This window comes from Carassius auratus, unplaced genomic scaffold, assembly GCF_003368295.1.
Source record: "Carassius auratus strain Wakin unplaced genomic scaffold, ASM336829v1 scaf_tig00214150, whole genome shotgun sequence".
NCBI lineage: Eukaryota > Metazoa > Chordata > Actinopteri > Cypriniformes > Cyprinidae > Carassius > Carassius auratus.
Window position 1 is genome coordinate 221,377 of NW_020527538.1, and position 144,179 is coordinate 365,555.

Here is a 144,179-nt window from a genome sequence, read left to right on the forward strand (position 1 = left end):
CTAATCACACAAGCACTACAATATGTTGCACCACCAAACGTGTCAGTGAGAAGGAAATGCAGTTCCAGAGGCTGTTCTATTAGTAGTCTTGTCGATTTATTTGTGATTTTTGAAATCCAATTCAATATGGTTGTTCCTGGTTAATGTAAAAATGGACACTGATCTTTCTACATCCTGCATTCCTATTTATCAAACAAACTTTTAGAGTAGTCTCTTGTGTGTAGGTGCCTTAATTGCTGGAAGGTCAACAATTGTTGCAGTAGTTTAGTCTTGAGATGTCAAGAGCCTGCTCAAGGATTTGCACATGATGCTCAGAAAGGAAAGGTCTAATGTGTTTCACTTAAAATTCCTTCCCACTCTTTCCCCAGTCCATGTATAGGTACAATGGATTGTCCTCTTCAAAGAATAGGCTTTCAAACTAATGGGAACATCTTAGGCTGATAAAACATGACCACTCTGAGTGCTGGATGTTTTTGTGGCTGTTCATGACTCATCACTTTGAACATTTAGATGAAGTTCTGGTATTATTAGAGCCAGTGATCAATCACTTTCCTTTCTGAGTATAAACCCTCAACACAGACGAGGGCTTTCAGAGTGACGCTATTCTTAGATGAGCTCTAGTCTTTTAAGTTTACAGTGTTGACTGAGACGTCACAATGGAGAAGAGCTCTATGCATCTCTGTTGAGTACCTTTCAAGTAGGCCCTATAATATATATTTTTTTTACTTTAATACTTTAATCCTCCCTTTTCTAAACACCAAGTCAGTGTGAGAAATTAGGGTAATATTCTTAACCATTAAACAGTGTTGTGTTTTTGATTTGTGGATTAAATATTCTTATTAATGGAGCCATTATTCATGAACTGATTTTGAGTAAGGAGTATCTGTTCATGGCAGTATTTATGGCCAGAAAAAAAAAAAATCCAAACTTAATGTGACTCTAAATCATGCTTTAGTACCCAAGGAGAGACCAAATTAGAGATGTCTATCCAAATTTATGACTCAAAAGGGCACATGGACAGTCTTCCCCAGGGAGAACTTTTTTACTTTTTAGGGGAGAGGAAAATATTTAGAGTAGGATTTTGCAAAGAGAGAAGAATAATTTTAATCACTTTGTTTCATTCAAACTCCAGTTAAGTAAAAGTTAATTAAAATGGTATGTGAATGTATTTTGCATAAGTTGTATACATATACTGTCCATTACCCATATTATTGTTCCACAAAACATTTTTTTTCCATGGTTCTTATGATGAAGTGCATTATTCTGTCTCAAGTGGTCCAAATATTACAAAGTTGGTTACTTGACCATTTGTAATTTTCCTAAGGGGACCAATAGGTTAAACCTAGTAAATAAAAACAGCTGGTTTTGAAATACCAATAAACAGGGGCGCGCTCTTCAGAATAAATATAACTATGTTTGAAAATCATTCAACAGTGTTTAGACATTAGATGCTCTATGGATGGACCAAGTTGTGATGATTGTATGAATTTATGTGGGACTCACATTGCTACTTACAGGGCCTAAACGATTACAAGATTATGGAAAATTTATCTTACTGTTAATATTTTTGTGCATTGTGTCAAGTCACAACAGATTACTCTGTAATATTGTACATTTATAAAATAAAGATTGAATTTCATTATGTGCCTTTGATGCTCCCATGTGTGTATGTTCATGACTAGCTAAATCTGATGACATCTTCCCCAAGTGTTGGTGTTACACTAACGGATCATCTGGAGGAGAAAAAAAAAAAAACCTAAAGGGCATGAGGGCTTAGTTACGTTAAGACCAGATGGTGTGGCCAACTGATAAATGGCCCACAGTACAGCTGGATGGGATTCACTAACAATGTGTGGAGGGATGTGAATATATTGGCTGTATATCAAAACCTAGAGTGATCCGTAAAGCGATGTGCTTTCATAGACAAAAAAAAAAAAAAAAAAACCTACAGAAAAAGTGCATATGGACCAGTGCCATTATGGGTGCATTACAGCATGTCTGTTTCCAAGCCTGCTGTTTGTTGGGTTTATCGGATTCATGGGGCTTACCATTTAATTCAGAAAATCCTTCTCCATTTTCCAGAGCTCAAATTGGTACAGCTGAAAAACATGAGAATGCCAAGATGTTGTAAAACTTTTGAGAGAAAACATTTATGAAATTAATACATTGGGCTGAAAAAAATGTGACATCTTGTTTAAAGAAATGATGCAAGATGAGATAAATATTGAAAAAACAATTTGAAATATGAGAAAGATGTTAGATTAGAGAGTAAGTCAAGTCAAGGACTCCATGTTTTTAGGCTTATTCAAAAGCTTGATCATTCCTGTATTACTGTATACACGTTATTCTGTCAGAAAGAATGTCTAAAAAGTTTAGCCTTTTTGAAATGTTTATTCAGACATTTTGATTTATTTAGATTTTTTTTTATGTTTGTGAATTAAAGACCGCGAGTTCAGTGCACCAGTGGTTTCATTTAGATTTGTTTAATTTATTTACTTATAAACGGTATGAAACAAACAAAACAAAATGGTCATTGGTCTGAATCTCGCTACCAGCAGGGAACGTAGGTGGGGGAAATGAATGACCAGAGCTCTCTTCCACCCGCAATACCATAACTGAGGTGACACCCTTGAGCAAGGCACTGAACCCCAAACTGCTCCCCAGGTGCCTCAGCAAAAATGGCTGCCCATTGCTCTCTCTGTGTGTGTGTGTGTGTGTGTGTGTGTGTGTGTGTGTGTGTGTGTGTGTGTGTGTGTGTGTGTGTGTGTGTGTGTGCGTGTGTGCGTGTGTGCGTGTGTGTGCGCGTGCGTGCTTTGGATGGGTGAAATGCAGAGCACAATTTCTGAGTACGGGGCACCAAACTTGGCTACACGTCATGTCACTTACTCACTCATTTAAACTCATACTCACTAAAACCCCAAACTAAGATGTGTTCTAATCAAACACACATATTTACACACAAACAACCATTAGACACTAGGTGGTGCTAAAATAAGAAAATATAGTTTGTTGTGTGCATGCAGGGTATCTATAAAACGATGAATGAAAGATAAATATTATATCAAAGAACATTATATCAAAGTTTGGCATAGTGCTTCAAAACAGAGTTACAGACATTAAAGGAAATGTGTGACTATTCTAGTATTGAACTATTCTAAAGAAGACTACCTCCTGCATGTCATCTTAAATTTCATAGCAGAAACTGCTGCATCTGAAAGGTTTAGATGTGGGAATGTGCACCCAGGAGGATTTGAAACCATTTTTTGAAGAATCAGAAATTTAGGGGTAAACTTAAAAGTGGGAGAGTCCGATGAGATCCGTGGGGGACGGGAACAACAAAAACTGCACGTTAAAGTATTAGCAGATTTAGTTTACTAGACTGTCTTAGCATTCTTGGCAGGAAGCAACCCGAAAAGATGAAAAATAAATACATTGGCTGAAGTTAAAGAATGGATTATGTCCAGACGTTACAGAGATTTGAGATCATGGTATGGTTTTCTGGCCAGCCTCACTGAGGTCTCTTTGTTTAGACCAGAACAGAGGAAGAGGGGTGTCTAGACACTACTGTGTTGGTGTCGAAGTGCATGTGTTTGCATTGTTTCCGTAACAGGATTAGACAAAACTCATCATTGGCTCCAATTCTTATTCTCAAATTTGAATTAAAATTGGATAATTTATTCACACTCATGTCATTCTTCCATGGAACACAAGAAGATATTCTGAAGAAAGTTGGTGTCCATTGGCTTCCACTGTATGGGCAAAACATAAATAAAACAACACAACAGAACACCTGCAAATGTTCAGCAGATTTTTGAGACAAAACAAAAATAATTGAATGTTTAACTCCCTTAAACATATTATAGTGTATCCTGCAATTTCTATCTCAATCCAAATTCATTCATTCATTTTTAAAATACATCAAATTTGGAATTTAATTCCAACTCCATAATTCTCTATTGAATTTCTGGATTTGTCTGAAGGACTGATGGGAAGCAGTGATTCACAGATTACTGACACAAAATGTTAATCAAAGTACTGTACTATGTATTGATTCACTGATGGGTAAGGATCATATGTGAAATTGCTTATAAAACGATATGCACAAGATACATTCATCACAGAAACTAAATTTGATGTCAAAATGTGAGGTTTTAAGACATTCAGAAATTCACTAAATTCATTTCTGAGCCACATTATGCATTTTACATCTTCCCTATAGACTAGCAAGGATCTGTAAAACATGTTGGGGATTCTGTTTTGTCTTACTGAAAGAGGCCCACAGCATGTTGATACACAAAGGGTGCTTTGGTAAATTTTCCTTCCTCTGTCTTAACCCCATTAAATTTCCCCCTTCCTTCTTGCCTTTCTCTTTTTTTCTTCCTGACAGTATTTTATCAGCACCTCTTTAACAGTTTTTACTTCAGTAATCTCTTTGTGGCCTGCTGGTGGGAAAACGGAGACACTAGATGAGAGATAGCTTGATTCTCCAATAGACAATGAGTTTTATTAGCTTGCAGGGAGGGGTAAAATAGACTCTACGGCCAAACCAAACTGCTCAGGTTTGGCAAAGTGGAAATTAAGTATTTCAGTATGCACAACCTGCTTACCTTTGTTCGCCTCGCATGACATGGAGTGTGCTGTGCATGTGGGACATGTAAGTAATAGGTTCCATGAAGTAACCCCTGTCACAGAGCTCTCCAGCCCCCACCAAATAGCCGTCTGGAGCAGCTGGCTCATTATACAAGACTGATGAAAGGGCTTTCATTTAAAAGCACCCGGGCTCCAAAGACGACCCCCTCACAGCCTCTCCTTGTTTCCCACCTCCCTCCCTCTGCACTGTACATGTGGAAATTATTTGCACATAGCCGTCCAGGACTCCTGGTTAGATGGGAACAGGACATGGAGAAGGGAGGCAGCTGTGGGCTGTTGTATTGGCAGCACAATCAGGCATCCAGGCCACAGCTGATTTAAAACATCTTCCTCAGAACATGTGTATGTCCCTCAGCTGCTTGACAGAGTGGCAAAGAGCAGAAGGGACACTCAGTATTGATAGGTGCTATATGTAAGACCAGCGTAAAGAAGATTATTGTGCTATAAATCAAGATTGAGGCCTCAATAGTTTTCATCGCTTGCTGATGGATGACATTTAAGGTCAAAAGACATATATTATTAGTCTGAAACAATGCATATTTTACTAATTTGTTAAGATGCACCGTCTGAGTGCAAAGCTGTAGCAGTGTTTTACACTAAGCCATGTTTTCACACGCAAATGTCACTGAGATTCTGAGGCAGACAATTGGCATAAAATTTTAAGGGCCACTATAGTAATAATGATTGAAATTTTATAGTCTTAAGGGTCACACATAAAAGATTACTAATCACAACGTCATCGTACTTCATAATAAATGGCAAATGTCCTCACAGCTCTTGGCAGTTGTGTCTTCAACTGCACCCAGGCGGGATTTAACAGCTGTGGTGTGTCGCACAACACAGACTCCAGGACCTAAGGGAGCTGAAGGGTGGTCCATACCCCTGTGGTGCTCTTCTGAATTTCTTCAAGATTTTGGGGTGGTCTCAGCCGTGCTTCTGCTCTGTTTAACTTCATTTCCTGTGTAAAGTTTTGTGGCTTAGCAGGGATGACGAAAGATCGAGGAGTCTAATAGATTGTTGTGTAAACGTAACTTTTTTTTTTTGTTTAGAGGTTGTCAAATACGTTGTTGCTCTATAAGGGTTAAGGGTACAGTGAAAGCATTTTGGCTCCTTGCAGTCAGTGGTATATTTAAAAGGATTTTTTTTTCTTCAAGTTTATTTAATAGAAACTGGCAAAAGCAGTTTTGAATAGTTTTAAAAATCCCAGGCATCTGCATCAGCGGGTGGATATGTTATCAACGCTCTAAAACAATAAAAAACAATAAAGTCTAAAACAAAGTGCTGTTTTGGTGGTTCATCCTTCTGAACCCATCTAAAAACACATGAGGGTCCTCAGCTCTTTTGTAGATGCCACTTGAGTTGCCAGGAAAAGGTCTAATACATACCCTTCACTCGCCAGGAAAAGGTCTAGTCTGGCTATAAAATTGTAATGAGCTGAGGCAAGCGAAGAACTGCCATGGGAATGATTTTAATCCATTCTGAGTCTTTGTCTAAGTCCAACACACACAAAAAAATGTTTTGGAAGCAGTTGTTTGTGTTTACATTGCTTGCCCCCATGGTTTTTAAGCTTGAAAAAGAGTTTGTTGATGTTCACTGAGGCCCTATGCTGCCTAAAGGTTTTCTAGTATACAAAGCTCCATCTTGGTTTTGAAGTCTGTGTGTAATTATCAGGCCACTGATTGAGTTTATAATGACACACAACCTAGGAAGACGTGACTTCAAAAAGAGGTGGAGGAGGGAAAAAACAAGAGAAGAATCTACAAAGAGTATTTGTGAAGACCCAAGACCCAGATTACATTATTTATTTAATTTATTTATTTAATTTAACTTAATGTCTGGCTGAACATAAAGTATTTGGCTTTGGCTTTTTGAAGGCTCTTTCACAGCCCAAATATTATCTGCACTATTTCTCATGAGTAGTGTCTCTATTTATGAGACCACTTGTTCTTATTCAGAGAAATAAGAACAATATAATATATATTAACAATATATAGAACAATATATATTAAGGGTATCCAATTCCCAATCTGTTCTGTTCCATTTGTGGGTTACTCACCATGGGACAATAGAGTTGATGTTCAAGTAGAGGGCACCAGGTGCAGAGATTTTGGAGAAAGTGAGTGATAAATCTAGGTGATTTACATTTAATTGTGCTTATTTATTGAGCTTATATTTCTAGCTTCATTACATGTGCTATACTTACAACCAAACCATTCCTATCCCAAGGCATCAAAACCTGAAGCATGGTCAAAGACTTTAGCTATACTATTGAGATGCTAAAGGCACCCCTAGGTGTCAATAATAGACTAACTAGGAACTCCATTACTTTCAATGAGAAACTTTTGATGTCTGTACACTGATATAAAGGGCATGAGAATTTTATTGTCATTAAATTATATATTGAGTTATGATGTATATGTTGGGATATGATTTCCAATTTAAACAGTCAGAGTAATTTATTACACTATTTAAACTATTTATTATACTATTTTGACCCTAAACTTAACCATTTGTCAGTAGTAATTTAAAACACAGGATATAACAGATAGATACAACTGCAGTCAAAAAAGCATTAATATATATATATACAAGCCTTCTGAGGCCAAATGATTACTTTGTGGGGGTTAGGTGTAATGTATAGCAGTTGAGTTCCTAGTTTGTCCATATAAACGTACCTAAATAGTAACAGATGAAGGCACCTGATTATATTTTCGTTTTTGACACCATGGGGGTGAGAATGGAATGGATAAATTGCTGGCCAATGGATTGTTTAATAATTTCAAATTTAAAGCTGTCTTTGTGATTTGTAAAGATGATTGCTGAGCCATTAAAAAATTCCTTCCTTCCTCAGTGAGATGAATGATGGTGAGATTTCTAAGGAGCAATTCCTCTAATGGTCTTTGATTTAGCATGTTGTATAATACACTAAACCTTAAAGAATAATACCCAAAAATATAGAGTAGTGCCTTGATCAAAGAACACTCATTCTCCCAGAGAACCGTTTCCAAGATTCCAACTGACTGCATAGCAAATAGGTTATTCAAGTATACATCCAGAAGTAGTGGCAGTTGAATACCAGTTTGCATTTCAAGCACTGGACATTACTTTAATAGTAGGGTTTAAAGGCATACATTTTAAGTAGAATGCAGCCGAAGCCTTGAACTTAATTTGATGTTGTTTAAATAATCAAGCTGTTCAGCTATTATGAAGGAGTGTTACTCATTTATAAGTAGAGTGTTAGTCTACAATACTTCTTCCAAAATCTTGCTTGACCCATGTGTTTTTCATTCAGGCTATGGCTGTATTAATTTCAACTTCTCTTCTTTGTGGCTATTGCATCAAAACCACAAAGAACAAAAGTGATTATGAACTGAATGACGTCAAGAAAAGACAACTGCAACAGCATGTTTCTGGACAGTAGCTCTTTAACCACACTGCCAATTATTTAAAGGTATAAACTTTTTTAAAAGGTATGATAATATAGATTTTACAGCCAGTCATAGAGTAAAAAAAATAAAAAATAAACAGAAAAGTGCTCATTGACAGAGGCTCCTAAAGCTTAGATGGAGAACCGGACTAGAGGGAGAGGAGAAAAACTCTGTGGAACTCTGATTATGATTTTTATGATTAATTCATATTGCTGTATTTTATGAAAATGTTAAACATCTTGTTTGCCTGTGTCACCTTATCATAAAATTGACCCACATTCATTCAAGATTTACCTTAAAGAATGATACTCATAGTGTATGTGGTGGATGAAGACTGTATTTATTATATACAAAATTCACAAAGAACATTATGTTCTGTTTTTCAGTCAGAATTGTCAAGTTTTATCTATTGTATTGATACTGTGAATGAGGGCACATATGTTTTTCTTTTTATGCAAACAAGCCAAGTTTTTTTTTTTTTTTTTTTTTACAGATTACTGCTTTCAATTGAATCTCAGCTTGTAATTAAATGACACCACAGCAATATGAAACAAAAGAAGAACAATGGACAGCCTGGATTTCATTTACAGGTTTGGATGTTTAACTGAGGAAAGCAGGTGGTACAGACCACTGCACATATCTTTGGCAGACAATGAAGCAGGGCTCAGAAGATAAACAGATTGTTTGAAATGTTACAACTGCATTTATGCCACAAAAAAAAAAAAGAGAAAGAAACACGTGTGATTGTAGACGTGGCTGGGGCTCACGGGTATTGGATCATCCATTAGGTCTTTCCAATTTCACCATAGTTGATTTCTCCCAAGTCTTTGCTCTGTGTCCAAACTAGCCAGTCTTGCTAATAACTCAAGAGAACACTCCTAAACCTGACATCCCAGGTCAACATTTATCTCTCTACCAACGCAATTTGCTTTATTTATCTTTCCTGATTGTGAGAGCATCATCTAGTGTGAAGCATCAATTACCAGACATTTATTTCTCTCTCTCTCTCTCTCTCTCTCTCTCTCTCTCGCAGTGGATGCTGGGAAAAGTTTGAGAGTGGGGGTGGGTGAGACCTGAACTGTGTGAATACACTTATTTCTTAAATTTTGAGTTTTTCTTTCTTTCTTTTTTTCCTGCATGGTCTGGAGTTAGTTATTTTGAGCACCTTGAAGAAACTGCGCAGTGAGATGGCGTCTCACGAGGAGACGCCGTCGTTGTCACTGCGAAATGGTTTCAGGTGTGTACCCGAGGACGGCGTCTCGGTGGAAGACGTTCTCGTTTCCACTGGGGAAGAAGTCGGACATGAAAATATTGTGTCCGCTTCTCGTATGAACAAGGCTGTAGTGGTTTTTTTGAAGGATCATAGCCTTGTTAATCGTGTGATCGAAACTGGTCTTGTTATAAATGAAAACCTTGTTCAGGTTACCCCTTTGTATGCCCCGTCTGCTAAAATTACTGTATCTAACGTTCCGCCTTTTATTCCCGATGATGCACTGGAGCGAGAATTGGCACGTTTTGGCAAATTTGCGAGTGGTTTTAAGACAATCCCTTTGGGTTGTAAACACCCGTCCTTGAAACACGTTAAGTCTTTTAGAAGACAAGTGTTTATGTTTTTGGATTCTCCAGAAAATTCAATGGATGTGTCTTTTCGCGTACGACATGACGGGAGAACCTATATGGTATATGCATCAACTGGGCATTTACGATGCTATGAATGCGGTGACTTTGGCCATAAAAAGTTTACATGCCCACACCGAGAGCAAGCAGTGGAGAGCGGGCCTGGTGTCTCAGGTGAGGGAAGTGTGTCGGAGATTTCAGTTCAGGCGGAGGGATCCACACCGTGTATGCCGGTGAGTAATGATGATGCGGCGCCGTCCGCCACAAAAACTGTAGAGAAAGTTGCTATTATTTCCGATGGCAGAGATATTGATGTAAATGTAAGCCAAAAGGTTAAATGTATCAGGAATGATGTGCAGAACATCAGAGGTGATGAACAACCAGAAAATAATGTGATGCAGGCAGGACCCAGTTCCAGTAGTTGTGTGGAGGATGGTTGTATGCAGGCGAGTCAGAAAGCTTTGTGTTCCAGTAATGATGCAAGTGTAATCGATGACGTATCAGATGACAATGGTTCTATTGATTTTGATTGTGATTCACAAGCAGGTTCTGTGTGTGGACCTGAAGGCACTTCTCAAGATATGAATAAAGACTCCTCTTTTTATACATTAGAGGAAATCAATATCTTTCTTGATGACAGTTTTGGAAGACAAGTTAATATCAAAGATTTTTTTCCTGATGTGGAAAAATTTGAGAGATCTGTGGCCTTTCTTTATAAAAATGTAAGTCATGATCTGTTGAGTGAAAAGAAACGGTTTCGGTTAAAAAAACACATTACTTCTATTAGAAAATGCAGAAAGGTGGATAAAAAGAGAAAATTAGGAGTTTTTTTGTAAACAACTAACCATGCATCACGCGGTGTTCCTTTTTTGCTGCTCTTTTCTGTTCTGTCTCTATCCCTTCCTTACTTTATATATGGATTCATTGAGGGTGGGATCACTAAATATTAATGGAGGGAGGGATAGGCATAAAAGAGCCTTGGTGTCTGAAATAATGCATCAAAAAAAGTTAAATATTGTTCTGTTACAAGAAACCCATAGCGATGTTGATAATGAAGTCGAGTGGGGAATGTGGTGGAAGGGTCATTATATCCTTAGTCATGGCACAAATCTGAGTGCGGGTATTGCTTTTCTTTTTATGCCAGACAAAAGGATTAGCATTGTGAAAACAGAAGAATTTGTAAAAGGTCGTCTTGCTCTTGTCAAAGTTGTTATTGAAGGGGTCATTTTTTACTTCATAAATGTTTATGCACCAAACCTGGGACATGAAAGAATTATTTTCTTTAATATATTGAGAAATGTTTTAAAACAAGATTTTAGTGATGGAAATATTATTATTGGTGGAGACTGGAATTGCACGGAAAAGTTTACTGTTGACCGTGTAAATGAGGAGCCTCAAATGCCTTCTTCTATTTCTTTGTCAAAATTAATGAAGGAAGCTGAATTGTTGGATATGTGGAGAATTAAACACCCAGCAGAGAGACAATATACCTGGGTTAAAATGTCTGACAATCGAGTCAGTGCTGCCCGATTAGACAGAATCTATGTTTCAGAGTCTTTTAATAATAGAATAATTGATTGTTGTATTTGTCCTGTGGGATTTTCTGATCACCACTTGGTGTTTATTTCAGTTAATATGGTACACTCTCCAAGAAAATCCTCATATTGGCACTTCAATGCTAAATTATTGCAAGATGTATCTTTTTGTGAATACTTTGTTACTTTTTGGAATCAATGGAGAACTAAAAAGGCAGATTTTGAAAATTTAAAGCAGTGGTGGGAAATTGGCAAAATTCATATTACACTGTAAAAAATGATTCACTTTATTTACTCAATAAAATTGTTTAAAATGTTACATTCAATATTATTAATTAAATTTAACACTTTATAATTAATTATTAATAATCAAATTAGATGGTTACAACCAACCATTCAAAATGAGTAGAATAACATGAAAAAATTAATTAAAATTTTCACAAAAATATTGATTTTATTGAAAACAAAGAAACAAAAAACACTATGCTAAAGAATACTATGTTATACATGCCAGGCCAGTAGTTGGGGATCATGAAACACTATACATGTTCACATTTTTGTTGCTTAAATAGATATGATACAGGCATCATGTTCAGAAGTTTGTGTCTTCAGTCCCCCAAAAGTTATTGAAGACACCTAAGGTTCACAAACAGAATCACTGAAGGAAAAAAAGATACATTTATAGGGTTACCATTATAGTGGTCAGTGTTTGCTTTAGTTGGGCTCTTGACCCTTGACTTTTTAATGTTACATTTTGTACTGCTGTTGTAACTGAATTATAACAGCTAGATTTGCTGACAGAATTGCGGTGGTCCTGGTTATAATCTAGCACAATCTTTGTTTGGCCTGAGCATTATAAATTGAGTCTGTTCTCGGAGACAAATTGACATTCATTAAAGCAACATCTGTAATTCTGCAATAGAAGACCTGGATTTTTATGTGAAATCCAGAGTTTAAGAATTCTGATTAAGAAAAAAAAATGCGATGGAGAAGGGAAACTTTCTCTTTGGCACTAAGTGACATCAAGAAACAGCATATGATTCTCAAGAATGGTGACAGACAGCATGATGGGATCCATAAATTAGTTTTGATTGGTGGCACCCAGAATGCAGTGCAGCAAGATTTTTGATGGTCACCATTGTTGAGATTCTCAGGCTGATTCTTGATGTTTGTGTGCCTAAATAAAATTTCTTTTTTTTTTTTTTTTTTTAAATGTCCAGACCTTATGCTGTTCAAACATAGGACAACTGAAATCCAGGCCAAATGCTGTCAAAACAAACAACACCACCTGATCTTACTCTTTATTGGCTTATCTAGCAGCAATCTCACAATTACAGCAACCAAAAAAAGTTTTGTTTGAAAGGTTAAGGGTAAAGTTCCCAACTACAGCAAACACGGGTTGGTGGGGCGCAGTGGATAAGACGCATGTCTTTGGTGTGAGAGACCCGGGTTCGAATCCACTGAGAGGCACCAATGTGTCCCTGAGCAAGACACTTAACCCCTAGTTGCTCCAGAGGCGTGTGACCTCTGACATATATAGCAATTGTAAGTCGCTTTGGATAAAAGCGTCAGCTAAATAAATAAATGTAAATGTAAATGTAACACTGACCACCGTAATGGTAACCAAAATTTAGATTATTCTCCCGCAGTGATTTTGTTTGTTAACATCAGGTGTCTCCAGTTTTGGTAGCTTGAAAACATGAGCTTTTGAACATGATGCCTGTATCATCTCCATGTAATCAACTAAAACATGACTTTGTAAATTACATTTTTGGGCTGTGTTTCTTAGTCGCCAACTACTGGCCTGGTATGCATAACATAATGTTCATAGTGTGTTGTTTTTCTTAAAGAAATGTTATTTTTTTGTTGTTGTTTCTATTTGTTTAAACTTAGCTTATTTTTTGTGCTATTTAACTCATTTTGAATGGTTAATTTCTAAGTATCTCATTTGATTAATTCTAATGAATTCTTATGTGTTAAATTTAATTAATAATATTGCTTGTAATCTGTTGCCACAATTTTATTAACTAAATATAATGTATTATTTTTAACAGTGTACACCAACTACACACGCATTTCCTATCATGTATGCCTATGAAAGATGGTCAAACCAATCACAGTAGGTATGGGGCGGGTTAATTTGTGCCACCCCGCCTCTATATGCAGGCTGCAGCTGGGTGCTTCTCGTTTTATCCAACAAAACCGATATTTTTAAATATATTTTAATTATTTTTTTCATGTTATTTTACTCATTTTGAATAATTTCTTTCAAGCATCTCATTTGATTAATTCCAATTAATTCTAATGTGTTAAATGTAATTAACAATATTGCTTGTAATCTGTTGCCACAATTTAATTGAGTAAATATAGAGTATCACTTTTTACAGTGTAGAACATATTGTCAACAATATACTGCATATTCTACTGTCATAGAAAGAGAAACAGTTAAAAGACTTGAAAAAGACATAGATTCTATAGAAACTGTTGCATTACAAAGAAATGATCAAACTATGATAAATAATTTGCAGCAGAAGAAGTAACAGTTAAGTTCTTTATTGAATGAAAGGGTGAAGGTAGCATTGGTAAGGGCACGGTTCACATCAGTTGCTGAAATGGATGCCTCAAGTACTTTCTTTTTTAATCTGGAAAGATCAGTGGCACAGCACAAACAAATGACATGCTTGCGCCTTCCTGATGGGAAAATAACCAACAATATTACAGAAATGCGTCGTCATGCTGTTGGTTTTTATTCTTGTCTATATAAGGCTGATGAATGTGATTCTGATTGTGCTGCACAGCTGTGTCAAGATCTGCCAAAAATAGACTGTAAATCCAAGACTGCTTTGGAAGCTAGAATCTCTTTTCACGAACTCAGTGATGCCGTTGGACAGTTAAAACCTTGTCGTTCTCCTGGCATTGATGGACTGACTTCTGAATTTTATAAACATTTTTGGGAATGTATTGGTATGGACCTCTTTGGAGTATTTTGTGAGAGTTATAGAGATGGGTTTTTACCAACTTCATATCAACGTGCTGTATTGTCTCTTTTACCAAAAAAGGGAGATTTAACTCTCCTAAAAAACTGGAGACCTGTCGCCTTGTTAACAACAGAATACAAGCTTCTATCTAAATGTATTGCTAACAGGCTCAAGAAGTATCTACATTTTATAATACACCAAGACCAAACCTACTGTGTCCCAAAACGATCAATAATGGATAATCTTTTCCTGGTGAGAGATGTCTTGGATATTTGTAAATCATATAATGAAGAGATTGGAGTATTAACATTAGATCAAGAAAAAGCATTTGATCGTGTAGACCATAACTACCTCTTTAATTTACTTGAAAGTTTTGGTTTTGGTAAAAAATTTATAAAATGGATACAACTTTTATATACTGGAGCTTCTTGTATGGTTAAGCTGGGTGGTGGCTTAAGCAGGCCCATTTCAGTTTCGAGAGGTATCAGACAAGGCTGTCCCTTATCAGGGCAATTGTACAGTATTGCAATTGAACCTTTTCTCCTTCACATACGAAAAGCTTTAACTGGCTTTTCAATACCTACTATGCCTCAGGTTTCAAGAATTATGGTTACTGCTTATGCTGATGATGTCACAATTTTTGTCAATGATCAAAATGATATTGATGTTTTAATTAAGACAATTGACATGTATGAAAAGGCATCATCGGCCAAAGTAAACTGGGAAAAGACTGAAGCCTTTTGGGCAGGTTATAGAGGGTTAAAAAGGTTTCCAAAACTACCCAGTTATTTTAAACTTTAACACATAAGGGGACTAAAAATTTTGGGTGTGTTTTTGGGATCTGAGGAGTATCAAAAACAGAATTGGGAAGGAGTATTGGAGAGAGTGTGCAACCGACTGTCAAAATGGAGATGGCTGTTGCCACAGATGTCTTATAGGGGGAGAGTATTAGTGGCTAATAATTTAGTTGCTTCTGCTTTGTGGCACAGATTTATTGTGCTACAGCCACCTGCTGGATTAATTCAAGAAATCCAAAGGAAACTAGTGACATTCTTCTGATCTGGACAGCATTGGGTTCGTTCAGCTATTCTTTTTTTGCCAGTTCAAGAAGGGGGGCAAAGTCTTGTAGACATCAAATCTAGACTTCTGGCATTTCGCCTGCAAGCTGCTCAAAGACTACTTTACACCAATGATATTGCTTGGCTAAATACAGCAGTTGCATTGTTAAAAAAGGCAGGAAATATGGCAATTCATAGACACTTGTTCCTAATGGACTTAAATGAGACAATTTTAATAGATCTGACCCCCTTCTACAGGTCTATGATGGAAGCTTGGAAAGTATTTTCTGTGTCAAGATCAGTTGAAATGAGTGCAGGCCATTGGCTTTTTGAAGAACCGTTGTTTTTTAATCCATTTTTGCCCTCTAGACAATTATGCTCCGCCAATGTGACATCACGACTGACAAATGTGGTTTTATTAACAAAGTTCGGGAGAAGCACGATCAGATAATCATCCAATTTAGCACAGGTGCATCTCGTTTAGCTAATCATCTTAAATAGCACGCAAGCACATATATATATATCCAGTCTTCCTACCTCCTGTCCCACGACAGTTTTTTGGCAACCCTCCTCCACCCCAACTCCTCACTTCTAATCTATTTATCCCAAATTAGGGATAGGGGGAGTTATTTGGGTTCGGGCTATGCTCCGGGCCCGGACCCCTCCCCCAGGACAGCACGCCAAAATATGCCTACTATTTGCCTTCAGATTAGATGTAAGGGTGAACTCGTGAACAGCTGGATGTGTGAAATTGGGCCATCTTCTAAGTATCAGTGTAGACAATCTGAGTGAGAGAACTGGGATCAAATCTACTCGATTTTTGAAACAGCTCACTGACGGAATGCTTGGAGAACTGATTTTGATCAACGATCATTCATTAAGAATTCTAATCATATTAATGAATGGAAAACTGGATCTGAATATATTTTTCCAACCTTAATGGTAACTGCTAATTCAGGACAATGGCAAGAGGAGGAAAACCTTATATTGTCCTTCAATACTCCTAAACTGGGCAGTTTTGAGTCTGCTGAGAAGACGACATTATATGTGACTTGTGTCAAAGTAACCAATGCACAATTTTTGTCTGGAGTGACTTCATCTAGATGGACTGAATTTTTTAGAGATAATGCCTCCCCCAAAGGCTGTTGGCGGTCATTGTATAAACGCCCAATTGACAAACGAACAGGCGATTTGCAATGGAGAATAGTTCATGGTGCAATAGCAACGAATAGACATGTGGTGCACCTCAATCCAAATACAACAGAGGGATGTCCTTTTTGTTCTGAAAGTGAAACTGTTTTTCATTTGTTTGTGCAATGTGCACGGCTGGGAAATTTGTTCACTGTCTTAACCCAATGGGCATCAGCCATAGGTGAAGATTTTTCTTATCACCTGTTTATATGTGGACCAAAATATTCAGTTAGTCATAAAAACGCTTTGGTTTTATTAAATTATGTGTTTGGTATTGCCAAGTTGGCTATTTGGAAAACAAGGAAAAATAAGATGTTGGGCAAAGACAGTTTAGATCCCTTGTTCATGTTTATGGGGTTGGTGAAATCAAGACTTAAGATTGAATATGCATACTATAAACTTGTAGGGTGCTTGCCAATGTTTGTAAATATATGGGCTGTAAATGAGGTACTATGCACAGTTAATGAAAATGATGATTTAGTGGTCAGTTTTTAACTATTTTGTTGTGATCGGCTAAATGTTTCAATTGTGATTTATGAATTGTATGAATGTAAAATTGTTACACAGTTTGGTTTTACCTATATGGTATAAATAAAGGAATTTAATCCTCTCTCTCTCTCTCTCTCTCTCTCTCTCTCTCTCTCTCTCTCTCTATATATATATATATATATATATATATATATATATATATATATATACATATACACACTCCACCACAATCCCTCCAAAAATAAAATTTAATTATATCAATTAAGTTTAATTAATACAATTTATTTTCATGAAGATATTTATTTCTTTATTTCTTTATTTATCATTTTTAGGTATTTACTGTCATTAAATATTTAGGGTTATAATAAAAAATGGTTATGTAAATAATAAAATATTTGGAGGTTCAATTTCAAGCAAAAATAACTAGTACACACAGTTAAAGATATCTGTACAATGGTTTTATGTTTTGATTATATTTTAATGAACGCTGAGATCTCTCTGTGGCAGCTAGTGAGTCAGGGTAATGCAACAGTTGGCAAAGAAAACACAACTCAATGCAGAAAGCAATATGTGATCATTAATCTATTTAAGTAAGCCCTCAGGAAATGTGCCTCAGTTTCACTTGGAATGTGACAAGTAGAGGTCAACCGATAGTGGATATTACTGATAGCTAGGTTGGACCAAACTGGCCGATACTGATTAATCATTAGTTTTTAAAATAATGCAATTTTTTATTTATCAATTAGTGAATTTATATAAAAAAGTACTGAACCATACTTTGTGCACTAATAAAATTATTTATATAAATTAGTAATTATACATTGATCATTAAACTTCCAGATTTCAAAATGTATTAGTAGCCATCTTTAAATATCTACACAAATGTCATAGCACTGAAATTACACACATTTGTATACTGTATGTATACTCTCACACTTTAATTGCTTCTATTTTGGGAATTGCTTCAGGATTTCTGTCGTTGAAATTAATTTATCAATGTGTTTTCTCACGTCACAGCTTTAAAGGGGTGGTTCACTTTGAAATAAAATTTTAATAAGTTTTAGCTTACCTCAAGGGCATACAAGATGTAGGTTTCTTTGCAGTATTTCCCATTTTGATATGTTTAGGTCAAACTGTTCTTGTCTGTGACTCAAATAATGGAGGTCTATGGTCACCACCTCAAAGAGCATGCACAGAGGAGTCCAAATTAAACAATTCCCCATTGTGAGAACACATTGATGACCTAAGACATGAAACGAGCTGTTTGTGTAAGAAAACGAACAGTATTTATATTGTTTTTACCTCTGTACACAACCACATCCAACTGATCTGAGTGCGCGAGTGCTTCCTGATGTGACGTGCACCCGCGCTCTGGCTTAGTCTGCGCAAGCGCGGAAAGCCCCGGAAGTGATCTCTATACGTGTAAATAGCATCTATTGTAAATCACATCTATTGCTATTTCGACTAAGTGTAAATAGCCTCTATTGTTATTTATACTTAGTGCAAATAGGCGCTGCCAAAAAAAAACAAAAAAACATTGGCATGGATTCTTGCTGATAGCCGATAGTTCTGCAATCAACTATACAGTAGGTGCCAATTATTCTACAGAGCTGATACATCAGTCGACCTCTAATAATCAGTAAAGTGTCAAGAAATGGGAACACAGCCATTGTGGAGTAGTGACCACCTCCTCCAACCTGCAATATACCGTACAGTACACTGAAAAAAATAATAATTATTGTCATCCTCTTGGTAACTGACTGCATAGGGAATAGGTTATTCAAATATACATCCAGGTGTAGTGGCAGTTGGATACCAGTAGGCACTTCAAGCATCTGACATTTCTTTAATAGTAGGGCATAAAGGCATACATTTTAAGTATAATTTAATGTAGCCAAAGCCTTTAACTTAATGTGCTGTTGTTTAAATAATCAAGCTGTTCAGCTTTTGTCACTTTCTCCACAATACAATCTTATAATACTTCTTCCAAAATCTTGCTTGATCCATCTGTTTTTCATTCAGGCTATGGCTGTATTGATTTCACCTACTCTTTTTGTGACTATTGCACCAAAACCACAAAGAATGCACCGTGCACTACAGTGACAGGCAAGAAAAGAGTGCCACAGCACTGCCACAACATGTTTCTGGAAAGTAACTTTTAATCACACTGTTCACTGGCCTCACATGCGTAAGCCTGGCAATCATCTCCTACCTTCAGTCGCATCAAATGCTGCATGAACGCTTTCACTCTGTACACCAACACTTACATAACTACAACAAATAAAGTCATGCTAAGAAATAAAGTGTAATGCTTATGCTGTTAGTGTAGGCTTAAAGCATTTAGTTTGAATTGGCAGAATGCGCTGCCAATACCAGAATGCCAAATTCTGAGCATCACACGATTGCATGATTTAAATGTATCAAATGTGTAAGAAGCATGATAGCATATTCTATGCTTTAACATATTTTTACAGACAGTCACAGAGTAAAAAATAAATAAATAAATAAAAATTGAAGCTTGGTCACTGACACAGGCTCCAAGAGCCTAGATGGAGAGCCTGGCTGGAGAGAGAGGAGAAAGACTCTGTGGAACTCTGATCCTGAATTTTATGATGAATTCATTTTGCTGTTTTTAGAATGTTTTATTTGTAATCTCTCAATCATTATTGCCCCTTACATTACAAACTATGGAGCTTTGATATCACTTTACATATTACTAGACATATTATGGAGATAATAAACAGTGACAACTAATATTTACAATGCATTTTGTGTAAGTAGTCTGTTATGAAGATCTCATTGATTTATATTGCAATATATTCCGAATTTCATCTCACTTTTTGGCCATATAAATCTTTAGCTGCACAAGATGCAACATTGTTTTTTACATTGTGTAACAGAAGGTCTTCGCCCTGTCTCTCAACCCACTAAAACTTTTTGGCTTGAAAACTTTAAATACCCCTGGTTTAGTAAGTGGTAATAAGATAATTGAATGAATAAGAATAAGATAATCTGGAGAAAGTTCAGGTATTGGTTTATTGAGCTATTGAGCATTTTTACAGCTGAAGGATCCCATTTCCATCATTCAGCCATAGGCCACCATGTGGAGGGTTTGAGGCTGGAAGCAATGAAGGCCTTCAATGCCATCATCACATTATGCCAAGCACTGAACACAGGTGGTATATCTACACAGTTGTGCAAGGCATGTCAAAACACAACAAATGAAGTGCATATGGGGACATTGACATCACAGAAGATACTCCCTTCATCTCATCTGATCTGATGACCTTTAAATGCTGACAAGAATACAGCATCATCCCAGACTCCCACAATTAGTCAGCACCTTCTGTGCTGTATTCCTGCTTCTCTGGAGAGCTTTTACTAATGATACAATCCACTTTTGAGATCCAGTCGAACAGTAATCAGTCTTGATATCTCATTATTTGTATTTTGAAGTCGCAGTAAAATCTGAAGCGATGAAATCATAAAAGGGCCATTGTCTCCCATTTGCCATTGAAGCCCTTTGAGGTGAGGGTGTACGTCACACGACTTACCCAGGAGAGCAGTGCCTGTGTTTCTAATTATCGTTTCAACAATGACGTATGGGTAACACATATGAGCTCAGGTTTCAGGGGTCACAACTCTACGTTGCTACTGAAGGGACATGTAGTGCTGCAGGAAAACATCTACTACAGCCTCATTTTGTTCATAGTAAGTTAGTTGCTTTATTTTATTTTCACAAGCTTTGAATGTTATCAAACCTGATTTTGAGGTCTTTTACATAAGCAGTCTCTTGTTTGCTCATGTTTTAGCTGTGTGGGCTGAGCTCCTAAATCCATTATGGCAGACAACCAGAAAACAGCATGACAGTGATGGGAACTGTACCACCCTGCCAAATGCAGAAAGCACAGAGCATCTGTATGATATGAAAACTGCTGGCCATCTGTTAATGTGATCAGCAACTTGGACACTTGGCTCTGAAATGTTGCAAGTTTGGGGAAGAGTCCTGGGTGGGGCAGAAGAGATTTATCTCAATGCTTTTTAACACACAGTACCACTGTATCTACACATACATTTGGTTATGCTTTCTTACACACTTACTCACTCACTGAGTCAGAAACACATGCACAAATGAGTCTTTTAATAATGGTACTGGTGCAATTGGAAACCTATATGTTATGAGGGAAAGCTACATGATTTTCCTCCACTGTTGGCCCTGCCAACACACACTCACACACACACACTTGAGTAGAGAACCTTGTTTGTTTTGGGAGATTTCCCATGCAGTATATCAAATTGGGATCTTTTACCATTGCTTATCAAGATTAATCTGTGCACAGAGGCAATTTAACCATAAGGAGACCCATGCTTCTAAGGGAAACAGGATCAGTTTGGAGGGTTTAAACTAATAGATCACCTACATGTTGCTGACGTGTAATTATTATTCCTTAATCATTGAATCATCACTCAAAGAAATAACGTGAGAAGTGAGACTATAATTGTAGGCCTTCAGACTTTATTTTTCTCAGTGTAATGTTTCTACATCTCTTTGATCTTTTACCTTCTGTGTGTCCTGTGAGGAAGAGACTGAAACTTTTGTTTTAAGTATTTGCTAAAAATCATAATAATGATAGCCCCAGCCACCATTCACTTTCACTGAATGGAAAAGAGCATCTGGGACATTATGCTATAATCTTCTCATTTTATGTTTCATATGAAAGGTCATATGAGGGTGAGTGATATTTGGTGAACTTTTTGGTAGCACTTTATTTTACAGTCCTGTTCCTCAGGTACATACTATCTACTTACTATAGTAATTACAACAACTATGTAATAACTAGGTACTAACCCTGAACCTACCCTTAAACCTAACCCTACCCTATGTAGTTACCTTGTATTACCAGAACTTTCTTAGATAAATACACTGTAAGTACACTATAAGTTCATGTTAGTACACGTACTGTAAAATAAAATGCAACCAACTTTTCCTTCAGCATGCATAGCATACATCATCTATTAAACACTGGGAAGCTTGTTTAGTAGGTGTTGCTGTAAAAGCTTGTGTTTTTATTGTGTTGCCATCACTAGGCAAGAATTAGGTGCATTTCAAGAGTAAAAATGAGTTCTTGGTGAAGACTGTGAATTTACTGAATAAACCCAAATGAACTGTATGGTTAAATGTACCATAAATGTTCCAGATGTGCACTGTGGCTTAAAGCCACACACCGTACAAACAGACATGGGTTTAACTCCCTAGCCTAACTTTCATAATGAAAAAGAGCAGAAGGATTTAGACCAGGCTTAAGCTCTACACTTTTTGTCTTTAATAGAGATAACAAAATCCTTTTATTGGTTATATATCCTGAAATCCTTAGTTCACCGGCTTTAAAAGGACCTTTAAAGATCTGTACAGCATCTTTTAAAGCTTTTGTACTCTTTTGCCATTGTACACTAGTCATTCAAAGATTTCAGCAGTGAATTTTACCAGTTCAACAACCGAAAACTACACATTGTTACACTTTCAGCCAAAATGAAAATTTCCTTAATTAACCTTAATTATCTAAGAGCAAGCAATCAAGTTGCCCATATAGCTTTCATACCCACGGTTATTATTGTTTGTTCTTAAGCAACTCATGACTTCATCTGGGGTAATCAAACATAAGTATGTGTTTAAGACCCACATTATTATCATTCAGTATGTAAGTGAAAACCAATGTAGCATAAATGAAAATGAGTCATCCTCGATGAGGTGAGATTTCCAGTCAGTCATGCTCCGGTCCAGAGACCCTTCCTCATTTTCCACAGTTTTTGTGTGAATCAATCACTGTGATGGTTTTGGCACAATGTCCCATGTCTTCTGTGTTTCTGTTTTATTTTCAGGGTGGGGAACATATGACTGGATGGAGCTTTAGTCTACATAACAGGGCTCTGTGTGGTTGAGGGTGCCTCACCTACAATCTGTAAATAACTGCTAAAATAGCTGTGATGGTGGCTTAAAACATCTGTCTTAAACAGGTTACTCCATTTAACCATCACTCCATTTGGGATGACTAAGAAAACATCCTGACAGACCACACATTCTCCTTTTTATATCCTAAACCTATCTCTCCTGTGATAATGAGGTGTTTTTAGGGTCCAGGCATACTTTTGTTTAGGTGAAGTGGGTCATATCTTTACCTCGTCTGTACCATATCAATACAAGTGTCCATTAAGTAATCTGAAAAAGGGGTTACACTAGATGAAGAAGAGGCTTCAAGTGGAACCGAGAAGAGGGGCAGATGGGAAGGTGGGTGTTTGTTGGATTTCTTGGTTGATCATAAATCTGTCTGGCAGGCTTTGACATAAAATCTCATAACACAGCACGAGTGAATAAAAAATTAAACAGTCACACTGCACTAGACATGTATCATAGGCAGGTGGGCAGGTTGTGTAATTTAGCATTCGGAGAGCATATGAATAGTGCTCAGTGTTTTGTTTTAATATATTCTTAGTGGGGAGTCCATTGTTTCCATTGGTCATGATTGCTATTGGACAGATTTGCTTTGAAAATTCTAAACTACATGTTGAGAGAGATATTTAAAGTGGTTTTCTGATACAACTTCACTATAGATAAGGTGCACAAACATTTGCAGTGCCTAAACTGTATTTAAACCAAGATAACGTGTCACATAGTCCTTTGTTAGGTTTAAAATTAATAATTATATTTCCAGTCTTTAAAGCTCCCTTTTCTAATTGTAAAGACATTCTTAAATAATTACTGCAAATCATAATGCAGCTAGCACAAACAACACATTGTAGTCCACGCGTCTCTTCTTAATAAATCTAAACGGAGAGCTAGGCATGGCAGAAAGGGAAGCTGTTCTTAAATGAGGGAGTCCACACCCACCCACACACACACACACCCACACACAGACACACAGACACACACAAATATAGGGTGATGGGCTTCATCTGTTTCTAAGGGTAGGGGGAGTGGCCACAATTGGCCAAAGCTTCAATATAAGCCTTTTGTATGGACCTCTGCAGAGCCCAATCTTTCTTGTGGCACAACTACCAACACCTACACATCTTCACGACAACAAGGGGAAGAAAGTATTTTTCAACACTCACCAGATTTATCACCTGATTGCATTTTTTATTTCTCCCCGTTTTTGTTCATTTGCTTTTAGGCCTTTAGGCTAAGAACAAAAAAAATAAGATGATTGCTCTGTTTTTCTTTACATTGGTGGTCTTTGCAAGCGGTCTACATGCCGAACCGCAAGGTAAGATCCACTTTTGATCCCTTTGTGCATGAATGAATGAATGAATGAATAATTGAATGAAAGAAATTACAGGTTCAGCTTGCACGTTTCTGTGTCTGTGCATATAAGAGTGTGGTAGATAAATGTAATACTGTAAAGCTGAACAGCTTAAATTGTGAAAAGGTGGATTATTTATTAAATCATCAGATTTTTATAAGAATGAGGAATAAGACAAATAATAATTCACCATGGATGAACATAACATCCTCGATGCTATCACTTTGACGATGCAGACACAAAATGAACCAGATTTTTGATTGTAATATTCCACTATTCATCTCTAAAAGACTACTCCCATGCACTATACACATGAACACCCGCCCACAGAGATTCAGCTCACCACAGTCTTTTATAAGCTCTTAACCATCTGCTGCAGGTAATTTAACAGTCATTTAACAATTGTTCACACTTACAGATAGTGGGGAATATGAGCCGTCACCGAACAGACTGTGAAAATTGGCTCTGCTGATCACATCTGAGAGCAGATCTAATACCTCTCATTGAGGGTAAATGCAGATTAGGCTTCTGATGGCCAGTGATGTCAGGAGCATATTGGTAGCTGAGGATACAGGCAGTGGATCTTTCTATACCCAGTATGCAGCTGTATGGGAATTGCCAAATTCACATTTAAACTAATGCTACTGCATATATGTATCTAACAGGAGCAACCACAAGATTAACAGCCCGCAAAAAATGTAAGGAGCCCCTAACTGAATGCTGTCCTTTTCATTCTGAGATAATGGTTTGTAATGTGATGGGTTTGAATGGACTGGGCTAGGCTGGGGCTGATGGATAAGAAGTGGGGACTGGAAGAAGGAGTGAAAGTTTTGTATGGTTTTGGGCTCTTAGATACTGCTCAAGATGGGCCTGATTCACAGAGGCTCTGTTCAAGACATAATACAGCCATTAGTCAGGCATGGTTGAGTAGGGGGGTGTGTGAAAAAGAAAGAGAATGGCTTTGTGTGTGATGGGTGAGAGAGACCCCAAATATCAATGCACAGGGATGGTTGCGATAGAGAGAGCGCCATCCAGCTGTGTGCAATAATTCATGTTCATGCCTTATACTGACCTCTGCTTTGCTCAGCAAACTGTAGGAAGTGAAGTTAAACCATCAAGACTGTCTGACTGTGAGGGAACGATTCCATGTGACACTGTATACACAGATGTGAAGCCCTAATCAGTGTGTTTGCATGCATTTATAGTTGTGTACCTCACACAGAGCAAAGTTGTAAAGGGCAGCAGATGTGTTCAAGATGCCAATGGGGCCCAAACGTGTATTAAATAGCCATGATGATTGAATGTTTAATGTAAATTTATAACACCCTCTCTGTTTATGTTTCAGTTTACAAATGTGTCTGATGACTTGGTTATATAATGTAGTTTCTTACTGGTTGAATGTTCATTGGGAGTCTTTTCTTTTTTCTTATATATATATATATATTGATACATGACAAGCATTGATTTTATTCATGTTAATTTAGTAATTCTAATATTCTTTTCTTCTTACAAAAATTGACAATTTTTCTAAATGATTTTTATTAAATTAACATCTAATATTATATAAAATATATTTATCATTGACATTTGTTATTATTTTAAAATATTTTGCATATTATAAAAAAAATTACTACTCTAGCCCTGCAGTCATGATTATGCAAGTTTTAATCACATTCTCAGTTTCAGTTTTTTGTAATCAGTCAATCCATCAATATGTGCTTTTATGTTTAAATATTGATCCTGTCTTAAACCAAATTGTTGGGATCTTAAATGGTGGGATGGAGGCACTTTTAAATATTTAAACCACCTCCATTCTGACGTTCAAGAGTAAACACCTTCCTTGTGTTTTTTTGCAAGAGCAGGGTGGGTGGAGATGGGGGATGGGGGTTTCATGGGGACTGGTGGGAGTCTGGAATATGGAGAAAATTATCAGTTAGTGGGTTTGGGGTGATGTTTGAGAGTTGTGCGAAACTGTCACAAAATCTTAGCTGCAATGATGTACATGTATCCTGCCAGCAAAGAGATGTGTGGAAACCAAATCTGAAAAGCCTATTATACATTTTCAAAATTGGAAGCTGCTGTCATTTGTTCCTTCTGGTTCCAGTTTGTAACTTTGGTAAACTGTCTCCTAAGTGAGAGTCTATTAGGAAGAAAGTGAGAGTGCATGACTCACAGTGAAGTGTAAAAAGGGATTTAGATGTGGGGTGTTAATGAGTGTAAGGACTGTGGGGCTCAGTTTTAATTACTTCTAGAAAAGTCAGTTGGTCATAATGTGAACGATGTGCTGTATAATTAAAAGTGGAAACAGTATAGTTTAACATGGCTTCTGATCCATGAAACAATCAGGTGTTAAGCCCATGTGAACTCAATCTGAGCACAGGTTTGGCACATGTTAACATATCTGGAAAGGTTCCAGCTCAGCTGAGTGAGGAGTAATAGTGGACTAAGTTAAGGCAAGTGAGACGCAGAGAGTAGAAAGTCTTGAGTGCCTAATGAGTCCCATATTTGTCTCAAACATGTGGGAAAGGTTTACCTCCGGATACACTGCATCTAAATGGTAATGTTAATTGAAGAACATACTGGTCGGAAGCACAAATGCCTGAGGCTGTCCGGACTAAGGCTAAGAACTGTTCTGCGGATGTCACAGACTGAAAGACAATGTGGTTGAAGTTACTGTACATAAAGTTCCACTTCATGGTAAAATTGAAGATTGTCTAGAGAAATTGAAAAACAGAATGACGGGATTCTTTGAAAGTTGTAGTGTTTTTTGTTAACATTTTACCATAATGGTTTAATACAATGCCATTGATGCATAAGATATCATGAATTAAGACAGAGACGTCTCTTATGCTGACCAAGGTTTCATTTTACATAATACAGTAAAAATAGTAATATTGTGAAATATTACAAATATGAGTGTTAACAAAAAAAATAAAAATACCTTACCACGTTCAGTCACACGATCCTTCAAAAATCACTGTTATATGTTTATTTGGCGCTCAAGAAACATTTCTTATTCTTGTCACAGCTGAAAACATTTGTGCTACCTAATATTTTTCTGGACCCCATGATACATTTTTTTATTATTATTAATAGAAAGTTCAAAAGAACAGCATTTATTTAAAATAGAAATCTTTTGCAAAATTGTAGATGTTTTTACTGTCACTTTTGATCAATGTACTGTGTCCTTGCTGTACAACAGTATTCTTTTCCAAAACAAAAGACATTTTAAACCATCAGATAAATGAGAGACTGAACAGTGCCTTAAGCTAAATCTAATCACCACTTTCATGGTGATACCCCATCCAGCCAGCCAGGAGGACGCTTGGGACGGTTTTAGTTTCCCTGATATCCATCAAATGTTCCATCTAGAGCTGTGATGGACTGAGGCCTCCAAGACTCAAATAGAGATCAGGAAACATCTTGAATGAGACAATTATGCCCCTAACCACAAGCAGACACAGCAACTACCAGAGATAGACACAGCATCTGCAAGCTTTATGGGGGAATATCCATTTTCATTGACACAAAATGGGTGAAGGATGTCTGTCGTTCCGCCGTGTATGTACAAGCACCCCATCTAATTCCACTGAATCGTAATTAGTTTATTTCTTTGACTTCGGTTCTGTGTTTTTCTTTTCTTTTCTTGAAAACCTTAAGACAAAATGTTTGGATAGCCATTTAATCAAACCTAATTGTAGGAAACTAATTCATTAATAATAATAATAATAAATAAGCTAAACTGTAAAGTTTTTATCCTGTCCTTTTAAATCTAAAATAAAACAAATATAGTAGACCTACTGTGAACTAAGGCTTTTCCTTTTGTTTTATTTCAGATAGTGGATCAAGAATCAAGGTCTATGCCAACAGAGGTGACAATATCACTCTTCCCTGCAGACTGGAAGGTCAGTCCAGTTTGTTCGGAAACAGAATCAAGTGGGCCAAAGTTGAGAATGACTCTTCAGAAACCAATGTGCTCATCTCCATGGGGCCCCACAAGAAGACCTATGGAAGTTTCCAGGACCGCGTTTATCTGTTGGAGGTGGAAGACAACGATGGTACCTTGGTCATTACAGACCTAGATCTTAACGACTATGGCACATATAGGTGTGAGATCATCAACGGCATGAATGAAAATATTGTTGAAGTGGACCTTGAATTGCAAGGTAACTTTATTATTTCATGATGTCATATAAGTAATCAATTTCACCTGTTTATTCATTTAGCAGACTCTTCTCATCCAAAGTCACTTACTAATGAAAATTAAGTCACTTACTAATCAAAATTAAACATAATAAACACCCAAATGGAGATAAAACAGTAGAGATTTTCCAGAAACGGCATATATGTCCCTGAAATGGCATCTATGCACTGCAACACATTGCTATTGCTATCACTCTCTTCATAAGACATATTTGAGTTCCTCTCAGTAAATGGTTTTCAACATTAGCAGTTGAAATATAAAGACACTCTCGTACTCTTCTTTCAACACTTGTTTTTACCACTTATCATTTGCTCATTCTCCATTAATATCGTGTAGTTCTTGCTCTTAGCCAAGTTCTTGCCTTTGGCCAAGACCAGCTTTGCAGACTTGGCTCCAGAGAAACAAATGGGATCTTTACACAGAGAAGTGAGGTGCATGAAAATAATGAAACAGGCTGGCACAGCTAGCCATTGTTAACTTTGGAACAATGGAGTCTAAGATTGAAAAGCCAATGCCCTGCAAGTAATTTTCTCTCTCTTTGATTTTTTTTTTTTTTCCACTCTCTGTACCACATACGTCTTTTCAACTAAGTAGGGAGGTTCTTAGAACACTAAAGCTAAGGCTTTTACTGATATCTCTCTTCCATTCATTGCGGTGAGAAAAAAAAAAACAGTCTGATGTTAAATTCAGTTGAACTTTTCCTTAGGGGAAAATTCACTTTCTTTCACAGGGGTTGTTTTCCCTTACTCCCCTCGTCTGGGACGGTACAACCTCAACTTCCAAGATGCCGAGAGCGCATGTCTGGAGCAGGACGCTGTGGTCGCCTCCTTCGAGCAGCTCTATGAGGAATGGAGAAACGGGATGGATTGGTGCAATGCTGGCTGGCTCAATGACGGAACCGTGCAGTACCCCATCACCAAACCCAGAGAGCCCTGCGGAGGCGTGAGGACCTCAGCCGGACTGAGAAACTATGGCCAACGGGACAAGTCCAACAGCCGTTATGACGTGTTCTGCTTCACTGCCAGCCTTAAAGGTGAGTTAATCAAATCAATTCTAGTATAAAATAGAGAATGTCATTTAGTGTCTGTGTCCACAACCCTGAAACTCTTTGTTTTACATCATAGGACGTTTTTACTACCTGATCCAGCCCGAGAAGCTAAACTTTGATGAGGCCGTTGACATGTGTAAGAGAGATGGAGCTGAAATCGCAAAGGTGGGCCATATATACGCTGCCTGGAAGCTGCAGGGATACGACCGGTGTGATGCTGGTTGGTTGGCCGACGGCAGCGTCCGTTATCCGATCTCCAGGCCTAGGAAGAACTGCAGTCCCACCGAGGCTGCGGTTCGCTTTGTTGGCTTCCCCGACAAAAAGCAGAAGCTGTATGGTGTCTACTGCTTCAGACCTCAGCTGTGAAGCTCTTCACCTCACGTCACCAACCAAAGAGCAGCAATACACAGGTTTTCACTTCCACACTTATAAAGGACTTTTTGCATGAATAAGCCTTAACTGTGACATTATTGAGAGGATTCTCTAAAGACCGTACATTCTCAATATTAACGTAAACAGTTAATGTATCTACCATATACATTTTATATAGATCTGTAAACCACATGTATGAACATCAAATTTGAGTTCAGAAAGGATATTCAGCTGAAAGGAAATTTGAAGTCACAACATTTTGATCAAATCCCATTTTAGTAGGTTAAGTGTGAGTTTGTCAAAAATCTCCATTGTGATATTGCGATACAATATTTAAATATTACTAAATTGTATAAACTTGACAGAAAGTTTTTGAAACTTGCCCAAACAGAAAAGCAAAGGCACCGTAAATGGACCTGACACCTTCCTTTTTCTAAAACACTTCAGTGATCTTCTTCTTCACTTCTTCTTCTTGCTCAAATGCTGATTTCTTTAAAATTATTTGTCTTGTGTGTTGGTGTATTATTCAATGCTCTGAACTGTGATCTGTATCTGTTGAAATATAAAGTGAATGTGTTTGGCCTGTTGTGTTATACAAGGCTTTATATTCATAACTAATTCTATTGTGTTATTGTAACAATTATTCCTCGTGTCTACTCTTTGTTTGAAATACTGTGATGTATATTCTTACCTATCTAATCAAGCGTGTAATTTTTCAGTTCTTATCTTTTATGGCCTTGACGTTTTGAAAAACTCTTTAAATGTGTTTGTCCCTGCATAGATCTTGACAAGTATTTCATCACAGACAGTGACAGAATTTGACAGACTGCTAATGATGAATTGAACTTCATTATATGGCAGAGAACCACAAAGTCAATTTACACTTAGAGATTCTTTAAGGACCCAGTTGTATATTCAACTAACTTCAAGACTTACTTTAGCCTAGTTGCTTTAGTGTAGATATGAATAAGTCTGATATTGTAATTCTGTGAGAAAGAGGAACAGCACTAAGAGCCATGTACAACATCATGCCTAAGTTTGATTCTAACAGTAATCTTGGAATGTTGTGACAGGCTAAGAGTGGATAACTTAATATAATGAGATCTGTTTACTGATGAATAAAACATCTATTACTTGCCACTTTGTAATAATATATGTTGTTTATTTGAGGGGAAAAGATTATTCACTCATAACTCCGCTTTGAACTGCAAGCCACAGTGCACATAAGTGACATTTTGTTTGATTTTGTCTTTTTTTATGCACAAAATGTCTTTTTTTTTTTTCATGGGAAATGCATTGTACGGTTTATAAATCAAAGCAAACCTATTAAAATTAAAAACCATTTAAAAAAATGAAATGGCTTTTGTTTTACTCGCCATTAAGCTGTGATAACTCTATAGTGTCTATAACCATGGATTTTGAATTTCCAGAAGCTGAGAACACAATGTTTGTTGTAGTATGAATGCCAGCCTGGCTAGGCATGACCTAAATTTCCCAACACATACTATTAATTTAACTTGAAATAAACGGACTGCATAGCATCTACTATTGCTTTTGGGAACAGAGAGTTCTTATTGTGTTACAGTTTTTTATATCTAAACCATTATGAATTTCCATCATCGTGATGAATTAATGATAGATAAAACCTGTGTGTGTGTGTGTGTGTGTGTGTGTGTGTGTGTGTGTGTGTGTGTGTGTGTGTGTGTGTGTGCGTGTGTGTGTCTGTGCGCATGTGTGTGTGTGCGCATGTGTGTGTGTGCGTGTGTGCATGTGTGTGTGTGTGTGTGTGTGTGTGTGTGTGTGTGCGTGCGTGTATCTCAACTATCTATGAGAAGCTTTGGAAGCATTTGCAGAGAAAGTTTGTAACAATGTTCTGTGACTAATTCTGCCTTTTTATCCGTAAATTCATTCCAGTTGTTTAAAAACTAAATAAATAAATAAATTCTGCAATGGAAAATAGCTTGGTGTCTTCCAAGTCTTAAATGAGTAAACCATGAGTATTAACGAACAATGACACAGCGGCACCAGCAGGGAAATACATTCGTGTCAAATTAAAATATGGCCATGGGACTTCAAAAACACATGGCGCATCAAAAGTGTCTCTGTTTTTCCTTCTACATTAGATTGCGTGATGTATTTACAAAACTATTATCCACAAAGGGATGTTACTTGACAAGAGTTTCCATGTTGTACAAATCCAATATCTAAATGTAATTTCAACCCAGATGGTTACTTCCAGCAAAATATGCTAGATGTTTAACTTTCCGCAGAACTAACAACCTTTTTGCAATAACTTTTAAGCAACTGATCCCAAGGTCATAGTGGATGTATGGTCAATTCAAAAAGCTATTCTAGCAGAATGAACACAAGTGTAGCTCATCACATTAGTTTCTAGCCGACCGACATAGGTTTCATTTTTAACTCCATATTTTTATCATTATTTACCTGTTTTTTTTTTTTTTTTTTTTTTTAGCCTAGCCTACCCAAATAATGATGTCCCAAATCTATGTTTAGTGTTGTACTCAAAAGTGGTCTTGCCTCCTAAAACCATTTTTTTTTAAGGTTTTGGCTTTGTCTCTGTCTCGACCGCATTTGTACACCGTCTTGTCTTGGTCTTAGACTAAGAAGATTCAGGATTTTGTTTTAACCGGTCAAGACCACAACTATGGGGATAACACTAAATCACTTGGTGCATTGTCTGATTTATTTATAACCATTAGTATTCTGACTGGATGTAAAACTTCCCTCTTCAAGTGCAATCAATAGTTAAGTAAATAACTAATAATAAATAATTACATTTATACCAGTGGATCTCAGTGTTTGGCTTCAAGGTCCCCCTATTGTTCACAACAATATTTTGTTCACAAAGATGCTTATTTTGTCTTATTTTAAATAAGTTTAAATAAGTCATCTTAAAGCACCTTGTTGAGAGCCCCTAGTGTGCTAATCCTGGTTGTGAACCATTGATTTATACTGTCATGCCAGGTCAGAATTAAATGTGGATCTATCAGATGAATTTGAGTAGTGCTGGTTTGGTCTTGGTCTTGACTTGGTCTCGTCCTGTCTTGATTTTGGTCTTGTCTCAACACACGTGGGTCTTGGCTTTGGTCTCATATTAATCTATGTTCCGAAGTTTAACTTCACCAATAAAACCATTAAAAGAATAATAATAAAACAAAATTAAAAAAAATCTCCCAGGCTCTTCATGAAGTGTTTGGTAATGTCCTTTTAACTTTGTTATCTTTATTTATTTATTTGCATCTAGAAACTAAATAAAAATAATCATAAATAGCCAATTGTAAGGTGTTTTCTATATTTAAAGGGTTTTACAGTAATGTGCCCTGTCTTTAAATTGGCATGGTATCATGAATGTTTTAGTGAAATTTGTGTTTGAAAACATTATTAAGAGTAATGTGGCGTAGCCACGAGTGTGCCCGGGTGTGCCTGTGCCACCCAGAGTGGCAGCTGGCACACCTAAAAATAGATGCAGAATTATTTTTTATAGTCTCAATAAAAAATGTTTATTAAACTTGGACTATTGTTGTTTACTTAGAAAATATATATATACTTTAAATCAAAGTTTTTTTTAATTATTATTATTATTTAACGCGTAAATTACAAATATTTTAACTGACCCCTTGTTTCCATGGCAACGCGTCATGATTGACACGTGACACGCCGCGGCCACTAACAGATGTATCGGTATTATTTTTTAGTTTTTCATTTTTTATTAAAATATACACACAAAATTGCTTACCATGTAAACTATCTGATATTCCGATTCTTCGTTTAAAAACCTTTATAAATTATCTTGATCTATAACGAGATGAGTCCTGTCAGCCGGATTTAACATTCAGCACGTGAATTCCAGTTTCTCCCGAAGTACATGAAAGTAAGTGGCTGTTGAACTGGACGAAGAATAGAGTAAACTTTATTTTTCTGCTATGTGTGTCTGATATATCAATAAAACACGTCTGCAAATTACTTTTGATTAGATAGTTTTTGCTGCTTCCATAGACATCAGTGTATTTTGACATGTATTTTTTTTTTACTAGTGATTATGTATATTTAAATGTATGAAACCTAAAATAAACATTATGTGGTTGAAAACACTGATAAATGACAAGCGCTGAGCGCATCTGTCTCTGGCTCAGTGCCAGCCTACACGCGAAAGCAGTTTAATCTGGCAGTTCTGTCTGTGACGTCACTGAACAATCTAAATCATACTCTCAGGGGCACCAAAGCTGCTGAGACCAAACCTACGCCCATGAGCCGGACACAAGGCCCTAACGTTACACCTGATGAGGATGTTTCTCCCTCCCCGGGCCCTACATCAACAGACAGTGTTGCAGGGCCGTCGCCAGAACAAACCAAATGGGGGGGCATTTAATTTTCATAGGGGGGCACACTTTTTTTAATGATCTGAGACAGACCATAACATAAACCAATATTAGGCTATAACTAAAATAGACCACAATAGTCTTGTTTTGTTCAATTATTCAAATAAAATACTTCACCGTTTGATCTCAACGTCTCTGTTTATTGTCTCTTAACATTTCCAAAACCGCCAAAAAAAACAATACAATACTTTATGCTTAACTAAATGAATTGCGTGATTTATATATACATATACATATACTTACACACAAACTGCATATTGTAATTTGAATTAATAAAACTACTAACACAAAAATAACATATTGAAAGGTCTGCTGCTGGAGACTTGCCATTGGCTGTTGTATTTGAATAATTAATGAGGTAGGTCTTTGCAAGGTTTGGGTGCTGTTTTGGGATGTTTTAACAGTCATTTATGAATATAATTATATTTAAAATTATGTTCTGTGTAATAATGCGTTGAATAATGAATCGTCTGAATCATTTCTGAAGGTAATGTGTTATGCATTTCTAGTGTTACCGTTGTAGTGATTACTGTTCATGTGAGCCAAGTTCTGCTGAAATAACGTTATTAGGGAAGTGATCTAATTCAATAACATTCAATATTACGGTATACGTCTAACTGCGCGTTCACACCGGCGGCGTCGGGAACGTGAAAAATCGCCCTTGCTGTTCTGTTCACGACGCTGCAGAAAGATTCGTGAGCGCTCAGATGGTCTGACGTAGTCACGTAGACTGAATTCTTATTTTGTATTAAAAGTGGCCGCAAAGCAAACAGACTTGCTGATCTTATGCGGACTAACCACAAGGAGGTTAACGTTATAAGTTGATCTCATTAAATGTTGTTGTGGACGAAATTTTAAGATCCTTTACTTAAAATAAACGATCTCAGACACCTTGGTACACGTATCACTTTTAATTATTTTTTTATGGGACACATCATAGATTACTGCAAACGCGAAACAGAAATAATCAACCTGTCCTCTATTTTGCTTTGGAACTAATATGATCGGAGCTGCGTCCTCTGGAATCCTCTCAAGCGGTTGACTTTTACGTTCCGATTGATTGCTGCCCAACCGCGTCATAGCTCATTACCATAAAGTTGCCTTGATTTAAACTCTGCTCGACGCTCTCAAAGGCCAAGTCGCGCCGCGCAGCTCCTCTCTGGTTTACATTGAAAATGAATGACTTCTGGCCACTTTGACGCTCTCGACGCCGGCGGTGTGAATGCACAGTAATGCAAGTTTGGTTAATTGTTCTGTGCGTTACGTTTAGGGGGGCACAAAAAGTCATTTGGGGGGGCACTGCCCCCCAATGCCCCCCCTTGACGACGGGCCTGCAGTGTTGCCAGATTGGAAATGTCCAAGTATCGTACCAGAAGTTCAAAATGATCGTACCAGAAGTTCAGAATTATCGTATTTGGAAGAAAATTATTACATTTAACAATTAACTACATGTTGACACGACCTGCAAATTACCACTAGGAGTATGGTTGGACGGAAGCAATGTGACAAAAATACTATCCCATAATTTTGCACAGTAATATGACAATAAATGTGGCACACCCAGATTTTCATATGCACACCCAAAATCTATTTTCTGGCTACGCTACTGGTAAAGGTATATCTGGTAAAATTATTCAGATGTTCAAATGTTCTTGTAAGTGAACTGGTGCCATCTGGTGGTTAACGTTAGGTAGTGCTCATGAACCTGATGAAGATACAGTTACACTAAACATACAGTTCACTTACGCTTTTCAATGTCTTTTTTTTTTTTTTTTTTTTTTTTTTTTGTAATGTTGCATAGATTAATGTTATATTATAATTTAGATTTGTCCATTTAAAAATTAAAATTAAATTGAATACTGTATATCCCATATTGTTAACTATGTCTTCCATTAAGTCCTTCCTATATGCTAAAACTCACTTCATCTCAAAACAGAAAAAGACCAGGAATGCAAGTAGAATATAATAAACTTTGTTTACGAAGAAGGCATAAAAGCGTTCCTTACAATTTTTCCATTTCACAAACATTCCAGACAATCACATTTGACAATAAACAGGTTATACTATAAATATAAAAAGATATGTGCACTTTCGGGGGTGGGGGGTTGGACACAAAATTAAAAACATACAAGTAAACACATATTAGAAAAGATCATAAAGAGAAAAACAAATGCTTGGGAAAAACAAATGGATGACCAGTTCAACAAAAATTGCTGTTACTATGAATCCTCTTCGTTTGGTCCATTGATATACCCCAAATGTCACAATAAAATCTATCTAAATTCTGTGAGTTCCAAATGTTGTCTATTATTCTATTAACACACTGTCAATGTGCAGTTTGGCCAAGTGAAATCCTCAGTGTGTTGTATTTTACTACAACAATGAAAAAGGAGCAGCTCGAGAAATAAATTATAGGCATCTTGTTAAAAAGTCATTCATTCAAGTCTTTTAAGCATCTCACAAAGTACATTCTCTTTAAAGTCATTTTAAACTGTCTGAGAAAAAAAAAAAAAAAAAAGAAAGCTGATGAAAATGATGTTAAGTAAATACAGTAAGATTCTTTGGTTCATAGATATGAATGGCGGCTGAATTTAATGCATGTGAATCGAGATGTGCCTTGTAAACACTTGAAAAAAAGAGACATCAAACAGAGGATTATAAATAACCTAAAAATCGACATGAATAGCTTAAAGTCAAAGCATTGAAAGCATTAAACAATATTGTGCTGACTTTAAGATATTAAAACCATTCACTGCATTGGATGCAGTTTTTTAAGGATATAATTGGCCTTTTTATACCACAATAAACACTGACTCCATGTGAGCCATTGCTCAGTCTCCCTATATAAATATATTTTCTTTCACATTCATATGCATGAGTTCTCATTTGTTCAGTAAGCAGCAGGATGCCTGCATACACCTGTGGTTCTCGTAAACTTGAAGAAAACTAAATACAAAGTGTGTATCAAAATGCCATTATGATTATAGGCTAAAATACCATGAACTATAATATTCATGCTAGTTGCACTATTATAGCTCACATACATCTGGATTGAGAGTTATAATTTATGAAGGCACTGTGTATTCCCAAAAAGAAGCGGGACAGATGGAGGTCAGGTCAGATAATCGTTTCGTTTTCAGAGGCCAGCTGAATATGTGACCTTTATGCAGTTCTTAAAAACCTTCTCTGTTAAAAGATAAAAAGCCACTGTTTCAATCCAGTGACCCTTTTTCTGGTCCTTTTCATAATCTATTCTTTTATAATCTTCGTTCTCAGCCAGCAGACAGATCTGTCTTATGCTATCAAAATTTATTAAGAGGGCCCTTGCGTTAGGTTGTGTTACCATTGCAATCGTTGTTGTGTCTGATTGTGTTTTACACCATGGGGATGGTGTCGTCGGGGAATATCAACAGAATGTTCTGCTGATCTCTTCCGATGACTGCGAAAAACTCTGTATGTCTGATACCTTGAATATGACCTTTGGAAGTTGGAGGCTGGAAAAGAAATAGATGTCCATTAAATTAAATTAGAACTAAGCCATTTTAATCTATAAGAATATATATTGTACATATATATTTTTTGTTTGTTTGTTTGTTTGTCTGTCACAAAAATATTAAGCTGCACATCCGTTTTCAACATTGATGATACATTTTTAAGGTACATGTGACACTGAAGACTGAAGCAATTCAGCTTTGCCATCACAGGAATAAAATACATTTCAAAATATATTAAAACAGAAAACATTTATTATAATAAATTATAATCACAATCTTTCTGTTTTTACTGTATTTTCAATTAAGTTAGTGCTGCCTTGGTGAGCATAAGAGCATACTGACCGGAAACCTTTGAATGGGAGTTAATATATAAACTCTTATAATAAACTCACACCACTGTATTGTTTATAGTATCTAGGCCAGAATTATCAAGCTCTATAGGGAGGGTTGTTGTGAAAAAGTTGTGTTGGATTTTCACCAAGTACTTACGACTCATGCAGGATATACTTGGCAAATCCCATGTGCCGTCTCCTCTGCAGCGAATGGTGGGAACATGCCTCTGGATGAAGCCATCCATGCACTGGTACCTGATCAGTGAGTTGATCTCATAGCGTGGGCGCAGCAGGCCAAATGTGCGGGCGTTGAGGACAAGAGGAGGCTGACTGCAGGACACTGTTGACAACAGCCCATAACAGAGTAACCATCAGTAATGGAGTACTGAATCTGAAATGTTATTTTTAACATCTTGTCTGCTTTAAACCACTGCAGATTAATCGGAATCAACAGATCTCATGTTAGATTCCTGTCTATAAACAACCATAGATATACAGTGTCTTAGGGTATAGCAGACAAAGTTTCACAGATTCCCCATTGTACTCCTGGTTATAAATATAATATTGTTAGATTGAATTTAAACTGAAAATAAATGTCTACCTTCTGTATGCATGACTTATTATTCTTTAAGTACCCCTCTTTCGGGTGCTAAAAGCTCACCTGTGCCTTTCTTGCAGGTGAAGGTGAGGTGGTAGTTGCAGGGAACATCATTCCACTGGCCGTCCTCGTGCCAGATCATTACCACACAATCCTCTCCTGAGGAAAAGAAACTGTCCGGCTGGTTTGGTCTCCAGTTTTCATATTGCTGCAACGGAAGAATATGGATAGAGGTGAGAATGGCAATGCGAGGAAGACAATAAATCCTATAGAAATACGTTTCAGATATGTTTAATTATATGATTATGACAGTGTGTGTTTAAAAGAAGTTGTACCTGGCTCAAAAATGCAATATACTGCTTGTGCGGAACATATTATTTTCCACCCATTTGTATGGTTTCTCAGTAAGCAACAGGATGTCTGAATACACTTGTGGTTCTTGTAAACTTGAAGAATCATACTAAATTATGTAATATTTATGGCAGCTGCACCATTATAGCTCATCTACATTTGGAATTTAAGAATATTTATGAATTTACGGTTTCATTTTATTTTTATTTTTTTTAATAGCTTGACAGTCTCTCATTATGTTTTATTATTATCATTCTGTATTCCTTCTTGGAACTTGGCAAAGTTCACTCAAAAACTGAGGTGCATTAGCTCAGATTAATGAGGTCTACAATCAATCAGTTCCAAAGAGATATACAAAACCTATGCTAATTGAAAGAAAATAAGTTGATAAAAAGATCAAATCCCCAATTTGGCAATAATTTAGCATAACAATAAATGTATATGCAAATTTTGTAGGCCAGGAATTTTGTTTTATATAGAACACCACAAATGAAACAAAGTTGGAAGCTTATGAAAAGAGTATGATTTTTTTTTTCTAGAGTCCAGTAAAGAAAGTCAATGAAATGAGGATGATGATAGAGGCACACTCCGGTAGGGGGCGCTAAGTACATACATCAACATTAAACTGCAATGAGCTGCATAGTAATACATCTATATTCAACTATCATGGATACACTTTCTTCACTGTATTTTCCCCTTGCACAGGTATGATGTCATCAGTCATCTCTCTCAACTGTGGACGAATGCACTCAGAGGAGAATAGCAACTGATAAGACCAACTTAAAGAAAGAAACTAATAGAATTTACAAATGTATTGATATAATGATATATTTAAACAGATTGAAAGTGTTTTGAGGAACTATTCCACATGCTGTCTATACTGAAACTACACAATATACTCTTACTCTGCTAAGCTCAACTTGTATAGTATATTGCTTTAACCATAATAATATGAATTAAATGTTTATTGGCAGTCTTCTATATCTGTTTTTTTTTTTTAACAGTGAAGTTTGCACAAATATGAAACATGAAGTAATTATGCCCAATAGAGACAGGTTGGAGCTCTGGTCTTTCAGCAATCTTTTGAATACTACCAAGTCTTCAAACACAAGAATCGGCCAGCAAGTCCTGTTATTATCCTCTTGCAAAAGGAATGTGTGCTTCCTGCTTGAAAATTTATGTAATGCCATTTTTGACCCTCTGGATAACTCCAACGGCACATACTTAAATACATTAACAAACATGAACTCTTAATGTAGTAACTCTTCTGTATACAGAAAACGTACAGAGTGCTTGCAAACTCCAGTGGACATGTTTATATCCCCTCACTGATGCCAACTGGACTGAACTGTCACACACTCACATCTTAGGTCTGGATTATATCTAGTGCAGCCTGTTCCAGCTGCTGCTCATCCTTCACACCTCCATTACCTGTCCACACCTGGGAGCTTCTTATACCCTCGTTTTATTTTGATCCTCCAGTTCCACAGATGAAAACTCCTATCTCCTGCCCTCCGGGGCTTTCTGGCCCTTCCCCACAAAATGCTGTCTTTATCTTTGAAGTGAGAGCCTGGTCAGGACTAAACGACTGTAATTAGCCACTTTCCTGTTCAATGGAGGAACACCTCTAGAACTGTGGAGATAGTGGCATATGTCTCCTGTTTTCCTTTTTTAACATCAACAAATTCTTGCTAAACTAAATAGTCCACTAATAAATGTGTGTATCATCACCATCTTTCCAAAACATACTTTGAGAAACTAATAAGCAAGTTTTGAAGAATGGTCTTACCACAACACTACCATCCGTCCACCGAAAATCATTCTCAAACATCTTATCATTCAGACCAATCCACTGATAGTCATGACCGAGGCCTATAAGGGGAGAGATAAGCAAAGGTCAATTCATTAGCCATATTAGGAACTCTTTGTCAGCGGTTAAAAATAAAAGATATATTTGTTCTTATATTTCACACTTTCTGCTTATAGGGTTAGAGGAGCATTCGGGCCCTTTTTTAATGATAATAAACTAACACTTCTTTAAACTCTTTGGCTAAAAATTCCTTAACCAATGGAATATTCCATAACCCTAAAACCTTTTGTAGCGACAAAAAAACTAAATGGAAAAAAAGAAAACAAAACAACAGTATCCTTCCTAATAAATAACTCTTGGTTTGCATGTAAATGTAATCGATGGCATAAATTAGAGCTGATGATATTAGACAGAATGACCATAACTTGGTTTATGTCTACTCACGGTTGATGTACTGCTGCTCCTCATGGGACAGGACACTAGACAGGTGTGCCCCCTGGAGGCGACATTCACGCTCTGCTGTGTCCCAGTTACGCCGATGAGGAAAGAATTTGTAGCAGTGGCCTTGGAACTTGTGCCAGCCATAGCTGCATGTTTCAGTGTCTGTAAAAAATCAAGTGTGAATTATTGTTGAGGTACTTCACATTAACTTGACATGTAGACACTGAAACTGAGATAATACTGTTGCTGGAAGTGGGAAAAAAGGTGCTTGATATTATCTATGGTCAATTCATTTTTATTACTCCTTTACCTTTGGGCATACACTGTGAAGTTGTTATCAGTATAATAAATCAAACTTTTTTTTTTTTGCTCAGTGTCACTCTTTTCAAGTGAGAATGATTTCCCGCTCACACTGGACCTGAGGGACCCTTTCATCCTCATTTTAAATTGCATGCCAGCTAAACAAGATCTCGTAGAGATAGAGCTACACCCATGTTTCTATAATATAAGGAAGCCAATTAGTTTCTGCATAGGAATGTCTACAGATTGGGTGCCTTGCTCTGAGGCGTTGTTTAAGAGCAAAGCTGACCTGTAAAAACAAACAGCCACTTATATGGCTCTAACCATTTGGGAAACACAAAGTATTAAAGCAAGCATATTATGAACCCAGCAATTTATTAGTCTAATTGACAAGTGATTGTAAAGTACCTAGATCAGAATTTGAAACTATGATCATATTAAATTTGCCAATAAAGTATCTCAATCACACAAAGTATGTTTTGTGTGCCGTTGCAATCAAGCTAAAGCATTTTTTTTTTAATTACAACTTCAGTCAGACTCACATAATATTTTTTATACAAGACAAATTATTGTTTTATTCCAACTGAAATCAAATGTTTTAAAGTGCTTGTAAACAGACTTACTGACTGTTTTTGGACAAACCCAGTGCTGTTCGATGTCAAGCTGAAAGCTTTGATTCCTTATTTGAAATCACTGTGATTATTGCACACTTGCCCTGACAGAACCACTAATGTTAGTGCATGTTAATAAACCTTCTGCAAATGAACATGCAGGAGGGAAAATGTCAGGTTCTTATATGTCACTACTGCAACAAAGAATAAACAACAGCTACCAAATAATAAAACTATTAAAACTCTCTGTAATGTATCAACCATTAAATTGCCCATAACATATCAGTATAAACACAAGTGACATTGCATGAAGCTATGTGGGCTTATGACTTTAAATAATGGCATGTTACTTCATTTAGCATAGATTGCACTTGGTATTCTCTGCATTTCTGCTTTCTCTGTGAGCAGCTATATCTGAGCACTTTCACAATCTAAGGCTAAACCACTTACACTTACAATCTGAGTCACTGCTGAATCACAGAAGGCAGTAACAGGTAGTAATGTGACACAGTTTCAGAGCAGGAGACACTTCTTACTGTCTGTAATGTTGATGCTAACTCAAGTTTGAAATGAAAATCATGTTAAGAGTACTCAAAACGGTAATGCACTCATTTACATATGAAATCAGATGTGATTCGAACTGAAGAGATTTTGCTGTTACCATTTTAATGTTTACAAGCACTTGTACGTTGAAGGGAATAAAACTCTCAAGAAAGTAATCTCACTTATGTAAAGTGTAAAACAACATCTACAGAGTAATAAGGGAAAGATTGATGATCTTAACAGCTGTGCTTAAATAAGAAAGTTTCAAAAACTGTATCCTTTTAAATAGTGGAAAGTACAGCATCATCATGTCTTTCTGCTAGCATGCAACGGTTTTGGAACAAACACAGTTACTTACATCAAGTTAAAATCTATTATCTATCAGGATCTACCAAAGCATGAGTCACATTTACCAAACCCATATCTGCCAAGTACGTCTGAGTATTTTTATTAATGATGACCTCATATAAAAAATAAAAGGGTTCAAATGGTACATCTCCACAGCTGTTTCTGTGGCTACAGTAGCTTCACGCCTTATTAGCTAGTTGACAGATTTAGTATTGTGACCTCCCTTAGGTATCTACAAACTTATACATAAAGAAACTGAACAAGTGATTATATGTTAAATATAATCTTACCTTGCTCACACAGTGCTCCTGCATAACTCGGAAGACATACACATGTGAATGAGTTCAGGCCATCAATACATGTTCCTCCATTACGACAAGGGTTTGTGTGACATTCATCTATGTCTATTAAATAAACAAATTAAAACAATAAGGTGGGTAAATAATGTACTTAAGTGCATTACAATTAGTTAGGAGTTAATGAGAATTTAAAGGTGCACTAGAAGACATTTTGGGCTGTAACAAAAAATTAACTAAATACATAGTAATACATAACTAAATACATAATTTCCATTAACAGAGTAAAGAAGGTCTGGCACTATAGCTACTTCATTGCTCAAACTATCAAAAATGATCCATGCAGAACAGCAGTGCAAAGCACAGCTCATGCAGAATATGTCAAGTAACATGTCATTTTATGTTTGATCACATTTGGCAATATTGAGCTCAAAGTTCTGTAGTGCACCTTTAATAAAAGAATGAAACACTGATACAGCATACCTATTTCACACTGGTCACCACTGTATCCAGGTGGACAGCTGCAGATCTGAGCACCGACTATTTTTACACAAGAGCCTCCATTCAAGCAAACATCATCAGAACAGGAATGAACATCTGCAGTGAGAGAGGGAGAAGATATAGGCATGTAATAGTGCATGTACAAAACAAGAATACTGGTATAAGTATTGACAGTACAGTATATGCATTCTGTTCATTTGGTCTTTAAAACAGTGTTTACAACCTACCTGGAATATCAAATGTCTGCCCGATCATTGTGTATGGAAGGTCTGCTGTGCTGCGTGTTGTGCTTTCATTCTGTGCACTTGAAGGTGTACTTTTAACTAAAGTGGCCTCAGAAACATCTTCATGGGAAGAAGATGGTGTTGCAGTCTCACTTTGGGCTGTAGGTACTGATGATGTCATCTGAGCTTCTTCTTGAATTGGAATCTCAGTTGAGAAAGTTACAGCTTCCTCAGTTTGAACAGCTGCTTCTTGTTTCCTTGAGGTAGTTTCCTTACTGACAATCTTTATATCAGACTCAGGTGTCAGAAGAAAAGTTGAGGCTGTTGCAGTAGACAGAAATACTGCCTGAACCTCATCAGATGATGGGATGATAACTGAATCCTTCTCTGAGTTGCTCTTCAAAATACTGGAAGTTACAGAACCATCATATTGAGGTTGTGTGGTGGTCCTAAATCCTGTGTCATTTTGTTTGAATCGGGTAGTATGCTCAGCTCTTTCTTCCAAAAATGTTTCTTCACTTGTAGCAGTGGAACTTGGTTTATCTGTGACATCAGAAAGTCTTGTTGTGGTGTGATGCTTATCAGATAATATAGTGTTTACCTCTCTAGAGGTGCTTTTCTCTGAACTACTTGTTCCACTGTTTGGTGACCTGGTGACTAAAGCATCACTCTCAGTTCTTGAGGCACTCTCAAAAGTAGTTTCACCCTCAATGTCTGGTTGCACGGTTGTCTCAAAGCTTGTTTCAGTGTCAAGCTGTGAGGCGGTCTCAGTATTAAGATCTTCTGCTTGTGTGTTTCCGTCAGCACTGTCCTCCTCAGATTTTAAGGAGCTCTCAATATCAGTGTAATTTTTTGTTTCTAGGGCGCTCTCAAAGCTTGTCTCAGTATCAGATGATGGGGTAGAGAAGCTCTTCTCACCTTCAGGATAAGTGATGTCATCAATGCTTGTCACGTCTTCTGAGCTAATGTTTACGCCTCTCTCATTGTCGATGTCTGTTTTGTTCATGAAATCTGGTGTGGAATATACGTTGTAAGGTTCAGTTTTTGTATCATAATCTATTATGTTATCTGTCTCTTCCTCAGAGAAAAGTGGAGCTCCCGTTTTGTCATTCAGCCCTGGTATGGGTGTAGATGAAGGAGATCCCACTAATGTTACTATGTCTGTAGTCATATTAAACTTTGATGCAGCTATAAGAGGTGTGGAAATGGTTGTTGATGGGAATGGCACGTCTTCATCAATCCTGATGTCTGCGTTGGGCTTATGTGTCACTGTCATCTCAGACAAAGCTTGGTGATATAGTTCCCCATCAGTTACTGCAATTGCTTCGTGCAAAGGGGTTGTTGCAAAGTGTATCACAATATCACTCTCCATAGATGATGTCACTGAATCATCTTCAGTTATTAAAGGTGAGTTTGTTGTATCATACAATACTGTTACTGTTTTAATTGATTGGTCCCCTGAGCCATAATCTGTTGAAGAAAATAATGCACTTGCGGTTTCCTCTGAAATACCAGATCTAGATGATGTATCTGTGCTTGTTAAATCACTTCCCTGAATTGCCTTATCAATAGAGGCAGTACTTATTTCAATGTCATCAGCACTTGTCATGAATACTGTTTCCTCTGTGTGCGCTGTTAAGTCATTTTCATCTGTTGCTGCTGTTTTGCTGTATGTACTTGTAGTGGTTTTGGCAGTTTCAGTCATGCTATCACTTGATGCAGTATGGAAAGATGCAGTGCTTGCTAAATCTGATTCTGGAGAAACTGGTTGTTCAGTGTCTGTGATCTCATCTAGATGTTGTGAAGAAGCACTTTCTCCAGAACTTGATGAGGCAGATGTTACATAATCTCCAGTAAAGTTAATTTCCTCTTCAGGTGAAACAGAATCAGCATAAAGAGAACTACTTGTAAAATCAATGGATGTTAAAAGGTGACTGGACATAGTTGTTTGAGTTGGTTCATATTGGTCAGATAATTCACTTGAAGCTTCCACCTCAGAAGATATTGTATGTAGAGGCAGAGGTGTTGTCTTTCTCTTTAGGGCTGTTGGTGGCATTGTTTTGTTTTTGGTCTTGGAAGCTTGTGTTGATACATCTTCAAATGGGTCCTCTTCAGTTGAGACCATTTCTTTGACTCTGTCTGTGGACACTTGAGATGGCATGGGGGTTAAAGCAGTTTCCAGAATAGAATCATCGGTAGACAAAGTGTCTCCTGAGAAGACATCAGTCAGTGTCTCCATTGTAAATTCTGTGGGTTCTGTGGAGGTTTTTCCATCTTGTGTGTGTTCAAGTACATCAGTTTCATTAGCCTCAGGAGATTGTGTTGCTTGTGTTTCCTCTTCTAAATATGTTGAAATACTCTGTAGGATGTTTGGGGTTGATTGGGTTTGTTGAACTATTAACCTGTCTGTTGTGGTTTCAAATGACACATGTAACTGAGGTAACTCAGTGCCATCCATTCCAGATCCCTCTGGTTCCTCTGTCATAAAGCTTAAGGGTTGTGCCGTCATGACAATTGGGGTTACCCCAGCTGCTTCTTCTGTAACAATTGTAGGGGCGAAGGGAGAAGACTGCTCTAAAACAGACATAGTATCTGCATCAATAATCATGTCATCCTTACTGAAAACTTCTGGTTCGATGCTACGATCTCTCATACTTTCTGTTACAGTTGTAAACAGCTTATCTTCATCTTCCTCCTCCTCTGTGAATATTAAGACTGGGCTTGTTGGAGTGACTTGCTGATCAGCACTGTCTTTAGAGATGACCAATGGAGTAGCGGTGGATACAGGATCTTGACGTGTCACGGAAGAAGGCAACTTAGTTTGGCTGGTTATCATACCAGATTGGGTTCCAGGAGCTGTAAAGCTAGTGGCTGCTAAATCTGAGACAGAAACAGCAGAATGTTCCTGCTCTGTTGGTGCTGTCACTGACATCACAGCAAAACCTTCAGCATTTGTGCTTAAAAACACACTCTGCGTCTCTTTTGTTGTGTGTCCCTGTGAAACAACTCTGACTGTACTGTACTGTTCACTTTTCTCTGAACTAAAGGGTGTCATGATAATGGTTGTTTCTGTCATCTTTGAGCTTGACAGCAAAGGTGAAGATGTCACAGGAGTTGTATCATCACCTGATCCATCATCTTCTGCTCCATCCCCCTCAGTTGAGTCTTCCCCACTTCCATCTTCTGAAAGTGAAGTTGTAAACGTAACAGTTGACTGGGTGGAGCTCAGGAATGAGGGAGATGGTGATAAAGTTGACTGATGTATGAAATCTGTACTGCCAGTGACAGATGCAGCACTCGAGAAACCTGTTTCCCCCTCAGTCTCATCAATTTCTGCCTCATCAGTTCTTACAGATAAGTCCTCATATGCCTTAGTTGTTACCGTTTTAGATATTTCATCAGAAGGATCTCCTGGCGAGGTAAATTCCTTGTCATCCTCACTGGTTGTTAAGTCAGTTTCTTGAGTGCTTGGCTGTAAGGTACTCTTTTGTGTAGCTGAATCTAATAAAGCATCAGATGTCAGTTCTGCAGCATGTGTTGCAGCTTCAGGGCGAATTGACCCAAGAGTTTCTGGTGATATTTCACCACCAGAGCCATCTCCTTCATCCACTTCATTTTCAGCTGTTGTTTCACTACCTTCAGTAGATAGAAATCTCACTGCTGTATGGACCGTGGTAGACAATGTTGATTTAGTTGTGAAGGACGTAGAATGGGAGGGACTTACAAAGCTCAATTGCTCTGATGTGCGGTTAGCCTCACTGATTTCCATGTCATCAGTGGGCATGGTATAATTGTCATGCATTTCCTCTGTTGGACTTACTCTGTCCTCTTCGCCAGAACTATCGAGTTGAGTAGTTTCTTGGTCATCTTCTTCAATACCAGAGCCTTCTCTCTCGACAGATGCAGATATGATAGGGATTGAATTTTGTGTTATAGTGATGTCCCTGTCTACTTCTGTGGAGCCAATACTAGTTATATGAACTGTAGGAGAACCAGTCTGAGTTTTGATGGCCGCTGATGAAACATGCATGACAGGGGACACCCCTGATCCTACATCATCTGTTGTGTCATCCTCTGCATCAGATGAAATTGTTGTGTGCTTGCTTTGGAATTTGCTAGTAGATGTTAACAGTGTTTTTGTCCTGAGAAGAGCTGATGTTGCTTCATAACTAGCGGTGACTGTTGCTGAAGGTGCAGTGTGGTCAAATTCAGCTGTTGCCACTGAAATAAGACCAGGTTTACCTGATCCAATTGCAGTAGGACTAATAATTGATTTTGTGGTGTGTTTAGTCGACTGTGATTCAGAATTAGTATAAGAAGGTCTAGAAGACACTGAGGTGAGTCTTGAACTAACAGGCTCTATTGTTGTGTAACTTGATCTACCTTCTACCTCTGTGAGAGTAAATAATGAGCTTGGTATAGCTTTTCCAATCACAGTTGCTGTAACATCTATTGTTGCTGTCACATTTTCTGAAGGTTGCACTACAGAAAAAGGAGTTGATTCAACACCAACAGCAGTTGTCTTGTCCTCTGGTGGTGCAACATGGTGTGGTATTGATTCTACAACATCAGAGGATATTTCGTCAGCGCCATCATTTTCAGCCACTTCATTTTCTAAAATGTCTCCACTACCTTGTTCAGAAGATGAGTCTGTATCCACTGTTTGCACTGTGCTTGAAAACAATTCAGTTGTTGAAGTGGAATGTAAAAAACTTGCAGGTCTCATTGGCTCTGATGTTTGGTCAGTCTCATGAATTTCTGCCTCATCAGTGGCTACAATATAATTATCATATGATTTAGTTGTCAGTGTAATTCTGTCTTCATCACTGGAAACCTCTTGCTGGACTGTTACTTCTGACAAATCAGAGATAAAAGAAGAAACAGATTCTGTTGGATGTCTCTCTGTTGGCTTAATATCTGCATCAGTTGAGTTCCACACTGAGCTTGCACTGGTCAAGTCTATAGCAGGTACTGTAGAAAGGGTCTGTGTGGTAGTTTGTTCTGTTTGCATTTTCACAGAAGCTTTAATATTTTGTGCTGTAGTACTTGTAATCTCATCATCTGATTTGGTTGTAATATGAAGTGAAGAACTTGTTGTGAACACTTTCTTAAACATATAAGAGGGCTCAGCTACTGAACCATCATACCCTAAAGATGACAAAACTGAAGTAAAACTTGACAGTGATACAAAATCTTTGGATGTTTTCCCCTGATCTCTTGTAACTTCAGCATCTGTGGATATGGACACTGAGATTGTTTCTGTCATATCAGATGATGTCTTGGTCAATTCAAAGTCTGACTTGGTTGCAGAATAAAGTGAAGAACTTGTTGTTGTGAACTCTTTGCTAAACAAATCAGAGGTGTCATCTCCTGAAGCTTCAGACACCATGGATGTCAAGCTTGAAGAAAAACTTGAAGGCGACAGCCCATCTTTGGCAGTTGTTTTCTCTGAGATCATTGTAACAGTGCTTTCAGATAATGTTTCGTCTACATTTCCCATCTGAGAAGAGGAGAACAGAGTCTCTGAAACATCAATGATGGTGGATTCAGATGGTTTTGCTGAGAGATATTTGTCCTCTGTCAGAGTAGATGTGGTTGCTTCTGTATGAGATGTAACATCTTTACTAGTAACAGTTTCTCCTGTTGAGTCCCCAGTGCTCAGTGATGAAAATGTATGTACAGCAGTAGTTGCAGTAGAGTCTACAAAAGAAACAGGTTCTCTACTATGTGTCTCAGTTGACTGATCTCTTATAGCTTCGGCATCAGTTGATCTAGAAACTGAGATTGTTTCTGTTGTGTCAGATGGTGTTTTGGTAAGTTCATAGTCTGATTTAGTTGGAGTATAAAGTGAAGAAGTTGTTGTTCTGAACTCTTTGCTAAACAAATCAGAGGTGTCATCTCCTGAAGCTTCAGACACCATGGATGTCAAGCTTGAAGAAAAACTTGAAGGTGACAGCACATCTTTGGCAGTTGTCTTCTCTGAGATCATTGTAACAGTGCTTTCAGATAATGTTTCATCTACATCTCCCGTCTGAGAAGAGGAGAACAGAGTCTCTGAAACATCAATGATGGTGGATTCAGATTGTTTTGCTGAGAGATATTTGTCCTCTGTCAGAATAGATGGAGTTGGTTCTGTATGAGCTGTAACATCTTTACTTGTAACGGTTTCTCCTGTTGAGTCCCCAGTGCTCAGTGATGAAAATGTATGTACAGCAGTAGTTACAGTAGAGTCTGAAAAGGAAACAGGTTCTCTACTATGTGTCTCAGTTGACTGATCTCTTATAGCTTCAGCATCTGTTGATCTAGAAACTGAGATTGTTTCCGTTGTGTCAGATGATGTTTGGGTAAGTTCATAGTCTGATTTGGTTGGAGTATAAAGTGAAGAACGTGTTGTTGTGAACTCTTTGCTAAACAAATCAGAGGTGTCATCTCCTGAAGCTTCAGACACCATGGATGTCAAGCTTGAAGAAAAACTTGAAGGCGACAGCCCATCTTTGGCAGTTGTCTTCTCTGAGATCATTGTAACAGTGCTTTCAGATAATGTTTCGTCTACATCTCCCGTCTGAGAAGAGGAGAACAGAGTGTCTGAAAAATCAGTGATGGTGGATTCAGATGGTTTTGCTGAGAGATATTTGTCCTCTGTCAGAGTAGATGTGGTTGCTTCTGTATGAGATGTAACATCTTTACTTGTAACGGTTTGTACTGTTGACTCCCCAGTGCTCAGTGAAGAAAATGTATGTACAGCAGTAGTTACAGTAGAGTCTGAAAAGGAAACAGGTTCTCTACTATGTGTCTCAGTTGACTGATCTCTTGTAGCTTCAGCATCTGTTGATCCAGAAACTGAGATTGTTTCCGTTGTGTCAGATGGTGTTTTGGTAAGTTCATTGTCTGATTTGGTTGGAGTATAAAGTGAAGAACGTGTTGTTGTGAACTCTTTGCTAAACAAATCAGAGGTGTCATCTCCTGAAGCTTCAGACACCATTGATGTAAAACTTGAGGAAAAACTTAAAGGCGACAGCCCATCTTTGGCAGTTCTCTTCTCCGAGATCATTGTAACAGAGCTTTCAGATAAATTTTCTTCTAAATGTCCAGTCTGGGATGTGGAGAACAGAGTCTCTGAAACATCAATGATGGTGGATTCAGATGGTTTTGCTGAGAGATATTTGTCCTCTGTCAGAGTAGATGGGGTTTGTTCTGTATGAGATGTAACATCTTTACTTGTAACAGTTTCTCCTGTTGAGTCCCCAGTGCTCAGTGATGAAAATGTATGTACAGCAGTAGTTACAGTAGAGTCTGAAAAGGAAACAGGTTCTCTACTATGTGTCTCAGTTGTCTGATCTCTTATAGCTTCAGCATCTGTTGATCTAGAAACTGAGATTGTTTCTGGTGTGTCAGATGATGTTTGGGTAAGTTCATAGTCTGATTTAGTTGGAGTATAAAATGAAGAAGTTGTTGTTGTGAACTCTTTGCTAAACAAATCAGAGGTGTCATCTCCTGAAGCTTCAGACAACATGGATGTCAAGCTTGAAGAAAAACTTGAAGGCGACAGCCCATCTTTGGCAGTTGTCTTCTCTGAGATCATTGTAACAGTGCTTTCAGATAATGTTTCGTCTACATCTCCCGTCTGAGAAGAGGAGAACAGAGTCTGTGAAACATCAATGGTGGTGGATTCAGATGGTTTTGCTGAGAGATATTTGTCCTCTGTCAGAGTAGATGTGGTTGCTTCTGTATGAGATGTAACACCTTTACTAGTAACAGTTTCTCCTGTTGAGTCCCCAGTGCTCAGTGATGAAAATGTATGTACAGCAGTAGTTACAGTAGAGTCTGAAAAGGAAACAGGTTCTCTACTATGTGTCTCAGTTGTCTGATCTCTTATAGCTTCAGCATCTGTTGATCTAGAAACTGAGATTGTTTCTGGTGTGTCAGATGATGTTTGGGTAAGTTCATAGTCTGATTTAGTTGGAGTATAAAATGAAGAAGTTGTTGTTGTGAACTCTTTGCTAAACAAATCAGAGGTGTCATCTCCTGAAGCTTCAGACAACATGGATGTCAAGCTTGAAGAAAAACTTGAAGGCGACAGCCCATCTTTGGCAGTTGTCTTCTCTGAGATCATTGTAACAGTGCTTTCAGATAATGTTTCGTCTACATCTCCCGTCTGAGAAGAGGAGAACAGAGTCTGTGAAACATCAATGGTGGTGGATTCAGATGGTTTTGCTGAGAGATATTTGTCCTCTGTCAGAGTAGATGTGGTTGCTTCTGTATGAGATGTAACACCTTTACTAGTAACAGTTTCTCCTGTTGAGTCCCCAGTGCTCAGTGATGAAAATGTATGTACAGCACTAGTTACAGTAGAGTGAAGAAAAGAAACAGGTTCTCTACTATGTGTCTCAGTAGACTGTTCTCTTGTAGCTTCAGCATCTGTTGATCTAGAAACTGAGATTGTTTCCGTTGTGTCAGATGGTGTTTTGGTAAGTTCATAGTCTGATTTAGTTGGAGTATAAAGTGAAGAGCGTGTTGTTGTGAACTCTTTGCTAAACAAATCAGAGGTGTCATCTCCTGAAGCTTCAGACACCATTGATGTAAAACTTGAGGAAAAACTTAAAGGCGACAGCCCATCTTTGGCAGTTGTCTTCTCCGAGATCATTGTAACAGTGCTTTCAGATAAATTTTCTTCTAAATGTCCAGTCTGGGATGTGGAGAACAGAGTCTCTGAAGCATCAATGATGGTGGATTCAGATGGTTTAGCTGAGAGATATTTGTCCTCTCTCAGAGTAGATGTGGTTGCTTCTGTATGAGATGTAACATCTTTACTTGTAACGGTTTCTCCTGTTGAGACCCCAGTGCTCAGTGATGAAAATGTATGTACAGCAGTAGTTGCAGTAGAGTCTACAAAGGAAACAGGTTCTCTACTATGTGTCTCAGTTGACTGATCTCTTATAGCTTCAGCATCTGTTGATCTAGAAACTGAGATTGTTTCCGTTGTGTCAGATGGTGTTTTGGTAAGTTCATAGTCTGATTTAGTTGGAGTATAAAATGAAGAAGTTGTTGTTGTGAACTCTTTGCTAAACAAATCAGAGGTGTCATCTCCTGAAGCTTCAGACACCATGGATGTCAAGCTTGAAGAAAAACTTGAAGGTGACAGCCCATCTTTGGCAGTTGTCTTCTCTGAGATCATTGTAACAGTGCTTTCAGATAATGTTTCGTCTACATCTCCCGTCTGAGAAGAGGAGAACAGAGTCTCTGAAACATCAATGATGGTGGATTCAGATTGTTTTGCTGAGAGATATTTGTCCTCTGTCAGAGTAGATGGAGTTGGTTCTGTATGAGCTGTAACATCTTTACTTGTAACGGTTTCTCCTGTTGAGTCCCCAGTGCTCAGTGATGAAAATGTATGTACAGCAGTAGTTACAGTAGAGTCTGAAAAGGAAACAGGTTCTCTACTATGTGTCTCAGTTGACTGATCTCTTATAGCTTCAGCATCTGTTGATCTAGAAACTGAGATTGTTTCCGCTGTGTCAGATGATGTTTGGGTAAGTTCATAGTCTGATTTGGTTGGAGTATAAAGTGAAGAACGTGTTGTTGTGAACTCTTTGCTAAACAAATCAGAGGTGTCATCTCCTGAAGCTTCAGACACCATGGATGTCAAGCTTGAAGAAAAACTTGAAGGCGACAGCCCATCTTTGGCAGTTGTCTTCTCTGAGATCATTGTAACAGTGCTTTCAGATAATGTTTCGTCTACATCTCCCGTCTGAGAAGAGGAGAACAGAGTGTCTGAAAAATCAGTGATGGTGGATTCAGATGGTTTTGCTGAGAGATATTTGTCCTCTGTCAGAGTAGATGTGGTTGCTTCTGTATGAGATGTAACATCTTTACTTGTAACGGTTTGTACTGTTGACTCCCCAGTGCTCAGTGAAGAAAATGTATGTACAGCACTAGTTACAGTAGAGTGAAGAAAAGAAACAGGTTCTCTACTATGTGTCTCAGTTGACTGATCTCTTATAGCTTCAGCATCTGTTGATCTAAAAACTGAGATTGTTTCCGTTGTGTCAGATGGTGTTTTGGTAAGTTCATAGTCTGATTTAGTTGGAGTATAAAATGAAGAAGTTGTTGTTGTGAACTCTTTGCTAAACAAATCAGAGGTGTCATCTCCTGAAGCTTCAGACACCATGGATGTCAAGCTTGAAGAAAAACTTGAAGGTGACAGCCCATCTTTGGCAGTTGTTTTCTCTGAGATCATTGTAACAGTGCTTTCAGATAATGTTTCATCTACATCTCCCGTCTGAGAAGAGGAGAACAGAGTCTCTGAAACATCAATGATGGTGGATTCAGATGGTTTTGTTGAGAGATATTTGTCCTCTGTCAGAGTAGATGGGGTTTGTTCTGTATGAGATGTAACATCTTTACTTGTAACAGTTTCTCCTGTTGAGACCCCAGTGCTCAGTGATGAAAATGTATGTACAGCAGTAGTTACAGAAGAGTCTGAAAAGGAAACAGGTTCTCTACTATGTGTCTCAGTTGACTGATCTCTTATAGCTTCAGCATCTGTTGATCTAGAAACTGAGATTGTTTCCGTTGTGTCAGATGATGTTTGGGTAAGTTCATAGTCTGATTTGGTTGGAGTATAAAGTGAAGAAAGTGTTGTTGTGAACTCTTTGCTAAACAAATCAGAGGTGTCATCTCCTGAAGCTTCAGACACCATGGATGTCAAGCTTGAAGAAAAACTTGAAGGCGACAGCCCATCTTTGGCAGTTGTCTTCTCGGAGATCATTGTAACAGTGCTTTCAGATAATGTTTCGTCTACATCTCCCGTCTGAGAAGAGGAGAACAGAGTGTCTGAAAAATCAGTGATGGTGGATTCAGATGGTTTTGCTGAGAGATATTTGTCCTCTGTCAGAGTAGATGTGGTTGCTTCTGTATGAGATGTAACATCTTTACTTGTAACGGTTTGTACTGTTGACTCCCCAGTGCTCAGTGAAGAAAATGTATGTACAGCACTAGTTACAGTAGAGTCTGAAAAGGAAACAGGTTCTCTACTATGTGTCTCAGTTGACTGATCTCTTGTAGCTTCAGCATCTGTTGATCCAGAAACTAAGATTGTTTCCGTTGTGTCAGATGGTGTTTTGGTAAGTTCATTGTCTGATTTGGTTGGAGTATAAAGTGAAGAACGTGTTGTTGTGAACTCTTTGCTAAACAAATCAGAGGTGTCATCTCCTGAAGCTTCAGACACCATTGATGTAAAACTTGAGGAAAAACTTAAAGGCGACAGCCCATCTTTGGCAGTTGTCTTCTCCGAGATCATTGTAACAGAGCTTTCAGATAAATTTTCTTCTAAATGTCCAGTCTGGGATGTGGAGAACAGAGTCTCTGAAGCATCAATGATGGTGGATTCAGATGGTTTAGCTGAGAGATATTTGTCCTCTCTCAGAGTAGATGTGGTTGCTTCTGTATGAGCTGTAACATCTTTACTTGTAACGGTTTCTCCTGTTGAGACCCCAGTGCTCAGTGATGAAAATGTATGTACAGCAGTAGTTACAGTAGAGTCTACAAAGGAAACAGGTTCTCTACTATGTGTCTCAGTTGACTGATCTCTTATAGCTTCAGCATCTGTTGATCTAGAAACTGAGATTGTTTCCGTTGTGTCAGATGGTGTTTTGGTAAGTTCATAGTCTGATTTAGTTGGAGTATAAAATGAAGAAGTTGTTGTTGTGAACTCTTTGCTAAACAAATCAGAGGTGTCATCTCCTGAAGCTTCAGACACCATGGATGTCAAGCTTGAAGAAAAACTTGAAGGTGACAGCCCATCTTTGGCAGTTGTCTTCTCTGAGATCATTGTAACAGTGCTTTCAGATAATGTTTCATCTACATCTCCCATCTGAGAAGAGGAGAACAGAGTCTGTGAAACATCAATGATGGTGGATTCAGATGGTTTTGCTGAGAGATATTTGTCCTCCGTCAGAGTAGATGTGTTAGCTTCTGTATGAGATGTAACATCTTTACTTGCAACGGTTTCTCCTGTTGAGTCCCCAGTGCTCAGTGAAGAAAATGTATGTACAGCAGTAGTTACAGTAGAGTCTGAAAAGGAAACAGGTTCTCTACTATGTGTCTCAGTTGACTGATCTCTTATAGCTTCACCATCTGTTGATCTAGAAACTGAGATTGTTTCCGTTGTGTCAGATGGTGTTTTGGTAAGTTTATTGTCTGATTTGGTTGGAGTATAAAGTGAAGAAGGTGTTGTTGTGAACTCTTTGCTAAACAAATCAGATGTGTCATCTCCTGAAGCTTCAGACACCATTGATGTAAAACTTGAGGAAAAACTTGAAGGCGACAGCCCATCTTTGGCAGTTGTCTTTTCCAAGATCATGGTAACAGTGCTTTCAGATAATGTTTCGTCTAAATGTCCAGTTTGAGCAGAGGAGAGCAAAGTTTCTGAAATATTAATAATGGAGGATTCAGATGGTTTTGCTGAGAGATATTTGTCCTCCATCAGAGTAGTAGTAGTTGCTTCTGTATGAGATGAAACATCTTTACTTGTAACGGTTTCTCCTGTTGAGTCCCCAGTGCTCAGTGATGAAAATGTATGTACAGCACTAGTTACAGTAGAGTCAAGAAAAGAAACAGGTTCTCTACTATGTGTCTCAGTTGTCTGATCTCTTGTAGGTTCAGCATCTGTCAAGCTGGACACTGAGAATGTTTCTGTTGTTTCAAATGATATTTTGATGAGTTCTTGGTCTGATTTGCTTGTGGTGTCCAGTGAGGAGATTGATGACTGCATATCTTGGACAGTTGTGTTCTCTGAAGTCATTGTGGCACTGCTGGTTCTTAAAGACAAGTGATCATTTTCTTCTGTTGTAGTCTCAGCATCTGTTAAGCTGGACACTGAAATTGTCAGTGTGGCTTTGGTGTCTTCTAGATCTGATTTGGTTGTCTTGTACAATGAAGGGCTTGTTGTGAATATCTTGCTGAACATGTCAGAGGTCTCATCTCCTGAAGCTTCAGGCTCAGAAGATGCCAAAACTATTGTTAAATGTGATGGTGACAGCACATCTTTGGCAGTTGTCTTCTCTGAGATCATTGTAACAGTGCTTTCAGATAATGTTTCATCTACATCTCCCGTCTGAGAAGAGGAGAACAGAGTCTCTGAAACATCAATGATGGTGGATTCAGATGGTTTTGTTGAGAGATATTTGTCCTCTGTCAGAGTAGATGGGGTTTGTTCTGTATGAGATGTAACATCTTTACTTGTAACGGTTTCTCCTGTTGAGTCCCCAGTGCTCAGTGATGAAAATGTATGTACAGCAGTAGTTACAGTAGAGTCTGAAAAGGAAACAGGTTCTCTACTATGTGTCTCAGTTGACTGATCTCTTATAGCTTCAGCATCTGTTGATCTAGAAACTGAGATTGTTTCAGTTGTGTCAGATGGTGTTTTGGTAAGTTCATAGTCTGATTTAGTTGGAGTATAAAATGAAGAAGTTGTTGTTCTGAACTCTTTGCTAAACAAATCAGAGGTGTCATCTCTTGAAGCTTCAGACACCATGAATGTCAAGCTTGAAGAATAACTTGAAGGTGACAGCACATCTTTGGCAGTTGTCTTCTCTGAGATCATTGTAACAGTGCTTTCAGATAATGTTTCATCTACATCTCCCATCTGAAAAGAGGAGAACAGAGTCTCTGAAACATCAATGATGGTGGATTCAGATGGTTTTGCTGAGAGATATTTGTCCTCTGTCAGAGTAGATGTGGTTGGTTCTGTATGAGATGTAACATCTTTACTTGTAACGGTTTCTCCTGTTGAGTCCCCAGTGCTCAGTGATGAAAATGTATGTACAGCACTAGTTACAGTAGAGTCTGAAAAGGAAACAGGTTCTCTTCTATGTGTCTCAGTTGTCTGATCTCTTATAGCTTCAGCATCTGTTGATCTAGAAACTGAGATTGTTTCAGTTGTGTCAGATGGTGTTTTGGTAAGTTCATAGTCTGATTTAGTTGGAGTATAAAATGAAGAAGTTGTTGTTCTGAACTCTTTGCTAAACAAATCAGATGTGTCATCTCCTGAAGCTTCAGACACCATTGATGTAAAACTTGAGGAAAAACTTGAAGGCGACAGCCCATCTTTGGCAGTTGTCTTTTCCAAGATCATGGTAACAGTGCTTTCAGATAATGTTTCGTCTAAATGTCCAGTTTGAGCAGAGGAGAGCAAAGTTTCTGAAATATTAATAATGGAGGATTCAGATTGTTTTGCTGAGAGATATTTGTCCTCCATCAGAGTAGTAGTAGTTGCTTCTGTATGAGATGAAACATCTTTACTTGTAACGGTTTCTCCTGTTGGGTCCCCAGTGCTCAGTGATGAAAATGTATGTACAGCACTAGTTACAGTAGAGTCAGGAAAAGAAAAAGGTTCTCTACTATGTGTCTCAGTTGTCTGATCTCTTGTAGGTTCAGCATCTGTCCAGCTGGACACTGAGAATGTTTCTGTTGTTTCAAATGATATTTTGATGAGTTCTTGGTCTGATTTGCTTGTGGTGTCCAGTGAGGAGATTGATGACTGCATATCTTGGTCAGTTGTGTTCTCTGAAGTCATTGTGGCACTGCTGGTTCTTAAAGACAAGTGATCATTTTCTTCTGTTGTAGTCTCAGCATCTGTTAAGCTGGACACTGAAATTGTCAGTGTGGGATTGGTGTCTTCTAGATCTGATTTGGTTGTCTTGTACAATGAAGGGCTTGTTGTGAACATCTTGCTGAACATGTCAGAGATCTCATCTCCTGAAGCTTCAGGCTCAGAAGATGCCAAAACTATTGTTAAATGTGATGGTGACAGCCCATCTTTGGCAGTTGTCTTCTCTGAGATCATTGTAACAGTGCTTTCAGATAATGTTTCGTCTACATTTCCCGTCTGAGAAGAGGAGAACAGAGTCTCTGAAACATCAATGATGGTGGATTCAGATTGTTTTGCTGAGAGATATTTGTCCTCTGTCAGAGTAGATGGGGTTGGTTCTGTATGAGATGTAACATCTTTACTTGTAACGGTTTCTCCTGTTGAGTCCCCAGTGCTCAGTGATGAAAATGTATGTACAGCAGTAGTTACAGTAGAGTCTGAAAAGGAAACAGGTTCTCTACTATGTGTCTCAGTTGTCTGATCTCTTATAGCTTCAGCATCTGTTGATCTAGAAACTGAGATTGTTTCCGTTGTGTCAGATGGTGTTTTGGTAAGTTCATAGTCTGATTTAGTTGGAGTATAAAGTGAAGAAGTTGTTGTTCTGAACTCTTTGCTAAACAAATCAGAGGTGTCATCTCCTGAAGCTTCAGACACCATGGATGTCAAGCTTGAAGAAAAACTTGAAGGCGACAGCCCATCTTTGGCAGTTGTCTTCTCCGAGATCATTGTAACACGGCTTTCAGATAAATTTTCTTCTAAATGTCCAGTCTGGGATGTGGAGAACAGAGTCTCTGAAACATCAATGATGGTGGATTCAGATGGTTTTGCTGAGAGATATTTGTCCTCTGTCAGAGTAGATGTGGTTGCTTCTGTATGAGCTGTAACATCTTTACTTGTAACGGTTTCTCCTGTTGAGTCCCCAGTGCTCAGTGATGAAAATGTATGTACAGCACTAGTTACAGTAGAGTCAAGAAAAGAAAAAGGTTCTCTACTATGTGTCTCAGTTGTCTGATCTCTTGTAGGTTCAGCATCTGTCAAGCTGGACACTGAGAATGTTTCTGTTGTTTCAAATGATATTTTGGTGAGTTCTTGGTCTGATTTGCTTGTGGTGTCCAGTGAGGAGATTGATGACTGCATATCTTGGTCAGTTGTGTTCTCTGAAGTCATTGTGGCACTGCCTGTTCTTAAAGTAAAGTGATCAGTTTTTTCTCTTGTAGCCTCATCATCTGTTAAGCTGGACACTGAAATTGTCATTGTTGATGGGGACAGAGTCTCTGAAACATCAGTGATAGTGGTCTCGGATGACTTTGTTGATTGTTCTGTTGCCTGCGTCACAGTAACTACTCCTGTGTGTGTGGTATTATCTTGACTTGTGAAGATTCTTCCTGTTGAGTCCCCAGTGCTCAATGATGAAAATTTATGTACAGCACTAGTTACAGTAGAGTCGGGAAAGGAAACAGGATCTCTACTGTGTACCTCAGTTATCTGATCTTTTGTGATCTCAGCATCTGTCAAGCTGGACACTGAGATTGTTTCTGTAGTTTCAGATGGTGTTTTGCTGAGTTCTTGTTCTGATTTGGTTGTGGTGTACAATGAAGGGCTTGTTGTTAAATTCTTGCTGAACATTTTAGAGGTCTCATCTCCTGATGTTTTAGGCTCAGAAGATGCCAAAACTATAGTAAAATGTGATGGTGACAGCACATCTTTGGCAGTTGTCTTCTCTGTAGACACTGTGCTTGTTACAGTGCTTTCAGATAATGTCTTGTCAAAATGTCCAGTCTGAGCAGAGGAAAATAGATGCTCTGTAACATTAATGATAGTGGATTCAGACTCTTTTGCTGACTTATCTTTGTCTATAGTTGTTGATTTATGTGATATTGCTTGACTTGTGACTGTTTGTTCTGTTGAGTCCCGAGTGCTCAATGATGTAAATGTTTTTACGGCACTAGTTACAGTGGAGTAAAGAGAGGAAACAGGTTTTCTACTATGTGTCTCAGTTGTCTGTTCTCCTGTAGCCTCAACATCTGTTGAGCTGGTCCCTGAGATTGTTTTTGTGCTTTCAGTGAGATCTAGATCCCCAGTGCTTAATGATATAAATGTACGTTCTGTACTAGTTTCAGTAGTGTCAAAAGTGGAAACAGGTTCTCTACTGTATGTCTTAGTAGTCTGATCTCTTTTTACCTCAGCATCTGTTAAGCTGGTCGTTTTGAAAGAGTCATCTTTCGGAGTTGTCATTCCCATGACCTGTGTTGTATAGACTGTATCTTTCACTTTGCTATCTGTTACTGAGCTTGTACTGTGCACTGAAGAAGATATAGATGACTTAGTAGTGTCATCAAGATCCAAAGGAATATCTGTTAATCCCTTCGGGAGCACTGGATTTACAGAAGGCCACTTTTCAGTGGTAGAGGTTAAAATGCTTGGCATGACAGTTCCTTCAGATATGAGTGTCTCCTCTTCACTAATTGCAATGGGAGGTGATGGCGGAGTGGACTCTACTACTATTCCTCCTTGGCCAAAATTAATTTCTGGATCAAGGGTTGTGGAAAACAATGGGGACACTACTGATGATACTGACACCAGTGATTCATGTGGTGTTCTACCAGCCTCTACTAATGAACTATCAAATGTAAATGTTGTTTCTAATTGTTCACTTAGGTTTTTTACTCCAAGAGAATGACTTCCAAATGTATCTCCTCTAACTTCTTCTGCCACATCTTTAGGCTGAAGTGTCACCTCAAACTTGCCATTTATGAAGCTGACCGTTGGGGTCATGGTATCAGATAGAGTATCAGATAAATCTCCACTTGCCACAACAGTCTCCCCATTAACAGAAAGAAGATCATCAGGTATCTCAGGGATGTCTACCAACTGGGGAGTGTGAGAATGTGGCTCTCCAAAAGGCATCAGACTTTGTTTAACTGTTGAAAAAAATAATAATGCAAATACTTGAATTAATTGCCCCTTTTCTGTCCAGATGCATTTGTAGCAGTGTTGTGCAAAATTTCAGAAATTTTGAATCATGTTTCTGTCAATTCATGAATATGAACTGAACTGTCAAACTTATTTGATTGGAAGTTGAATTGAAATTTGTTACAGGTAGTCTATTATATTTAATCCTAAACTTTTTTAAACCATAAACTTTTCATCTTTCAACCAAAGCATTCCTAAACCAACATTCATTTCTAATTGTATAGACATATGAATTCCTTTCAATTCCATTTCATTTCAATTCTACTTCCTTACATTCAAGAATGAATTGAAATTCTGTATCCTATCAAATACATCAAATTCAGTAAAAATTCAGGAATTAGTTAGGAATTTAAAATACACTTTCAATTCATGTCTCAATTATGCACAACTCTGAGTTTGATAATTAGGTGGTACAGTTATCAAATCAGACTTTTGAATATTTCACAAACTGACAAAAGTTCAAACATGCTGAAAAAAAAAATGCAATACATATGCGCATTAATAGATCATTTTGACAGAAGAGGTTGTATATTTTGTGCCACAATAAAATACTTTGGTCAATGAAGACAAAAATAATATATACATGTTTTCTTTTCTTTTTTTCTTTTTTTTTTAACTAGTTTTATACTGGAAAAAGTAAAAAGTTTTATTCTGGATTATTACAACCAACAACACAACTGGGCCTTTCAATGCATACAGTACAAGGGCTGTCCGGAGAGTATCCAGCCAAATCTGTACTGTAGTGGTCTGAGTCAGCTGGGTGATTTGATGTTTTACCAAAAAAACTCTGCACTAAACATGATGCATGGGCGGGCGTATTGTAGTAATGAAGTTACCAAACCCCAGTTGCCTATAGCTGCAACCAATTTCATTGGATTGCATCTCATATTTTCCACATTACATGGCTCGATACTTTTACAGACAGCTCTTGTATTTACAGACCTCACAACAACTGATCCTTTCCACTAAAGTCCTTATTGTGGCAGTGTCATCATAGTCAAGAGCAAAGACAGATATCTGGTTCCTTCTTGCCACAAACTAAAACCTTACATATCTACCAAATCTACCATGTCATCTTAAAGCAACATTAGTGATATCAGGTAAACATCCCACACAGCTACTGATATACATTTCAAGGTCAGATGAAGACCAATATTTCCCACATTCTGAACTTATCCAGATTAGTAGCTGATGTTGGGAACACATGCAGGGACAAAGGTTAAAGTCTGTAGACAACTGGATAAGCCAACTGGAGTCTGGACCAGCAAAATACGGAAAAAAAAAACCCTCCTCTCGTTCTCATTCATTTGCCTATAGTCCAACTTTCATACACAAGGGAATGGCCAAACCCAAAGTTCCCAGCATCATTGTATGCATCTGGTAAAAACAAGCTGGAGCATGCTCAAAATGGAGAGCAGTGCAGAGGGCTGTCGTTAGGCACAAATGTCCTTTTGTCCCTAAATCATTACCTCACTGGCCTTAGCAACCTGGATAATGTCCTTTACTCAGTAGTTTAATCTTTGTGTCCCAGTGTTTTGAAATTAAATATGTAATACTTAATTTTTACATCTTTGCTTTCCTTTTGTCTTACACTTATTTCTTACAACCAACCAAATAGACCAACATAATCCAACGCTCACATTCTCTTCACTACCACTTTCTCAGCCATCTCTATATGGAGGAAACTCTGCTGTAGAGATGACATCAGCCATGCTGTAATGTTCTGACATCAGTGCATTAACAGACCTCTGTGTTTGCACTGGTAATGAGTCCAAAGCCTCATTTTGCCAAGTCTGCAGTGTCTGACTGATTTGTTAAGGCATCCCATAATGAACAGTTCTCTAAACTAATCTGTATTGAAACCATTTCTGCCAGATGGAGGCAAAAAAAAAAAAAAAAGTTAAACAGATCAGCCAGCTAATGCTGCATCTGTAGTGTAGTGTATGCAATGGTTACTGCTTGGAGCTTAAAAAGTTGTCAATAGTGAAGTCCTACTGAGCACAATGTGGACCAGACTGAACCATCAAGAAAGTAATTTTCTTTCTCTCAGAACCACATTGATGATAATTCCCCTGTCTATTGCTATTAAACAGGATTGCTCAAGATTAAACAGGATTGACTCATTGCCAGGGCAATCCAAAGAACACAAGGCTAAATCGCTGCTGTATGGTACTGTAGTATCCATCCAAAATGTTACAATTATTTCAATACTCCCTGTAAAATCACCAAACAGGGCAGGCAGTTTTGTTTTCAGAACTGAAAGCATTTTCAGACAGAGTTAGAGCACAAAGGTTTTGAAAGTATCGAAAAATTGACATTATCAGAGAATGACAGAAGGGATCATGGGTAAATTTTTAACATAAAGAACCATACTTTTCAGGACCCTGGACAGCACTGTTAAGATATTTTTACATCTAGAATGATAATTGTAACAATAACTACAGCAACAAAGTTTAAAAAATCATTACAATCCTATGGAAAAAAGCAAGTCCACACAACACTATACAATACCATTAAAATCACTAAACAGAATGCCAGTTATTATCTTTACAGTAGTTCTTCTTGGTATATATGGTATACACGTATCAACAAATGTCTTGTCGTTCGGTACCAAATTTCGAAAAAAATCACATTAGCTCTCTTAAAACACCTTATAGCGCTATATTAATCAAAACAGTTGATTAAGGTGAGCTAGCTGGAGCTATAATCTATGCAAACCAAACTATCACTTTCATGTAATGTTTTGTATTTATTTATTTATTTTGCATTCACTAATAAAATGATTCTATCATTAACTAGCTCCACACTGGACAGCTTCATAGCAGAAAATCAAGTTGTAATTCTAACTGAAAGCAAGACCACTGAAGTGAACCACATTATTGCAGGCCATTACATTAGGTTAAATGACTATTATAAATAATTGTTTCAGCCCTAATACCTAAGGGGTTAATCTCGTCATTATCAGTGAGCCAATAAGCATGCAGAATGCTTAATGTGCCTAAAACAAGTACTGGTGATTGGCTCTGGTGAGGCATCAAGTTAAAACACACTGGTTACATCCAGAGACGTGGAGGTTGAAGTGTGTAAGGATGTCCATGGATATAAGGCTACATCTAGGGCATTTTTGTTTTAAACTGAGTTTTGAGTGAAAACTTCAACGAAATCAAGGTATCAGTATTGGTATTGGTATTGATATCTACATTTTTTTAACAATACCCAGCCCTGGTTACACGTTCACATTTATATGAAATAATGTTTAAACATAATACAACATGGCCCTGCCTTGCACATCTCTTTAATATAAATTAATATAAACTATTTTAAGCCAGTTTGTTCAAAAAGCATGTGGAAACAGAAAAATCTTACCTGATGTGTGATCAGAATCAGTGGTGGTCTCCATGGCCTCTGTTAGTGTCTCCCTGGATGCCTCTGAAGGGTCTGATGTAGCTTCTTCATGTGATGTTTCATGGACAATAAATGAATGCGTTGCTTTTGCTTCTCCTGCAGCAACTGTAGCTGAACTGGGTGTTGTCAAACCCAGTGACTTTGTAACATGGCCAATCATTTCAACAGTTTTGCTTTCTGAAGAGCTGGTGAATGTTTGAGATGCCTTCTGTGTAGATTTGGAGGTTCTTGTAGTTGCTATAGATTCTCCAGGTTGTGAGCTTTGCATTAAAACAGCTGATGTAACTGTAGAATCAGTGATGGTAACTCCACTGGAGGTCTCTGAAGGTTCAGGTTCTGGGCTGGTAGATCTCTGTGTAGACAGAGGTGGGGGGTTCACCATAACAACACCAGTCTCATCTTCATACTCAGAGAACACAGTAGACTTAGCACTCACAAGAAAAGTGGCCTCTGTTGCCAGTGTAAAAGATGACTGTGTGGAAGCATCTGATTCAGCCTCACCTTTACTAGCACTGGTCTCACCAGCTGTGTGCATCAGAATCTGTGCTGGAGATTTTGTGATGGATTCACTAAGAGAGGGCGATAACGTTTTGTGTCCAGATTCTTCAGTGTTTACTGTGACTACAGTGGCCTCTGATTCTAAAATGCTGTCTCTTGTAACCCCAACCAGGATAGACTCCTCTGTTTTGCCAACTGCAAACATCGGTTTCGTGCTTAGAGAGTCTGAGAGTAAAATATCAGGCTGAATGGTATTTACTTTAATGATGTTCTTGTCCTCTGTCTCCTCTAAGGGTTCCTCTTTGGCTGTGGGAACTGCAGTAGTAAGTTCTCCACGGATCACATCTCCACGAACTTCTGCTTGATCAACAGCCTTCTCAGTGTCAAAATCACTAATATCAAAATCTGGAAGTTTTGTTGTGAGAAAGCCTTCCTCAGATTTTGCACTGACTGATGCTGCAAGAGGTGGGATAACAGATTCTAGTCTGTCAGGGACGCGGCTTGTCTTTGGTGGTGCCATGCTTGTAGAAAACATAGAAGGGGCCTCTGTTGGAGAGAGGTCATCATCAGAGGTGGCCTGTGATGCATGAGATGGACTGGCCTCAGGAGAGAGACTGGAGAGAGTCTGGCCTGTGGTAAAGATTGCAGTAGTGGGCTCCATAGTGGTACCACTAAGAACTGTTACATCCACCCAGGAGGAATGGTTGAATAAAAGCTTAGAACCTACAGTAAAAAAAAAAAAAAAAGAAGAAGAAGAAGAATGTAACAAGATTGCAATTTCTTGTTTAATGCTTCAGATAAAAGGTAAAGGAAAAAACATCCAATATCCTATAATTATATGCAAATTCTATATTCAAATAACACATATAAGCAAAACATTTATTTGTTAAATAAATATAAATGTACATTGCTGTTAAAAAAACTGTCAGTAAGTTATTTTAAATTGCAACAATATTGTACAATATTGCTGTTTTTACTGTATTTCTGATCTGTTTTGTATTGATTTTGTATTAAAATATTATGTTTTTTTTTGTTGTTTTTTTTTGTTTTTTTGTTTTACATGGTTATTACATTACCCAAGCAGAATTGATATCCAAATTACAAATTTGGACAAATCTCTGCCATGGGAATCTTTCAATTTTCACAGCAGCTTCCAAATGTCAGTCCATCTCTTGGGACATTGTGCTTGATTGAATTATTATTATAATTGAATTATTATGAAACATCATCCCAGTACTGCTGAAAGGCGATGATTTGATCATACAGTCCCAGAGAGGCCTATATTTCGAACAAATGTTGAAACATACTTGAGTGATAAAGCTTGTCAAATTGTTTCAATCTGAAAATGATTTTTACTATAACTCCATAAAAAGGAAAATAAGGGCATGATCGTTTTTGCACAACTTTCTATGTACATTTAATTCTATGCAGTGCATGATTTTACATATGTAAAGGTTGGTGTGAACAGCACATCAGATTAACTCAGATTAACTTGGTTTTAAACCATTCAGTGGATTTCTTTCATGAATGATGAATGGTGTCAGAATGGTTACAACAACCTAACAATTGTTTTGCAAATTGATTTTCATGCACACAAACATCTTACATGCTTAAATGGCTTTTAATTACCCTGTGTTCACAAAAAAGCATAATCTTTAGATATAACAAGACAGCAACTAAGGCTCCAGCTGTTCTCCATTATCTACAGGCTCTCTTTATTCAACTGACGTCAGCCATGAGGTACTTTTTCCTCGACAGTTTTTCTCAGTTGCTTTGGTGCATTTCTCAAATCATCCTTAATATTTGCAAAGAAGTATGTGCATTTCTCAAAACAATTCATACAAACAGCACCACAAAATGGATAACCTGCAAAAGTCTGTAACTTACTCTCAATCTTACTCAGTACATCTCTCAAAAATAAATATTTATGCCAGTGAACATATCGGCGCTATCAGAATGAAAAGTCTGTGTCATTGTTCACAAACAAGATCAAGTCAAAATGCTAAGTTATGTTGTCAACATGGTCCAAAGTGACCCTTATTTAATCTGATATGCTCCTATTTTTTTAACCTGTTTTGCCTTTGCACCTTACCACCATGCATCCTTACTCCTATTCCTCCTCTCAACTGTTGATCCTGATCATTTCCTGGATGTTTCTTTGAATGTCAGAATGTTGAACTAGTGTGGTGTCCACTGTCTATGCAAAAGTCATGCATTTCTCAAATCAGAAATGAAATTCTCAAAATTACTTGTACAACCTCCACATCATCTAGTCATTTATACACATCATAAAACCAGTTTCTCATTCTTTTGAGCAAGTTGCGATTGCTTTTGTAAATTCATGCGATTACGCATATTTATCTGCTGTTTCCTACACTATCAGTTGCTAATGTCATGTCGCTCGAAATGTATTATATAGTTCTCTGTGCAATAGTCTTACCCCTCAAAACATCTAGTCTTTAGTTCATCGTATAAGTCATTAAATGCAAAATGGTTAATCTAGTTGTCATAAACTGCCAAGCACACTTTTTATTTATATTTTTACAAATTATTATTAGACTTTTGGTAAAATTTGCATGAATTGTGCAAGTGAATCTTTACTAATTAAGAGAATGTAGATCAACCAATGAGAAACCATTTCTCTGAAATAGCTCAAAGGTTCATCTCAAGAAACTTCAGTTGTAATCTGTATAGACAACACAAGAGTTACAAATTCTGAAAACTGACTTATTTTCATCTTTGTGCCTATATATATTTTTCCTTTTCTATATCACAATGGCATTGTTAAGGGTTTTGTTAATTTTTATTTGTTTTATTTTTCTAGTCAGACCACTAGTTAAAGGGGGGGTGAAATGCTCGTTTTCACTCAATATCCTGTTAATCTTGAGTACCTATAGAGTAGTACTGCATCCTTCATAACTCCAAAAAGTCTTTAGTTTTATTATATTCATAAAAGAAAGATAATCTGTACCGATTTTTCCCGGAAAAACACGACCGGCTGGAGGCGTGACGTGTGGGCGGAGCTAAAGAATCACGAGCACGAGTAGGCTTTTGCGTTGAGAGCGTCCAAAACAAACCATGGCTTACAGTCAGATTCGGCGTATATTTAAGATCCAGAATCAGATCCAGAGGCTGAAATTTAACAAGAGCAGCATCAGCAACGAAGTCTCTATGTGGTATGAACTGAAACTGTATATATTTGCTTAGCGGTTTTGGAAAATGACTAAGTTCCACTTTGTCGTCTTTTTTTTTTTTTACGCACCGATAGCTAAGTTAACAACACAGAGATATTTGAAGCAGTTTTACTCGTGCAGTTTGATGACAACATCGCATGTTGTTTACTTGATGTGCTTACACGCCGATGGCTAAGTTAACAACACAGAGATATCTGAAGCACTTTTAATCTTCGCATGCGGTTCCAACACGCGATTGTGACCCTTTTTCGTTGGGACTGCATTATCCTTAAGAAATAAACGATGTGCAAATCCGGCTTCAAACTGGGCCTTGTTTGTAAAACAAGCATCTTCGAAATCCAGGGGAACAAACACAAACACTTGCACAACTCCGTTGATGCTCTGTAAAAATAAACTCCATCCACTGGTCCCTTAATGCTGTTTCTCTTTAGGTAATCTGTGCAGGGTTGTCTTGCCCTGGCAACCAAAAACACACTCCTTTTGTGACTTTTCACGACGCTCTCGCTCTGATCAGTGAATGTCTGTGCTCAGCCTCTCAGTGCTCTGCTCTACGGGAGCGTGCGCTCTTCCGGCAGAAGTGCCTTAGGACCCATATAAGGAAATCCCGCTCCATCTAACGTCACATAGAGCCATACTCAAAAAAAACTTTCCATAACTTGTGACAAACCGGAAGGAGTATTTTTGGAACAGAAATACTCCTTCAAACATACAACTTAATTTTTGAAACTTTGTCCATGTTTAGCATGGGAATCCAACTCTTTAACAGTGTAAAAAACTCAGTATGCATGAAATAGTATTTCACCCCCCCCCCCCCCCCCCTTTAAAGTGTAACTGGGAATTCCAGTCTCTTTCAATCAATATCCCACATACAGTAATGTGTAAATTTGTACCTTTAAAATGGATATATGGCATGCATAAGCATATGGCATACTGGTCAATAGAGCAACTGTCATCCAAAATGTTGCCATAGTTTACATCAGAACATCCAACCTCCAGAGTACACTGTTATATTGACAACATGACTAAGCAATCTGACTGTCTTGTCCATAAACTGACACAAGGACTTGTCATTCTGATGACACTGACATTGAAACAGATATTTATTTTTGAGAGATGAACTAAGGATTTTGAACAAGAGTCTGGCTTTTGCAGGAAATCCATGGTGTTTTGTCATTTGTATGAGTTGTTTTGAGAAATGCACTTACAGTACTGTTTTGCAGATGTCAAGGACGATTCGAGAAATGTACCAAAGCGACTGAGAAAAACTGTAAAGATTCATGAGATTCAACTTTAAACTATTTCAGAGAACAGGTTTATAATTGTCATGATCTACATTTCTCTTCATTAGTGGAAGTCAAGATTTACCTCCATAATCCATGGCAAATTTACAAAAAAATCCAATAGAAATGTGGAGAAAATATGCTTTGACAGTTTATGACAACTAGATCAACCATTTTGCATTTAATGAGTTATACAATAAACTAATGACTAGATTATTTTTGGGGGGTGAGACTATTGCACAGAGAACTATATATTATATTTTGAACAACATGACATTAGCAACTGATAATGTAGGAAACTGCAGATAAATATACATAATCAATTGCATGAATGTACCAAATCAATTGCAACTTTTTCAAAAGAATGAGAAACTGCTTTTATGATGTGCTAAGGGACTAGACGATGTGGACTGAGAAAAACTGTAATAAAAATGTCCATCATCCACATGATGCATTGTCTGATGGTCTATGGGATGCTATTATGTAGCAAGGTGTGGTGAGAGGCAAAAACACAACATTTGTCATCCTAATCTGGCCTGATTAGCCTGGGATTTAATGCAGCTCCTTCACTATATTAAACATGCATGGTCATCAATTGGCAGAAGAACATGAGAACCAAATCCACCATGTAAGAGAAGACAATTTAACATACTTAATTGCCTGTTGGACCAGAGAGGCTTGATGGAGTTGAAACAGACCAAACAAACACCAAGGTCATAGTGTCGAGGGTTAGGGTTAACCCCAGGTCCATTACTTATCACAGCAGTCACTGGCTGTCATTCTGGGTGAGTGCCCTGCCTAGCATGGGGTAGGTTGTCTAAATTAGCCTCAGTAGAAAAGATAAACCCCCCCAGGTCAAGGGTTAGCGACACCCACTGATTTTGGAGCTTTGGTAGTAGCGTTCTCCTTCATCCACATGTCTGTTCAGATAAGCGCTGGTGCACATGACAGGAAGGAATGAGAGTCTGACAGCGGAAAGTGGCAGAAAAAGAAAAGTAGCAGGTAATTCCTAAGCACTATTTCATCTTTGTTGATGGCTGTAGGCTTGTGCTTTGTTATGAAAAATGTATGTTATGCAACAAAAGACTTAAAACATGATGGAGAGAAGAAAAATTATTTAGATAGAATCAGTGCAAATTTTATGATATCAATAAGCAACATCCATCCCTAGTTGATGTGCCTATTACCAGCTTAGAAAATATTTGCTTAAATGCGTTACCAAAGTGGCCATAGACTTTGACAAGTCTCAGTACTGTTTATCTTTCAAGACCGTTCCCCCGGTTGCATAATATTGTTATGAGGTCATCAAAACTGATGGGAACATCATCAAGTCTTTCTGAAGTCTGAGGACCCATAACACCGAAAGGCAAAGTCTGACAAGCATCTGTCATCAAGCCACAGAGCACTACAGTGGCATAACGGACCTCTGGATGTTTAAACCCTCTTGTTAACCAAGCCCAGTTTAGTTTCCTTAGAAACGGGCGGGAACCCAGAATGCATCAGAGTGAGGTCAGTGAATCATTTGAGAATGAGCAACTCTCATGTAAACTTTTCCACACCAGGCGTACCTCAATTAACAAAACGTGGTGCTTTAACTAATATTCTGCTTTGATTTAATGCCCTTCAGACGCATTCACAGTAAATGTGGAACTCATGTTTATGTGTGTAATGGGGTGAGGGCTCCATAATACGCATACTAAGAGAAGTGACGTCAAAACAGCTGGTAAACTGGCTGTTCTCGCAACCATTCAGGTGTTAATTTACTACATCATAAACAATTCATAAGTTCAGTGTCTTTACCTTTGAAACAGTAAGCTCCTAGCCTCATACTGGGATCTGGGAAGCCTGTTTGGTTTTGGTAGCGGTACATGGTGCGGACGCCCAGCAGACCACCACCGCACTGACTTCTGGGTATGGAGACAGGGTGGCGAGCGCTGCCATCAGACAGCCATCCGTAATCACAGCGGTCCAGGCCCTGTCTCCAGGCAGCGTGGAGTTGACCAGGTGAGGCCAGCTCTGCATTCATGCTTTCACACTCAGCCTTGGCCTCAGCCAAGGTCATCTTACGCATTGTGGGCGCAAAGAAAACATTACCTGAAGTAAAAAAAAATACAGAAAAAAATAAACACTGAATATTATATCTGAAATTAGCTGAATTTTGAGATTGCTAACAAGTATTTTCAAAGTGCCAGTCAATGAATGAAAATCCAGATATTGGGTGGAGGGGGAAAGCCCTAGTTAAAAATGTCACGACAAATGCAAATTCGTTAAACAGTTTTCAAAAAAGAAAGAATTGTTTTCCATTAGCGAATGCTGTGGTGAATCAAATGAAAATAAAAATGACGGGGAGTTGTTTTCGCCCAGTCTTGGGTGTTGCTGTCAAAAGCTAGAACTGAGGTTTTTATGATGTCTATGTAATTAACAGCAGAACAGTAAAGACATACCCAGATCTTCTTTCGTAAGAGAGTGAGACATATTAAACACCACAACATACAATACAACAGTGTTTATTTCATGAATTCATTTTCCATTTGTTGCTGATGTTAGATGTTTTTCATGCCTTTGTTATAACATGGAGCTGAACTTAGCACGTATTAAGAATAACAAGTCTCCTGACAAATTATGAGAAAACCTTTATTTTGTCATTTTTGGGACATCCTTAGTTTTGTAAGAAATTGAATTCTCTCTCTTTTCACATCCTCATTAGTAACTGAAAATGCGACTTTAAATATAAGTATGTCACTTGCGTGATTTTTGTGCTCTGATAAGCCAGCGTACATTTGCCAAAACATGCTTTCACTGAAAATAGAACTGCAAAGAGACAGTTTTGCTTAAAAATTAAAAACATAAAAAAAAAAACTTCTCTTTTGTGGCAGCTAAAATATTGAAAGCTTACACTTCAACGTTTAATACCACAGCCAAAATGGTCGATACTCATTTATGGCTAACCGCAGTTTAAAACCACATTAAATATGTCAGCATAGAGCAAATAAAATAGATAAACTACTGCTCTTTCACATAACCACAGAACTGCTGGCCTTGTCAACAAGGGTTTTTTTGTTGCCGTTTTTGTTGTTGTTGTTATTATTATTATTATTATTATTAAGAATTCAAATTAAAATAAAAAAAATGTTGAAAAAAATAGCATGTATTGATCCGTACCCTCGAGTTTATCCACATAGCAGTAGACGTCGAAGGTCTCTGTGGGCCTGCGTTTGCCATATGACCTGACACCAGGTTTTCCAGGTAGATTTCCAAAGCAGCCGGGCCTTGGTCTAGTGATTGGATATCTACAGATAGAAATAATCCACACAGAGAAAAAAGTTTCTCATGACTAAAAAAGTAGTACAGCCTTTGCAATTTCCTTTTAATATCAACATGTTGACATAATGTCTAAAACTTATAAATGAGTTTGCCAATAGAGGAAATAGAAGTACAGTGTGTGTGTGTGTGTGTGTGTGTGTGTGTGTGTGATGTGTGATGCTTCTAACCTCACTGTTTGATCTGCTATCCAACCAGCATCACACTGATCAAATCCATCCTCATGAGCAGCTCTCAGCTGTTCTGCTGTAGCAATGGTGGCTCCAACATCGCGGCAGGTCTGCACAGCTTGTGCATAGTTCATAATGTATCGGCTGACCTTTGACCTGTAGTGAAACACCACGCCTGTTCAAAAGAAGAAGTAAAACAAACAATAACGAACATGTTTTAACAAAGACCCTTCCATCCATTAACATTTTCAGTTAAATGGGGACATATTGTATTACAATCATTGTTGTCAGTGACCACAATAAATATGAAGACTAATAAATTGTTGTTGTTGTTGTTTTGTATTTGTTTTGCTTTTTTGCAAGTTGCAGGCTGCTTATAAACACATTAATAAAGCAAGCAGTGTTGGGACATTCATTTGAATATGGGGACATTCCATCCACCCCATAATTGTCCCTTTGGAACAAATTCAAATTAAATGACTAATGGATCTAATTAAAACGGCAGTGTGTCTTTGCTGAGAGCAGGGTGGTGCTGCAGTTCTAGAGCCAAAGCAGTTCAGGGTTGACCCATCCCATCCTTTCACATGGCCTGAGCATAAATCAGCCCATACTGCCATCACAATATATCCAAACAGAGGGAAGACATTAAGAGAGGCAATGTTTGTTGGAATGAATGTGACTTTTTACACTGTAACTGTAATCTGGGAGAGTCCAAAACAACCTTAAAATCCCTCAACAATTTAGATAATCTGTGCTTGTGGGTTTTCTCCCATAAACAGCTCCACTTAACAGATTGAACTTTACTTGGGTTATGACTTTTTATTGATCAATTAGCTTTAAGGAATTTCCTTCAGTATATTGGCAGCATATGTGCTTTAGATACCACAATGGTGTCTCTAAAAAGACAAGACAAATTTGAAAGAATATGAGAAAAATCTTACCCTCAACATTCAAACTGACTGTGTCTTGTGTGTCTTCAATCCCAAACATCACTTCACAGCGGTATGTTCCAGCATCACTGGCCCTAAGCTTCACCATAGTCAAAGAAGCATCCCCAATGTCTTCTGGATGACTCTGCACAGATACATGGTTCCTGTACCCTGGACCAATCTTAATGACGCCGTTTTGGGTGACAAGAACGGTCGATTCAACACCCCCCTCAATTTTGGTCCATTTGATGCGCAGGTAGTCTGTTCCTGAGGCATTTCTGTTTCGAGGTCCAAGAGTGGGGTTGATTGAGAAGAAACATGGAAGGGTCACTTTCCCGGACAACAAGCCGCTGACAGGACGCATCACCAATAACGTGCTAGAAACTGAGAGAATGAAAGGCATGAGACATTATACACACAGCTGCATCCACCGCGAAGCACAGGAAATTATGCCTTACTGTGTTTATGATAATTGAGCAGAGAATTATTTTACTGCCTCTGTGAAGCCTACGGGTGAGCACACCAGAGAATACTTTCCTGTAGAAGGACAGATAACCTTGAAAGGAGGACGCTGAAAGGATCATAACTGAAAGAAAATCACTATATACTTGAACCAACAATGTGAGAAATGCTTTGGACAGGTGGGATTACCCCTCAGGGTAGCACACCTCCGTGTGAGAGCATGGCCTCTCAGAGTGATGAAGACAAGCCATCTGTTTGCACCAGACTACAAGAACATCCTAATTAAAAGGTATAGGTGCCTGGAAGTAAACCATTAGAGGCAGCTGGGGGACAATAGTTTGTGGGAATGAGAGTTTAAGGTCTGCTTCACTACATGCAAACCCCAGTCTTACATTAATAAATCAAATTTCCAACCCTTACATTCTGAAACTCCTGAACATGTAGAGATGTATAATTAGAGATAAACACCTTGATATATAGGTTAAATAAAAACAAAATAATAAATAAATTAAAAAACTTACCAGATTCAGTCGTAGTTTGGTATACGCAAATCAACCACAGTATGCATTTTATGTTCAGCAACATCTTCCAGTCTAGGAAGTGAAGAGAATAATCATTGAATCATTGATTTGACAAGTCTTTTAATTCTAGCTGTATATACAGAGCTGAATAACATTTGCTATCTATTAAGACTCATGAATGCTGAAAGGCTTTAATCATCTGACTAAAGCGATGTGGTGGTCATACAAAGTGTTTCCTCTCAGGGGGTGGGAGGCGGAATTGAGTTTTCAATGGCTATAATCCCCTGCGGGGGGTGAAGCACAAACATTTGCCACCACCACACTACAAATTGGGGCTCACGAGACTACCCACTGACCATATGAGAAAGTAACATTAAGCAACCCAAAACTTAAGTGCAGTGTGAAAGTTAAAAGTACATGACGTACGTGAAAATTACGGTTTCTTTTGTTTCTTTCTTCATAGGATTTCATGCAGTTACTTGTACGTTTTATTGTTTATTCCGAGCCTGTTACAGTATGAAAAAGTCAGCTCCTTAAACGTGCCATTTGAAGTTTAACTGCCGCCTCAACGATCAAAGAGGTGAAACGCAAAGTGGTGATGTCATCGCACTTTTGACCACTCTGAATTTAATTACTCAAATCTCATAAAACCAAGTATAAATAGCAGAAATCATTGTGACAAAAATGGATGGAAGCAAATGTTGCAGTGCAGGAACACAGCAACAGTATAAAAAAGGAATCTTTATTAAAAAAAAAATTAAATAAATAAATAAAGATACGGACACGTGGGGTCGAAATACTCTCCACTAGACGAAAGTGTATCTACGTAGGAAAAGTTTACAAAGAATTACATGATGCATTAAAAATCTCATTATAATCCATGAAGTCTGATGTCAGAGACATCATCATTTTTCATTCACGCACGCGCTGCACCAATGTCTGCTGCGCGCTCTAGGATTTCGCTCTTGCAGTGCTGTTGGAAGTTCCTCACTCTGTAATAATAAGATCTGCGAAAAGATATTCAGAACTGCTTGTTCTAAACTAGATGTCCTAAACGGACCTGGAAGCTTTGACTAGTCAAGCTCAATTAAGGTCAGCATCAGTTAACGATTGTTAACGAGTCTTTGGCACTGCTTTATCAGTTCACTGGTTCACTTTGGATAATTCTACTCCTGTATTGAGTGAGGTCATGGGGACTTTTAATATCTCTGTGTCTCATTTAAAATATTGTAGAATATTATTTTAAAATAATAAATAATAAAATAATAATTGGAACAGAAAATAAATAATGGTGATGATGATGATGATGATGATGATGATGATGATGATAACAATACGACGAAAACTAAAAACAATCGCTAAAAACCACACCTAGTATTGTTAATTATTTTCTTATTTATTTAAATTTCATCATTATGTCGTGACATGCATTCATAAATTTAGCAATAATTAACCATTCTGACTGACGACAATGTCATAACATACAGACTGCAGTACAAAATCATGAATGAAATACTGTACCTTTTTATAATTCCAAACGAAAATCCTTAATCTTACTTAATCCCAGGTCACAGTGAGTCAACATGAAACATTCATTCGAGTCCTAATAAGGAAAAAAAAAATGTTCTCCTTTTCCTCAGTTTGATAATTCTCTCTGGACCGTATGTTGCTTGCTGTGGTCCGGTCACAAAATGTGAACGCTAACAGCAAATTCAAATCCATTTTACACCCTAAATAACTTCGTCAGGGATTTAGAGGAGGGGCTCACTGCTCACCCGAAAAAGTGAGTGGACACCAAAGCAAAAGGGAGGTGCGGGGAAAGTGACTGGGACACACGTCACATGTGCCCTGACTAGAACAGACAAGGACACACACACTCACAATGCAAGCACATCTAAATAGACGAAAAGAGAGCTTTACTTTGCCCTACTCACTCCGAATTTAAGTGAATGTTAACCATATAGCAGTGAAACGAATGCTGTTGCCAATAACTCTTTCTCCTCAAATATGAAATCACTGTAATTAATTTATTTTGGAACAAATATATATTTTGAATCTTCTTAATGTGGCTCCTTCTAAAAACAGACAAAGAAACAAAAAAAAAATCCCTTAGGTTTAAATCCCAACAGCTTAAATTAACCTAATTTTCATAATGAATCACGAATAATAGATCACGTGATCATAAACAGCAAAATTACTAGAATCAAATAAAAGGATAAAGTTTTAAATCTGGCCAATTGAAAAATATTCACATGACACGATATCCATAATGTATTTCCATGTTAACAATTTACTACAAGTCATGAATTATTCCTGTATTAATTTAATCTCAACAGTCATTGGATCCCATGCATCGGACAGTTGCACTTCCACACGGGGGAGACCGCACTACTACATCACTAGATGATAACAGAGAGCAACCGTTTACATGGTTATAAAGTGACCCAGTGAACTTTGAGACGGGTTCACGCTGCAATTTTAATTACTTTGATATGTACTTTGTTGTTTTATAATTATTTAATTTAGTCTAATTAAATATAGTGTAACCACTGTAATAGACAGACATAAATATAGACAGATTGTGTTAGAGAAACATGCAAAAGAATACATTTCATTTTAGTTTTTTTTCTAGGATTCAAGACAAGAATTAAAAAATGGCATGTACAGCAAATTCGTTTATACTTAAAAATTTAAGGCAGCAACTGAACTTAAATTCTTCAACTCAAAAATTCAATACACCAACAGACAGAATATGGAATATATGGAACATGGAACAGAATACGGAACAGACAGCAGTTCAAGAGTCCTTACCAGTTAATATCTAGCCAAGAAGGGCATTTCCGGGTCAGTGCTTTTTTTGTCTAATTTCCTTCCAAGATAACACATCTTAAGTTCACCCGGAAAAGCTCACACTCATCACCCATACCCTCACCCCACGGGTCAGTGCTTTGACCATTATTCACGTCCATTTACACAAAATGGTTGGACATGGTAATCCAGTTGAAACTCAGAAAGAATCACTATGCTCCTGGCTGACAAATTAAACTGGATGTTTACCCGTTACCTAAAGGTGATCTAACCAATCACTTAACATATGGCACATTTCCCAAAAGTCCTGCTACAGTACATAAGTGAGTAAAAATATTATGGACTTTCCAAGTAATCAGACTAATTTCATAATACAGGGATACAAATGAACTGTGTCTAAAAGAAGAGCTAGAATAGCTATATTTTAGGTTGTACCCTGGAAACTCCCTAGTTTACCATTATTTCAAGTGACAAGACAAAAAGGACAATATTCTCTTAATGTCATATCATTCAGACATTCTCAGTCAATGACAGTCAAACAGTGCATGGTAAATGCACTAAATATTATCTCAAACCAGATGATGAACCAAGGACAGAAAGGGAAGCTATACAATTTATTTTAAATATACCTTCCTAACCCTCTTACAAGCTACATTTGTGATTATGTAGAACAGTTATAACATTATGTTACATTATTAGGCACATTATGCATGTTTCAGCAAGAAACAAGGGTTTTGACACTTTTCCCAACAACCACATTCTGTGTCCAGACATGCTGCATAATAACGTGACTTATGTTGGGGAAACATGATCTTTGGAAAAACATAAACTGTACAAGGCATAATACAAACACAATAATGTAACTCCTATAATTACGAACAACGACTATGTTGATGCTGTCTTACTGTTAAACACTCTGCTCAAGGTTCATAGAGTGTGGCAACTGTGTCAGATTTGACTCTATATTCCGAACGGGTCTGTCAGTAATGCTCTGTTAGCTCCATTCACCATTTCATAAGCACAGTAAAGCCAATAGAAATCTGGGCGATAAAGTGGACTAGAGTTCATTTATACTGTCCTGTCTGTGGAAAGCAGGAACTACATTGCAGTGAGCACATGTAGCTGCAATAGATGTACATTAATGATGCAGTTAGGATATCAAGCATTAAATAAAGTAGATGGGCAAGATTTAGACTTAGGGTTAGTTCTTAGCATTATAATGCGATCTATTTATGTGTGTTTATATGTTAATAAAAGCCTAGATTTGGATTAGTTTTACAACACCTTTATAACCTTTTTGGATCTTGTACATGTTGGTTACCTGGACTTTTTGTGCAACAGTGAATGCAATTTCACCAAGTACACAATGTTCCTGAATCAACATCCTTGTTGATCCTGGAAGAAGATTTAAATCAGGAAAATATCAGTTTAAGGCTTACAAACAGGGTAAGGTGTTTCTACACCTTTGTTATTCAGCTATCATTTCCCTCTGGTTTTAAGGCTAAATTATGGGTAGGGTTAGGTTAGGGGTAGGGAAAGGGTTACGTCTATGTTTTTCGATAGTAATGTTGTTCCAGGATTAACAAAAGATGTTGGTCTTACTTGGCAAAATCACAGTGAAACCTCTGGGGCTTCATTAAAAGTGTCTTAAATTGCATTTTGAAGATGAACCAAAGTCTTTTTGGTTTGGAACAACATAAGGGGTAAATAAATGATGGCAGAATTTTCATTTTTGGGTGACCTATCCCTTTAATGACCAAACAGCTTCTCTTGCATAATCCCATTGAACATAAAACAGACAAACCGTATAAACAAAAGTAAATGCATTCCCTTTTGTAAATACAGTATAGTATATATTAAAAAGTGGCCTGTGACTTATATTGTATACACTAGCACATATTCAATCTTAAATGCTTATACTGGGATCTTTAGGAGTAAAGGCGTGTTCACACCAAGAATAAAAACTAACTTTAACGATAACTATATTAGCATTAAAAAAAATGTAAAGTCTGATATATTTTGATTAGTTGTTAATGTTTTTATCATTCATCGGCTCGAAAATTCATTTGAAATGGCTTCCAGCAGTATTATGTTATACTGTAGTTCTGGTGTGGATTTTGCTATTCTGTTAGAGTGATTTTTAAAACGTTATCATTATACGTATTATTACAGTTTTAGTTTTTTTGTGTGAAAGGCCTCGATTTACCAGAAGCCCCCATACCAAACTTTAAAATTCACTGTAATATACTTACACTATAGGTCAAGGTTGTTATAAATGGAGATCCTGAGAAGAGACACAGCTGAGCTGGAGTTTTATTGAGCCTGCTTTAGATTAAAAATGCATATGTACCACTCCATTTGACATGTGGTTCACATTTATAGTTTAATACATTTATGTATTTTAAAATGTCATTGTTACTATAATACGATACACTATAGTGCTATTTTGGATCAACATCAAAGAAAGCTTTTTTAGACCCATACCAAAGAAAGCTCACCAAAGAAATCATAAATCTATTACATTATTTAAAGGAAAGGTAAAAGCATACACTCAAAACCTGACAAGCAAATGCAAGTAACACCAGCCAAACTTTTACTTCATGTACTAGTAACTAGCTGTTGTGCATGCCTAATGCAACTTACCATTTTAAATCTGACAGATGTTTTATTATACTTGTACTGCGAAAAATCAAAGCTGTTCTAATATTATAAACAGTATAAACTGTATTAACACTATTACAACCCCAGTTGCAGAAAAGTTGAGACATTTTGTGAAATGACAAAATCAAGAATATGTTATTTGTTAATTTTCTGTAATCTTTATTTAACTAAATAAAAATAAAAATAAAAATCTATTATTTTTTTTAATTGGCCAACTTAATTTTATTTTGTAAACATAAATATATTTTGATTTTGATGGCTGCAACAGACTCCAAAAAAACTGGAAAAGAGGCATGTTTAACTTTCACATTAGCATTTCTTTTAATAACAATGTTTAATTGTTTGGGAATTGAGGATACTGATTGTCAACGTTTTGACAGTCACCCATGTCATTTGTTCTGCTGCACCTTTATATCATGACAGATGTTTGCTTTTGCATCTGTTGCTGATGAAAATCTGGATGGTCTCTTTGGTCTTTGGAACTTTTAATTTATTTTTCCCAGAAACAAATTGATATGTGGACTCATCTGACCACAACACACATTTCCACTGTCTTTTTGACTCTCTAAGATGAGCTCTGGACCAGAGAACCTGCAGCATCACTGCATAGAATTGATGTATAGCTTTCCCCTTGAGTAACAGAGATTCAAGTTGCATTTACTAATGCAGGGGCAGACTGTGTTAAGTAAAAATGGTTTTCCATAGAACTCCCGAGCCCATGTGGTTATATTTAACACCTCAGCAAGGTTTCTCATGCAATGCTATCTGAGGGCTCAGAGGTCATACACATTCAGGTTTCCTGCCTTGCCCTACAGAGACTGAGATTTCTCTGGATCCCCTGAATCTTTTCACAATATTATGTATGGCAGTTTGTGAAAGAGCTAAATTCTTTGTGATTTTGCATTGAGAAATGTCATGAAACTTGGCACAAAGTGATGAGCCATGATTTAGCTTTTCTTGCAAAGATTGAGATGCTCCTTTTTACATGACGCCCTCGCCTATTACCGACTGACCTGTGTACTAAGTTTCAGTTTAATTTGAATATTCTATAACTTTTTACTTTTATTCTGCCTCTGTCTATATTTTTGGTGCGTGTTGCTGTCCCGGAAACACCAGGCTCTTCCACTAATCAATAATCCCACTCACCGGAGTTATGATCACCCACGCCTGTGCATTTCTGAGGTCCTCCAAAAACTCTGGGAAGATCAGCTATTCCTCAAAGCTGAGAAGTGCACTTTTCACCAAGCGTCAATCCAGTTCCTTGGCTATCAAATTAGCTCCCAGGGTATCAAGATGGATGAGGGGACGTTAGAAGCCATAAAGACCTGGCCAAAACCCAGGACAATCAAAAAACTCCAGCACTTCCTAGGTTTTCTAATTTCTATCACTGTTTCATTCACAACTCAGCTCTATCACAGCGCCTCTCACCAACCTCTTGAAAGGCAAGCCTAAGTCTTTGTCTGGGTTCTGGTGCTCCGAAGCCACTACTGCCATGGAAGCCCTTCTCCAGGCCTTTACCCTGGCTCCACTCCTGGTCCATCCAGACCCTCAGAAACCCTTCATAGTGGAAATGGATGCCTCAACATCTTGAATTGGAGTCATCAGTATCCAGTATCAGTATCATTAGTATCCAGCCTCTTTTCTTTGCACTTTTGTCGGTTAAATAAAAGTTAAAGAGAATTAACATAGATTCTTGATTTTATTGCATTTTACAAAAATTTCTCAACTTTTTGGAATTGGTTGTAATAGTCCACAGTACCATACAGCATTTCTTGTCCTGACATTGACAAGTACTTGTGAAGCTGTGTTCATGGTCTCCGTCTGGTCACATCTATCATACAACTCACACTTGCAGGAGGGTCCTGTGTGCTTCTTTCATTGTGTCTGTAAAGCAATTAAGGGTAATTAAGAGGTTGCCTTGAGAGTGGATTTCACAAGTTACCAATATTTGTTTTGCAGGAGAATATATATTTAGTTTTATATTTAGATTCCTCAGCTAAATTACAGCATCTTGTACCTTGATATCATTTTCTGATTTATGGGAGAGTGACCAGAGACAACCCTAGTGACTCCACTGACACCATTCATGCCTGTGCCTTTGACCTCCAATTCACGCTTTGACACCCTTCCAGAGAAGCATAGTATCTAACATTCCACAAACACAGGGGTAACAACCAATTACATTGTTTTAAATTTGGCTATGGTAAATAATTACTCAATGCTTTTGAAGGCAATGTATGCAAGTGTGTCTGTGGAAACCATGCCATTGAGACAATTAAGATTAAAACAAAATGTAACTAATGAGTGGACTTAGAAGAAACTTAAAATTAAAAAAAAAAAGTCATCTGTCCATAAAGGACCAAAAATTTGCTCATGCAGTCAGTAAACTGAAATCTGTGTGCATAAATGGTTTGGAAGATGTGAGTACACCATAAAAAACATTTCCTTTTTATAACCTGCACAAAGATCGGATTGTTGTATTTTGTCAGGGCTATGTGTATGTACTTTGAACATTTCATCAAGTATTTCACATGAAGATGTTTCACTGAGCTCATGGAGATAATTTCCAGGACAAATTCCAAATATGTTGTCTTATTTAGCTTTTCACTTCATCTCTCTTTGAACATCAACATTTTAGGGAGAGAAAAAAACAGAACACCCTACAGTAATATAATACAGTAATATAATAGATCTTCAAGAAAATATTAGGTGAATATATTTATTTTTTTATTTTTTTAAGAGTAAGGAAGCGCAGATGTTATCACAGTAAAACAGGAATTGAGATCTATTTTATGTTTTCTATATGTACTTTATCTCAGTATTGCACCTAAAAGTGTCTTCTCAAACTGACAAATAAAGCATATTTTTACAAACCGACATAAAATAATGTCTTATAAGCCACTACAGACTTCCAATGATCGCTTGTCTATCTCCAAGCATTCCATGTACAGTGGTTCTTTTAAATTACAAGTGCTGTCAACAGTGCATAAAGCACTCAAGAAACTTTCAGTGACGTTTTATATTCATTAATGACATTGATGTATTTTTTTATATTTTGACATTTTAGGGGAAGCCCATGCAGTCTTAAAGTAACCACCAATGTGCATATAGGAAAGACAATTAAAAATAGACAATGAACATTCAAAAGTGTCCCCTCCCAAAATAAGAAATGTTTGTAAGTTCCCTTGTGGGTGTAATTTGCCCTCATTGTTGATTTATTGAAGACTCAATGGTCTATATACTATGTTATTTCCAAGAAGTCTCCAGCAACAGCACTAGGAGGGTCATCTTCAACTCTACCATGAAAGGATTTATTCATCTATTCATCAGAGTGGCTTTTCAGGGATGGGCTCTGGTCTGATTAACATTTGAACAATCATCACAAACTCTTACTTTTGAGTCCTTTGATGGTCATGCTCTGCAGATATTAACTTTTAATAATTAATAGTCAACAGACTCATGGCCTAGTCTTATTTATGATGACTAAATACTGTATTTGAGTAAAAGTTACTACAGAACATTTTTAAAGAAGAATTTCAGTTTAACACTAGATTAAAATATGCAACAAATGAATCAGATATTTTGAGACAGACAGTAATAGAGTAAATTTGATTTCCTTCAGAAAACATGGCTTTAGGGATTTCTACATTTGTGGTCCCAGCCACCAGCTTAGCTACAAACAAAATCTTTAGTGTTTAGAAACTCAGACAAGCCATAAAATAAAGACATTTAAAAAGTCTGGCATCGTGATTCAATGGCAAACATTGTGGGAAAATAAGCTAATATCATGTCTTATTCCTTCCTCCCTCCCTCACACACCCAAAAGTGACAAATGAAGCTTGTTCGGAGATGATTGACTCCATTATATTAAGCTTAATTTTCTCTGTTTGTTTGTCTCTCTCACTGGTCCTTGCAATCCTGTCCTTTAAACTTTGACAGCTTAGAAACATATTTCCATTCCCCTTGCCATGTAAACAGAAGACCCCATGCGGCTTTAGACATACACATACACAAACACCATACTCCAGCCAGATTTTGAGAAGGTTCAGTACGGCTGATCAAATGTAAAACTACAATTTTTTCAAAAACAGTTGGTGGTCATACTGACCAACCTGTCTTGTCATGGGTGCTGGGCAAGTCACATTAGGTGAGGGAAATAGGGCCTCAAAAATACCTCATGGTCTAAAGCTGCTCAGGGAAATGAAGTCAGCTTGTAAGTACAGGGTGGGAGACGTTTCTTAGTCACTTCACTGTCTCATTTCTACACATACAGAAAAGTTTAAGTCCAGAAAGAACTGAACTAAACTTCACTGAAGACATACTGGTAGAAACTGAAGATTTAAAATGAAAATATGACTACTACGTTATGATATATATATATATATATATATATATATATATATATATATATATATATATATATATATATATATATATATATATATATATATATTTGTGAAAAGTGGGGACATCCCATTGGCGTAATGGTTTTTTTACTGTACAAACTGTATATTCTATGGCCCTACACCAACCCTACACCTAACCCTAACCCTCACAGGAAACTTTGTGCATTTTTACTTTCTCAAAAAAAAAAAAAAAAAAAAATTTATGATTTATGATTTATAAGCATTTTGAAAAATGGGGACATGGGTTATGTCCTCATAAGTCACCCTTTTCTTGTAATACCTGTGTCATACCCATGTCATTATACAAAGTTGTGTCCTTATATGTCACAAAAACATGCCCACACACACACACACACACACACACACACACACACACACACACACACACACACACACACACACACACACACACACACATATATATATATATATATATATATATATATGTATATATATATATATATATATATATATATATATATATATATATATATATATATATATTATGAAGTTTATGTTAATCTAACTAAATATTAATACATCGGGCCTCCCCTGGAAGTTTGCTGAGGTCACCTATAATCGGCCCTGGGCCCCTGGTTAAGAACCACTTTAAAGAAAACTGGCTAAATGGTGTTCCATTATGCTAAAGATGTAGTATTTTATTTTATTATTTTATCTTATTTTTAGAACGTTACATGTGTACATATTACAGTTTGTAGTTCAGGAAGAATGAGGCAGGAACCGGCAAACATTTCAACAAAACTTTAATAATAAAATAAATACAAAAGTGCGCAACAGCCCCTTTGCGGACGACTGCCGTGCACAAACATAACCAAAACACAAAATAAAATCCAGGAAGTTGGAAGTTGCTAACAAAGAGGAGGCAGAAACGAGACAGGACCCGATAGCCCCTCTCTCACACCAGTTAGGGTGGGGTAATCTATTTGATTGCCAATAACGTTTTTGGAGTGCACAGATAAGTTATTTATAAATCATTTATAACACTACAATATTACATATAAAAATAACCGTACAGTATCTAATGTCGACTTTAACATTGTTCTGTTGACATAACTTGCAAATTAATAATTTACAAAAATTAAAAAGACAATAAAAACAATTTAAAAAGAAAAAGTGAACTATAACATATTCATGAATACCACGCAGCGAATCAAATTCTAAGACTGGAAATAATGATCTACAAATAATGAAAAAAGGAAAATCAAGTAGGAAATTAAAAAAGAAATAAAGTGCACAATTACATTCAAACTTTCACAATGGAATTCCATTCCAGTGTTCCTCTAGGACACATTAAATCTTCTACAAGTACAGTATGTAGGTCCATTACAATTATGGTAGCACTTTTACAGACCTGTTCCTCATGTACATACTATGTACTTAATATAGTAATTACAATAACTATGTAATAACTAGGTACTAACCCTGAACCTACCCCTAAACCTTACCCTACCTCATGTAGTTACCTTGTATTACCAGAACTTTCTTAGATAAATACACTGTAAGTTCACTATAAGTACATGTTAGTACACGTACTGTACAATAAAGTGCAACCCAATTATTATAAACGCTTCAATATTTCACATCATCATTAAATACATGTTCTCAATGGCCAAACAGACTTGACAGCTGATTTCTCCTCTGCTCTCCTCTCATCTACAGCGGTGTGATGATCATGTGCTATGGCATTAGCCTGATGTACTGACTACACTACATAAGCAGGTAGGGTACAGTGAGAGCTCAGTGATGTTTGGGAAAGGCTATTTTAAAGTGATTTATAATGCCACAACATATACACTACCATTCAAAAGACTGGGGTCAGTGACTAAAACATTTTTTGTATTAAAAGAGATTTTTACATGTATTTCAAATAAAAGCTGTTCTTTTTTATACATCATATTCATCAAATAATTCCGAAAATAAGTATCACACTTTGTACAGAAATATTAAGCAGCAATTTGTTTCAACACTTATAATAATAAGAAATGTATCTTGGGCACCAAATCAGCAAAATTAGATGGCAGCAGTTAATTCAGCCTCCATCACAGAAATGAATTTAATTTGCAAAGTATACTGAAATAGATGACAGCAATATTACAGTTTTTATTTTTGATCAAATAAATGCTGTGTTGCTCAGCATAAGAGACTTCTTTCAAAAACATGAACATTTTCATGCTAAAATCCTCCCAATAAACAGAATGAGAGAAAAAAAATAAAGCCTTCATTAGACAATGAAGTCTGTGAGTGACACCCACTACTTGTAAGCAAGAGAAGAAAAACACAAGCACTACAGTGTGCTCATTACAAATACATCAAGGCGCGATAAACCACTATTTTAACAATCTTCTCCTGGAAGGGGAGACCACCCAGCTATATAAATAAGTGTCAGTTCAGTCCAGGACCCTGTTCTCAGTTGTTCCCTCAATAACACATGCAGACCCTCATAAAAGAGGATGTATTAAGATGTCACCAGGTGATCCACTACAGAACATAAGAGGAACTAAGGCTCTTTTACAGGGGACATTTCCTGCAGGACAAAGATACTGTGATGGACATTGTTATCAATTATATTCTGTATATATTTTCAAATTATAGTTTCAAAGTAGCACTCACTTTATTCGTGAATCATTCTTTGTTCAGCGACATGGTAACAACAGGAAAGAGAATGAGAGAGAGAGAGAGAGAGAGCACTCATCCAAGTAATAGGAGACTTTAAGTCATCTGTGTTTAAACAGAGTGAGATGTGTTTATGACTCCCTGCCTACTTTCCTCAAACAAGGCCTGGCCTGGGAGGATGCACTGACCTAACATTGCTTCTCAAGAGAATAACTAGCGCCAACACATACGCATGTTGACACGTGCACAAATTCTCTTACCCATTCAGTATGTAAATGCAAAATATATGTTCGTAGTAACTAAGTGTTTCAGTGATGTAACATAACTGTTCATGCCTTTGTCTGAAGTGCCTCAAAGTGCATCCACAGTAAATATTTGAAAAGATCATATGCTCAAGCCCACTACTTTAGTATCGCTAAGAGCCACGATTTACTAATGGAGCTACAAGGATGTCTAACGTCATAACATGAATAAAACTGTCAACACTTGAAGATGAAATGCTAAGATTATTGTAACAATAAATGGAGAAAACCAGTGTCGAAAAATTAGCAAAGAATTGAGGACATAACAAAACCACAATCAAGCTCAATGTGTTTGGAAGCAAGGTTGGCAGTATCAGAGTTCCCTGCTGGACATGGACCCTTCCCTCGTCTCTCAAGGTTCTTCAAGTCCTGTTAAAAAGCTGTGAGCCAACAAACACATTTCATAACACAGCACTGTTCCTTCTGCAAATCAGTATGCCTTCTAATATCTGATACAGCCTCATATTAACTTATTTTTCAATGTCAAATTGGACCATAAGCCATCTCAAGCTCTTCCATACTGAACCACATGAAACTCTTGAATTGACTTATTCAAAACAGATGCACCGCTTTGAAATTTGCCTTGATCACCATGGTAATAAACTCTTGTATGGCCATTTCTCAACATGTTGACACAAACTACAGTACCCTCATAGATAAATGACACTGCTGCATTTTGCTGATTTTTTAGGGGAAGCCCATGCAGTTTTAAAGCTGCTTCCACGATACAAATTGCATAATGAACATTAATTTAACAGCAGCTCTTCCAAAAAAATACATGTTTGTGTGTTGTCTGAAATGCCATTGTCATTGTTGATTTGCCATAGTGCCTACGAACAAGATATCTTATAAACTATGTTCCCACTGTCAGTCGAATCTGATTATTTGTGTATTCACTTACAATCTGATCAAAATGACTGAATGTCCACACTGTGCATCGCTATAATTTATATCCAATTTGTGCATCCAGGGCGTTAAACTAATATGTTTTATTTGGCAGTGGCAGATATACATGGCTTTATCTCATACTGCCATCTCCACCAGTCTCAAAATTCAGAGAGGTGTGTAGACCAGGCCCATTATCAGTTTATTAAAATTGTACGCTTGACCTGAACTTCACAACATCACAATCCGATTTCTGCAATGATTTTCAGCTTGTGTCCTGCAACAACACCTGACATGTTGACATCCAAAGTGTCAAAAGAAAATGACTTTTTATGAGAAAAGCTACGCATAATCCGATCAGAGGAGCCATACTGAAATGAACACCCCCACCACCCAATTCATGAAGCTGTTTCACTTGGCATACAGCATGTCACAATAGGTTAGAAAATATGACAGCAACTTGTGCTTCATGCCATTCAGATTTTTTTCTTATCCGAAAGGAATAATTTGGTTTTATTTAAAGATCACATCTCAGATAGTATTAACTTCCATCTTCAAAACTTTAGTATTTCTGGGCTGTAACACCCATCTGCTAAAAGGTCATAATCAAATTATTTTGCCAGGCCAGCTGGTTGTGGGTAGATATTTAGATGGGACAAAAGACAATTCATTCTGTGAACTGTTAGAGTGTAAGGGAACTCCCAAACCAGTGAGCTCATGCTTTTTGGTGCATGTTTTGGCTATGCTGCTTGTAGGTTTTGTAAATTAACTGTTAATTGAATTAATAACAGCAAGGACATACCTGCCATGAAACACACAGAACTACTGTATACATGCTTGATCTACACACCATATAACACCATATATCACTGGAGGTAATGTATTTTACAATGCATATTTGTGCAAAACATAGATCTTTTTATATGGAGGTATATGATCTTGATCTTCAAAAGTCTAGGACCACATTGAAAATCTGGGTTTGTTTATTTATAAGTCTGAACCTTTGGGATGGTGGTAAGATTTAAAGGGGTTGTATGGCGTTGCTAAAAATAACATTATTTTGTGTATTTTGTGTAATGCAATGTTTTTATACGGTTTAAGGTTAAAAAACACATTATTTTCCACATACTGTACATTATTGTTGCTCCTCTATGCCCCATTTTTCTGAAACGTGTTGATTTTTACAAAGCTCATCGTTCTAAAAAGTGAGGTGTGCTCTAATTGGCCAGCTATACAGTGCATTGTGATTGGCCTAATGCCTAATCCGTGTGACGGAAGTGTTATGTCCCTTACCATACTGTCATATTCCAGTGTGACGAGACAAAACCAATAAAACCCATTACAAACTAGGCATTTGTTGCATCCAGTGGGGACATAATTACAGATTATAATAACTTTTGATAGTGCACTTAAATTTGACAACCAGATAAATGAAATCTTCAGAAAATGCTTAGATTCTGCTAATCCCAGAAAGATTTGTAAAAAGTTATTCATGCATTCATCATCTCAAGATTAGATAACTGCACCTCACTATACTATGGTACTTTTAGTTTTAGACAGGTTACAGATGGTCCAAAATGCATCTGCAAGATTGCTAACAAGCACTCATAAATTAGATCATATTAACATATTGCACATTTCTTTTAGGATTAACTATGAAATTGTATTATTTGTTTTTAAATCTCTACATGGTTTAGCTCCATCTTATATTGCTGATCTAATCCAGAAACAAAGGCCAACTAGATCCCTATGATCCCACCACACAGAAACTTCTTGACTGTCCTTGCAAAGCTGGAATTGCCCCACAACATTCGTGCACAGCCTTCCCAGGTTCAGGAAACAGTTCTCCGTAAAATGTGCTGCACACATCTGAATATTTGGGTTGATCTGTTGTGGAACAGTGTTGTAAATACAACTTAACTACTGATTTCTAGTTGTGTCCTCTTTTGGGATGGCAAACAAAGTAGTTTTGCTTTCACAATGAAACACAGCTTCTCCATGACATGGTGGCAGCAGCAACAATACTACAGCGAGAATAAAAGTTATGCCTTCTCTCTTTGCGTAAACATTTTGGGCGGTGTTATGCAAATCTTCCCACATAGTGATGTAGACGCGGGGGTGTGATTAAAAAAGGCATTTTAGGTGGACAGGGATGAGTCTTAACTTTTATAAGGAAGATCTCTTTAGGTTTGAGACTTCAGTCTACTTTAGGGATCTCATCTATGCATGAAGAGCTTGTGACACTCCAAAGAGAAATAAAACTTGAAATTGCATCATAATTCCCCTCTAAGCTGATCGGTAAGATGTTTGTGAAAGAAGTACTGTATTTCCTTCTTTTCCTTTTTAAAATTTTTTAATAAATAAATAAAAAATCGTCATTGCTTTATAGTTTCCATTAAAGATAAAGATGCTTTTTGTGTGATTATCAAGTAATCAGGTTTTACACAAATTTTGAGAATTCAAGCAGCTCAAGTGCTAAAAATTTGAAAATGAAAATAGGTTATTTTGTTTGTTTGTTTGTTTGTTTGTTTTACTGAAATTGATGTATATTGGCTACATAATTTATATTTTTTCCACTAGTAGTGTCAGATTTTGGACAACACGTTATTTCAATCAATAATTGCACTTAATAATTGCAAAATAATAATAATCAGTGAAACTAAAAGATGCCATTCTGAAATCTATAATAATAACCGAGTGTTGAAGAGGACGGTTTTATAGCTCAGGATGCCTGCCCACGCTGCTCCCCTTCAAGCCATGGCATAAATCAGCCTTTATCCGAGTGCAGTCTTGGGAGGCCCGTGGCCTTTAGACCTGCTGAGAAAGGACTGTGAATCTGTAGGTGTGAAAGAAAAAAAATCAGAACAGGAAAAATGTTACCATAACACACAGTGGGTGCAAGTGGAAAATTGGCATTTCTCATCAACTGTTTACATCTGTCACGCGTCCCAGAGTCGCCTTTGCAAGCAGAGAGGAACAATGTGTCATTATAAATCTTATTGATTCATGTGAGATTTTGAAAAACCCACTTCCCAGCCCAGATGGGAGATTTTAGCGGGGTCACTGATGTTAGTGTATCGGCAGAAATGCAATCTCTATTATGCAATCTCTAAAATGCCAATATAAAGTAAATCGCACAATGGAAAATGTCTAATGAATACACAAAGAAAGAAAACTGACACAGCTACACAAAGTATGGAATTGGCACCCCAAATCTACAAAGGAAGTACAGAGCTTGTTTCTCACTCTGAAAATAGAACAATATCTCTTTGAGATAAACAGACAGATTTAATGTGCGTGTGGAGTGAGTGGATGGGAGGGTGGGGGTCTTTTTTCCAGAAGAAGAGTATCAAACGGAAACTGTGCCCCCTCAGTCTGGGAGCCCACCTTACAGAGGCGTCAGGCAGATAAAGAGTGGAAAATGCAGTCACTCCAGTTCTTAAAAAGCATGGTCTCAAACCTTCTTCCCTAAGTAGTTATATTTCAAACGTATCTTTTTTCTATAAGATATTAGAAAATGTTGTTGCCTCCCAGTTACAGGTCTTTTTAACAGCACACAACCTCCACGAGCCCTTCCAGTCTGGCTTTCATCCTTTACACAATACTGAAACAGCTAATTAGACCCCCCTTGAAATGACCAGGATCCCCCATTGCCCCCCCAATCAAAATTGTCTGGAGCCACCACTAATTATTACGTTTTGAATATTTGTCTTACAGAAACACATCGATTCGCTAAAGGAGGCCTTTGTTCACCCCTCTGTGTGAGACACTTTTTTTTATAGATGGGCGCCTTTTATTTAACTTATTTGGACTGATGCACTGCAACACCCACTGAGTGCCATTAAACAGCTTGAAAGATGAAAGACAATTTTTAATAGAACTCCGACTGGATTCATCTGAAATACGTCATATACACCAAGGATGACTTGAGGGTGAGTAATTTATGGGCTAATTTAAATTTTTCGAATTTTAAGCTGACACTTAAAAAAAAACACACACAATAAACACTATGGTAATCCATATGATCACAGTTGATAAATCAATATCACTTAATCAGTGGAAGATAGTTGTGTGTGACAACAATGCTAATTTAATTTTGAACTTTTTAAATGATAAACAATTGCTTCCAGCCAAATGTTATATGCAAATTCATGAGAGACTTGTGACGCGTTATGACAGTACATTTTGAAGCGTTGCATAGATGTTCTGAAAATCATTTGAGAAGTGGAACAGTGGACTTCTCATACAATTCCACAGCATTCTTACATCACACTCCACAACATGTTGAGGCATATGTCAAGCCTGAACTCATGAGCACATATGACAGTTGGCCGGCACCGAAGTCTATGGTTAAGTCAAAGTTAATTATAGTATTTTTCGCACACACACACATTTCCACACTCAGTACACTTAACACTTTTTGACAAGTACAGAAATGAATCTTATTCGGCACGGAGCACGGTCTGAGATTAGTCTCAGTGAAACAGGCATGAGGGCTTTTGCTTCTGAGACAGGTGAGGAGGAAGGCTTATCATTCACTGTTTGTGTTGGCCTCTGTCAGCTGCTGCTCACAGTGACGTTGTTGACACAGCAGAAGCTTCTGTCATTGGCCACATGATCGGCTGTTTACTCACTCCTCAGAACAACATTAGGAGAGACAGGCTTTAAACAAACATTTCCTGAATTCCTCAAAGTCCTCACATATAAGACAACAAAATATTTTCTTAGTAAATTAAGGACAAATTGCAGACAATATCTAATAAAAAAACGTCTATGGTGTTTTTATTTTATTTTATTTTTTTTACATGCTTACACTGACTGATTACTATGCAGAACAATTCAGCACATATCAGGCTACATTGGATTGTGGATAATTTGATAAAATGCAGGAGTTGAAATATCACATAAATGTGCTCACAGCCATTCGAAATTAATCCCAAAATGTTTTATTCAGCAGCATACAGTATATTTATAATTTGTTGATCATTTACATCTTAAGGATGTAAAATGACATCTCTATAATCAAATAAACTCTGTCATACAAATGGATTAAAAGGTTGCCAACAACAACCTCTTTTCTCTCAGACTTCATTGTTTTCTCTTTCCATCTCTCCACCCTTCTCTCACACCCACACAAATTGGTGGTGTTACACTGAGGGTGGTCTGTCTGGCTGTCATCACTTGAGCTGTAGCTTAGTCATTGGGATTCAGAATCAAGAAGTAGCTCTTATTTAACACTTGTTTTTATTATTATTATTATTATTATTATTATTATTATTCAGAACAGCTTCCATTTCCAAAAATGTACCAGAACCGAATAACGATTGATCCAGATTCATGAGTGTGTTCTACTGCCAGCGCAGATGCAATATGACAGTAAAATATTTAGTTTCCTTCAATATACATTTAAAAGCACAGCAAAACCACTCTAGAATCAACAGGTTCTCAACTCTGGACTTAATATTTACTTTCCTGTAGAGTTTAGCTGCAACCTTGATCAAACTTGCCTGCCTGTAACTTTCTAGCAATCATAAAGAACTTAACTTGTTCAGGTGTGCTTGATTAGGATTGGAGCTAAACTTTGCAGGAAAGTGGACCTCGAGGGCCAGATTTGAAAATTTCTGAATGTGTTCTGGATTCTCTGCACAGTAAGTAAGATCCCAGCAATGGCATTGTACATTTATCATTATCGCTTACAACACAAATTTGAACGTGCACAAAAGGCCTACATATGGATAATATAATGTGTTATTTGACTTGATTGGAACATAATTGCCATTTTGCTGCACCACTTGAAATCTTATAGAAGAACTGCTGTGCTCTTACAGTCTGGGAACTGGGTCAGTGTAACAGAGTAATAATTAGACTGTGTAGTGTAATTTCAAGATTGGGGTTGGGTAAGGACAGATCCTAAAAGGCAGAGATGCACATGAAGTTTGTATGTTTTTTTTGTTTGTTTTTTTCTTGTTTTTTTGCCCCTCCTCTGGTCGGCCACTTGCTGAGACTAAATGGGTGGCCCTGCCAGTGCAGTCACCATTCACTCACACAGTCACACTCTTTCTGTATGCCACACACACACTTAGACACAAACTTAACCATCTCAGTGACAAGCATAAAAACAGGCTATTTTTATGTCTGCATTTGTCGATCTGTAGTACAGCATCAGGTCATTATTTAAAGGCCTACCCATAACCGACATAACAAACCTTGTCTAAAGGAAAGACCCTTTTCTATTTCAGTGTTACAACCACTGTGAAAACGGTGCACATACACATTTAAGAATGGAAAGGACATAGGAGCTTGATTGGACCTTGAGTTGAAAAGTTATTAGACCACTGAACTATATGTTGGAGCATGGCAATTATCAGATATAAATTAAGCCATTAAACTATCAGTGAAAGATCCAACACAGGTGTTTAAGACAGCTAGATGGGCTGACTTAACTTCTACATCTTCTTCCCTCAACAGTAACACATGGTGAATCCACACACAGATCTCTTATTGTTGGTGTTCTACATAATATTAGAGGTCATCTTAACCAGTACTGTGCACGTGTGTGTGATTAGGCCAGGTGAGGAGGTTCAGCTAGTCTAAAACCCACCCATTACAAACTGTTATAAACACACAGGCCTACATGAACAAACCTATAGACACACACATGCTAGCATGGGCACTGAATTAGATGCCATGCAACACAAAGAGGATATTATGTCAAACATTTAAACTGATGCAGCTAGCAGTGTTTAACTGACTCTATCACCATATTTGGACAAGAAGTTCACCCATTCTAATGTTTTTCATTGGGAGGAGTTTCTTTCATGTGTAGAGGAGTCATTTTAAACACCTGGAGAACTACACATATTATTACTTCAAAGGTCATATGCATAAAAAATTAATGTGAGGTTAACCTCACCACCTGTTTTGTTGTCTTATTTTCTTTTTCTTTCAAAGAGAGCTTGCTTAAGTCTGGGTTGTACATATTAGTTCACTCTGCAGATATGTTAATCCTTTCCACGTCAGAGAAAGAGCAAATGATTATAGGGAAAAAAACAGTCACTGACTGCAATAAGGTATCTTCATTATTTAAATGAATCCAAATAGGCCTACTGCCATTTATGAACCGTGCGCTTAAGGGTATAGTTCACCCAAAAATGAAAACTGCATCATATACTCACCCTGTATTCTTCTGTGGAATATAAAAGAAGATATTTTAAAGAACGCTGGGGTTAAAAAAAAAACTTGGAACTTACTGACTTTCGTGTTTTGTGGAAAGAAATTCATCCAGGTTTGAACATGCAGGAATTATCATTTTTGGTTGAATAATCCCTTTAATAGGCTAAACTGCATTTCCTGGTACTTTTCTAATATTTCTCATATGCTTATATCAAAACGATGGGTAAATGAAAACTTAAACTACTACTGGCCATGTGATATTTGATTTATGCAATTCTCTGATCATCTTATTTCTGGTAGTAAATGCTAAGTTATCTTTAGTCATTTTGTAAATAGGCAATACATGTTATCAGTTAAAAAGTGATTTGTGGCTATTTTTCCTGAAGATTGAAGATGTGTATGTGCTCAGTGTTGTCCAAATCCTAAGGAAGTACTCATTTCACTAATCCAACCTTAAAATAACTATACAAACCCAGTTACAATGATGTTATGTTCTACACTACATTTCTGTCTCATAAAGTAAAAATCCAAAAGGATCCTGGCTTTAAATCTTACTTTACCCTTAAAATCCTAAATTAAACTAACTAAACGATTTAGGACTAGTCATTTGTGTGGATTATAATGACAAATAATGATATTTTCAGGTGTTTTAAACAGCACAAATGCAGCTTTATGGTCTGCTTGCATCATTCACCTCCTTAATACTGAAGACTTGTCTCCGGGAGCATGCTGTAAGCTGATGAAAGTTGTTGGAGTGGTTGCTCCCAGCTGTTAACAAAGAGTCGCAGTAGAAGACTCATAATTACCCCTGCAAAGATCCCTGCAATACCCCTGCAAAATCTACAACATCTGCACGTGGGCAGATCTGTCACCGGACCTGGGCTATCTTTCATCTGGCAAATCAGTGCAGGGCCACAGAGAGCCCAGGTGTCCATTCCATGGCCAGCTGAGTAGTTTTCAGCTTTTCTTTCTCTGTCTCTATTCCTTTCTTTCTGCAGACATCACACTGTGTGATTATTTGCAATACATAGTTAATTTTGGGCATTGTAAATGAACATAAACTTATAAAATGTGTCAACATAATACGTTAATGTGTTTGTCTTATTGCCAGGCTTAATTTTCCCCACAAAATTTTCTCTGTCTTAGTCTTGTGCCAAATGTAACTTTTAGTTTTTATCATATTTAGTCAACTTGTACTTGTCCCGTTTCCGTTTTAGTCAACTAAATGCCTGAGCATTTTAGTCTAGTTTAAGTCAGAGGAAACTTACAAATGTTCAGCTTATTTTCATCCTTCTGTATAATGGTGAAAGTGATATATATATATATATATATATATATATATATATATATATATATATATATATATATATATATATATATATATATATATTTATATACGTTTTTTTTTTTTTAATTGGTATGTTCCTATGGGTCATGAAGTTATGTAGAGCTGAGTGTCATCAGTGTTTCCTGATTATATCTCCCAAGGGTAACATGTAAACTATGAAAAATAAAGACCATAGTACTGAGCCTTGGGGTACTCCATACCGCAGTTGTGATCAATATGATACCTCTTCATTCACTGCTATAAATTGATGGAAGTTTGATAAGCATGATTTGAACCATGCTAATGCACTTCCACTAATGGCAACAAAGTTTTCTAGTCTATGCAAAAGAATGTTGTGGTCAATAGTGTCGAACAAAGGACTTCTGGAAGCACCTCTTTTAGGAGTTTACCTCATCTAGTGTACAGATTTATAACAGGAAATCAATTAGAGGCTAAATAAACACCAAAGACTTTAGATATACACATAATAATTATTAATAATTACAAATAATTACAAATTGCGTTGATGTTTCACTTTTAAAACAATAGCAAAAAAAGACATTGGCGCACAAAATATGCAATCAGCAACCACAATCATAAACTATACAGTCAAAATCCATAACAGAACACAGACTGGGTGAATGATACTTTCATTTATCAGAATAATTCAAATGGAAATTGCTTAACTCCGGCTTACTTGTACAGTACTATATGTCTGTGTTTTCAGATCTTTGTGCCTCCGCAGAGAACTATTTTGTAGGCCTAAATGGTTGCCAGATTGCATGAAGCAAAAATCCGGGCAAAAGTACATATCTGTTTAAAAGAAAAGCTCTGATTTGGGGATTTGTGCTCTTGATATCTGGTAACCTCAATTATGAACACTCGCATAATAGAGTCTTGTACAGTAGTCTGAAATGTTTTGGCTCCACTTTTTCAACAAAAATAAAAGGGTTTGGTGTAATTTCCATTCTTTAAACTACATTTTGTTTCAATATTGCATGTTGATATAGTCTCAGTTATTGTTTAAAGACTTTATTATCATCTTGTCATTGTCTCGTTTTAGTCAGGGGAAAAAAAAAATTGACAAAGATTTTTCGCCATAGATTTCGTTAATGAAATGAACACTACTTTGTCTTTGTGTTGGCATCTGTGCATGAGGTTGTTGGCGTTTATAATCAAGAGTAGTGTGCCAAAGCCAATTAGGCAGCTCACCATTTTTGGCAATGTTCAGTGACCACCAGTAAAGGAAATTAACATCCCTCAGAGAACAAAGGCTGTGAAAAGCAACCAGACCTCACTCTGCATGGGTTCCTACGTCAGGATATTTACACAGATGTTGTAACTTATCCTCAATTGAGCAACTATAATTCCTGAGAATGCAATTATTGTGATGAAGATAGACATAAAGATATAACCCATGCAAAACAACAAGTAGTTAGTTGGAAAGATTTAGTAATCTTAGTGCTGGGAAAGGGTGTGTTGCATTGGGAGTGTGGGTTACTTAAGGCAATTCCTGCTTAATCAGGAAGAAACCCCAACTGATCCTTGATCACCAATATCTACCAATGATTTGAAGTACTTAATAATACCGCAGCTGTGAAACCACTAATGGACAGCCAGGTTTTGTCTGGTCAAAGGAGAGCTCTTCTGAAGGTAAACAAGTAAACCAAATTTGTTCTAGATGAGAGATAGCTTCAACAGTTTTAACTTTTTATTGACATCAGACATGGTTCTCTAATTACTAACTACTACTCCCTATTAACAACCATTAATAATGAAATGGTGCAAAATTCAAAATTACATGTAAAGTGACTAATTTAGATAAACCAGAAGCAATACGACAAACTGAAAAAAGATGGGTTGGCTAAAGTTACTGTTTGATTACATTTCCTTCAATGTTGTTATTGTTAACTAAAATAATAATAATAATAATAAACATGAAACATCACTTAAATTTTAAAATATAGAAAATTAGAAATGTTGCCATGACAACACTGAAGCACCGCAGCATAACCATGTGTTCATGGTGAGTGTGTGTGTGTGTGTGTGTGTGTGTGTGTGTGCACTTTGGATGGGTTAAATGAAGAGAATGAATTCCAAGTATGGGTCACCATACTTGGCTGTATGTCATGTGACTAATACAACTCATGTGATGTTGATAAAATGACTACAATATAATATAGTTAATATTTTCTACCGTATTTTTTATTTATTTAGTGCCATAAAACCTAAAACAGCTGCCACTTTATACCTTATATTTCACAGGTTTATTTATTTAATTATTTATTTTTTCTTTAGAGTGTAGCCCTGTTCTTATAACCTTCATGGAAACATGTTGCAAAATTAACAAACTATCTTGTCAGCTCAAGTTCTGACGTACAGAATCACTTTATGGTGTGGAAACTGTTTGCACTCCAACATCAGGTGGTGAAATCTGCAAAGCACATTGCTACAATCCATTCGCACCTACAGTATTAATACTGTTACTGCTGTTTTATAGCGTTCCCTGCAGAAAATAAAAAATATAAATTGTTCAAATATCTGTCCTAATTTGTGTTGCATTTCCAATCATTGTGAATATAGTTTATGTATTTGTTTATTTGTTTGTTTGTTGATAGATTGATTGATTATTTTCCAGTCCATTTTATCCAGTGTCTCAAAACTTTGCATATATTTTGTCCTCCACTAATATTGGCACCATTGGTAAATATGAGCAGAGGCAGCAGTGAAAATAAACCTGTATCGTTTACCTTTTTGATCTTTCTTTTTTTTATCATAAAATTCTAACCTTCCATTGAAGTAAAACAAATTAATCTCACATTATGAAATAAATGTTTTACTCCAGTGCATGTTGTCCCCAATTATTGGCTCCCCTAGAAATTCTTATGATTAAAAATCACTGAAATATGTTCCTATTCATATTTAGATTTTTTAGCACACCAGGATGACTAGGAGCGTGAAATTGCCCAGCCATGTCTTCCAGTTCCAATGTTAAATAATCAAGTTCCAATGTTACAATTCTGTCTGTAAGAGGATGTGTGTCTGCATCATCCTAATGCATGGTGAGGAGGAGAGTTTGAGCGGCCAATTACTCTCCAAGGATCACAGCTGGAGAATTGAAGAGATTAGTTGCACTATAAAAATAAATAAATACCGGTAAATAATAAAAAAATAAATACCTGTAAATTTGACAGTAAAATAATGGCAGCAGGGTTGGTTTCAGATTACCTACCACATGTTGTTTGAAAGGGTTTCAAGAAAAATCCTCCTTGTTCATCCAAAAACAAACTTCACATTTTCAGTTGTCAGAAATGACTAGAGCTTCAGATGGGACTGGCTTCTATGGTCAAATGAAAATAAAATAAAAAATAGAGAGAGAAAGCGAGAGAGATTTCTGGCAGTAAACCCAACAGATGGGCTTGGTTCAGACTGGGATAAGAAGTACCCCATGTCCAGGGTTAAACTGTGGGCCTATTTTACTGCTGATAGTCCTGGACATCTTGTTCAGATAGATGGCATCATGGATTCTATCAAATACAAATAGATAAAAAAATCTAAACAAACATCAAAGTCAACAAAAAAATTGGTGTCTCTGAAATAAACTAAAGCTCCTGCCATCGTCGTCCCAGTTCCCTGACCTGAATGAAGAATATAGACAATGAGTGAATTTAACTATATTGCTTTGAACATCCCACATAAGTTCTTATTATAGTGCATATCTGAAGAAGTAAATAGAGAATTGCAGGTAAGTGTGCATGTGTGTTTGTGTGTGTGTGTGTGTGTGTGTGTGTGTGTGTGTGCATTGGTATATATGGTTTATGAGGACAAAAATGTGAATAATGACATGGGTACTACAGCATAAACATGGTTTATGAGGACACTTCCTGTGTCCCCATAAAACAAAAGGCTTTAAAAAAACATACAAAATGGTGTTTTCGTAAATAAATAAAAACATTATTAATAAAAAAGGGCGATAGAAAATACAGTTTGTACAGTATAAAAATCATTAGGCATATGCAAATGCAAGTGTGTGTGTGTCTAAAGTGTTAGTGGGACAAAAACACTGACAGCTGGCACATTTGGTCACAAATGGTGATGTTTCTTTTTAAAGTAAGAGTAGTGAATAACCCTCTGTCCAGACAGCAGCCACCTGTCTCCTGCTTGTGCTACAAGACAAGGTGACACTGAAGCAGCAGAATAGATGATTCTCCCTTTCACAAGATTAAGCCTGACCCCGCATTCTCAACTTTAACCTCATAAAATGAACCTGGCTACTCATTAGTAATAGTAACATCTGCACCAGGTAAGATAACCCTTGCATAATGACAGACATGCTGCCAAATGAAAGAAATAACTTGCTGCCACCGTGGAATGGTGGACCATAGTGGTTACTTAAAGTCAATGGTTCAGCATCTCAGGAAACATTACAGTTCAAATGAAGAGGCTATCAATCACCCAAACGCCATTACAATAACAGGGGATTGCAGAGAAAGTCCTGTTGAGTCCAAGTTCAAGTGTAAACAATGAACACAATATACGTATATATATATATATATATATATATATATATATATATATATATATATATATATATATATATAAATATTCTTTATTTAATTCAAGTGTCATGGTTCTGTTGCTTACGTTAATTGTGGAAGGAACATATCATTGGTAGAAGAGACTTTGTTATGTCCTCTTAACTCAGTCAACTCTCTCACCGGACTTGTATCCCTGCATTTTGTTCATACAGTATACAATGAATCAGTCGTGATTTGGATTCCTGCTGCCGTTTTTCTCATTTAAAAATAATAATAATAATTATAAATGACATTGGCTCATGGAAAATATTCAATAAACCATGGACTAATCATTGGAAAGTCATTTCCAAGTTAAAGCCCTACCAGATGCTGACTCCAGAGCGAGAGATCTGCTGAGGGCTCTTCCTGAGAGAGTGATTTATGAAAGTGAGAACACTGGTCAGGTAAAACCTCATGTCAGTCACTAATTCAAGGTGTTTCTCTGATGAGTAGCTGCTTAATGATACAGAACACAGTCACCACACATGAGCAGCTAGCCAAGGGTGTAATTAACTCACATTCTCAACATGTTCCACTCAAGTAAGGCTATGATTTGACAAAGAGGGGACCGTAAGAGTCATTCAGAAGCGTTTCCAATTATTTCAATATTATGGGTTTAAACCTGCTCTTGTAGCACCATATTAAGTTCTGCAGAAGAAACTGCATCTTTTATACTTTTTACTAGATGTCCCTAATTTATTTTGGCATTTTGAAGCTAACACATTTATCTGCTTTTACTTGAAGTGAATGTTTTTAAGTTTTTAACTGACAAAAGACATATTAAAAAGGGTGCAAATACTATAACAAATAAGGTCATAAACCTTATATAAAAACCACTTGCATTCTAAATAATTAAAATGCAAAATAAAACTGAAGAACAGCAAGTCTTTGTATTTGAATGGCAGTGGGAATGTAATGTTCAATGTAATGATGTCAAGGTATCCTGATAATAACATTTAATTTATAACATTTTGCTGTAATGAAGGTAATGAAGCATAAAACTGATAATCCAAGCTTGATTTGAGTTTATGGAAACATTATGGAACAATGGACTAATGTCTTGAATTTTTCCATGTGATTATCAGTGGCCTGAACATGTTTCACAAATGATACAACAGGACATCAGTGGCAACAAGGAGAGAAACTATTCTGATCTGGCAACGATTCAAGTCAGGGTCACCGTTCCAAAAGATAATGATGTGTAATGTTCTCATCGCTCTGGTCTGTTAGTATTAATGGGAACCAAATGATTTATAAGTTAAGTGGTTTACCATTGGGAAAACTGAAAGAAATGATCCAGTGATGGAAAGCTGAGAGAAATTAACCCAATGACGGAACTGTGGGTGGGGTTTGAACCATTGAGACTTGCATAAATGTATAAATCTAAACAAGATGCTAATTTCTATTTTTTTTTTCTGTTGTTTACAAATCTAGAATTATGCATTATGTGATTATATTTATTATGGCGAATCAGCTTAGAATATTGTAACTGAAAGTTGGCCAGTAGTTCCCACTGTCCACTTAAAATTAATTTCAGTTTTTAATATTTTAAATAGTGATAAAGTGATTGAATGCTTACACTGCCTGTTTCATCACATTTACATTTATTAATCGTATTTGAGCTTTTTCAAGAAAACACAGTTGGAGCATCAGTGGGTGCCTGCATGCGTGTGGGCATTCATGTGCGCACACACATTCCAGTAAATCAATGAGAAAACTATTTCTACGGTTTACTTCATTTGGATGGGAAAGTGCTGACTCACTGTCTGACAAAGTAGTCTGTGGAATCTCATTTAGGCATCAAAATAAACTTCCTGCTTGAATTTGGTACAGCTGAGTTTCTTTCAAATAAATGAACAAACAAATAACAGAACTCACACACGTTTGACATTTACAGTGGACAAACTAATCTGCGGTGACCTCTGATGAACTTCTACAAATTAGCCACTCAAATGCAGTAAAAATAGAATGAGTGCTGCTGAGGAGCAGCTGAGGACAGAGGTCTGCATGTCTCAAGAATATCAGATAAAGCACTATCACCTCGCGAGAAAAACCCAGTCCAATGCAGACTTGTGTCCTTAAGAGGAGTCCAGAAGGACTGAATGCATTATTCAGGAGGGACCAGATAATAAGAAGAAATGTTTCTTGAGCACCAAATCAGCATATCAGAATGACACTGACGACTGGAGTAATGGCTGCTGAAAATTCAGCTTTGACATCACATTTATAAATTACATTTTAAAATATAATAACCTCAAAAACTTTTATAAATGTATAAATATTTCACAATATTTTTACTGTATATTTGTAATGGTAAAATCCATTGACCGCAGTTCTTGTTCTGTTTCTATTCTCCCTACACAAACTCACCAGAGAAGCTTAAGGTGGCAAAAACGAACCCATGACATTCTAAATCTTATCGTGAGAATGCAGAGCATGTGTCTGATAACCTCTGCTTCCTCATATACAGTGGAGACTCTGCTGTGTTGACAGGCAGTACAACTGACAGATGAGGAGCCACTGTCCTGTCTGCAGCTGCACCTGTCCCACAAGCCATGTTTGAGCCCTTCCGTTCCAGCACATTCCAGCAACCAACCACAGACTATAATGGTAATGCACAGTTTATCACGTCTGAGGTAAACATGTTCCTCGACAGGGTAGAGATGTCACTTCAGCTATCAGGCAGAAGAATGACATGAGCCTGTGAAGATGAACTGACTTCCCTGTCTAGGTGGGTATTTGTGAGTTCTTCCGATTCTTGTAGTTCAAGCACAAATTTACAAGAAAATAGTGCTGTTTTATAAGTACAGAGAGAACAAGAAGAACGTAATCTGTTACACATCACCACCTCACCTCCCTGAAGGTCAAAATTGTATGAAAAGCACATGTGATTTCCTAAGGAGAACAAAAATGACTCTTTTACGGGGGAAAAAAATAGAGAGTAATAATCTAAATATTTGTTACTTGGCACAGGTTCCTCATTAAGACATCACATTTTATATGGGATCCAAGGATGTGTTTCTGCAGGAGACATTTATTGCAAAAACAGCACCGAAGTGTTCCATTCTGGCGACTTTCGGAGCAATATTTTTAAATTAAGTATTGTTATTTTCTCAATAACAATAAAAACAATAAAGTTCCTCAAAGTTTTTATTGAGCTGTAAACTATGGTCTACAGATTTCATTATAGTTTCTGGTTTGCTTCTAACCATGAACCTGTTTTTTTTTTTTTTACTTTCAATATTTCAATCCTAAATATGTCACATCAAAGAAATAAAATGGTTTACAAACAGCAAGTAATTCACTCTAACAGAATTGCATATTGTTACAATACAATAAATAGTTTTCAGTGACTTTTGAGCTCCTAAATATCAATACAATGTATTTACAGCAGCCTACCTAGCATTTTGTTACTGATGGATGGCTCATATCTCAGTAAAAAAGAAAAAAAAATTATAATAATTATAATAATAATAATAATGAGTAAAATGAATTAATTCAAGCAGACATTAGCTGCATTCCTGCAAAGCATTCATTCCTCACCAAATGAACCAATCCACTAATAACTTAACTCAGAAAGAGACCATAAAATGAGGCTATGAACTCAGTACGAAGTCCCATATTTTTCTCACATATCACAACATTTTTGAGAAAACTATTCTAAATATTAATACATAAAAATACCTTTTGACTAATTTTAGTTTTTCAGTTCTTTCAGTAGCTACAAAAACGACACTGTAAATTAAGAAGCTATTTCTACCTGACCATAAAACTGTATTTCATTGTTGTAATCCGTTAAGAACAGGTTTATTCACAAATATAAAGGCATAAGAAAAAAAAAAGTGACTCAAACCCACATGAAATACATGACTCAGTATAAATGAATAATGAATAAAAAAAATGATTGGTTTAGACAGAACTCACTTGAGAAAAAAGCACTTCGCTATAATTAGCAGAATGAATTGGTAACTTGATTCAGGCTAAATCTTAGGATGTCGTAACTGATCCATCATGTTAACACATGTAGCTACTGACATAAAATTAACGAGAAAGTCTTCTGAGTCTTTGGCCCATGGCCCGAAGCGCAGGACCCTGCATGTTCTCTTTGAAGCCTAAGACTGCCCTGCTGCGGCAAGGGCTCGAGGTTAGAGGTTCTGCTAACAATCTTTTCCCACACAGCCTGAAAGCCCACTCACACTGATAAAGCCCTGAGTCAGCCATGGCCAGCTCTGTTCGAAGAGGAGGAATAAAGCACAGAGACCTTCAAAGCCATCTGCTTAAACGGTCAACACAAACGCTCCCAAGTTGATTCAATGATACAGCAAATCTTTTCCATCTTCTCCAAATCTTTGGTACTGTTCAATACACAATATTAGTAGAATAAACAGATAACATGAACTAAGATAACTTAGACACTATTCACTTTTCTCAGGATGCCAGTTGATTACTGTATCCGTTTCCTCTATGACTTTATCCCTGAAAAGATATAATTAATCATTCATATGCTAAAAAGTGATTCATCACTTTGCTAAAAAAACATGACTTAAATGTTGAGCCAGAGCTTTGTTTCCATTCCATCACTTGTGAGGTTCCCGCCAGCTGGAGTGAGTTCTGCTGGCAGCAGGTGGATCAGAGGCATTTCTGTCATTGTGGTGGTTCCCATTTCATCACAACTTCCACGGGATCCAACACAATAATAAAGCTGCTTTTCTTCAGAAATTTTCTGCTTGCAAGATGCAAATTTTATTTATGGAATTATGCAGAAATAATGGAAACGGAAGTCATAGACACTAGGAAAGCCATTGTGGATCTTGTATTAAATGTAATATATATATATATATATATATATATATATATATATATATATATATATATATATATATATATATATATATATATATATATATATATATTTAGTTTAGTATACACAGACAAAACACTCTGACGAACATTTGCAAATGATCAACTGCAGATGTCTTTTGTCCGGGGAAGACTGAGTAACGTTCTGGGAGATCTGAGCAAATTTACACTATTAAAAAATTATGGTTCAAAGTACCTTGAACATCCTTGAGGCTCTTTTGCACTACAATCATTTTATAATCATTTTATCTGCAGTGTTTTTTTACTTCACTGGTTTGCACTCTATCTGCCATGTGCCTTGTGCTGCTTTCTTTAACTGCATTTTAATTGTAATTATTTTACCGTTAGGGTTAGGGTTATTTAATCTGTATCTATCTGTATTTTTATGCTCTACTGTTAGTGTTATTTGTATGCACCACGGTCTGAGAGCATTGCAATTTCAATGATCTGTATGTATGTGCTATACATGTGGAAGAATTGGAAATAAAGCAGACTTGACTTAAATATGTGCTCAAGACACTTATATCTTTTTCTCCTACAAGTTTGCTCTTCTCTGACTTTCCATATAATACAAAAAACTTCAGCAGATTTCTCTTTTATGATGTGTTCAGGAAAATTAGATACTTTAATGTGCCACTACAATAGCTGGAAATTTGGGAAAAGGAAAAATACTTTCATACCTATGCTATTTGAATGTCTTCCAAGAAAATATTTACTGAGAATTCAATCAGATGTCATATTTTATTAAAGATAAACTGCATAAGCATTATTATGATCAACTGAGGTAAAGCATTCATATAATCATGCAAAACTCATGGGGAAAAAAAAAACTGTAAGACTTTCAGCAGAAAGTTGCGGTGTAGCTGGAGTATATATTTAAATTGACCACAATAGTCACATAAAAGCACAAAAGACTCATTGAACCTCAAGCAAAAGGACAGGATCCTGCTTGCACAGCACTAGTTAAACAGCCTTAAGCAACCAGGTTCTCATTGTATGACGCGGTGGGAAGGAAAGCCATAAACCTGGAAACAGGGTGATTAATTTCTGCAATAAAAATTAGTTCATTACTTCCATTAAGTAAATATTCATTAAAATTTTTTTTTTTTTTAATTGAACCATGAATACTCCACATCCAATATCAAAAGAACAACAGACATTTAAATTCTGGAAGTCAAATAAAGAGTTTAAAAAGGTGTCAGATTGAACAGCACATGGATGGCACGTTTGGCTCTGAACACATGGTCAGTAAGATCCTAGCTCATGTTAACCATAATAAAGAGCTCACCATGACATCCCTGACCCAGCCCTCAGTGTGTCCATCTCATCTTACTGGTGAAATGGTGTGGGCTTTGCTTGTTTCTTCTGCCACCGCTACAGAAAGTGAGCTATTTTCTAGGCACACATGAACATCCTGTTCTTATATACTATTACAATACAGAGCAGGGGTTAAAGGTTAGGTCGGGTTGGGGGTCATGCCACACACATGAATTTTCCTGAAACATATTTAAACATACAGCGTGTCGCTGCTCTAAGAAGTGATTCTGAATACTGTGCCCATGCATGGGTAATGAATCCCAAACTATCAGTGTCTCACATAACAACTCAAGAAGTCTTTGTTTATTCCAGATAAGCTGGGCTTTCCTGTGAGCTGATAGCCCTCCTTACGCATTTACGGTTCCAGTAACCAGAGATCAAGTCCTGACTCATGGCTTGTTCCACATTACTTCAATTCTACTCTATACTATCCTACAAAAAAACCTAGAAAAACCTCCACAATACTGTAAACAATTGTTCTGGAATTTTTACAAGCGAATAAGGGTATATCTTGAAATTTTCCAATAATTTGGTCATTCAATTTAGGTCCAGACAGCTGCTCAAAAGCATTTGATTATTTGTTAGACCAGGCCATTTATTCCTGAGACACAAATAGCTGGAGGCACTTTTTTCCAGCACTTTTAAAATAGAAGTAATCCATAAGCAAATGGGAAAACTGATCTCTATAAACTCTCTACTAATGGACATGAATTATTCAATCTTGAAGTTACAATTTGCTGCCTAAAAAATTATATGCATTACTTAGTTATGTATGTTTTTTCCTAAATGAACAATGGCAAGTAAATTTAATATGACAGAGACTTTCAGAGACTAAATAACTCCATATAAAAAAAAAGTTGACTTATTTACCATTATTTAAATGCTTTGCTAACTTTGACCTATGTTTTAAACTTTAAAAGGTGCCAACTAGGACCCAATACCCAGCAACAACAATAACAAATGTCACTTACAACAATAGCTTTATCTAGTGTCTAAGAGCCTGGCCTGATGAGCACATTACTACACTTGAGAAAGCTCTTTCTCTGATTGCGTCATCCAAAGGACACATTGTTTAATGCAGTTTAGCATTTTGCATTACTCAACACAATTTTATTATTAAAAAAGCTAAAATACAGCAGGGATAATAGACTACTTCAGCACAAGGTGTTCAATCATGGGAAATGTTTTGGGTCTCAACTCCCTGACCCCAAAAACAACCTGATTGGCAGTTTGTTTCAAATTCAACAAACAAAAAAGGACATGTTTATTTTGCTGGGAGCCAGCGATAGAAGCTACAAACACAATGAATATGGTCTTTGAACACTAATTCACAACTTTGGGTTGTAAAATGTTTGTAAACCTTGGCTCTCATCAGGAGCAATTTGGTCTGCTCGGAGCAACAACAAATCATCTAAAAGAGTCTGCATTGTACTTTAGCTTTTCGGAATAATATAATGTTGCTTTAGTCATAATTGCTTCTAGAGAAGAACAGAGCCTAGTGGTTTCCTCATGGGTATTTTTATTTTATTTTTCTTTTTTTCTTTTATTCAATAAGGATGCATTAAATTTATTAATTAAAATATAAATTATAAAGTAAATACTTTTTTTCAGATTTTTTTTTTTTCACTTTCTATTCATTACATAATCCTGAAAAACATTTATTATGGTCACCGCAAAAATAGTAAGGGTCACAACTATTTTCAACATTAATGATGATAAGAAATGTTTCTTGAACATCCACATATTAGAAAGATTTCTGAAGTTATTGTATTAGTTATGTTTAGGTATTGAGTATAGGGTTAAGGGATCTAGAATATGGTCATGCAGCATAAGGCATTAATATGTACTTTAAAAGCACCAATAAACAGCCAATATGTTAGTAATATGCACATTAATAAGCAGCTAATTATTAGTGAATAGTGTTAGTGAGACTTCTTTCAAAAACCCCAAACTTCTGAAGAGAAATGCAATTTTCACATCAAACTGAATGTGACCATTAACTAAACTTTGAACTTTTATTAAGTAAATAATTGGTGGAAAGTGTCACAGTTTCAGTTCATGCATAAAATGAAACATTAAAAATTCCACAAAAGACAATGATTATTAAACTATCTTTAATTCAATTCAATTTCAAATGTATTTGTATAACGCTTTTCACAATACACATAGTCTCAAAGCAGCTTTACGGAAAATGCATGTGTCTACATTACAATTTAGAGTGATCTTTTAGCAGATTCGTACATTATTATAATAATGTAAGTATAACTTTTTGTTTTTTGTTTAACAGGAGTCTATATATTTTCAGGCTGAAATTCTTATTTCAACAAACTCATACACTAAGCAATGACACATGTCTGCATTTCCTCCTGCTTCCTTCAGAACCTGTGGGGGGTAATTACTCAACAGTCAGGGAGACTTCTTACGCACTGCCCTGTGGGAAAAGACTAAGGACAAAATGAGAAAAGTAAAAATTATGATTTTATGACTATAATAATAATAATTTTTAAAAAGCAGGTTAGAGAGATTAAACAATTCAATGGACAATTTCGATTTAGCACATATGCAATATGTTATAAAAAATAAAAAATAAAACCTGAAGATAAGGTTAATGCAATTATGATTGTACCTACTAACCCACACCCTCTCAGTCTCTTTAGTGGTTAGTTGTGCACAGCAGAAACAAACAAAGCTCTTTGCGGTTTTCAGTCCCAAATATTTGTATCAACTCTGGAGACATAAGTGAGCACACTGAAACATATTCATGTCTAATGATTGACTCGTGTGCAGATTATCAAAAAGCTCTGCATGTCTTTGAAATTGAAACATTAATTATATTTTGATTATTGGGCAAAGTTTATTATGCAACTTTTAGCTAAAGTTGCTAAATCAGTAACATATTGCATCTAAAAGAAAGCGGAGACTAAGACAAACAAGCAGCATAATTACACATGAAATGAATAATCACCACAGAGTTTGTGGTCAGCGTGTTAATGCTGCTTTTGAGAGACTTTAACTCTCATTTCAGTTCAGCCAACAGAGTTTTGCTTTGCTCCTTGTCACTTAGCAAATGCAGGATGGGAATTTGCTTTTAATAAAATAAAATAAAAAGTTTCTGTTGATTAGTCAAAAGTTAGATTTTTTTATGTCAACTGTTGAAACCAAGGCTGCATTTATTTGATTAAAAAAAATAAAAACAGTAATATTGTGAAATATTATTACAATTTAAATAATGTTTTTCTATTTTAATATATTTTTTAAGATGTATATTTTTTTACTGTGATGATTAAGCTAAATTTTAAGCAGCCATCAATCCAGTCGAGTGTCATATGAACATTCAGAAATCATCCTTATATGCATTTTATTGATATATATTAATATTAACCAAGGTTAATAAATGGTAAAAAAAAAAATAATAATTATACCTAATGTACAATGTTATCAAATAAAATAAGTTTACATATCTATTTACATCCACTACTAGGGCATCACAATTCATCAACCATAAATAATCAGTTGGATCACAAATCAGCAAGGATATATATACATATATTATATCAGCCTATTAGTCCCTGATTGATAAATAATAAGGAAATAGCCACAAGTACTGCGTAGCATGCTAATCTATCAAAACATTTAGTGTTTGACATGAGCAAATCCACCCATTTGTTTAAACTGATCTGGCTAGATGCCATTCTCCTAAAATGTTTTCTCAATACTTGGTTTTTGTTTCTTTTTAAAATAGGCCAAAATAAAGTTTGAACAATTATAAGCATTTATGACCATTTCTAATTAACCACCATCAGAGTATTATTAGTAAATACAATGTGCCTATTGTGTCATAGAAATGTCTGTGACATTTCATTGATCGTAACAAACAGCATAAATTAAAAGGCAAAATGGCTCTAAATTAAATTCAAGATGATAGCAACACTAATTAATTAAACTTACTCTATGTACTTTATACGCAATATGTGGTACTACAGGAAAATAAAAGTGTCAAATAGAGAAAAATAAACCCCTGGATACATCCATGTTGTAGCTGTTTCAAAACACAATGGTAATGACCTTCTCAGACACTGACATGACAAACTTTCTCAAGCCCTTTAAAATGACGAATGGTTGACACGCATGTGACAGACACAGGATTGATTATGTTTATTGCTGCTCTGTTCCAGCATAGCCATTCAATTAAGGATGAAAGACTTTTGTATTGCAGGCGTCTGGTATCCAGCACTCTAAGTAACACAAAATATTTATATCACTTTGCATTTCCTTCCTTTAGTACAAGGAAATGCTTGTTCAAAAACAATCAAGAACTACTTTCCCATTAAGCTTGGCCAGTCATCTCTTCTTACTCACTGCAGTCTGAGATAGAGGAAGGTCTGAATTGGTCATGATGAAATTATGAAACCTAGATTCACTCCAAAGTCTAGCTACATCTGATGTTGACTAGATAAGACTGGGTTGTATAGACACACACATCTGCTGGGTTTTCCACAGTGAATCAGAAGTGATGTGGACAGGGATAAAAGAGTAAGTGAAGCTGGAGATTGTTGTAACAATTTTATTTTAATAACATATGTTGTTATTCATCTCAAGCTAGCACAGGATATATTTTCCCATCATTCTCCTACCTTAAAATTGGCTAATTTCGAAGTACTTACACTGAAGGTGTCACGCCTCATCGTGTTAAAGTCTCTTCTTTAAAAACAACTTTCAAATACATATGATCTCTGTTTATAATAAATCACTGCTAATGTCTGCACAACCCTCACATTAACCTCACATTAACCTCACATTAACCTCACATTAACCTTCAGAAATTATTTTACCATGCTAAAATGCATCTTTAGTATAATAAAGATTAAAAGGTACATAACAAACACACTTTCACCTTATCCCATGTTAATCTTGAGTACCTATAGAGTAGTACTGCATCCTTCTCATATCTCCAAAAAGTCTTTAGTTTTATCACAATTCTAAAAGAAAAATACAGCTTTCCAATTCTCACCGGAAAAAGCTGAGCTCTTGGAGGCGCGCCGTGGGCGGAGCTATAATACTGATGTTTCGTGTTGTTTCCATTAACATATATGTGCTGATTTCCAACAGAAATCTGATGCAGTTCTACTTACATGAGTGAGGTTCTTAATCACAAGGATGGCTCCATGTTTTAATAGCAAACGATGTGCAAATCCAACATCGACTTGGGTCTTGTTTATAAAACATTCGTCACTCAGATGACGAGAACACACAAACACTCTTGCTACACTCCATTGCTGCCCCGGAAAAACAAACTGCATCCACTGTTCATGTAACGCTTTTTTTGGAAGCGGAACACGGTAAACTTTCCCTCACATCCAAAAACACACTTATTTGGAGGCATTCTCAAACAAATCCTACACAGCGCTGCAGACGATGTCCAAATGAAGCGCGTTGATGTGCGCGGTCTCGCTCTCCTCCGGTCAACGTGTGTGCGGGCGCACTTTTCCGAGAGAAATGCTCATATAAGGAGTTCCACTCTCGTCTACGTCATCAGATCCACGATCAAAAAAAACAGCTGAAAATTGCCCGGAAGTAAGATTTTTTAGCACAAAAATTCTCAGTCATTCTTCCAAATTACTTTTTACAACTTTGGCCATGTTTAACATGAGAATCCATCTCTTTGACACTGTGACCCCCCCACCTAATAAACAATGTTTACAATGTTAATATAAAAAATTAACATAAACATGATTATTTAACACTTCTTGATAAATGTCACTGTCATTTCCAGTACACTCTTATAAGAGTTAAGAGCCTTTTTCTTGTTCTGCTGAAGTTCCAAGCCTCTCCAGTTGATGGCACTCTAAAACCCTCTGAAGTTATTCAGTTTCAAAAGTAAGATCACTCATTTAAACATCATAAATATTATAGGTTATACAGACCCACTCAGGACCTAAATCTTAAAACAATCCTGAAAGAGCTCATATATGATTATTATTATTATTTCCAAATACATTCAATTCTTCCTGTTCGTCTTGTAAAATTTAATACCATCACAGTTGTATCGCAAAGCATTAAGAAATAGCAAAGTGTTAAATTGTGTTTCCTGCTTAATCCAAATAAACAACTGCTGAAGTTTAAAATAAATCAACACATTTTAAGGACAGATCAGATGCATCAATACATGTTAATACTACATAACATCTAGATACATAATCATTAAGATCACCTGGTGATCATGCTCTATGCATATATCAGAGCATCTGTTACATATAAATAGAAATAAAACATATAAGACATATACATATGTGATATTTACATTTCAAATGTAAATCGCTCAGATGCATTTACATGCATGAACTGGCTATTGATGGAATGGTTTGGGACTTTGGGCCCAAAAAATGGGAGCCTCTGAAATCTTATTCTCATGGTAGATCAAAGTATAGTCAAGTTGCTGTGGGATCTGTTGTAAACTAAAGAAAGGTTTTGTCCAGACTGTCAAAACCATTGCAAACACAGTTCATCGTCATTCATACCACTAATAGCAAACACGTGGCATAAAAAAGGGTAAAGTGAACCCGATGGCCTTTACTTCCCTGAATGTGTGTGGGTATTCATGACTAGTTCTCTATGAGAATTCAGACTCTGGGGTAGCAGGTTTCAAAATTACAATGATATTTAAAAAAAAAAAAAAAAAAAAAAACTTTTTTTTATCCATTTTTTATAATGCAAAGATGAACTATACTTCATTAGTTCTGTTCAATTATTGTAACCTGTCAGTTTTGAGAAAAGTACTTTTGTCCGAATGTAAAAAGTAAAAGTGGAGCTTATTGTATGAATAGTTTACGCTGTAGCGCTCTCTAGTGGTCATCGTCGGTAACTCAGATTTTTTACAGATTTTAGGACTGTGAAAAGTATGTTATGAATCAATCTAGCCCAAGAAACTTATTTCAAGTATTTTTCAAATTCTAAACATGATCTCAGAATATCACAATCATTATTTTGGTTAGCAAAGATAAAAAAAAAAAATATCTTAGACTTGGGTAGACACACAGTATAGGCCACTACCAACACTGCAGCTCTAAAGGTAAGGATGGATGTGGAAAAATCTGGTCTTGTTTGCTGAAGTCCTCAGTTGAGTAGAGTCCTCAGCTGGAACATGAAACAGAAAGGCTAATGAAGGAACACTAATGTAATTAAGTGTAAGGGATCCTCTGGCAGAGTTTGAATCTCTCGGGTGTTTATTCTATTTTAGTGCCAGCAGCCATGCTATATCTCTAAAGAATAAGAATGAGCCTTAAAAAAAAGAGTAGCAAAACTCATTTATATCACTATATAACACCAGAAGTGGATTAGAAGATGAAACATTCATCTTATTTAAATACATTTGTCCTTATTCTGATTCTGTATGGCCGAACTGCAGGAATCACATTTCTCTTCAGGGAAGACACAGCTACTACTCAGGGACGAGCAGGCTAAGCTGGACACAGAGCATGCTCTTCATTCCAGACTGGAATTTTTCGTGTCTGCACAAGAGGGGCATTTGTAGGGTGCAGAGAAAATGGTCTCAGCATGTTTTACACCCAGACAGAGTATGAGGCTTCCACGGCTCACAGGCACCAGGATGCATCTGCTGCTATTGTAATGGAGCCATGGGAAGGTCACTGCCAGGATGGTCTTTGTACTGGCACAGTCTGAGTGATGATCATTTGCTCTTTGAATATGCTCATGGAAATGGTTATAAGGAAAATGATGAATGCATGACAATAATAATAAAAAATAAAATAATAATATTAGATTACAATTCCATATACAATTTAACTTGTCTTAACCAGGATTAACAGCCTCCCCTTCCTCTCTCAACACCCATTCATGAGCCCTCTGCCCCTATTGGTCATTGTCTCTCCACCCCACTGATAGAGTTTCTATGGGAGCTGCAGCACCCCAGTACTCCAGGGGCTTGGAAATGCTGGAGAGGGGAGGTTTTTTTTTTTTTTTTCAGTGTATTTCTATTTCTGTTCGAGCTTGGTTCCAGACAGTTGTGTTTCTGTCACTTTACTTTCAAAAGAGCAGTTCCACGTGCATAACGAAAATTACATATTAAGATTAAAGTGGAGGATAGAGTTCAGTATAATTAAGAGATCAAGGAACTGTAATGAACCTCTCATATTAGAATATGAATCTATAATTTTGGACTGTTATTACTCTGCTAGCTTATTCCAGTCACTTAGCGATGTTATTTCTGAAAAAAAATGTATGTCATCTTGTCATCTTGAGCTCACTATTCTTAATCCTTTTAAATGTTACTGCAAGAAAAGAAAAAGAATAGTTTTTTAAGAGTAAGTATATAAGATTCTGAGCTTTAATGGGGGGGATGATGACCTCAAGGCCTAGGTTGAGATCAGTGAAGATGAAATGGCATTATGTGTCTGTAAGCCATGCCAGCTGCTTTGCTGTCCAGTGAGTCAATTACTTGACATGCAGTGGTTTGGATATGAAGGTACTTCATAAAGATATTGGTTTCAGACAGACTTCCAGGCATCATTACATCATATCTAATGATCTAGAAAGTTATCTTTAGTCGTGTAATAAATACACTTTTTTTTCATAAAGGAAATGCAGTCATGCAAAAAAAATGCTTCTAGAAAATCTCCTTAAGATCTTTCCCACTTGAACAAAACACACTGGATTGTGGGAAATCATAAGCAGTGAAGGATATATGCTACCTTCAAAAACTGAACAAATAAAGCCATCTTACAGACACATTATTATGCACAATATTGATTTAGACGTGCATTGTTCCCTTCTTTCTGACAAACACACGATAACTAATATATTAAAAGGAACTGAATTAACTCATTCACACGCCCCTAAAAGGCCTCGTTTAAACATGCCCCACATATGTATGTGTATATATGTGTGAGCGCATATGTATGTACATCACAATGTGGGAAGATTTGCAGAATTCTGCCCAAATGTTCACGTAAAGAAATAAGGTATAACTTTATTGTTGCTGCCACCGCCGCCATGTTGTATAGACGCCGTGTGTTTCGTTGTGAAAGCAAAACTACTTTGTTTGGCCTTCCAAAAGAGGACACAACTTAAAATCAGTAGTTAAGTTTTATTTACAACACTGTTCCAGAACAGATTAACCCAAATATTCAGATGTGTGCAGCACATTTTATGGATGACTGTTTCCTGATCCTGGGAGGGAAGACCACACAGACTCACAGTCTGTAAGTATGTCGACATATTTAAAAGATTTGCCACTGATGATTCAAACAAAAGAGTTTTGAGCCGTGGGAGTAGCACTTGTTTGTCATTTCTCCAAAAAGAAATGCAGACATGGTTTTAGGTTGCAACGCATAAAAAGAGAGTATAAATCATTATAATCCATAATTATTTCCCCACTGGATGCTACAAATGCTTCGTTTATAAGGGGTTTTATTGGTTTTGTCTCATCACGCCAGTGTTCTGAAAATGTGTGCTACCCTGTCAGATTTTGTTAGCGCCTATTAAAACAGATGGTAGCATAATTCAGAAGCAAAATCCTTTATTAACATGTATACTTTGTACCACCTTAAACCTACCTTTACAGTAGGATAAATACAGTGTTTGTAACATAATCTGGTAGGTAGCATTATTTGTTAGAACACCAGGACACGGACTCATGGTGAGGGGCGTAACATTTCCATCACAAGCTTGAGGTATTCGGCGAGTCATAGAGCACTGGATAGCTGGCCTTTCAGACCAATGAGCTTTGTAAAAATCATCACATTTCAGAAAGGCAGGGACACAGTATGTGGAAAATAATGTGTTTTTTAAAACTTAAACTGCATGAACACATTTCATTACATCAAATACACAACATTATTTTCTTTTTAGCAACATCATATGACCCCTTTAACTACATCCAAAAAAAAACAGAGGTAGGCTACTGTGTCGATGCTTTTTAGAATTTGCTTTCTTTTGCGAAGTTTAAAAGACTAAACCAAATAAGAATGCAAAACCATGGTCTTCAAAACGGTTGAGGATTAAAGGGTTAATTTTTTTTTTTTTTTTTTTTTTCAGTATTAAAACCAAACCTGCCTTTGCAACTTCAAAACAATAAAACACACTGCTGATAAAGTTTAATGTGGTATCAGGTGATGCATCATTCATAAAGCATACGCTGAGAAAAAAAAATGAATCATAATCTTAAGTAACACAATGACGCAGGTTAATTGAGACAGCAGGTGCAACTTCAGAACATCACTAACCAATTTACTAATATTTCTATTAAACATCAGAACTTTTTGAGAATGGAAAGATTCGTTATTACTCATTCAATCATTCATTATTTTTATCATACCCTTACAAAAGAGCATGCTGTGGAAGTGGTTCAGTGATAATGTCAGATGGAAATGCCATAGTACTCTGAAAATGTAAACAACCAGTTTTAAAAAAAAAGAACATATTGCCATGGTAGTACAATGTCCAAAGACCTGATATAGGTCGAAAGAGACATGATATTACCATGGCACACGTCCAAAGGAAGAAAAAAAAACTCATCAGATGTACCATGGTACTTTTGCCACCTTTCAAAGTGCATTTATTGTCCTGAACTTTTTATCTGCGTCTCTACAGTGCTCTTAGGCAGTGATCGTGGCAGTGGCAAGTGCCAAGGGGCATTACAACAGCAAGCGGCCATCTGGCAGCCCAGCGAACTAGCAGCAACCCCACCAGCTGCAGTCGCAAAACGCCCTTACAAAGCAGGACATGCGAGCAGCTTCTGACGTCTGCGGCCACACTGCGCTACAAAGCGTACCAAAGCAAGAGCGGAAACCATGAAAAACTATCCTTCAAAACAGCCCGATTTAGACACACATGAGTTGCCCGGGCGCACACGCGAGACCGTTTTAGCCGCTTTTGAATTTGCGAGTAGTTTTGACGAATATTTACCCCGCTAAAATAAATAAAGGACTCATGCAGGGGCAGTTCAATACCCCGACATGGCGGCAAGAAAAAGAGGAGAGCTTTTTACTATTTTGGAAACTAGCACTGACACAGAAACGAACGCGCTCTCCGACAGCGAGGACTGCCCGTTAAATCTCCCCGTCGATGTGAAGTGGTTCGAGATTCCTTTCAGAAAGTCCGAGTCGGACGAGGAAGACGAGGAACTGCAGGAGGACAAGCGGGAGCCTGAGCTGGAGAGCGCGGCGGCTGCGGCTGCGGCGGCGGCGGAGGGAGAAGACACTGCGGACTCCGCCAGCTACATCGCGGGAGGCGGCTGCAATATCATTTTAGTCACTGGAAATGGGATCAAGCACGAGGACTACGAGGAGGACTCCTATTATGCGACTTCCAATAACTGCTCTGAAACCTCTTCGACCGACTCGGACATCGATTTTTCCGACCTAGAAGAGGAGGAACACCCAGCTTTATTCAGCACATATGATGTTTTGGACGACGAGTGCACTTCTCCGGATTTCTGGGGAGAGCCTGACCAGGTAATATCAATTGAGCCTTTCACCGCTGACAGTGGCCCTCAGCACTCGCTAGGGGATGATGCTGACACTTTAGACTATTTCCGGTTGTTCTTCCCAGATTCATTGTTTGAACACATGGTAGAACAAACAAACAACTACGCCCTCTATCGGCAAAGGAGAAGCGGTAGATCAGACGCCCACTGGCACCCCACTGACATTAGAGAAATGAGGGCATATGTTGGCCTGAACATCCTCATGGGCATCAATCAGCTGCCAGAGTATGGCATGTACTGGGCCAGTGACATTTTCATAGGTAATGCTGGCTTTAAGAAAACAATGACTGCCCGGCGCTTTGAAAAGCTCAACCAAAACCTGCATTTATGTGATCGGGAGTCAGAGCCTTCCAAAGGGGAGCTGGGTTATGATGGGCTTTACAAAATACGCCCCCTGTTGGATATGGTTGGAAGTACCATGTGGGATGCCTACCTCCCTAACCGCTGTTTGACTATTGATGAGTGTGCTATCGCCCCGAAAGGCCGCTTTTCGCCAACCCAGTACATGCCGTCAAAGCCTTTGCGGAAGGGATTGAAAGTGTGGATGCTTTGTGACTCTCGCTCGGGCTTCTGCCACCGCACTCGTATTTATGTCGGTAAGCCGAGCGACGATCTGGCAGCTGCTGCATTGAGCCACAAGGTGGTGACATCACTGGTAAGGGGGCTTGAGGGTAGACACCACCACATTTTCATGGACAGCTTCTTCACGTCGGTGCCCCTGCTGCAGCAACTGCTGCATCAAGGGCTTTACGCCTGCGGCCCTACCAACCCGTGTCGCCGCGGTTACCCCGAAGCCCTCAAACCTTGCAATGTGGGGAAGTTAGCGCCAGGTGAATTCTACCAGTGCCAGCACGGGAACCTGGTAGCCACCATCACAAAGGATGCTAAAATTGTTAGCTGTGTGTCTTCTAACTCTGCACCTGGCATTGTGGGCATCGGACCAGGTAAACGCGATGGAGACGCAAGTGATGGAGACTGCGGACTGGCGGGGCTCGGGATACCTCGTCCACTTCCACTGCTTTTATACCAAGAGAACATGAGGGGTGTTGATTTGTGCGACCAGCTTAGGGAGTGCTACCAGGTTGGGAGGCCGTGTAAAAAATGGTGGCGCTACTTCCTGTGGTTTTACGTAAACCTCTGCATCGTCAATGCCTATGTGGTACAGCGAGAAAGCCGAGGAGGCTCGCCACCAGCAGGGTTTAATGGGAAACAGTTTACACAGCGTCATTTCCGTATTCGCCTGGCGCAACAGCTGATTGGTGACTACCAGGGGGCAAGGGGGATGGAGCGGGCGGCCCGTAAACGCCATGCGGATTCGCCCTTGGAGTACGGGCACCGCCTCGAGCGCATGTCAGAACGCTCACGGCGCTGTCGGAACTGCACTAACAAAGGCCTGAGACACGAGAGTGTGTTCGGGTGTAAGATCTGCAACGTGCACCTGTGTAGAGGAGGGTGTTTCAGTGAATTCCATAAATGAGCATTTTTTTTTTTAACAAAACAACATTTCCACATTTTGTTTGTTTGTTTATCAAGGAAAATGTTGAAAACAGTGGACTTCTTATCCAAAGGCAACCACTCCAAGAGCTGTACCAATCAAAGTAGCCTGATTTGATTAGTAATCCTATTGTAGTAATAGTTGTTGTAGTAATGCACGATTTGCAAGGAAACAGAAATTCTACATTTGCATTAGCACAGGTTGTTTTAACCAGTTGATTTTCATATTGCCAACAAAAGGCCTTGTCACTTTTTATATTATGATGAGCAAAAAAAATGTTTTATGGATTAATAAAACTTTTCAACACATACATTGGCACCTAAAACAGCATATGTTTTCTGTGAGTTCTTATGCTTTTCCAAAAATAAATACTTAAAAATGGGTTTGTGTATCTTCCTACAAAACCAGATACAAGCAGGTAGATATTGATCAGTTGTACTGTGTGCTTAGTATTTTATATATATATATATATATATATATATATATATATATATATATATATATATATATATATATATATATATATATATATATATATATATATATATATATGTATGTATGTATATATATATGTATATATATATATATATATATATATATATATATATATATATATATATATATATATATATATATATATATATACTGTAAATAAGGCTTCACAATCCAAGCAAATACAGAAAAAAATACACTCAACACAACACAGACAATTAATGTGAGACATCTTTAGCTAAGGGGTAAGGATTACTTTATAAAGCTCAGTCCAAACACATAGCATTCTATTCTTGAATTGTTTCAAACCAGAGAGATGTGATCTCGTTGTTAGCTACAGATATATACATTTACATGTAAACTCATAGAAGTAAATCTAAACATATTTGAATACACATAATTTTTTTTTTTTGGAACACATAATAACAAGCATTTTAAAATGACATAATTGTAATTATTTTTCATACAGAACGCAGAACAATGATCAGCGAGCACATAACTGGAGTGTCACATTGTTTGGTTGTTCCCTCTGCTTGTTGTGGTGAGTCAGTGCTGGGCCTGTAAGTGTGGTCCTCTTGAGGTTTTGGTTTCTCAGATCCACAACAGTGCTTTTCCCTCCAGCTCTCTGACGAAGAACGGGTTAGTCAACTGGACGCCCCTCCTGTCGATCTAGGGGGAGTCCCGCGGGGAGTTGCTATGGCAACCCCAACATGTGAAGACAGTGAGTTGCCAGCAGGCTCAAATAGTTGTCATGGGTACTTGCAGGCTGTGAGTTGGGAGATAGCTCAAACCACACCCCTTGAGCTCTGTTCCAAAAACACTCCCCGTTCAAATGTGGAGAAGGATGGTGGCAGAAGCAACCAAGGGTTTGTTTAATCCTACAAATAGCTGAAAGAGGGTCATTTACATGTAAATGGCTTTCAATGCAAAAGGCACCTATTAAAAATAGATATGTGCAGCATAGCTGTGTTAAATATGTATGGTGAAAAGGATTGAGCCTTTTTAAAACACTGCACTCAGGTATTTAGCTAGACTTCAGGATGGAGTTACAAGGACAAAATACTGAGTACTGATGGCACATGTTATGCATCTATCTATATATATATATATATATATATATATATATATATATATATATATATACACACATTGTATTGGTTTCCCATGTAAGATAATTATTAAGTAAGCAATTGTTAAAAAAATTCAAATCAGAAGTGCCAATATCAACCAATAAATGGCAGAATTTGAACATAAACAGATATTTGAATGACAGATACAAGAATGAAATTTGGACAGTTCATTCAAAGTTACTCTAAGGCTATTTCACTGTTGGGTGAAATAATTACATAACATTTGATCACCTCTCTGTGGTTCGATATTATCTATACAGTGCAAGTACAGTGGAATTTACAATGCCATTATCTAAGTGTGCAATGATCCAGCATGTTTTGAAAATGTTCCAATTGGAAACAATTAAATGGCGTTCTTATTTCATCAGTAAGATAAAATATGTCATATTTATTTGCATTATTAATATCCTTTTTTTTCAGTATTTTTTTTTTTTTTTTTTTTTTTGATGTCTCAGATTTTCAATGTGGTCTCAGAGTTTGAGTCTATATGGACACAGTTAGTTTGCAGTCCTTTAAATATTTACAAGCAATAAGTAGTATACACAGAACTTTTGCCAATATTTGTGTATAGAAACAAACTTGGCAGCCAAATGATGTTTGGCAAAGCATGCATGAAATTCCACTTTACATTTCTCATTAGTAGGCTTGTGGAGAGATTGCAAGTCTGTTAATCAGAATGACCAATATGAATGCTTAATATTCTTAAATATGAAAACATAATACTGAGAATACTTAGAAGCAATCTATAAACAAGAATAATACTATAAATTCACATGTAGATACAGTGCCCTCCACTATTATTGGCACACTTGGTAAATATGAGAAAAGGCAGCTGTGAAAATAAATATGTAATGTTTATTTTTATTTTTATTGTTTCCCTTTGATCTTTCATTAAAAAAAAAAAAATTCTAACGTATAATTAAAGTAAAACAACTGAAAGTCGGAAGGAAATCTGATGATGAAACAATTGTTTTTTCTCCAATGCATGTTGGCCATAATTATTGGCACCCCTATAGAAATTGTTATTGAGTAAAACATATCTGAAGTATATTACCATAATTGATATTTACTTTTTTTTTTTTTTTTTTTTTTTTTTTTGAGCACACCAGGGTGATTAGGAGCGTGAAATTGTCCAGCCATGGCTTCCTGGTCCACAGGATTATAAATATGAGGAACACAGAGGCCAGTCATCCATCCATCACAAGGAGTAAAACCAAAGAAGTACAATGTGATGTGCTGAACAAGATTGTTGAGCTGCACAAAATAGAAAGTAATTGAAAGAAAAGAGCTAAAGCATTGAAAATCCCAATTTCCACCATCAGTGGAATGTGATCATTTATGTGAGACCAGAGTCTGGAATATTTTTTGATTGTTCCTGGTTAGGAAGAGTCTGGTGTTTGTAAATTGTGGCGTGTTTTCATTACAAGAATATTGGATTATTAATTTACTTTCATTCATTATTCATTGTTGGATTATTCATTTGCTATCAGACACCTTCAGCAACGGACAGCGTTTGGTCTGATGCACTACACATAAAACTTTCACATGACAAAATCCTACAGTCTTACCTTGCTTTGGTTGTTTTGTTTTTTTTGTTGTTGTTGATGTTGTTGTTTGTTTGTTTGTTTTTTACTTTTGTGTATATTTACATTTTTGGCTATATATAGGTGTATTAACCTGAATTGAATGTTTTCTGTTTTGTATTTTATAAATCAATTGATTTGAAATCCCTTTGACTACTGTACATTTTTTACAATACAATACAATTTTTTAAACAGTTATGTAGTGATTGCATCCATTTCAGATGTATAATAACTGTTGTATAACTTAAGTTATAGTAGCTGAAAAATATTTAAGCAGATGTATTGTTATAGATCAGGGGTGCATTCTGTTCCTGGAGATCTGCCTTCCTACAGAGTTCAGTTCCAACCTTGTTCCAACCCCCAGAACTAACGCGCAAACTTTTGCCAATGAGCAAAATCTCAGGCAAGTCCCTCAGGCAAGCCCCAGTGCAGGCTTGTTTGGAGGGTGGGCTGCCATCTTTGTTATATCCATGTTTGGTGATTGAGTTGGTGAAACACCATTATTCTGGATTGGAAGAAGTAACAGTTCAGTCTTTCAATCCGTACAGCCAAGCACTACTGCAATATGCAGTACAAAAATAGTAAGAAGGGAGGTTCCTGATGCATTTTGGAGCTGACACAATCTAATTGTGTTTCCCTCTATGCCCTGCAGGGGGAGTCATGCTTCTATATATAGTGCATACATTGCACAGTTTGACTCTGAATAGGTTCAAAGTAAATAAATAACAAGAATATTAAAAACAACCAATTTTAATTATGGATCAGCAACAGAAATCTCTTCATATAAAGTTTAGTAACTATCATAAATATCATTATTACCATAATTTTCTGAAAAGTAAATTCCCCAAATGGAGAATTGCTCTGTAAATCTTAAACAGGTAGAAATTGATATTCTATTAGCATCTTACAATAGTATTATTCTTAGCAGAGAGAAGGAGAAAGAGAGGTGTGTGAGAGGGTTGACATATGACACTTTATTTTGCCATGTTTTATTTCCCATTCTATGGTCTCTTGTACTATATGTACTAACTTACCAAATCCTTTTTTAGATCTGTATGTAGATTCAAACACGCTGTCTTTGAATGGTTTACCTAATGTTTTGATGCTGACGCTGAAGCTACATAATAGTAGGTATACAGACTGTTTACTTTCATATTTAAAAATTAATAACTGTATACTTTACAGTACAAACATTGCTGTCAACACTGTCTACTCTGCAGGCGCCTGGATAGTGATAATGGGAGTGATAATGATACATGGTGTTTGACGAAAAAACTGGGAAGAAGCCATTGGGTCATATGTCACTATTTCAATTATTATTGGAATTTATCTTCAGTTGTTACATCACTGTTCTGTTGCACATGTACACTCATGTACAAAAGTACAAACGCTGTCACTGGGGTGTGACCTTTTAAAAAGATGTAACTTTGTGTCTTATTTACTCTTAATTTGTATTAATAGACTACCTAAATTGTACTATGTACCCCTTTAGGAACTAATATGTACCCTATAAAATAAAATACAATATTTGCTTTTTGGTCATGGAACCTTTATCAGCTATTGAAAAAACTTTAAAAATACTATATGTAGTCTACTCACTTGCGTTTACCTCAATTTTACCACACAATGCATCATAATTTGAAAGAGTAATGATATGAGATTAATAAATAGTTTAATCTAGGCAGGATTTAGATAATGTTTATTCCTGAAGTAACACCTTCAAGAGCCAGCAAATGTATTGTAGTTTACAGTAGGCTACATTAACTTGCATCACTGCAGTGAAGCATTATGAAACATGTGAAAAGCCCATCCCTTTAAAACATACAGTGGCATGTGTGGTTTCAAAGGTAAGGCAATAAAATTGACATTCCTACTACAAAAATCATGCTCATGATGGATGCTTTTCACAAGACTGATCAGGATCGCAAATCCTCCAAAGTTTTTTATATTTTCACATGTTTTAATGTATGTACATTTATAACACTATGCTTTGAATAATATTACCTTTAATTGTATCAAATTACACACACACACAAAATAGTTAACGCTAATGCGAAGGTGATTCTACAGCGTCTATCTATACATTTGTACATTACATATGTCTGTACATTTGATATTGTTCTCTCTACTGAATGACATTATCAGACTCTTTCTCTTTATCAGTCTATTTTTATTTTTATTATTATTATTATTATTTTTTTTTTTTGAAAGTCATGAAAACACTTGAATTTCATGAGTCATGAATTTTTCTTTTTGCTATTTGAGCAAATGGGAATGTAAAAATGATATTGGTGGTATAGTCCCCCATTGACTGCCATAGAAGTTCTTCTGTTCTACTGCTGAGAAACCCAGAAATGTAAATATAAAAGTAACCATAATGCTGTTTATATACTGTAGAAATCTACTCTCAGGTGAATTTACACAAATACTTCAAAAATGAGATTAAGTTATATCATAAATTAAATCCCTAGTGTGTATGTGTGGGGGGTACATCAGAGCTATCTACTTGTGATTAATGAATCAGGTGATGAGTATCCCGAGGCAAGGAAAAGTTTCTTGGAGCTGAGGGGCAACGTATTTTCTACTCTCCCTGACACGGGTGACACACTTGATTCAGCGATTGCTCCATTACAAACACACTTTAACCCTAAAATCAGTAGCGGTGAGAGCGTACTCAAGCCCCAAGTGAATTGGTTCTACATTACATTGCAGCTTTAAGTGAATGCGAATGCACAATCTCTAAATACGAGTTTGGCACTTATATAGATGACATTTCCTGGAGGGCCACAGCTCTGTAGAGTTTAGCTCGAAACAGCTCCAACCCACACCTGCTTGTATGTTTATAGTTATTCTGAAGAGCTTGATTAGCCGGATTAGATGTGTTTGATTTGTGTTGAAGCAAAACTGCAGCGCTTTGGCCCTCCAGAAATTGAGGCAGTGGTTCTCAATTCCAGTCCTTTATCCATGAACTGTGTTCCAACTGACAGGGTCCCTGTACAGTGTTCCTTGCCCCCTACTCACTGAGCATGGGAAATCCATAGAAGCTACCTCACTTCGGAGCGTTTTAATGCACAGATTGAACTTCGAGAAGTGTCAAGTGACATAATATACAGTGGGTACGGAAAATATTCAGACCCCCTTACATTTTTCACTCTTTGTTATATTGCAGCCATTTACTAAAATCATTTCATTTTTTTCCTCATTAACGTACACACAGCACCCCATATTGACAGAAAAACACAGAATTGTTGACAGATTTAAAATAAGAATCATGAGGTCAAAGGAACTGCCTGAAGAGCTCAGAGACAGAATTAAACTGAGCTATCGGGGGAGAAGAGCCTTGGTGAGAGAGGTAGAGAAGAATCCTGAAGGATTGTCTGGTCTGATGAGACCAAGATAGAACTTTTTGGCCTTAATTGTAAGCGGTATGTGTGGAGAAAACCAGGCACTGCTCATCACCTGTCATCACCAGGCATCATGCTGTGGGGGTGTTTTTCAGCTGCAGGGACAGGGTGACTGGTTGCAACTGAGGGAAAGATGAATGCGGCCAAGTACAGGGATATCCTGGATGAAAACCTTCTCCAGAGTGCTCAGGACCTCAGACTGGGCCGAAGGTTCACCTTCCAACATGACAATGACCCTTAGCACACAGCTAAAATAACGAAGGAGTGGCTTCAACTCCGTGACTGTTCTTGAATGGCCCAGCCAGAGTCCTGAATACCAGGGTCTGAATACTTTCCGTACCCACTGTACCTCTATAAATAAATACAACTTTAAAAATCATGTTTTTCTCATTTTAATGCCCTTTGGATGGAATACGCTCCCTTTAAGGAATCATGTTGGAATATATTGTGAAGTCCCATGAGCATATGTCTTGACTGAAAAGAGTTGGGGTTCGCGAGCACAGGAATCGAGAACCACTGCTCAAGGGAATCCCTGCTGAAAAAAAAAAAAAACTGAAACGACCGTTGGCTGCTCTCAGCTGAACATAGCTAGCTGGTTTAAGCTAAAGAAGTGGTCGAAACCCCTCTTCGATATGATCAGACTGGAAGACCAGCTGAAACCGACCAAACTGCTTCAGCTGGGTGGCTGTAAAAACAATCAAACAGTGCAGTGTCTACAGTTAAAGGGGAAACTGACAGAATTTGTAATGAAATCTGAATCAAAATGGGACTTAGCTCTTCAAAGATGTTGAGAAAAGTGAGCTAGAGTCAGGATGATTTATTTTTCTTATTTAACAGGTATATTTCCATGAACTGACAGACAGCAATGTAGCTTTTTAACAGTAGTGTGAAAAAAGGGGCATAAAATATAGCATCTGCTCAGATAACATTTTATTTTTATTTTTTAGATTTGCAAGTGTACATTGGTGCAGGGGTGAAAAACAACCAAAACATTCATGGCACATGCAGTTTTCCCACTAGAGGACAGAATTACATAGTGAGTTTAAACTAATAAAAATCTAATGTCTTCTGTTTTCCACCTGTTAAGATAATATATGATTTTTTTTAAAGTTGTAAACAAATAGAAATACATAAGTAACATTCAGTTGGACATTAGTGTCAGAGTGTTTTCAAAGAAAACATATGGTTGCATGTTAAAGTAGACTTATTTGTCTATGTTGTAACTTAAAGTTCTGAATAAATTCAGTAACAGTTAATATAGAAACTGACAGTAATCTACACTGTAAAAAAAATGTTGTTTCAACTTAAATAGTATATATATATATATATATATATATATATATATATATATATATATATATATATATGTGCTCCCTTAAAATTGTAAGTTTAGTCAAGTTGTCACTTAGTACCATTTAACATTTCAAGTTGAATAAATAGTTTAAGGGTTCACATTTTTCCTGAAACTGTATATGGCATAGACCATTTCAAGAGAACAGTACTCTACTTAACAATAAATAAAGCAGAATCTATATTTTTTCATGGAATGTAAAATGTAGCATTACTAAAGGTTTATAAACACAAAAATAAATGTTGTTAGCTTATTGTCAGTAAGCATCACTATCTAAAATATAAAAGGCTACATATTAATACAAATGACTCTAGGAATCTAGATAAAACAGTATTAATATAAGAAGCCTATAGAAGCTGATTCTAAAATCACACTGTCAAGATTTATTTGGGTGGTCTGGCAACTGTGGATATAACTGATATTCCTGGTAAGGAGGTGGAGCCGACGGGTCAGGATGATGTGAAACTGAAGGACCAAATTGACCAGGAGGTCCAGAGTAACTAGGGGAAGTGAACTGACCCGGATGTCCAGGATAACCAGGAGCAGGAAACTGACTCAGAGGAGGTCCACTGTAGCCAGGTGCACCAAACTGACCAGGTGGACCAACTACATTATCTGGTGGGGCTAGTGGAGCCATAGGAGGTGGGTTGGGGAACATATTGCTTCCTGGTGGTTGATTCCAGATTCCAAAGTCACTGTTAGCAGCACCAGACACAGGCTGAGGAGGTAGAATCACAACTGGGAATTTGATTTCCGGATCTGAGGCATACGGCACATCCAGGTAGACCTAGACAGAAAGCATAGATATTAGAAAAACAAATGATTCAATGAGGAATGGGTAATGACAACAGAAAGAACCCCATCTCAGATAAGCCATCAGCATATCCTTTGATTTAAAATAGAGTTAACATGGAGATCCAGCTTTAAATTAAAAACAGAACACAGAGATTCACCATTCTGTCTTTGCTTTAAATGCTAAAACTCACCCGGAGTCTGTACTCAACCTTGAGGACCTTGCAGTTTAGGATAGAGATGGGAAGGGTGGGAGGAATGGACAGCACTTTGGTAACAGTTTTCTTTGAGTTCGGCTCAACGGGTTCCCCTTCCTCTTTAAGTACGTCGTGTGTGTGAAGTTTCCTCTTGCCTTTGGCTAAAAAACTGTGTTTTTCATACAGGCAGTATTTGGGCTTGATTGCACGGGAAGAATTGTTCTGAACTTCAGCCAAAACTTTCAAGCCCTCTCCTGTAGCGCAACACAACAAGATTCAATTCAAGTTCAATTCTAATTCCTAGGTAAAGTATCATTAGAAACTATGACTCTTTGTCTGTTTTTTGACAAAATAGACCTCTTCATTCAGAATTCATGTTAAATATGAGATATGAAAATACACAACAGAAAAGTTTACAGATAACATTGACTATGTTTACATTTTGTACAAACTCAGAAGAGGAAGAGGAAGAAGAAAAAACATGTAGAACCAGTTCTACAAGTGGTGTGTGGGTTTAAATGTGGGAGGGAACTTATGGTTGATTTTAAGCCTGAAATGTGCAACTTCCTGGTCAGTTATTACATCATCTGAAAGTCGATCTACAGGTATTCACCTAATCCACAAATATGTTTACAATTTTACATTGTTTTTATCTTGCTACCGATATACAGAAATGAATAAGGCTTCCCTTGAAATGGTTGTGTTTACAATCCTCAAGCTTTTGTTTATTGACAATATAAGAAAATAGCAGAGATGTTATAAAAAAATATAACATTACCAAGGTAGTATCCCATTTTCTCAGTGTTAATGTTCATGGAGACGCTCCCAGGGTTGAAGAATTTCATCTGTTTATCTTTGGTTCCATACTGAGGCGCCTAAACAAGGCAAAAGATAACATACAGCGGTGAGAGAACCTCAAAATATATAGATAGGTTATATGCATGGTAAAGACATTCATGGAAGCTCACCATTAGTTCAGGATTGGACACATCAGCTCTGGGGACATACTGAAACTCTGCTTTGTCTTTGCTAGAAACACGCATTGACCTGGATAGTCTTGTCTCCAAAGTGTAGACAACTTTTCCAATTGAACTTTTGAAGGTTGGTGGGAAGTGCCTATAGGAAAAGAAATGCCTTATGTAAACCTGTACAGCAGGTATAAGTCACATTAAAAGGTTGAATAGTATATATATATATATATATATATATATATATATATATATATATATATATATATATATATATATATATATATATAGGTAAAGTATTTTGGCATGAAGTTCCATTTTAACTATATTTTAATATTTTAGAAAAAAAAAATATAATATACATTAAAACCCATTGCCACTTCTATCTGTATCGTCAGGAGAAATTCAGCCTGTTCAATAGCACTTTACCTTCTGGACCCTCATTTACTCATAACTCATCTGACTGACATCATGATTATACTGTGAAGAATTATTATTATTTTTATTATTGACAGTTGTTTTTCTAATTAGCATACGGGTTCTGTTTTTCTATTCTTTCTCTTTCATTGCTTTTTTAAGCTATTATTATTATTTAATTTTTACTTTACTGTATATTATATATGTTTTACGTATTTTGTATTGCCCGTGTAAGTTATATTTGTTCCCATTCTACCCTGTCATTCTAGAGAGAAGAAAACGAAGAGTTTCATTGTAGTCTAGTAGCCTACATATGACAATAAAGTTCTTGAATCTTTAATATATTTATATTAAATATGTGTAGTCAGTGCATTTTATTTTAATTCATAAATAATCAAAGTCAGTGTGGCATAATTCAAAAGGAAGAAAAATCATTGAAATTAAAACTTTTTAACAACAAAGTTGTGTTAATTTGCATGTAGGCCAAGACACAGCCTACTTTTGACATGGAGTCATTTTTGTTTATTTAGTTTGAATGGTGTACTTTTTATTAGAATTAGTATTATGAAAACACCATAATTAGTACAAAGATTATATTTTGGAAGAAAAAAAATGGTAGTCCTTACATTACATTTAAAACTTTGTTCTAATTATTTTCCCCGTAACTTACTGTTGAGGCAACTGAAAGGTGAATGGGTAAACATGGCGCCCTGGTGCCACAACAGAAGAATCTATGAAAATCAAAAAAAATCAAATCAAAGATCAGAATATTTGAAGTTTAATCCTCAAATCTCTTTTTTGTGATTTTCATCTAAACCGCGAACAGACTTACACGGCTGTCCTGATGGATCATTCAGCATTTCATATCCTATAAGATCAAGTTACAAAACAAAATAAAACGGGTTAAATCGACCAGGTTTCTTCAAACTGTAAAACAAAACCTACAGCTGTTGTTCCTCCTACCATCATTTTTGTTCTCCCGGACAAAAAATCTCTCAACGGAATAATACTTCTCCTTGTCCGAGTAAACAACAGTGGTTTTACCATAGTGCTCGCTCCAGCACACATTTGCTTTCCCTTTAATCTTCACACTCAGCGACTGCATCTGTGTGTCCTTCGCTACATCCAGAATGACTTGTCCCGATATAAAATCCCCGCTTGTGAAGGTATTGAGCTGATTGATAGGATTGTACGTAACAGAAATGTTCTTCACTGTGAGGGGCATCTTGTCTCCTCACTCTCCTGGTGCCAATATCCGTGTTTGACGTTTCAACTGAACTTTCGCTTTAATATAGGCGCGCGCTTGCGGCTGGTGACACCCAGCATGTACCTGTGGGTGGTATAATCTGTCTGAAGCTGTTAAAGGCCCTCTCACACGGGACGCGTCTATCGCTCTCTATTGTTGTGGAAGCGTTTTGTCCATTTGATGCGTTGGTCGTGTTGTGGTCTTGGAGCGGACGTTGCCATTGTTACAGTCGTCAACATCAACTTTGTATTTACTCAACTAACTTAAATAAATCATAACGGAAATTTGTGTTTGTATTCTTCTGCTAATAATTGTTGATATTATTTAGGCTTTTTTTTTCGTTTGGCACAAATTAAGTTGTTTTTTATTTGCATAAAGAGTAGTAAAAGTACAAATTTGAATGAAATATAAATGAAGAGGAAAATTCAGAAGATTAACTCAGCTTAAACAATGCATCGACTTGTTCGGTGTCGCGTCATAGCTGTGTGGGCGGAGTCGACGTGGGGGGTCTCTGTGTGTTAATTCGAACGATTTGTTTTCGTCCAAGGCATAAACGGTTATGACTTTTTGTGGGCTTTTCCGTTGAGAAAGTTAATGAAGTCAGTTAATGAAGAATTGACAGATGAACTTGCGTCTTAATTGGACTCAGAAAGTGATTAGACACTGTCGCTATGGTAACTGTAAGGAATAAGGGCTTGAGTATGAAGTTATTTTTTATTCAAAACAACTGAACACCTGTGGCAGTGCGATTTGTAGTTGTAAAGAAAAGCCACACATGTGTATCAGTAAATTTGAAGTCACAGAGATAAATGTTTTAAGAGTTGCAAACCTGTAGACTTTTTTTCTCTCCCACAAACACAACACAACAGTTACACCTTTCATTCTTCATTGCAGGTGCACAAATTAAGCTTGGGGAACTACGTCACTGCGCATTGCATTCTGGGTAGTCGCGGCCATTTTTGAGGACACGCTTATCAGTAAAAGTGAAAGGGACATGACATACAGATCAAGTGTAAGATTACATATAAAGAAAAACTCAACAAGGAAGCAAAGATGCGGTATTTAGAAAAAAATCAAGACAATCAACGAACTCAATCTGCACGAACACAAAGAGTGGTCGGATGATCTTAAAGAGCTGCCGCTCGTAACCTTCCCCAATGTCTTTTCTTACCTTGTTTGTAGTGTCAGAGCGTACACCTCTGATCAGTTTAAAAATGATAACTCGCTCGAGTCTCACATGCAATTTACAAATGGATGGTTGCAGAACCTACACATTTTCCGTGTCAACGAGTTACACGGCCCCTTTACTTTTTAATATGCGTTATTGTAAACGGTTATTGTAAACTGTACAAATTAACCTCAGTGTGTTATGATGCACAAATAAAGAGATACAGAATTGATCAATTTTGCCGTTTATTACTGTAACAGGTGATATGCAATATGCATAACACTGATAATGCAGGAGATGTTGTTCATGCATAGGTAACATTTAATGTAAGTCTGTCAAATCGATTAATCACATACAAAATAAGTTGTTTATATAACGTACATATCTGTATATTTATATATATATATATATAAATGCACATACATACGTGTGTATATATCAGACCAAAGGGACAATCCTTTTTTTCCTTCTTACTGCTGCTAACCAAGCTATGTGACGCCGCTTTGTTAACTCGGAGACCTGAGATCAAGGTGCGGTTTTCCAGCGGGAAAGCTGAAAAATCGCACTCCATTCAAATTATTTATCCATGCCAGTCATGAGTACGAGTATGGCAGTTAATTACACAACAAGGTTTTACCATTGTAACTTATTTTTTAGCTGTAGAGAGCAAACAAAACAGTCTATTATCAATACAATACAATACATACAGCAGCGTCCGTGTCCTAAAGTCCCAGAATGCATTGCGTTGCTGACTTCATGATCCCAGACTCTATTCTACAAATCATACATTTAGAAACTCGTACACTCACATTTTTGAAACAATTGCTGCAGTGAATGTGGTGCAAAACGCATTTACACACCAGCATCAAGAAATGTGAAGTCATGGAGAAATGTTGAACATCCGCAAATCAATACGTGAATTCATCAAATGAGAGTTGCACACTTGTAGAATGTTTTCTCAGAAATGTCTTGTATATTTTTGCTTGAATCTGCTGCGATGTATCTCAAACACTGTTTTTCGCTTTCAAGTGACAAGTTTCACGCTCTACCTTTTGCACCGAGATATTCGGTTCAAAAGTGATTTGTGCATCTGTAGAGGTAGTGGGCGGAACTGTTTAGAGATTAGAGAATTTCAGCCAATCAGAAGAGCTACTTTGGCTCGTTGCTGAGCATAGACTCATGGTGTCTTATTCACATTGTTTTTCATGTCAAATAGTTTATCCATAATGTTAGACCATTGCTATAAAATAATAGTTTTGTGCTTAATATAGAAAAGGCACTTTTGATTTTGTTGTAAAAAAAATAAAAAATAAAAATGCTAAATGATGCTTGGCTTATTTGGGCTCTGATAAATCTTTCTCTGGTAGTCCATCGTCTGTGCTCTTGCTTTTGTGAAACATGTGTCCATCTTGGAGGCTGAGGAGAAATTCCTGCGAGGACCTGTCATTGACGCAAGGTAGCTACTGTAAGGATTCTATAAATTACAAAATGTTGAAACACGATATCCTGCCATAATATATAAATAACCATTGTTTATACCACTATGCAACTTTTGCTTTTTTATTTATTAATTTTATCAGTGAGTGGTATCACTTTGACAGCAGGATAAAGAAAAAAATTAAAGAAGAGTGGCAAGCCATTGGAGAGTCATCTACAGGAGTCATGCTGTTAAGAAATAACCAAGTCATGGTGTTAATAAATATTTTTTTTTTGAACAACAATGTTGTCTCTTTCTTTTAAGTGACCCTTGGAACTTTAGAAAAGGGTTAAATTGTGTTTGTCTTCATAAAATGCTATGTAGGACATGTTTTGTTGCTGTATGACGAGCAATTGTGAATTGTACAGCAAATATTTCATTTAGGATCCATATTATTACACAGTACTGTATGTCTAATGGCCTGAATATGGTTAATATCTAAATATAACTTAATATAAATTCACAACATCATATATCAGTCAGTGTCCTGTATATAAAAACAGTTTATAAATAAATATAAATAATACAGTCTGCAGCCTCCCCCTACTGTTTTTTAACCCAGTGTTTTTAGAGTGTACATTTCCATCTGGCAGTTGAACATAAGATCAATTAGATCAAAACCCAAGCCAGATCTCACAGATGGGATTGTGTCAGGTCACGGATCTGAGGAAGGCTACAAAAATTCTGATGGATTAATGCTCCTAAAGCACAGTGGCCTCCAAAAAAAACCTGTGCTTGGAGTTTTTTCCACTAGAGTGCAGCATCCTACATGTGAAAAAAAAAAAAAACTAGTTAAATTATATAATGATACAATTTACAATTAAATAATAGGCCTACTATATAAAGAATTTCTAAATAATAATTACATTATCATAAATAAAGGAACACATTTAAGAAAAATTATTGTAAATTCTGGAAGGCTGTGGTTAGTTGTCAAACCTTTTAATACAGTAATTCCTTTTTTTTTTTTTTTTTTTTTGGAAGAAGAAGAAAGAGAACAAGAAGAAAACACAGATGTGGTTTACATTTGAACATGTCAAGCCTTTGTGACAAGTCCCAATAAAAATTTGAAAACTTGCCCTGACCTGACATTTCTAGTGTGAATGTATTGGATTTTTTAAAAATAGTAACAGTTACCAGCCACTGCTTAGTCTTAAAAAGGTAGTCATCTAACTTGCTCTCTGGTCGTAACCTTTTAAAGTCAGTTACTAAAATGTAGATGTAAATGTAAATGAATTCCAGAAAATTTGGGACATTTTGTAAAAGGCAATAAAATCAAGAATCTGTGATTTGTAAATTCTCTAATATAATCAACAAAAGCACTAAGACAAGTTTTCACTGACCTAATTAAATGTATTTTGTAAATATAAACACATTTTTATTTTGATGGCTGCAACACACTCCAAAAAAGTTGTGACAGAGGCAAAACTAATTTGAAAAGGTGAAACAAATTCAGCTGTTTTGAAACAGCTGACAGTAAGCAGGTGAACTGGTAAAAGGTGAGGGGATCGTGTTTGGGTATAAAAGGAGCATCTCAGTCTTTGCAAACAAAGTTAGATCTTGCCTCATAACTTTGTGCCAAATTTAATGAGAGAAAGTGTCAGACGAATCAAAATCACATTTTTCTCAAGGCAAAATCACAAAGAATTTTGCTCTTTCACAAACCTCCATACATATTATTGTGAAAAGATTCAGGGAATACAGAGAAATCTAGGTCTCTGTAGGGCAAGGCAGGAAACCTCAGACCTCTAAACCCTCCGATGGCATTGCATGAGAAGTCTTGCTGAAGTGTTAAATATAGCCGCATGGGCTCGGGATTTCTATGGAAAACCACTGTTACTTAACACAGTCTGCCGCTGCATCAATAAATGCAATTTGAATCTCTCTTACTCAAGGACAGGTATCACTAAACAAAGTCTTAAGGGCCAGTGTCCTGCAGAGTTTTGCTAAACAAACACACCTGAACCAGCTAATCAAGGTCTTATTTTCCGCACTATAAGGCGTACTTAAAAGCCTTTAATGTTCTCAAAAAACGACAGTGGGCCTTACAATCCGGAGCGCCTTATACTGTATATGGATCAAGGCACTCAGTCAAAATGTTGACATTCCCTTTAGCACAGCTCCTTCTAGTGGATGCATAACACAAACCCAGTCAAACGTTTGACTGCAGTATCTTCTATTCATAAGCGCCTAATCTGGTGCGCCCTATATATGAAAACAGTTCTAAAATAGGCTATTCACTGAAGGTGCGCTTTATAATCCGGTGCACTTTATAGTGTGGAAAATACGGTATACTTGAAACTTCTATGCAGGTGTGTTGAGGCAAGCTGGAGGACACCGGCCCTCAAGGAACGGGGTCGGTGACCCCTGTTCTCGGAGAAAGATATACATCAATGCAGTGAGTGATGCCACAATATTCTCTAGGCTAGCGCTAATCTCAGAGACACAAAAAGACAGTGGAAATGTGTGTTGTGGTCGGATGATTCGAACTTGTTTCTGGGAAAAATGGACATTGAATTCTCAATCCCAAAGACCAAAGAGACCATCCAGACTTTCATCAGCAACAGTTGCAAAAGCAAACCCCTGTCATGATATAAAGGTGCAGCAGAGCAAATGGAATGGATGACTGGCATATGTGCCATGTACCACTGACATTGAGGCATATATTGGAATTATACAGAGACATATAGGTACAACCATCAAGATTACGTCTTTCATGGGATGTCCATGATTATTAGATTGAGACAATGCCAGGTCTCATTCTGCACATTCAACAGTGTGGTTTTACAGACACAGAATGAATGTGCTGGATCAGTCCAGATCTGTCTCCCATTGAAAACCGTGACCGGTCATAAAAAAAAAAAAGGAGAACCAGACAACAACGATCACAGACTGCTGAGTCCTGTATGAAGCGAGACTGGACAAAATTTTTGCTTGCAAAATTTTAACAATTAGTATCCTCAATTCCCAAACAACTAAACATTGTAATTAAAACGAAAGTTGATGTGACAGTGTTAAACATGCAACTGTCCCAACTTTTTTTAGTGTGTTGCGGCCATCAAAATAAATAAAAAAATTTCTTTGTAATTTAAATAAATAAGTCAATTAAATACAGATGAAAGAGAATAGGTAAAGTTAACATGGTAAGTTAACAACACACACGTAGTCTGTGTTTAAAATGCTTAGACATCCCAGGTGAGACGCTCTGCGAGGAGTTGAATCCACAGCATATAATGATTCTCAGAGCTGTTAAGTCGTTTGTTGCAGTATCTACTTCCTCTGGGAAACTGTTTAAAAATAAATCACTTGTTTGTTTTTTTCTTAGTAGCCTACAAATTGACTTTTTAAGTGGCATATGTGCTCTTAAACTTGAAGGTCTCTTAAACTATAAGGAATTAAACGACATTTATATGGGTAAAATGACATTATTAAAAATGACTATGAAATTATGAAATACTTCACACCACGTCAAATCGCACGCCACGCCTCCGAGTTCACTGGATCACAGGGGGAGTGGCTGCAGTCAGAGTAAAAGGTGTTGAGTGGGCGTGGCCGTCCAGGTTTCTTTGCCCGCTATGCTCAGACATCTAGAGATAGAAGAGAGAGGGCGCCTGTTCATCGCGGTCCATCCAATGGTGAGGAGCTGACAGAGTCGCTATGGTGACGAGATAGTTTCGACAGAGGCTGTGATGGGTTGACAGGTGCGTGACAGTCTCGTCTGTGCAAGCATGTACGCCAAAGGCAAGAACAGCGTGCCATCGGATAGTCAAGCCCGAGAAAAGTAAGTTATAGCCTATTGATCAGGACTCGCGATCACATCTGCAGTCGCGCGCACACACACATATTCGGAAAGAGAAAACGTAAGACAGCTGCTGGCGCATGCACTAGCCTACTGTATGCTTCTCAAGTTACGTGCTTTCTGCATTATGAGAAATGTTATTAGTTCACTCAGTGGATCGTGTGGTCATATCGTTGCGCATTATATTTCTTTAACAGCACGTTATTATCTAACTCAGAGAGTTTGCTTCCTTGTCCCTTTTAACTCAGTGTTTTATGATTTTACATTTGAGTGACCTCACCAGCTGTCCATCTTAATGTTTGTTGGCTGTTTTGCCTTGACTTAGACGTTTTGACTGATTGCTAAACAACACAAGCTTGGTTGTGTTATCTTGTTCTGAGCCTGAAGGTGTTTTAATCATAAGGATGTTCAATCCATTTCACAATAAGGCGGTTGACAAATAGTTAGGACAACTTTATTCTCAAAATCAAGATTTTATGCTTAAATGTAGCTATAAGAATTTCTAGGTTTATTTATTTTTGACTATGACTACTTTGACTATTTTATTTTCAATATCTGTTTAAAGGTTATGCTCTTTTTGCTAACCACTTCAATAGTTTTACGATGTTATAGTTTTTCTCCACTTAGTATTTTTTTAATTCAAAAAGTTTTTATTGTTTTTTTTTTTTTTCATTCACATGAGATGAAAACATTCTATGTAAGTAATGTAGAAACAGCTGTTTTATTCTACATGGGCATGGACCGACAAGTCCTATACGAAAAACCATATTTCCAAACACATTTCATAGTCAAATGTGCTGAAGGTGGTTTTGATGTATTGTGTTTAGTGTTGTCAGTCCTTTTGCAAGTCAGTAACATCTTAAATTGGATTTCAATTCTATAGTGCTGTTGGATGTTTATCTGAACCCTTCTTCTGTTGTAAAGATCACCAAACATTGATACGCTCACTCTGTCAATGGTTTGTAGGATGATCTCAGCTTGAGGAGTCACATTTCTTCATCATTGTCAGGAAGGTGATTTAAAATATCCTATAGCTGTATGTATTCTTAATAATGGTCTGTGTGTTTTAGGGTTTCACTACAGATGTATACATACATGGTTCCTAAATGAACATTTGCCAAAAGTGAGAACAATTTGGCTTTGATGAGTAAATAAAATGTCAGCTGGCATGGAACTAACTGTAACATAATACATGGTTTAAATCTGACCCCTGCTGATGTAAGTGATCTGAGCTATTCAAATCAAAGACATGCAAACCGTCTACTAAAGAAAACATCTGTCACAACATGTCTTCTAACAGCTTTTAGCTCAGTGGAAAATGTACAATAGGATGTTTATCTAGGATGCCTGAAGTTTCTTTTCTTCTCCACATCTCCATGTGGGAACACGTGTGGAATATTCCTCACATTGAGCTACCAAAACATAATTATGAAACAAAATCACCATGGAGTTTTTAGTTTTAGTTTTTTTTTTTTTTTTTTTGACAGTCATAGCTATTAAATAATTAATTCAGCTGTCATAAAGATAAAAAAAGACATACATTTATGCATTTGGCAGATGCTTTTATCCAAAGTGACATACTTTCCATTCAAGCATTTTTTTAGTTCATGCATTCACTTTCGTGTCACTAAATACTTATATATTCTTATAAAGTTCCTGACTGGTGATTTTCAGAAATATGTTTTCTGTGCATTTTCTTTAAGTGGTGAAAAGTGTTGTATTCAGTATGTAAGTGAATGACTGCTGGTGTTGTTCCTGCTGCTGGAACAGTTTTCCCGCAGAGTGGTTGGCCTCTGATATTTCTCTCCATCATTGATATGCAAGCAGCATCACATCGGCCCTACTGCAAGGTTAAGCAAGTGTGACGGCATGGCTTAGAAACTGACTAGGAGTCTTTTCTTTCTCTCTTTAGGCTGTGTGTTATACAGCCTTCACTTTTCATATATCACACATAGTTTTTTTTTTCTTCTTGTAGGCTTGAATGTTGTAAGTGCTTTTCCAGAGCTGCACATTTTCTCCCAGCTTTCATCTACAAGATAAGCTGGCATTTCCTGTTGTCGTGGAGAAAGGCATTGTTTCTCAAGGTGTTGTGCAGCATGTTTTGGACTAAATTTCAAGCTCCTGGTTTTGATTCGTGTCTTTTTAACATCTACATGTCTGCTGAAGCCAAACACCATTTCTTGATGTCTTTATCAACATTAAAAACACATGCACTTATGACCTATGTTGTATTTTTGCATTGTTTCTAGGTTCTACAAAATTATTTCTATGTTCAGTTTTACTGACACTTAATGATAAATAAGAAAGCAAGCCACATCCATATTAACATTCTGGAGCAGAAGAACTTGGGCCTAGTAGGCTGAGGAATGTAGCATTGTACTGTCCACACAGGATATGAGTTTCATTCCCTAGACTTACCTAGATTTTCATAACTCCATTTCACCAGCTTTAATCCAAAGGCTAAGCAGAAGCCCAGTTTTGGGTTTTAGGATGTTGTTTTTTTTACATGTCAGCCACGGATTAAATTAATCAAAAGTGACAAAATAACATCTATTTCATACAAAAAAACATCTATTTCACATAAATGCTTTTGATCTTTCTGTTAAAAAATCTGATAATATATTTGTATTTTGTACAAAATTATTAAGCGTCAGGCATGGCCATAGCCAGGCTTTGAAAATTAGGGAGGTTCAGGGGGTTTCTATAATAACCCCCGTATAGAATTGTGCTATAATAACCACTACAAATACAACTAATTAAATACTCTAACACTTGAAAAGAGACAGAAATATAGAGGTTTTTGGAGGGATGCTCATTTTTAAATTATACCCTATTTATTGCATCAACGTTTGTTAATACTATATTTATGGGGTGGATAATTTTATCAGTTGTTTATTATTCATGCAAACATACATATTGCCCACCAAACGTGTTATTTTCGGATAGTCAAGATTACAAAAGACAAAACCTAACAGTCAGCTCCAGTGGCATAGAAGGTCAAATGAGTGTCACACATATTTTGACGTGATGGACCCAAGTTTGAATCCACCTTTTGGTGAATTTTTTTCTCCCTTTTCAAATTTCGAAAAAAGTTAGAGTAAATCAAAAAGTTAAGGGTAGGTGTAGGGAGGGCTTTATTGTCCCAATAAGGTGTCATCCATTAAATTAGACTCAATAAGTCGTGCTTAACTGCTCCCCGGGCACTGCAGCATAAATCGCTGCCCACTGCTTTGGGTGTGTGTTCACAGTGTGTGTGTGTGCACTTCGGATGGGTTAAATTCAGAGCACGAATTATAGTATATACTGAGGTGCAGATAATTGACACTATTTGCAGTAAGTAGTATAAATAGCAGAAAATCCTGCTATTTTAACATATTATAAATAAAATCGGTAACACTTTAGAATAAGGTTCCATTAGTTAATGTTAGTTAATGTATTAATTAACATGAACAAACAATGAATAATACATTTATTACTGTATTTATTCATCTTCGTTAATGTTAGTTAATGAAAATACAGTTATTCATTGTTAGTTCATGGTAATTCACAGTGCATTAACTAATGTTAACAAGCACAACTTTTGATTTAAATAATGCATTAGTAAATGTTGAAATTAACATGAACTAAGATTAATAAATGCTGTAGAAGGATTGTTCTTGCTTAGTTCATGTTAACGAAAGTAGTTAACTAACATTAACTAATGGAACCTTATTCTAAAGTGTTACCATAAAATCTATAGATATTTGCACTTAGTGTAAATAAATGCTAATGCCAGACTAATGCCAGCATGCAATGTTGCCAGATGTTGCTTTTAAAATAAACAAAAACCTAAAAATAAATCAAATAAACCGAAATTATTTGAAATATTTTAGAAATTAGATAAGATAAAAGTATCGCTGTTCATATCACGGACGCTGAACATTATGAATTATACATGCAGACATTCATATGAGGAGTCTAGCAGCAAATTAGTCAATCAGAGAACAAATTTTATTTTCGAATATGAAAAATGTATCGAGGTCCGGACCTCGGTGACCTCATAGCTGGCTACAGCCATGGCGGCAGGGTGTAGGGTTGTTTTCAACATAAATTAATAACAAGAAATATTTATTGAGCACCAAATGAGCTAGTTTGAATGATTTATGAAGAATCACGAGACCTGGAAGACTGGAGTAACGATGCTTAAAATTCAGCTTTGCCATCACAGGACTAAATTACATTTTAAAATAAATTCAAATAAAAAAAATATTATTTTATATGGTATTTTTATCAAATAAATGCATCCTTGGTGAGCACAAGAGACTTTCAGTGTTTCCCGTAAAGGATGTCACAAACCAAATAACAGAAGCACTGCCCTGCCTCTTTAATTACTGAGCACATTGTTTCCAATGTGCACTCCACAGATTTGCCACACCTCATCGTGTGTTAAACTGCAGAACACACAACTGTACGCGCACTCACGCCTTTGGTAACTGTGCACGTCGTTTTATCTGACTGTGCATGTACCGGCAGCGCACAGAGCACCTGCCGCCACTAAATTACATTATATTTGTCCCATATTGTCATTAATATAGATACTGACTTCAACTTGGACCACTAAATAAATAGACTGCTATTTTTATGTAAGTATGAGGGTTAGATTATTTAGTATACGGTCATTTTAGTATACGGGTCATATAGTACACCA

At 37.0% G+C, this 144,179-nt stretch overlaps 5 protein-coding genes across 7 annotated transcripts in view; 3 read left to right on the forward strand and 2 right to left on the reverse strand.

Annotated features, from left to right (window-relative positions):
* The first annotated feature begins 23,919 nt into the window (after positions 1-23,919).
* On the forward strand, positions 23,920-31,225 carry LOC113091254 (hyaluronan and proteoglycan link protein 1). Of its 2 annotated transcripts, none has more exons than XM_026256660.1 (4): positions 23,920-24,208; positions 28,081-28,410; positions 29,155-29,481; positions 29,573-31,225. In XM_026256660.1, exons 1-4 carry the CDS (start codon positions 24,145-24,147, stop codon positions 29,860-29,862), a joined length of 1,011 nt encoding a protein of 336 aa, XP_026112445.1. In that variant the 5' UTR covers positions 23,920-24,144; the 3' UTR covers positions 29,863-31,225. The 2 variants fall into 2 exon arrangements, with proteins under 2 accessions (XP_026112445.1, XP_026112446.1); XM_026256661.1 differs by having other exon boundaries at positions 29,179-29,481.
* A 4,993-nt stretch (positions 31,226-36,218) lies between these two features.
* Positions 36,219-77,235, reverse strand: LOC113091261 (versican core protein-like). The gene is made up of 15 exons (XM_026256669.1): positions 77,042-77,235; positions 75,521-75,592; positions 74,550-74,921; positions 73,609-73,783; positions 73,280-73,407; positions 71,918-72,211; positions 65,107-66,366; positions 44,121-61,688; positions 43,876-43,989; positions 43,387-43,500; positions 41,298-41,456; positions 40,833-40,915; positions 38,756-38,900; positions 38,252-38,434; positions 36,219-37,762 (listed from the first exon to the last, which is right to left on the reverse strand). Exons 2-15 carry the CDS (start codon positions 75,582-75,584, stop codon positions 37,608-37,610), a joined length of 20,814 nt encoding a protein of 6,937 aa, XP_026112454.1. The 5' UTR covers positions 75,585-75,592; positions 77,042-77,235; the 3' UTR covers positions 36,219-37,607.
* Positions 77,236-118,341: 41,106 nt separating this feature from the next.
* On the forward strand, positions 118,342-121,460 carry LOC113091258 (piggyBac transposable element-derived protein 4-like). The gene has a single exon (XM_026256665.1). It carries the CDS (start codon positions 119,444-119,446, stop codon positions 121,448-121,450), a length of 2,007 nt encoding a protein of 668 aa, XP_026112450.1. The 5' UTR covers positions 118,342-119,443; the 3' UTR covers positions 121,451-121,460.
* Positions 121,461-129,429: 7,969 nt separating this feature from the next.
* Positions 129,430-133,315, reverse strand: LOC113091260 (arrestin domain-containing protein 3-like). Its single transcript, XM_026256668.1, has 7 exons — positions 132,766-133,315; positions 132,635-132,670; positions 132,473-132,533; positions 131,386-131,533; positions 131,196-131,292; positions 130,415-130,671; positions 129,430-130,215 (listed from the first exon to the last, which is right to left on the reverse strand). The coding sequence occupies exons 1-7, from the start codon at positions 133,025-133,027 to the stop codon at positions 129,805-129,807; spliced, it is 1,272 nt and encodes a 423-aa protein (XP_026112453.1). The 5' UTR covers positions 133,028-133,315; the 3' UTR covers positions 129,430-129,804.
* Positions 133,316-139,275: 5,960 nt separating this feature from the next.
* Positions 139,276-144,179, forward strand: part of LOC113091264 (single-stranded DNA-binding protein 2) — a 28,333-nt gene continuing 23,429 nt past the window's right edge. For both annotated transcript variants that reach the window (XM_026256671.1, XM_026256672.1), the window contains exon 1: positions 139,276-139,474. In XM_026256671.1, coding sequence (XP_026112456.1) covers positions 139,422-139,474 — 53 coding nt within the window. In that variant the 5' untranslated portion in view covers positions 139,276-139,421. The remainder of the gene's footprint in view (positions 139,475-144,179) is intronic.

Excerpts from the sequence above, each read along its gene's own strand:
- LOC113091254 (XM_026256660.1), top strand. The coding sequence starts at position 24,145 with ATGATTGCTCTGTTTTTCTTTACATTGGTGGTCTTTGCAAGCGGTCTA. Across the intron at positions 24,209-28,080 it reads TCTACATGCCGAACCGCAAG|ATAGTGGATCAAGAATCAAG; the intron begins GTAAGATCCACT and ends GTTTTATTTCAG. Across the intron at positions 29,482-29,572 it reads CTTCACTGCCAGCCTTAAAG|GACGTTTTTACTACCTGATC; the intron begins GTGAGTTAATCA and ends TTTACATCATAG.
- LOC113091261 (XM_026256669.1), bottom strand. The coding sequence starts at position 75,584 with ATGTTGCTGAACATAAAATGCATACTGTGGTTGATTTGCGTATACCAA. Across the intron at positions 73,408-73,608 it reads ATAGCAGATCAAACAGTGAG|ATATCCAATCACTAGACCAA; the intron begins GTTAGAAGCATC and ends TTCTATCTGTAG. Across the intron at positions 40,916-41,297 it reads GGAGCAGCAGTACATCAACC|GCCTCGGTCATGACTATCAG; the intron begins GTGAGTAGACAT and ends CTCCCCTTATAG.
- LOC113091258 (XM_026256665.1), top strand. The coding sequence starts at position 119,444 with ATGGCGGCAAGAAAAAGAGGAGAGCTTTTTACTATTTTGGAAACTAGC.
- LOC113091260 (XM_026256668.1), bottom strand. The coding sequence starts at position 133,027 with ATGCCCCTCACAGTGAAGAACATTTCTGTTACGTACAATCCTATCAAT. Across the intron at positions 131,293-131,385 it reads TGTCCAATCCTGAACTAATG|GCGCCTCAGTATGGAACCAA; the intron begins GTGAGCTTCCAT and ends TGCCTTGTTTAG. Across the intron at positions 130,216-130,414 it reads AGGTTGAGTACAGACTCCGG|GTCTACCTGGATGTGCCGTA; the intron begins GTGAGTTTTAGC and ends CTTTCTGTCTAG.